Source organism: Hemiscyllium ocellatum, chromosome 33 (assembly GCF_020745735.1).
Source record: "Hemiscyllium ocellatum isolate sHemOce1 chromosome 33, sHemOce1.pat.X.cur, whole genome shotgun sequence".
Taxonomy (NCBI): domain Eukaryota; kingdom Metazoa; phylum Chordata; class Chondrichthyes; order Orectolobiformes; family Hemiscylliidae; genus Hemiscyllium; species Hemiscyllium ocellatum.
In genome coordinates this window covers 13,983,615-14,085,431 of record NC_083433.1, presented here as the reverse complement: position 1 = coordinate 14,085,431, position 101,817 = coordinate 13,983,615, and the positions used below count along the sequence as shown (strand labels likewise).

The following is a 101,817-nucleotide window of genomic DNA, read 5'->3' as shown; positions in this document are numbered from 1 at the left end:
TTGGCATGGACAAGTTGGACCAAAGGATCCGTTTCCATGCTGTCCATCTCCATGACTCTATGACTCTATGATTCACAGAATGACAGAATTATTATGACAAGGTGAAGTCCATTCAGTCCATCATATTTGCACCTAGATCTCTGAATGTGAGTCTCACCTTCTTTCTCTCCCTAACCCTAAGTATTTTTTTTAGATAACAACCGAACTCCCTTTCAAAAGCTTTAATTGAACCTGCCTCACCCACACTCTCAGACGGTGCATTTGGAAACCTTAATCACTCACTGCGTGAAAATGTATTTTCCTTATCTTCGTGCTTCTTTTGTCAATTGTTTTAAATCTGTGCCCTCTCGTTCCAAGAGTGGGAACAATTTCTCTCTTACCAGCACTGTATAGACCTATCATAATTTTGAATGCATTTATCAAATTTCTGCTTTGTCTTCTCCCGGGAAAACAGTCCAAACTTCTCCAATCAATTTTTGTAACTGAAGTTCCTCATCCCTGGAACCAATCTAGTGAATCTTTACAACTTTCTTTCTGATGCTGTCAAATCAAATTAGTGGGCGGCACGGTGGCACAGTGGTTAGCACTGCTGCCTCACAGCGCCTGAGACCCGGGTTCAATTCCCGACTCAGGCGACTGACTGTGTGGAGTTTGCACGTTCTCCCCGTGTCTGCGTGGGTTTCCTCCGGGTGCTCCGGTTTCCTCCCACAGTCCAAAGATGTGCGGGTCAGGTGAATTGGCCATGCTAAATTGCCCGTAGTGTTAGGTAAGGGGTAAATGTAGGGGTATGGGTGGGTTGCGCTTCGGCGGGTCGGTGTGGACTTGTTGGGACTTGTAAGTAATCTAATCTACAGTAATCTAATCTGTGGTGCACAGAACTGAACACAGTACGCCAACTGTAGCTGAAATACATCCTTATACATGTTTGAAATAACGTCTAGTTGATTCCCTATTAATAAATTCTAGAATACAGAAAAGGTCGTTGCCTGGTGTGGGGAATTTTAGATCTGAAGAAAGGTTGGATAGACTGGTTTGTTTTCACTGAAATGCAGGAGGCTGAGGGGAAACCTGATAGAAGTTCATAAGCTTGTGAATGGCAGGGATAGAGTGGAAAATATGAGGCTCTTTTTCCCAGGTTGGAGGGGTCAATTACTTGGGACACAGGTTCAAGGTGCGTGTGTGTTGGGGTGAGGGGGAGGGGGCGATGAGTGGGGTGGGGGGCACTTTAAAAGAGATGTGAGAGACAAGAGTGGTGAGTGTCTGGAACACACTGCCAGAGGAGATGGTGGAAGCAGACTCAATAGTAGCATTCAAGAAGCATCTGAATGAATACATGAATGGGAAGGGAATAGAGGGATACGGATCCTGCAAGTAAAGGCAGTGTTAGTATGGAAGGGCAAAATGTGTCACACAGGCTTGGAGGGCTGAAGGATTGAATTGTTCTTTGGTTTTGTTCTACTCCATGTTTGATTAGCTGTGTTCTCAACCTGTCCTGCAACCTTCAATTCCTTGGGCACAAATACATCTGCTGCTGCACCTCATTTAGAATTGCACTGTTAATTTTGTATTGTCTCTCCTTGTTCACTTTTCCAAAATGAATCTCTTCATCTTTCTCCACATTAAACTTCATCTCCCACCTGTCCCTCCATTCCACTAACTTGTCTGTATCCTTCTGAAGTTCTAGTCTATTATCCTCACAGTTCATAACGCTTCCAAATTACATATAATACACAATCTTTGAAATTGTGCTATGTCCATTAAAGTCTTAGTCATTAATATATATCAGGACGAGCAAGCGACACAACACTCTGTCCAGTTCACAAAATATCCATTGACCACAATTCTCTCTTGCCTGTCTTTAAGTGAATTTCTTATCCATGTTACTACTGTCTCTCTTATTCTCTGAGCTATAACTTTGCTCACATTTCTGTTGTGTGGTATTGTATCAAATTCCTTTTGGATGGCCATGGTACACCACATCAACAATGTTGTCCTTTTCATTACCTCTTCAAAAAGGACCAGACAAGTTAGTAAAATGTAATTTTCACTTAAGAAGTCTGTGCTGGCTTACTTAATTAACCAGCATTTACACATAAAGCTTTTATATTTTTCCCAAAATTATTATTTCTAGTATTTCCCCCCTATCCAAAGTTAAACAGACTGGCTTGTAGTTGCTGGATGTATCCTTACACCTATTTTTCGAATACGTGCAAAACATTCACACCTTTCTCGTCTTCTGGCACCACCCCCAAGATGAGGGAAAAGTGAAAAATGATGACCATTCCTCAACTTATACTCTCACTTCTTTCAATATCTTTGGGTGTATCTATCCTGGCTGTGGTGCCCTATCACCTTAAATACAGATTTACACCTTGATTCTACGTAGCCTTTGCCATTTTATTATAGTTCCCTAAATCATTGGTCGGGTAGGATGAGCTGGCTCCCCTTCCCCATCCAAAAAGAGATGTAAAGGACACAACAAGGTCATTTTTCCCCAGTGTGCACTTTTATTCAGATCCAAGTGAACTTATGGGAGAAAGTGAGGACTACACATGCTGGAGATCAGAGTCGAGAATGTGATGCTGGAAAAGCACAGCAGGTCAGGCAGCATCCGAGGAGCAGGAGAATTGAAGTTTCGGGCATAAGATTCATCAGGAATCCTGACGAAGGGTTTATGCCTGAAATGTCGATTCTCCTGCTCCTGAGATGCTGCCTGACCTGCTGTGCTTTTCCAGCACCACACTCTCGCCAAAGGAATTTATGTTTAGATTAGATTACTTATAGTGTGGAAACAGGCCCTTCGGCCCAACAAGTCCACACCAACTAGCTGAAGCGCACCCATTCCCCTACATATACCCTGGCCAATTCACTGTGGGAGGAAACCGGAGGACCTGGAGGAAATGCAGACACGGGGAGAATGTGCAAACTCCACACAGTCAGTCGCCTGAGGTGGGAATTGAACCCAGGTCTCTGGCGCTGTGAGGCAGCAGTGCTAACCACTGTGCCACCATGCCACCCACATAATTTAAACTAATTGTGCCACATTTAATCAAGCTAACCACTGTGCCACATTTAATCAGGTTTTTTTGAGTTTGAAATGAGTGAATTTATTAATTACTAAACATGATAAGAATTAGTAATGCAGCACACATCTGTAGAGATTAAATTAATTTATTGTCACACGTGTCTTGTTACAAAAATACAGTGAAAAATGTTGTCACAACCCTCAGGTACCATCTTAAAACACAGAAAAATAAACCAGAACATAGAATGTAAAGGCAGAGAAATAAAGAAATAAAGAAATGAGACCCTTCCAAAAATATAAAATGTCAACAAAGATAATGTATGGATCTTCGATGTTCAACTGTGATCTTCATAGCTTGCTAACACTCAAATCCAGGACAGTACAGCGAAGTACCTTAGCCCGCTGGCATGCATGAGAACATTCAGTTCCACTAACACACTCCGGTAGAGTTGAAACTGGCTTTATAACTCCTGATCTTGTGTCTTCTTAAAGGGAAAATACACAAAATGTGTCTGGAATTTGGGACACAACTTGCAGTGAGTGGATTGCTGAAAATGTGTTGCTGGTTAAAACGCAGCAGGTCAGGCAGCATCCAAGGAACAGGGAATTCGATGTTTCGGGGGGCTGGAAGGGCAAGTGGGAGCAGGATGGCAAGTGTGCAAAGAGCGGAGCAGTCTCCAGGCCCAAGCTGAGTCGGATGACCAGCGGGAGCGGGGCAGTCAGCAGGCTGGAGGCCTAAGCAGAGGGCTGGAGGATGGAGTAGAGGGTGACAGTCTGTATGTCTGGAACAATGCGGTTGTTGAGACTGGGGACTGATGTGGGCAGTCAGCGGCTTGCAGGCCTGGTCAGACCACATGTGGGAGCCCCCATGTTGATCTACTGCAGGCCCTTTACAGAGAGACTGTAATGCTTATCTTCTTAACTTTAATTGTTATCTTTCTAACTTATACTATGAATGAGTGTAAGGTAATGCCACTTTTTTCCCCTTATTTGTTGATTTTGTTTCTAAGATTTGTACCTAGGTACTTTGTACCTAAGATAGTGGTGTGTCAGGTGACATTGTAAACTTTTCTCTGTACTCATGTATGCGTGACAATAAGCCTAATTCCATTTACTCTTCATGTTGGCTGCCAGTCTCTTTTCACAGCTCCACTTGGCTCATTTGACATTTTGCCTCTCTTCTGTGATGGAAGTCTACATTGGCTAAGATTCCTTTACATTTGAGCAGACAAGGCTGAGGAGAAACCTCACTGAGTTGTACAAAATTATGAGATGGAGGTGCCAGTGTTGCATACTTCCAAATAAACCTGTCGGATAATAACCTGGTGTTGTGTGATTTTTAAAATTATGAGGGCCCAATTATTAATAAATGGTGCTCATTTAATGAGTCGGTTCAGGGACAATGGGCTGAAGGACCACTTTCTGTACTGTAACACTTCTGTAATATCTTTCTTTGCTGATGTGTTGTTGACCAAATTCCTCTTTGGTTGCATTGTGAAGATTGCATGTGGATTCAATCCTCAAATGTTACTTTTCCTTTCCCTTTGCAACCGGCCATTATCAAAGATGGCAGCCAACGCCGCATGTCGTCTTGTGCGCTCGCAGTGACTGGAAGAAAAATGGCGCTGGGCGGATTTCCGGTAGGTGGTAAGCTGTGACAGTCTGAAGCAGTGCGAAGGTCCCCTCCCCAACACGCCTCGCAATTAGTCCCCGCGGTCCGCGGTGTAATTGGAGATATCGACTGTCAATCCTATCCCTACGGCAGGTTCCGCTCGCTGATTGGAGACAAGATCTGTCGATCAGGACAGATGGGCAGGACCCGATCAAGGATTGGGGATTACAGCTATCATTCATGTCAGGTGGGTCTGATCTACTTGCTGATTCGATATCTCCACTGGCAATCATGTCAGATGGGTAGCACCCACGTGATGATTGGAGCTGCTCACTATCAATCATGTGTTGTGGGTATGGTCCGCTTGCTGATTGGTGAATTACTCTATCAATCACGCTGGGTCGGCCGGATCCTCCAACTGATTGGATAGTGCGGCTGTCAATCTTAACGGATGGGCAAGACCTGCCAGTTGACTGGATCACTCCGATGCCAATCATACAAGGTGGGTGGAGCCCGATAACGGATTGGAGTTTGCCGCTGTCCATCAGGTCAGGGCGTGCCCGGTGGGCGGGTTGAGGGGATCGTGAGGCGGATTGAAGGTAAATGTTTCAGGAATGTTCTGAGGGAGGGATTCGGGAGCATGGGCGTGGGATAGGCCTCACCTTATTAAATTAAAATATAATAGCTTGGTAAATAAAGGAGAGCACCATGAATGGGGACCTTGTTGTTATCTGAACCCCTGGTAAATGCAGTAGGTGCCACAAGATCTTTCAATTAATTTTAAGTCAATTTGTACCTTAAAAACAAACTGCTTGCAAATCCCAGTTAGGATTCATTTAGTAAAAAAATGTTTCTTTCCTGTGATGTGGGTATGAGTGGTATTTATTACCCATGCCTGACTGCTCCAGGGGCAATTTATGATGTTCATCTAATGAGGGGTGCAGGGCTTGATGGGCTGAATAGCCTCCTTTGGCACCGTAACACTTATGTAATTTTTTTTGAGAGGGCAGGTGGTTTATGAGGTAGGGCCCAACAAGTCCACACTGACCCTCTGAAGAGCAACCCACCCAGACCCAGTTCCCTCTGACTACTGCTCCCAACACCACGGACAATTTAGCATGGCCAACTCACCTGACCTGTACGTCTTTGGACTGTGGGAGGAAACCCACGCAGACACTGGGAGAACGTGCAAACTCCACACGGACAGTCGCCCGAGGCCAGATTTGAACCCGGGACCCTGGTGCTGTGAGGCAGCAGAGCTAACCACTGAGCCACCATGCTGCCCCAATTAAGATTCAAAAATGTTGCTGTGGGTTTGGAGTCACATGCAGGCCAGGCTGGGCAAGATTGGCAGGTCCCCTTGCTTAGGCAGAAGTGAGGACTGTAGATGCTGGAGATCAGAGTTAAGATTAGAGTGGTGCTGGAAAAGCACAGCAGGTCTTGCAGCATCCGAGGAGCAGGAAAATGGACGTTTCGGGCAAAAGCTTATCAGGAATTTCCTGATGAAGGGCTTCTGCCTGAAATGTCGATTTTTCTGCTCCTTGGTGATGCTGCCTGACCAGCTGTGCTTTTCCAGGCACTTCTTTAATCTTGGCCCTAGATTTCCTTCTTTGTCGAGAGTGTGCTACTAGAAAAGCACAGCCGTTCAGGCAGCATCTGAAGAACAGGAAAATCGATGTTTCAGGCATCAGCCCTTCATCAGGAATGATTTCATTCCTTGAAGGACATCTGTGAAATAATTTTGTTTTTTCTTATGACAATCGACAATGATTGCAATTAAAAACCGAATAACTGTGGGCGCTGGAAATCAGAAACAAAAATGGAAATGGCAGGAAACGCTCGGTAGGTCTGGCAGCATCTGTAGAGAGAAATCAGAGTTAACGTTTCAGGTCCGGTGACCCTTCCTCAGTAGAGATTGCAATTAAGCTAGCTTTTAATTCCAGATTAAATTGAATTCAATTTTTACCATCTGCCATGTTTGGGATTCAAAGACATGCACCCGGAAGATTGGTCTGGGTCTCTGGATTGCAGTGACATTATCATGATACCGTTCCCTCCCCTTATAAAATACGGAAATGATGTGGAGGTGCTGGTGTTGGGTCGGGGTGGATAAAGTTAGGAGTCATAGGAATCCAAGTTATAGTCGCAACAGGTTTATTTGAAATCAAAACCTTTTGGAGCAAAAGCTTGTAATTTCAAATAAACCTGTTGGACTACAACCTGGTGTTGCGTGACTTCTGACAAAATAAGGAAGGGAATAAAAGGTTACAGTCAGAAACTTAGCACTTCAGGAGAGAAACTAGAGTTAAAAATGTTTTGAGTCCTATCAAACTTTGTGGTGAAATATTTTGTGGATGTAGATATTTTGTTAAGGCATGCCTCTGGAGTCGTTAGGTACTTGAACCTGGGCCTTTCTGGCTCAGACGGAAAAATACTACCACTACACCACAAGAACTCTTCCACCATGATTTTATGCTTTTGTGCTGTGGAAAGTTAAGTCAGGTAGAATGGAAATGAATGGCAGGAGTTAGAGAGTGGCTGCCATTCAATGTCAAAGATATTATGGATGAAAATTTCAAAGGGTGTGTTTAATACTTGCAATAAAACAAAATATTGGCTCAGTCTAAGTGTTAAGCCTGAATAAAAGAGAGCTTGGTTTAAAAGGGAAAAGAAAACCCACAAAATGGTGATACAAACCAATGCTCGGCAGAAACAAAATTACTGGGCATAGTTGTTGAACTCAATCTTGAGTCTAGAAGGCTGTCAAGTGCCTAATCAGAAGATAAGCCTCTAGCTTAATTGCACTGGGGAAAGCTACAGCAGGTTATGGACAGATATGTTTGCTTGAGAGCAAGGTGGTGAATTAAAATGGCGAGTATGGAAGATGGGGGTCATGCTTGTGAGGCTAAGTGTTTAGCAAGGTGGTCATCCAGTCTGCATTAGTCATATGCTGATTGAGTTATATTACAATGGCTTGTGGGTCACATTGGGCAGGGAACTTTCCTCTTGTTGCTTTCGCTCTCAGTCCAGACGCTTGCGTGCAAGCATCTCAGATGACACTTCCTCTCTGCCTCTCCTTGTATAATACTCCGGGAGTGCTGCAACATTGGAGGTGCTGTGTTTTGGACAGAGCATTAAAACCAAGGCTATGTGTGTCAGCTTGGGTGGGTGTAAAAAATCGTGTGGCTGCTATTTCGGAGATGAGTTACCTTGGTGACTGAACCACTGTTTATCTTTAGTAATTTTCTGGTTGTCATCACATTGCAGTTTGCAAGACCTTGCTTTATGCAGGTTTATTGCTGTGTTTCCCTACCCATGCAGTGATTATTTTTCAGAATTGCTTCATTGACTTTAAAGCACTTTGGGGTGTTCTGAAGGTGTGAAAGTTAATGTTGAAATATTTTAAAAATATTTATTCACAGGATATTATCGTTAATGGCTAGGCTAGCATTTATTGCCAATCCCAGTTGTCTTTGAGAAGCTGGTGGTGAAGGAAAGTTAGTACAGGTAAGTCAGGATCCTGTGTGACCTGGAAGGGAGTTTGCAACTTGTGTTTTCATGTATCTACTGCCCCAGTCCTTGTAGATGGTGGAAGTTGCAGGTTTGGAAAGTGATGTCAAAGGAGCCTAGGTTGCTGCCACACATCTTGTAGATGGCCACAAATTGCTGCCACCAGACATGGGAGGTGAAGGAAACCCATGCTGATCTTGGTGGATGAGGTGTGAATCAAGTGGGCTGTTTGTCCTGGTTGTGTCTAGCTTGTGTTAATGGAGTTGCACATATCCGGACATGTGGAGAGTGTTGCTTTACACTCATGACTTGAGCCTTGTAGATGGCATTGAGGAGACAGGAAAGGAATTACTTGATGCAGAATTCCCAGCCTCTGACCTGCTCCTGTAGCCAGGGCATTTATATAGCTGGTCCAGTTCAATTTCTGGTCAGTGGTAACTCCAAGGTGTTGAAAGCGAGGGAATTGGTGATGATGTTGCCATTAGACACCAAGAGTAAATGGTTAATTTCTGTGGTTTGAACCAGTCATTGCGCTGCAGTCATTGCACAGCTTTTACTTTTGCATGCTTCGTGTAACAGGGGTTTCTGAATGCATCCTCACTTGGCTTCCATAAGTGTAATCCTTTGCTGCAGCCTCCCTGGCAATTGGAATCAAAAGGTCGTACAGTTGTATAGCATGGAAACAGACCCTTCGGTCAAACCCCGTCCATGCTGACCAGATATCCTAAATTAATCTAGTCCTATTTGCCTGCAGTTGACCCATATCCCTCTGAACCCTTCCTGTTCATATACCCATCCAGATGCCCTTTAAATGTTGTAATTGTACCAGCCTCCACCACTTCCTCTGGCAGCTCATTCCACATGTGCACCACCCTCTGCATGAAAAAGTTGCTTCTCAGGTCCCTTTTAAATCTTTTCCCCCTCACGCTAAACCTATGCCATCTAGTTTTGGACTCCCCTACCCTGAAAAAAAAAGACTGGCTTTTCATCCGACCCATGCCCCTCATGATTTTATAAACCTCAAGCACATTCAGCCCAAACCTCCTACTCTCCAGGGAAACTAGCCCCAGTCTATTCAGGCTCTCCCTATAGCTTAAACCCTCCAACTGTGACAACATCCTTGTAAATCTTTACTGCACCCTTTCAAGCTTTTTTTTAGATTAGATTAGATTACTTACAATGTGGAAACAGGCCCTTCGGCCCAACAAGTCCACACCGACCCGCCGAAGCGAAACCCACCCATACCCCTACATTTACCCCTTACCTAACACTACGGGCAATTTAGCATGGCCAATTCACCTGACCCGCACATCTTTGGACTGTGGGAGGAAACCGGAGCACCCGGAGGAAACCCACGCAGACACGGGGAGAACGTGCAAACTCCACACAGTCAGTCGCCTGAGTCGGGAATTGAACCCGGGTCTCAGGCGCTGTGAGGCAGCAGTGCTAACCACTGTGCCACCGTGCCACCCATGAAAAAACAAAACAGGGCTACCTGTAGAAAGCTTAGCAACACCTTTCTAGCAGGGAGACCAGAATTGCACACAGTATTGCAGAAGTAGCCGAGCCAATGTTCTGTACAGCCACAACATGACATCCCAATTCCTATAGCAGAAAGTGAGGTCTGCAGATGCTGGAGACCAGAGTTGAAAAATGTGGTGCTGCCAAAACAGAGCAGGCCAGGCAGCATCCGAGGAGCAGGAGAATCGACGTTTCGGACATAAGCCCTTCTTCAGGAATGAGGCTGGTGTGCCAAGTGGGCTGAAATAAAAGGTAGGGGGGAGGGAATTTGGAGGAGGGGGTGCTGGGAATACGATAGGTAGAAGGAGATGAGGGAGAGGTCGGGAAGAAAATTGAAGTTTAAGGGGGCGGTGCTGAATCCGGGGTTGGGACTGAGATAAGGTGAGGGGAGGGGAAATGAGGAAGCTGGAGAAATCTACATTCATCCCGTGTGGTTGGAGGGTTCCTAGGCGGAAGATGAGACGCTCTTACTCCAGGCGTCATGTGGTCAGGGTCTGGCGAAGGGGGAGGCCAAGGGCCTGCATGTCCTTGGCAGAGTGGGGGGCGATGGGGTGGGGGGGAGTTAAAGTGTTCAGCCACGGGGCGGTTGGGTTGGTTGGTGCGGGTGTCCCAGAGGTGTTCCCTGAAATGTTCCGCAAGTAGGCGGCCTGTCTCCCCAATGTAGAGGAGGCCACATCGGGTGCAGCGGATACAGTAAATGATGGACAGTGGACAGAACCCTACTGGTCCTCATCTTCCACCCCACCAACCTCCGGATACATCGCATCATCCTCCGTCTTTCCACCACCTTCAAACAGATCCCACCACCAGGGATATATTTCCCTCCCCACTCTTATCAGCGTTCCAGAGAGACCGCTCCCTCTGCGACTCCCTTGTCAGGTCCACACCGCCCACCAACCCAACCTCCACTCCTGGTACCTTCCCCTGCAGCCGCAAGAAATGCAAAACTTGCGCCCACACCTCCCCCCCTCAACTCCCTCCAAGGCCCCAATGGATCTTTCCATATCGGTCGCAAATTCACCTGCACCTCCACACACACCAACCACAATTCACCGCACCAACCAACCCAACCGCCCTGTGGCTGAACACTTTAACTCCCCCTCCCACTCCGCCAAGGAGTTGCAGGCCTTGGCCCCCTCCATCGCCAGACCCTGACCACACGACCCCTGTGAGCGTCTCATCTTCTGCCTTTTCCCTTCCTCATTTCCCTTCCCCCCACCTTATCTCAGTCCTAACCCGCGGATTCAGCACCGCCCTCTTGACCTGAAATCTTCTTCCCCACCTCGCCACTCCTACCCCCTCTCTGGCCTCTCACCCTCACCTCTTTCCACATATCACATTCCCAGCGCCGCCCCCACCCCCCACCTTTTCTCTCAGCCGACTTGGCACACCAGCCTCATTCCTGAAGAAGGGCTGATGCCCGAAACGTTGATTCTCCTGCTCCTCGGATGCTGCCTGGCCTGCTATGTTTTTCCAGCACCACATTTTTCAATCCCAATTCCTATACTTGATCAACAACAGGACTTTTTCTTTGGGAGATGGTGCCGAGCTCTTTCAAGCAACCGAACAGATTTTTTCATTGGCGAAATGCAGCAATTTAAATGCAACCAGTGATAGAGCATGAAATGATGTGCTAACAAGCACGGTGGCATTTGAAATGTTTGCTGTCAGTTCAACAGATTCCTTTCCAGAAATCTGGCAATTAGTTGCCTGGAGACAAAGCTACCTACTGTTGTTAGTGAGATAATTTTTTGCTTAGTTCCTTGCTTCAGTCCTGGAACATGCCCAGCAATTCCTTGATAGTTGCAGAGTACCCCAAGGAGTGGTATGTACCTCGCAGTGCAGGCTGGCATCGAACGAACAGTACTAACCACAGACATGTGGCTATGTACCTTCTGAACATCACTGCATCTTCTTAGTGTTGGCCCATATGATCCAAACATTTCCATTTTGGATGTTTTCAGTATTTAGGATTGGCGAGTGAGGGATAATTGTATTCAGCCAGGTGAAATAAAACTTGGACTATTCTTTATTATGGTGTCAGCTGATGTTTTCCTGATCAAAGCATCTGTATTGTTGAATGACTCAAAGTCTAATCGTCCCAAAGGATGGTGTGTTAAAACAACACTGTGCCAGGAGAAAGCTCAGTGCTGTCAAAATTAAATCAAACAATATCTTCCTTGATTTATGTTGTGCAGGTACTCGAGTACTAAGTTGCCATAAAGCATCGGTTCCAAACTCTTTGAACTACAGCAACTCTGTCTTATGTGCTGCATTTAAGGTAATAAACAATCCGAAGGTATTTGCCAATCTTCAACTGGATCACTGTGAGTCATCCAGAGTTCGTTAGCTTTCTTTGATTTTGTGGAATTGAGTTGAAAAGCTGAACGAGTGACATTGATTTATAAGCAAAATGGCTCAACCTCATGCAAATCTTTTTAGTATTGGACATCATTGTATTTGCATAGTGAGGATGTGTTTGATTCACAGGCAGTTAGAAAAATTAGAATGTCCTCGGTGATTTTTGTGTGTGATTAGGATAATAACGAGGTACTGCTGTTTTCCCCCAGTTCTCCTCCATTTTGGAACAAAGGAAATTTAAGAGGAGTCAGGGAGGGGAACCTGCTTTTCAAATTGCTGACCTACAAAAAAAAACTCTCATTTTGCTGATTGCTCAGACACTTTTGAGACATTGCACTTACAAACTGGTTGGAGACCTTGTTCTCAAGTATTTCCACAGCTTTGTTCCCTGCTGGCCTTATTTCTGTAATGTCCTCAGTCTTACAATTCCCTGAAATATCTCTGCTCCTCTTATTCTGACCATTTGTACATCCTTGATTTTAATTGCTATACTTTGGTGTGCATTCAGCTGCCATGGCTCTTAACTCTGGAATTTCCTTGGAAAACCTCTCTTTTTCCATCTTTAAAGTACTCCTTAAAATGTACACCTTCAGGCAAGCTTTTAGTTATCAGACAGTATCTGGTTCAGTGTTGAGAGTGTATTGCTGGGAAAGCGCAGCAGGTCAGGCAGCATCTGAGGAGCAGGAGAATTGATGTATCGGGCATAAGTCCTTCATCAGGAATGAGGCTTGTGGGCTGGGGGCTGATTCCTGATTCATTCCTCATTCCTGATGAAGGGCTTATGCCTGAAACGTCGATTCTCCTGCTCCTTGGATGTAGCCTGACCTGCTTTGCAAACCCAGCAACACGCTCTCGACTCTGATCTCCAGCATCTGCAGTCCTTACTTTCTCCTAATATGTGGTTCATTGTTATGTTCTACTATATAATGTGCCTTGGAGAGATTTATTAAATTAAAGGTGTTTTTTAGAGTCATACATCATGGAAACAGACCCTTTTGTCCAACTTGCCTGTGCCAACTCAGCATTCAAATCTGACCTAGTCCCCATTTGGCCCATATCCCTCTAAACCCTTCCTATTCACATATCCCTTTTAAGTAACTGTACCCGCCTGTACCACTTCCTCTGGCAGCACATTCCAAACACGTGCTACTCTTCACTTGAAAAATTACTCCTCAGATACTTTTTAAACCTTTCCCCTCTCACCTCTCGTTTTGGACTCCCCCACACCAGAGCAAAGACCTTGGCTATTCACCTTATCCATGCCTTTCATGATTTGATGAACCTCTGTAAGGTCACCCCGCAGCCTCTGACGCTGTAGAGAAAAAAAGCCACAGTGAATTCAGCCTCACGTTATAAGTCAAACCCTCCAGTCCTGGCAACATCCTTGTAAACCTTTTCTGAACACTCTCCAATATAATCATATCCTTCCCATAGTAGGGTGACCAGAACTCTACACAATATAAATATAAATTGTTGTTATCGATCCATGACTCACTTTTCTCACATCTTTGACATATAATGGAGAAATGCTCTGGTGCTGGGGAGGTCTAATTTTCATTTACAATAGCATGTTCTTTAATCTAGCATTTGGCTCAAAGAGATTATCTAATCTTATGAGTATAACAGACTTAAATTTATTTAAATCTTTAGCATTAATGTAGTAAGGCTTGCTGCAAATTGGATTAATCTGATTTCCATATGCTGTTACTGACTCAGTACCTGCCACCTTGTGTCTGCTTTGTATAATCTTAAAACAACATATAAGAATCACAAACTTCATATTGCCAAAAACCAGAAATAAACAGCAGAAGCAATTGGAGATATGTAGCAGGCAGTGTCTGCAGAGAGAAACATGGGTAATGTTTCAGGTCCTGCAATCTTTTGTCAAACTTGCTGAGTGCGTCCACCTTTTTCAGTTTTTATTATTCATGACTGTGTGATGCAGTGTTATGGGACAGAGGGATAACAGTTCAAGTTGCTCATGAGGCAGGCATGTAGGAAGCAGGGCAACATTCTAATGCTCCCCAACTCTTTGAACAGGAAGTTTCAGGTCTGGATCACTCCAACCATGGAAGTGGGCTTAATTAGAAAGATTCACTTTCATATGACTGTAGTGGAGATCAGAAATAGTGCGATATCACTGGTGCCAGTTAGGGGATGTTTTTAACCATTTCATGCGCAGGGCACATGTTTGTCCATAATACTGGAAAAAGGGCAACAATTCAAATGTTAGCCTCAGCTTGAGTCCATTTAAAAATTAACTGGAGATGTAAAGCAAATTATAAAAGCTGCTTGCATTACACTGCAGATCAATACCGAGAATTCGGGTGTAATGCCTTCACCAGAACTAAGTGTTTTTTACTGAAATCAATGGGAGCGATAACCAACAATTACTCCAGTGATAGGACGCTAATGGCTTGAACCAACCACAGCTGAGGAAAGCAGGAAGTGTGTCTGGTGATATAGATTCATCTCGGGGATGCAGCGTGAATGTACTGATAGTTCTGAGGTTGTGGGACCCACCCAAGTTAAAGGGAATTAACACGGGGGAATTGGAGAAACAAAGTGAAAAGCAAACTGAAGACAGTATTATGTGACTCCTTCACGGTGTAAAGACACACTGATGCCCATGGTGAAGATTGCCCTGGATTTGGACCCTTTGCTATGATAATCTATAACCTTCCTTGCCCTGCTACAAGTACTTCTTATAAACATGAAGATCTAGCTAAAGTCTGAAGTTTCAAAAGCTTGTCTGACTTCAGACTAGAGGGCTCTATGGTGTTCAGTGTGAAGATGAGAAGTTCTTCCTGAAGCTGGTCTTGAGTTGTTTGAACAAGAGAAGCAAAAGATTAAGTCTGAGAGACATTTCCACACAGGAAGAGGCCACTCAGTAAGTCAAGTCAGTGCTGTGGCTGTCTGTGTGAGAACCCAACCTATCAAACTCTCCAGCCTGGACCCCATTTCCTTCAAGTCTTCACCTAGTTTCCTTTTCGTCATTGTTTGTATTGCATCCTCCTGGCTCATGGGAGATCAGTCCCTGTGTATTACTACTCATTGTCCAAAATCTTCAATTCATGTGCTCCAAGGTCCTTGTACAATCAAAGCCTTGTCCACTTCTAGCTAATATCCATTCTGTCTCATTTACTCCACGGAAAGCAATCTAGCATTGTGAATAACGTCACCCACTTCCCTGGTGTTTGAATAAAGTCTTCTCTACATCCTCACAAAGACCTTCACATCTTTGCCGAAGTGTGGTGACCAGATCTGAACAATATAATCTGGTTGGCGCCTAACCAGAGCCTGAAACAAGGTTCCGCACACGTTCCCTACATTATTACCGGAAGGAATAAAACCTTTGTAAAGAAGGCGTCACTCCAGTGAATCCTTGACTCCCCAACTGGTCAAGAATCTATCTGTCTGAGGCTTAAGTATACGCAAGAACTCTGCCCCACAGCTCTCTGTGACAAGGAGTTCCGAAAGCACTCAACTCCTCTGAGAAAAAAATTCCTCCTTATCTCAGTCTTAAATTGGCACCTCTTTATTGTGAGACTATATCCTCTGATTCTAGACTTTCCCATTAGTGAAAATATGCTCAAGTATTTACAGATTTTTGCTTCAACTGTTTCACCTTCCAGTTGCAGTTCACTTGATACCACTCTGGCCTCTTAAGTTAAAAGTTTATGGGCTTACATCCTATTCCAGAGATATAATCCAGGCCTGGGCCTTCCAGTGTAGTACTGAAGAAATGCCACAGTGTTAGAGGATGCTCTTTGACATGGAGAATTAAACTGAGGACCTGTCTCTGACTTTAGACTAAGTTAAAATATCTCACGGCACTCTTATCGAAACAGAGCGTGGAAGTTCTACCTTCTCTCAATCAGCATCACTAACACAGATGATCGTGTCGTTATATTATTGCTGTTTGTGGGATCTTGCTAGGTGCAATTGGCTAATGTGCTGGCTATCTTCCAGTAGTAATTACACTTGAAAAGATTTTATTGGTGGTGGAATGCTGTAGAAAATATAAATCATTCATTATGTGAGCACTGTGGAGCATCTTCAACTCAAAAATGAAAGAGCATTGATAATCATTTCCCTATCTCCCCCAACCCTTCTCTTCTCCCAGCAGATCATTGTAAGAATGCAGTTCTTTGGCCGTTTGGTAGAGACACTGAATACTGTGACCAACCTCTTTGCCAACCCTTACCGGGTACGAGAGGTGCCACTGTCCGAATATGTGTCACACAGCAGAATTATGGACGACGGACGGGTGGTGCTGTATCGGACAGCACAGTCTTGGGACTGCTTGTTTATCAACCCCAAAACACCTCAGAATGCTTTCAGGTGAGAATCTTCTGGTGACGTTTCATGATGGAGAATTTCTAGGATTGTGCAGTTCCCAGGGTCACAGGGTTTATGTGCAATGCTCTCCTTCATGGAGAGTTCCTGATTGACTGTTATCCCGAGTTGCTCTCACTTTAGAACCAGAAAAAGAGATTCCAGAGGTGTGGGGAGTAGGGATGGATTGTGACGAGGGATGAGATTTCTTTTGTGCATTCAGCTGTATGGGATCTCTGTTAAATTCACTGTGTGTGAAGGGGAAGTCCAGTCACATTTCGGGCCTAGAGGAGTCTTTCAAGTGGAAAATCCATTCATTTTAGTATAGAGTTTGGCAAAAATTATAGGATATAGACTTTAAATGGAGACCATTCGGAGCAGTTGTGCATGCAGAGATAAGGAGAGAACTTGCATTCACCATGCATAGTGTTTTTTTTATCTTAAGATGTTCTGAATACTTTACGAGAATGAGGGAGCATAGCTTCAGAATAAGGGGGAGCAGATTTAGGACTGAATTGAGGAGGAACTTCTTCACACAAAGAGTTGTGAATCTGTGGAATTCCCTGCCCATTGAAGCAGTTGAGACTTCCCCCGTTGAATATTTTTAAGGCAAAAATAGATTTTTGAACAGTAAAGGAATTAGTGGGCAGGTAAGTGGTGCTCAATGTTTGATAAGATCAGCCATGATCTTTTTGAATGGTGGAGCAGACTTGCATGGCCGGGTGGCCGGCTCTTCCTACTATTTCTTACTTTCTAATGTTCTGTTTATAGCCAGTTGAGTATTTTTTAAAGTGTGGCCGTTGATGTGATGCAAAGAAACTTCCTTTCTCTTCTTCGAATAGTGTCATGGGATTATTTATTGCCCAAGGAGGTAGAAGGGCTCTCAGTTTAACATGTTGTTTCAAAAAGCATCACCTCCAACAGCGCTCCCTCTGTACTGCACTAGAGTGCCAACCTAACGTGGATGCTCACATATAGAGAGTGCGCTTGACTTCATAAAGTGAAATTGCCAGCCACTGAGTGAATAGTCACGGGGAAACCTGTTAGTCTTCCCTGCGTTTTGTGAGCTGCAAAAGTGAGTGAAGATATCTGAAAAATGAAATTCGCAGGTAGCTAGCTTGAACAATATAGCACAGGAACACTCCCTTTGGTCCACCAAGCCTGCACGAGTTCCTAGTCGTTATTTAGACTTATTGTCCCTGTGTAGTTTCTATCCCTCTGTTCACCTCCCCTTCACATGTCTATCAAGGTACACCTTAAACACTGCTAACGTGCATGTTTCCAACACCTCCACTGGCAGGTTGTTCCAGGCACCCACCACCCTCTGTGTGAAAGATTTTCCCCTCACTTCCCCCCTAAACTTTCCCAGGTAAAGACTCTTCATCTTGCCCATTCTTGTCTAAGGTGTGCACCTGAAATACCAACCTGTATGGCTCTGCCTGACCTACAAATGTTTCTCAGCAAACTTGGTTTTTGTTTAGATCGATAAAGATCAACTCACATGATCTTTAAAATGTGACTGGCTTTTTGATCCATCTTATCTAATCATCTCAGGAAACAGATAAATAAAAATGAATTTGAATTGTAAGGTTTTAATGAGCAACTTAAAAATTTCAATAATTTTTAAATTGCTCATAGGATGAGAATTGTTGGCAATGTCTGTACAGAATATCTTCATTAAGCCTAATTTTGAATAACTGAAGGGAGAGAGAAATATAGTTTAATTGCACTTTGAAGAATGTTTTATTGAAATAGAGCTACATGAAGTATAAATAAATATGCATTGATCTTGAAATTCATTTCACTAGTAGAAGCTTAATGATGATTAATGTCCTCATTAGAATAATGGACTAAATAGTTTAACATAAACATACTAACAATTTCATTCCAGCCTTTCATATTAATTTGGGAGCTGAGTCTCACTCAAACATTTGGTTGACCTTCAGTTCAATTAACTGAGTACCCCTAATGTAGGTAGACATTTTATGATTTTATAGCTTCAGCACTGTACCTGCAGAGAGCACCACCTATTGGTGGGCAGTGCACTTAGCAGCAGGGAGTTCAGTTATGTTATCTTCCAAGTATCTATGGATTTAATAAGACAATATATTTATTAATCTTGGCGATGAATGGTTGCACAAACTGTAGCATGAAAATTATATGTGAACATTAGTGAATTTAAAAAAGAAGTACAATACCAGGAAATAATTGCTGTACTAACACTTGAAAAGTCTGTAGAAGAATGAAATTTTTCTTAACATAGATGAAAGCAGGCATGTTTTTCTCCGCAGTGCATGACTCACCAACAAAATTGAATTTTCAGAAACCACATTTTCAAAAGTCGCTTTGTTCTTACTGCTTTGCTGGTGAATCATTAATTATGAAGAAAAACAGGCTTTCCCCTTCTTCGCTGCTAAAAGAGGAACCCTGCATCTCTGTGGTAATGAAAGACTTCCTGCCTCTCTCCTCATGTTCTCTTCCTTGTACTAGATTGAACTGTTTCTGGAACACTAACTGACACTGGTTTCTGTATCAAGTTCAAAATAATTTTTGTTTTGTTTAAGAATGTCCATTGGAAATAATTGACATATTGATGAGTAAGTCTTTCTCATGTCAATGTTCAACAATAAGTGTTGATATCGGAAAATGAAACACTCAATATATCTGACTACCAGAGTCAGTCTGAATTACTCCCAGGTTCATTGTGGCTGACTGCTCAGTGTTGTACTTTATTATAGATTAATAGTGAGCTGTTTTATAATACTAGACATGTCACGCATCCCTCCCAACCATTGATTTTGACACTATTGTCTATGTTATAAAATCAGATTAATATTGCCCAGCAGCCCATGATTATCCTTGAGTTTAAAAATCTACATTTGCATTCCAATGCAATGCTAAGAGAGTACTGCATTATTGGATGGCCAACTTTTGATGAGGTATTAAACCCATATACTGTCTATTATCAAACACACCACAGCACTATTGCAGAGAAAAGTAGGAGCCTTCATCCTTGTGTCTTGCCCACATTTATCTATCAATCTACATCACTGAAAAGCAGATAATTGTGTCATGTTTGTTCGTGGGAGCTTGTGCAAATATTCATTGCCCTGATTTTGACGTTACAGCAATGACTGTATTTCATTGGTTATTAGGCACTTTGCGACATTATGAAAAACACTGAAAATGTGAAGTTTTTATTTACCTTTTCACAATTTGATGGTGTAATATTTCCAATCCAATCCCTCACTATTTAACATATATATGAATTAGAAACCCTTGAAGCCTTAAAAGTATCCAACAACTCTGCTTCGGTGCCTGTTAGAAGGAGAATGCTCCAACAACTGATGATCTCTGCAAGAAAAGAAACTCCTCTTATTTTGGTCTTATATCTTGCTGTTTTCGGTAAGTCAGTGATTCCCAACCCTTTTTTAATGCTCAATAACTAAGATAACCCCCAAATCTGACCCTCCCTCCCTGTAAAGTAATGCTACATGAACCTGGCATCCTTGTCTTGATCTCTCCCATCCCTACTGGAACTGGGCCTGGTGTGGCCTGATCCATATCCAGACCCTGACCTATCCCTCCTCACCCACCTGGCACACTATTCCCACACCTACATGCCTGGCACACTACTGCCTCACTACCTAATGTACTTACCTTTCTTTAGTCACTGTCAAAGTGCCTATGGGATATTAACTGCTGAACTACAGCTGCAAATATGGTGAGAATGGGACACATCTTGGCCTGCTCCATTATTCCTGTACCTAGTGGATTTCTTCCCAGTTTCAGTTAGATTGGAAACAGACCCTTTGGCCCAACAAGTCCACACTGACCCTCCGAAGAGTAACCCACTCAGCCCCATTCCCCTACATTTACCCCTGACTAACGCACCTAAGACTATGGGCAATTTAACATGGCCAATTCACCTGACCAGCATATCTTTGGAGTATGGGAGGAGACCGGAGCACCTGGAGGAAACCCATGCAGAGACAAGGAGAATGTGCCAACTCCACACAGACAGTCACCCAAGGTAGGATTTGTACCTGAGTCCCTGGCGCTGTGAAGCAGCAGTGCTAACCACTGAGCCACTGTGCCGCCCCTCCAATGGGTCCATTATGGAAAGGCCAGACTTGGAACCTGACCTAGAAAGAGCACCAACACATAAATGGGAAATCTTAAAGAGGATTACCATTGGTTAAATCTGTTCTGATTGTAATCGGATTATCTGGACCATTGAAAACTGTTGTGGAGCAAAGTTTGCAATGACCAAGATAGCATGATTCATGTCGACCTGACCTGACCTGCCCTAACTCATTCTCAATTTGTAGTCTACATCAGGATTTAATGGACCTCAATCAGTGGAATCACAAGCTTTTGGAGCACAAACATTTCTGTCCTATTAATGCCTAAATTTCTGCTTCACTAGTAACCCTGACTGTACATTTGGAAGCTCGTGACATTGTTGCTTCATTGCTTATGCAAATTCAAAGCTGAACATAAAAATCTGTTAACATCAGCAACTTGGAATGCAAATTATTGGGTGCATAGATTTATCCTTTTCGTACAAACTCTGAGGCCCAACAGTGCACTCCTGTACAATCTACAAAAACTAAATCTAGACATCCCTGCCTCAGGGATCACTCAATTGTTTAAAGATCCTTCAGGTGTTTATAGTTCCCTGTGAAAAATATGCTTCTTCAGAAGCTCATGAGGAGGACTCTTTGAAAAACTTTGCACAGTGACAGGAGTTTAAAACCGCTTGGTGGGCCTCACTTCTGAAGGGCAAAGTGTCCTTCAGTGTAGCCTCTTCTGACATGTAGTTCATGTAGGTTCCGTGCAGTCATCAGAAATCAGGCTTTTGTCTTAGCTGTTGAAGTTGGCTTCAAGCCCAGTTTCCAGTAGTGCAAGGGCAATGTTTGTTTTTGATTGTTTTTAAAATTGTATTTTGTGTTGTTGGCCAGTGTTACATTTAGAAAGTTGAAGGTGTAGGGACTGAAGTGAGCCACTTGATACTTGTAAGCTTGTTTTGCTTACAGTTAGATCATTGTTGATGTGTATCTCAACCCCATCCACCTGTCATTGTTCCACATCACCTGACAGTTTTGCCAGATTGATCTCAGGTTTGCAAGTTTCAATTGACCCATCGCCCACAGTCTTCTGAGGGAAAGTGTTACAGCTTTCCACTATCCTTTATATGCAAAAAATGCTTCTGATTTGACTCCAAAATGGGCTCACTTCAGTTTTAAGATGAAGCTGATTTTATTTTGTTTTCTGCCACCAGAGGAAATAATTTCTCTTATTTGGCCTTATTGAATTATTTTATCATTTTCAACACCTGGATTAAATCACGCATCACTAAACTCTAAGAAACATAAATTTGACCTTGTTACTCTGGTGAATATATGCTTCCAAGTTTAGTGTACCTTACCTGGAGTGGGGTTAGGGCTTGGGAGATAAGGGAGCATATGATTGAAAAAAAATCACTCATGGGACATGAACATTGCTGGCTGCTGCAACGTTTATTGCCAATCCCTGATTGCCTTTGAGAAGGTGGTACGGCACTGCCTTCTTGAACTACTGCAGTCCATTTAGTGCAGGTATGTCCATCATGCCATTAGGAAGGCAGTTCCAAGGGTTTGACCCAGTGAACTCCCTTCCTAATTATGCCAACTTTGTGCTAATCACTTGGGCCCTCATCGTCAGTGAGGAGCCAGATTCATGTAGCACTTCCTGAAGAAGAGCTTATGCCCGATACGTCAATTCTCCCGCTCCTTGGGTGCTGCCTGACCTGCTGCGCTTTTCCAGCAACACATTTTCAGTTCATGTAGCATTGTCTGTGTTTCACTGGCTGCCATGTATTCAGAATTGAGGGCAATTGGGGAATCACTGGCCAGCTAACATGGCCACTTCCCATGATTGAATTTTAAAAAATCAAGCAAGTGAAGAGCATACCTCAGTAAGGAAATCACCAGTTATTCTAAACCTCCAAAATACTGGAAAATTATTAAAATCCATTGCAGATGCTACTAAAATGCAAATCTTGGTAAGATAAGCAACTTTGCACATCAAAATCTCCAATTCTAGCAAACTTGCTGGGGCTGTTTTCCCTGGGGCGTCGGAGGCTGAGGGGTGACCTTATAGAAGTTCACAAAATTATGAGGGATATGGATAGGGTAAATAGGCAAAGTCTTTTCCCTGGGGTAGGGGAGTCCAGAACTAGAGGGCATAGGTTTAGGGTGAGAGGGGAAAGATATAAAAGAGACCTAAGAGGCAACTGTTTCACACAGAGGGTGGTACATGTACGGAATGAGGTGCCAGAGGAAGTGGTGGAGGCTGGTACAATTACAATATTTAAGAGGCATTTGGATGGGTATATGAATAGGAAGGGTTTGGAGGGATATGGGCCGGGTGCTGGCAGGTGGGACTAGATTGGGTTGGGATATCTGATCGGCATAGACGGGTTGGACTGAAGGGTCTATTTCCATGCTATACATCTCTATGACTCTGTGATTAAAGTGCATATCTTGATGAGATAAGTGGGTTGGAACAGCAAAGCCACCACTTCCAACATCATGTGATGTGCCCCTACACCAGCTCAACATCCAGTTGTCCTTGGCAATTGGTCTTCACAGCTAGCAAGCATTCTGGGCAGTGTTGTCTGCCCTTGACTGTACTTCAGTTTGTGCAGGTTCACTAAAGGACAGCAAGAACTGATGAAGTTCAGAATACTTATAAGGCCCCCAAACTAGGGCTCCAGACCTGTCAATCATTGAGTCACCAGGAGCTGCTCTTCCAGTCATAGAGTCATGGAGTTGAACAGCACAGAATCAGACCCTCTGGTCCAACTCGTCCATGCCGACCAGATATCCCAACCTAATCTTGTCCTATTTGCCAGCACTTGGCCCATATCCTTCTAAACCCTTCCTATACATATATCCATCCAGATGCCTTTTAAATGTTGTAATTGTACCAGCCTCCACCATTTCCTCTGGCAATTCATTCCATACATACACCACCCTCTGCATGAAATGGTTGCCCCTTAGATCCCTTTTATATCTTTCCCCTCTCACCTGAAACCCATGCAGTCTAGCTCTGGACACCCCACCCCCAGGAGAAAGACTTTTTCTGTTTATCCTATCCATGCTCCTCATGATTTTATAAACCTCTATGAGGTCACCCCTCAGCCTTTGACATTGCAGGGAAAACAGCCACAACCTATTTAGCCTCTCCCTATAGCTCAAATCCTCCAACCCTGGCAACATCATGGCTATTTCTTTCCAGTGGTCTTTGCTAATAGATTCAGTAGTCAGCTGATCAGTAGTAGACGCAAGTGAGGACTTTGGATGCTGGAGATTAGAGCAGAGAGTGTGGTGCTGGAAAAGCACAGCAGGTCAAGCAACATCTGAGGAGCAGGAGAGTCAACTTTTCGGGCAAAAACCCTTCATCTGTAGGGCTTTTTGCTGAAACATCGACTCTCCTACTCCTCAGATGCTGCCTGACCTGCTGTGCTTTTCTAGCACCATATTCTCACAGCTTATCAGTAGTAACCATAGGAGCAAATCAGCCTTTGATTGAAGGAACATCAAGCAGTTTGGAAAGGATGTGCTGGCAGTGAGGGAGTCCCAGGGAGCTGGAGCTGTCTTCTGTATTGAACCTTGAACTGGGAGTCTCTTGTTTGAAGCTGGGGCTGGGAAAAGCCTAACCTTTGGTCAGGCCGCAGTTTGAGTGTGAGTTTGGGTGAGGGTAGACTTCTGCAATGGTAAGAGTGTCCCTTGGTTTTTGGTGGATCTGGGTTATCTGTTTGCAGGTGAGAGATTGGAGTCTAGGGGTGTGATGCTGGATATGAGATGTGGGAGAGTGTGGAAAGCTCCAAGTGTGTCAGAGAGAGAGTGTGAACGAGCCTGTGGGGGAGAGAGGCAGGCTGCAAGGTGAATTGGGATGAGGAGGGAGGCTGCAAAGACTAGAGTCTGGTTTAAACCTATCAACAAAAAAATCATTTGCTTAACTGGTAGCCAAGTAATCTTGAAATTACTGAGGCAATGTATGTCGAATCTGTAGCTTAAGGTTTCCTTTGGTCACCGAAACTCTGGGCAGAATGCAGTGGATGTTATTGTAATGAACATGGCAACATTTGTCAAATTTAAATTTGAGATACCATAAAAAGAGTTGTAACCTCGTTATTCAAACCATTGTGTATTGAAGTTGGGACATCGTGTTGAGGTTGTACAGAATGTTGGTCAGGCCACTTTTAGGGTACTGTGTACAGTACTGGTCACTCTGCTACAGGAAGGATACGGTTAATTTGGAGAGCGTCCAGAAAGATTTACAGGATGTTTCAGGCACTGGAGGGTTAGAGTCATAAGGAGAGGCTGTAAAGACTGGGGCATTCTTCACTGCAGTGTAGGTGGTTATCAGATCATGAGAGGCATGGGTCAAGTTAATAGCAAAGGTCTTTTCCAAAGGATTGAGGGGTTCAAAACAAAGGGACATATTTTTAAGGTGAGAGGAGAAAGATTTAAAAGGGATCTGGAGGGCAACATATTCCATACAGAGGGTGGTTCATGTGTGGAATGAACTGCCAGAGGAAGGTAGGAAATGCAGGTACAGTTACAACATTTAAGTCATTTGGATAGGTACATGTTTAGGAAAGGTTTCGAGGGATATGGACCAAACATTGGCAAATAGGTCTAGTTCAGTTTGGGAAACCTGGTTGGCATGGACGAGTTGGACCGAAGAGTCTGTTTCCATGCTGCGTGACTCTGACTTGATCACTGTCTGGTTAACGTCTTCCAACTTTGTGCATATGTTTTGGAAATACATTTGCTGATTTGACCAGTCTGTGGAAGGGTTTGTTTATGGTGATGTCTTTTTATGTTAATAACTATATTAGTTATCTTGAAAATAACTTCTACTAACTCATGACTTCTCTTGGAAATTAATGCTTACCTTGCGCTTAATGTTTAAAGAAGGAGCAATTTTTGAGGATATCACTGAATTCTGCTAATTTTGCTTATAAATGAGCTCTTAATCACCATGCACCAACTAAATGCAGCAAGTTATTTTACTGTGTGAATGCATCAATTAATAAAAGAGTTAGTGAGAATGAAAAAGGAGTTCTTAAAAACCAGAACATAACCTCTGAAAAAGATCATTTTACATCACGTTTGCAGTGTCTATAGTATTTTGCACTTTTAATATTTGCTTCGTTCCAGGTATTTGTGAGTGTAGTTAGTTTCAATTTATAATGAATGGCTTAGAATGCAGAAGGCAACTTTCTTTTAAATGTGTTTAACAAACTGTGTCAACCCTACTGTAATGGTTTTCCAATTCTGGATATTTGAGTGATGTGAAGTGGAGGATTAAACATTGAGGGTGAGTGGTTGGTGAGGTTTGGGGGATAAGGGTTGCAGGAACAGGAGAAGCACCAGGGGTCCTGATTTCTCTCCCTGGCCTTCTCCCTGCTCCAGAACAGAGCACATTACTCCAGCTGGGATCTGGTATAACTGAAACATAAGTTCCTAAATTTTGAATTCCAATCCTCTCAAGATAAAAGCCAACATTCTCGAAGCCCTCTTGGTATGCATGAGGACACAGGTTCATGGGGAGCACCATTGGTTACATACATCTAGACAGAGGATAAATCCTTTGTCTCTACTCCCTATTTGCTGCCTCCCCGGTTATTTACTGTGCCAAGATTAGCTCCAATTCCACGCACTCTCAATTTTTCCGAGTAATTTATTAGGACTGTTGATGTAAGTATAACAGCACTAGTTGAGGTGCAAGGCAGAGCCAGTGGATTCTTGGGTTGGCAGCTACAAAGTCTTTTTGGCTGCAATCATCTTCCTTTGAGTGAATTTGTACTGTGGCGTAAATAAGATCATTTACCCAGCAGGGGATGCATTGTTGAATACATTGGGCTCCTTTTAAAAGCAACTTTGTGTGACCAGTGCACTGTAATGAGCATTTGGAAATTGCAGCTCAAATGTCTGAGTCAGAAGATGATTTTGGAAATGAAGAGATTCATGCCTCAAAATCACTACCAGTCCAAATATGCAGCAAAGATGAAAATAGGAACAAGTAACATCATTAGAAATGGTTCAGTTTTTGTGTCTCGTGCCTCTACAGGTTGTTCCAGGTGAGCTCTGAAGTGGAAGCAAGAACAATGTTTGTACAGTTTGCAACGAAGATGAGACCATTTTATGAGATCTCGCCAGACTCACTGAAAGTTGACACTGTGCAGCAGCTGACTGACTGTTTGCGAAGCCATCCAAACTGGCCCTTGGCTCATGTAGCCGTAGAGATGAGCATGAAGGACAGCTTTCGCCACAATCACATTATGCGGTATGGATTTATGTAGAACATGCAGAGGAAGGTGCATGCACTGTAAATGTCTGCCTCGTGTTTCCTATATATACAGTTGTGGAGTGGGTTAATGCTGTATTTGCATTGCATTGTCCAAGTTCCAAATGAATTCATGGCCGAGAACCACCTGCTTGAAATTTAGCATTTTAAAATTCATTTATTGAATGTGGACTTTGCTGGCTAGTCCAGCACTTAGTCCCCATTTGTAATTTCTCTTGAGAAGATGGTACTAGCCTACATTATGAACCATTGTGGTAAATTTGGTATGGGTAGATCCATAATGCTATAAGGTAGTGAGCTTAGACGGATAGTTAGAAATGGCAAATTGAAAATGACAAAGTGGTGAGATAGGGGTGTACTTTCGAAGCTGAGGGTTTTTTTAATCTTAAGTCTATCAAATTGTGTGAATGCTCGAGGCTAACTTTATTTGGAAAATGTTTTCCCCAGCACTGAAAATCAAGAGGAAAACTGTACCATGAGGGAAAGCATACATTCTGTCATTAGGCTGGAGATAAAAAGGCTGCTGTAGAATTAAATCGAAAAGTATCCTTAAAGGGTGGATGGGAGAAGGACCAAAGGAATAGAGTTTCAGGAATGGATAAAAAGGAAGGGAGAGAGTATTAACAAGGTCTGGCTTCAGGACACTGGAATTTAGTGTCTCGTTTGGTATTTATAATAATTCTAATCTGGGTGATTTGAAGATTAACTACTCTTTAAAAATCACACAACACCAGGTTATAATCCAACAGGTCTATTTGGAAGCACAAGCTTTCGGAGCCTCATTCTCCACAACCACCTGATGAAGGAGCAGCGCTCTGAATGCTAATGCTTCCAAACAACCCTGTTGGACCGTAACCGGGTGTTGTGTGAGTTTTAACTTTGTACACCCCAGTCCAACACCGGCATCTCCAAATCATAATTACTCTTTAGATAATCAGAGATGGAAAAAGGGGAGAAGAGTAGGCTGAGAGTCAGAGTTCCCCTTGGTGTTGTTTAGTTCCAAAAGTCTTGGTTGATACTATTTAAAACCTATTTTCTTGGCCGTGATAGAGAGGCCTACCTAACGGACAATCTGAATCATAATCTTTATAGTTGATGGAGTGGAGAGAAGATTGGAGGATTTGGAAATTGTATTTTATACCTTCCTGAAGGCCTTTTGGTTTCATGTTCCTAACAAGGCCAGCAGTTAATGGCCTTCCCTAATTGTCCTTGAGAAGGTATAAGTGAGCTGCCTTCTGTATTGTTGTAGTCCATAAAGTGTAGGTAGACCTGTAGTTCTTCAGGAAGAGAGCTTCATGGTTTTGACCCAGCGACAGTGAAGGAAGACATATGTGGTTCTAAGTCAAGGTGGTGTGTGGCTTAAAAGTGAACTTGAGGGTGATGATGTTCTCATGAATATGCTACCGCTGTTTTTTAAGTGGTAGAAATTGTGAGAGTGGATGATACTATTGAAAGTGCATTGATGAGTTGTAGCAGTACATTGTATAAATAGTAAACACTGATGCACTGTTTACTGGTGGTAGAGGAAGTGAATGCTTACAGTGGTGAATCGGGTGCTGATCAAGCGAACTGCTTTGGATGTTGCCGATAGTTGTATTGTGCCTTGTAATAATGGACAGATCAAGGGCAGTCAGAGATGAGTTACTTGTACTAGAATTTCTATCCTCCAACTTGCTTTTTCAGTCAATGTTTATATGGCCAGTTCACTTTCTGGTCAATGGTAACCTGCAAGATGCAGATGATGGAGCATTAGCAAAGACTTGGAGGTGCTGGTGTTGAAGTGGAGTGGACAAAGTTAAAACTCACACAACAGCAGGTTAGAGTCCAGCAGGTTTATTTGGAAGCACTAGCGTTTGGAGCGCTGCTCCTTCATTAAGTGGATGTGGAGGTTAAGGTCATGGTCACGGAATTTACAACCAAAAGAGTCCAGTGTCATGGAGACGTGATACAGTAAATAATCTTAAAGTAAAACTTTCATTTTTTATAATGGGGTATGTTGGTTTCTGTTCTTTAATAAGTAAATCCCAGAACTTCTTTTAAATTGCATTCTCATGATAGCTCAGGTTTTAAACAATAGGTGTGAAGTCTGTCTGTGTCCCAACGCTATGTCAAAGTGACAAACCCTCTGTATAGCTCTACAGAGTTTTAAATGGATTCATGCAGCAAAATAAAATGTAATTCTGCAGAAACAAATTCACCCCATAAGCTTATACGTATGCGCATGGAGTTGCGACAGATTGAGGATGCGTGTGAGTGTGTGGATGTGAGTGCACGTTATAGAGCGTGCGTGTATATGTTTGTGTGTGTAAACTTAAGTTGTGTGTGAATGGGATGGGATATTTGTTGGAGGGTGCATGTGATGCTGTGAATGCGGGGGGAAGAAGTGTGTGTGTGCTCGCGTGCATGCATGTGCATATGAGAGAGAGCTTGTGTATGAGGGAGGATCTGTGTGGGTTTGTGTTGTTCTTCTTGGATTTACATGTCAAAGAACAGAAACCAGCATATCCCATTTATAAAAGATGAAAGTTTTAATCTAAGATTGTTAACTGTATCACATCTCCATGACACTGGACTCGTTTGGCTGTAAATTCTGTGAGCATGATCTTAACCTCCATAACCACCTGATGAAGGAGCGGTGCTCCAATAGCTAGTGCTTCCAAATAAATCCATAACCTGCAGTTGCGTGATTTTTAACATTTAGCAAAGGTAATGGTTGGTTTCTCTCTTGTTGCAGATAGTGATTGTCTGGTCTTTGTGTGTACATATTTGTTCAATGCTATGAATTCAAATAAACTGTTTGCTGAACTGAAATGTAGTGAAGAATTCCCAGTTTGTACAAACACGTGAATGATTTTTATTTTACACATACAGATTGTATTAATTGTCAGTAGAAACCTTTAATCTGAAACTCATAACAGTTGTTGAATCAGCTCTCTGACTTTCCCCATGAGCAAATTAATGGGATACCTAAGCAGGGATAACAAAGCCCACCTGTGATTGAAACAAAACCTGAATATGTTGGTCAGAGCAGACCAGGCAACATTTCTGGCAAGAGAAACAGAACAAGTACTTCATAAGGCCAACATTTCGTTCGTCGTAATAGTAACCTGGAGTAGTTGCTGTGGGGAATGGGGATTGGGACAGCCAGGTAGATTATAAAAGACTGAAATTGGATCAGTTATGACAACTAAGCAGATGCATGGCTACTCTAGAAGAGAGGGAAGATATATCTTGAACAGAACAGAGAACCTGAGGGAGCTAGCACTCAGTCATAGGACATTACAGTGCAGTACAGGCCCTTTGGCCCTTGATGTTGCACCAGCATGGAAAACTAATCTGAAGTCCATCTAACTGACACTATTCCATTCTCGTCCATATGCCTATCCAATGACCATTTACATGCCCTCAAAGTTGACGAGTTTACTACTGTTGTAAGCAGTGTGTTCCACGCCCCTACTACTCTCTGAGTAAAGAAACTACCTCTGACATTTTGTCCTATATCTATCACCCCTCAGTTTAAAGCTATGTCTGCTCGTGCTAGCCATTGCCATCTGAGGAAAAAGGTTCTCACTGTCCAATCTAGCTTATCCTCTGATTATCTTGTATATCTCAATTTAGTCACCTCTCAACCTTCTTCTCTCTAAGGAAAACAACCTCAAGTCCCTCAGTCTTTCCTCGTATAACAGGCAACATCCTGGTAAATCTCCTCTGAACCCTTTCCAAAGCTTCTACATCTTTCCTATAATGCGGTGACCAGAACTGTGCGCAGTACTCCAAATGTGGCTGCAGTAGAGTTTTGTACAGCTGCAGCATGGTTCAGAAACTCAATCGCTCTGCTAATAAAAGCTAACACACCATATGCCTTCTTAACAACCCTATCAACCTGGGGGGAAACTTGCAGGGATCTATGTACATGGACAACAAGATTTCTCTGCTCATCTACACGACCAAGAATCTTACCATTAGCCCAGCACTCTCCATTCCTCTTACTCCTTCCAAAGTGAATCACCTCACGCTTTCCCACATTAATCTCCATTTGCCACCTCTCAGCCCAGTTCTGCAGCTTATCTATGTCCTGGTGTAACCTACAACATCCCTGAGCACTGTCCACAGCTCTACCGACCTTAGTATCATCCGCAAATGTACTAACCCATCCTTCAATGCCCTCATCCAGGTCATTTAGGAAAATGACAAACAGCAGTGGACCCAAAACAGATTTCTGCGGTACACCAGTAGTAACTAAACTCCAGGATGAACATTTCCCATCAGCCACCACCCTCTGTCTTTCAGCTAGCCAATTTCTGATCCAATACGCTAAATCACCCTCAATCTCGTGCCTCTGTATTTTCTGCAATGGACTACTGTGGGGAACCTTACCAAACACCTTACTGAAATCCATATACACCATATCAACCGAGTTACCCTCATCTACCTGTTTGGCCACCTTCTCAAAGAACTCACGAAGGTTTGTGTGGCATGGCCTACCCTTCTCAAAACTGTGTTGACTATCCCTAATCGACCTATTCCTTTCTAGATGATTATAAATCTTATCCCTTTCCAACTTTACGCACAACTGAAGTAAGGCTCTCACAGGTCTATAATTTCCAGGGTTGTCCCTACTCCCCTTCTTGAATAAGGGAACAATATTTGCTATCCTCCAGGCTTCTGGCACTATTCCTGTAGACAATGATAATATAAAGATCAAAGCCAAAGGCTTGGCAATCTCCTCCCAGGCTTTCCAGAGAATCTTAGGATAAATCCCATCTGGCCCAGGGGACTTATCTATTTTTACACTTTCCAGAATTGCTTACATCTCCTCCTTGTTGACCTCAATCCCATCTAGTCTAGTAGCCTGTATCTCAGTATTCTCGTTGACCACGTTTTTTTTTCTAGCCTGAGTACTGACGAAAAGTGTTCATTTAGCACTTCCCCTATCTCCTCTGACTCCATGCACAGCTTCCAACTACTGTCCTTGATTGACCCAAATCTTACTCTAGTCATTCTTTTATTTCTGATATACCTATAGAAAGCCTTAGGGTTTTCCTTGATCCGAACTGCCAACAACATCTCATGTTCCCTCCTGGCTCTTCTTAGCTCTCTCTTTAGGTCTTTCCTGGCTAACTTGTAACTCTCAAGCATCCTAACTGAGGCATCAGATCTCATCCTAACATAAGCCTTCTTTTTCCTCTTGACAAGAGATTCAACTTCCTTAGTAAACCACGGCTCTCGCGCTCGGCAACTTTTTCCCTGCCTGCCTGGTACATATAGAAGAAAGGTTTGTCCTTCAGACATAAAAAGTTGTAAATTAGTCAGAAATAAATGTAGAAAAGTAAATTGGCTTCCACTTTGTTACTGTGTGATGCTGACGTTTGTGGCATCATCAGCAAGATTGTCTAGTCCTGATGGCACAGAGTTGGCTTGGCCATTATGTTCAATGCAGTGTTACTGGATGCTCGATTTTTGTTATGTCTAATTACATTACTTATGGGACTGATATGTCGTTCTCTGTACAGATGCATAAACGATACGGAGAGCGAAGAGGGGATCACCCCTCTACACCTTGCTTGCAAGAAGGATGACATTGACTGTGTTCGTGAGCTGGTGGAAGAATGTGGAGTCAGGTTAGACATTGCAGACAAGAATGGGGAAACTGTCTTCCACTACGCGGCTCGTCAGTCTAACTGCCAGATGATCGAGGTAATGGCCAAATTCTATAATCACTGCCACACTTTCCTATGCCTTTCATTTCTTCATTGTACTTTGAAACATTCTGTTTAACAAAATAAAATCAGTTTATTTTCCGGCCCAGACAGAAGCTGCTCAATTCATAGTTACTTACAAAGAAAATTTAAAGCCCAGGAACAGGCCCTTCGGCCCTCCAAGCCTGAGCCGATCCAAATGTATTGTCTAAACCTGTTGGTCAATTCCTAAGCATCTGTATCCCTCTGCTCCCCACCTACTCATGCATCTGTCCAGACGCAGCTTAAATGATTCTGTCGTGCCTGCCTCTACCACCTCTGCTGGCAACGGGTTCCAAACGCCCACCACCCTCTGTGTGAAGTACTTGCTGCGTGTATCCCCCTTAAACCTTCCATCCTTCACCTTGAAAGCGTGATCTCTTGTTATTGAATCCTTCACCCTGGGAAAAAGCTTGTCTCTATCCATCCTGTCTATACCCTTCATGATTTTGTAAACCTCAATCAGGTCCCCCCTCAATCTCCTTTTTTCTAATGAAAATAAACCTAACCTACTCAACCTCTCTTCATAGCTAGCACCTTCCATACCAGGCAGCTCTTTGAAAGAAGTTTTCAATTAGCCTCCTCCACTCTGCTCTTTCCTTACATTACTGATTTTTAAATATATTTTCAGATTATGACTTCAAAATTTTGGTAAAACTAGTTTTTGAACGTGGCCATTAATTCTGCTGCCTGCTCCTTCTAAGGAATTCTAGCTCATAACAATGTGTGTATTTAAAAAAAAGTTGCATCTCACCTCAAGTTGTTTTGCCAATTACCATAAAAATCTGTTTTCGCTGGTTGCTAGCACTCCTGTTGAAAACAATTTCTGATTATTCTTATTATCAAGACACTTCATAATTTTGAACTCCTCTTTTAGAACATGCTTCACTCTCTGTTCCACGGAGAATAATCTCAGCTTCTCTAAGACTATTCATCCAAACTGAAATTCCTCATCCCTGTTACATTCCGATAAATTTCCTGTGCCCACCCTCTGGAAGACTGAGGAAAAACAACTTTTATTTGCACTTCAATCTCATGTGAAATATATCATTTTACTCTGAGATTGGATCCAGGGATGTTTCTCACATTATTTGTGGAGGTGTCACTCTGTGGAGAGTGGAAATAGTTAAAGTGATGTTTGGTCCATTTGATTCTGGATGGGGAATTTGGCAGCCCCTATAAAAAGCTTTTAAATGGAACTTATCTGCAATTTGTAAACAAATGTGGTAGCTGGCATCAGTGGGAATCAAGTGCTGAAGAACCTGTTATTTCCTGTCGTGATAATTTTGAGTTGCTCATGGAAAAATCAATGAGATTGCAATTGCCACAAAATATGCCTAATTACACAGTGTATTCAGGCTGAGATTGTCAACGAGATTACATTTACCACAAAACACATGGTGTTTTCTAGCAGAGGTAGACTTCTGATGTCAAACCTAGCTGGCAAGTGCTAACTCTTGTCACTGAGAAATGCCTATTATGTATTATTAAATAGCTCACAGTATTTATAGCCTTACCAGCGATGGTTAGTTTTCTATAAAAGAAGGGAGAAGATAATCACACGATTAATGGCGATCGTCAGTCCCTTATTCAGCCATGTTGTGTTGATTTGATTTTAAAGTACATTTTGAAATTGTAACTTTAATAAATACTGCCCAATGGGGATTGGATATATTTCAGTTTTGGTGGATTATTTTGATTGTTCTGTGAAGTCTGCAAGCAAGTAGGGATAAAAAATATTTTTTTGGTAGAATTTGTAATTGCAGATGCAACATGGAAGGTGCAATGTTAAACAGCTGGAGGTGATTGCGAGTGACCTGACCCACTGTTTGGCAGACACTTTGTGATGCTTAGTTTGACTGAGTTAGATTTAACAATGGTTGCACTATTACACTCTTACACATAGCGAATCTGACTGTAGATTTATTTAAATAAAAACTAATTTAAAAAGAGCAAAATAAAACCAATATACTGCTGCTGCTGGAAATCTGAAATGAAACAGGAAGTGCTGGAGAATTTCAGCAGGTTTGGCAAAATCAGGAGAAAGAAACAGAATTAACACATGGAGTGAATGTAACTTCTTCCAAGTAGGGGTCACATTCAATGCAATGTTCATGCTATCTCACTTCCCAGACATTGCCAAATCTAATGAGTATCTCCAGCACTTTGGTACTTTGAGAGTGACAAATCTGACTTCTGTGGTTTACCTTTAGGTTAAGAAGATCGCAGGTAGGAACATATTCCGTTTTTAGTTAGCTGACTTCAGCTGGTAAGCAGCAGTTGTGTTCCCTCAGTAAAGAAGGCCAGGATTCTGTTTCTGACCAAGTGAACTCCTGTTGTAAAGTGCATGCACACGGAAATAGCTGTGCTCCCAGTCACTTTCGGCTGGGGTTGGAAGTATAGTACAGTGTGCACCAGAGAAGGAGAGAGAGAGAATAATTGCAAGAGATTGTTGGATAACATGAGATTGTATCAATCAACCATTTTACCTGTGGGAATTTAGTTCGTAGATTGTGAATGGTGTTTTGTGTGTGTGTGTGTGTTTGTGTGTGTGTGTGTGTGTGTGTGTGTATGGGCATGTGAATTTATTAACACTTGTTTTTGTGCTTCTAAAGGTGAAGAGTGACATTTCTGAGAAATGGAACATAGATATGTCTGTCTGCAGCTGATGATGACGTCTTATACTCTCAGGTCAGATACAATACAGTTTAGATAGAGTGAAGAGCTTTCACCACTTTTCCAGCTATGCACCTGGCTCCTCTGACTTTATACTCCCTGAACTTCACAGCTAGTACCGCTGTTGCTGTGCTCTTCTCGTGAGTTTGCTCAGTAAAGCTTTTAGTGGAGCTGTACGTTTTACCCTGCATCTAGTATATTGTCCACCAGTGCAGCACTATTTGTCACCAGTGCACTCTGCAAAACCAGCACTCTATCCAGGTTTACCTTAAGCAGAGTATTTGCTAAGCTTTTTTGCAAAGTCAGATTTTCTATATTATGCATTTTGAGGTGAAAATGTCCAGGTTATTGAAAAGCAGCATGTATTAGCAACATACATTATAACCACAGTTCCCTCTTGTTTTCTTACTGGTTGTGTGGACCTCAGAAGTCAAAGCCACTATTTACGTGCCGACATCAAAGCCACTATTAACGTGCTGTGTGTGGAACCTTGGAGAAGCTGCATGTGTGCACAGTCTATTGGCTAAATTGACTGTAACTGTTTGAGATTAAACATACTTTGCAAGGGTGCACTTTTGTCCCAGTAATTTCTGCGAAGTATATTGTAAGAAATATTTAGACAATGGGTTTAAAAATAGTAAGAAACAAGATCATCTTGGTAAAAACATTTTTTAAGTTATGCTGCGTTTGGGTGTGGAAAAAAAATGCTTGAATGTGGTGTGGCTATTTTGAGCAATTTGAGCTAATGTATTTAACCTCTGGTCTAGGTTCAACAGTTTTCAAGTCCTGTCTGTTCAGTTCCTTTAAGTCTTTTCGAAAGCCTAAAACCTTAGACATATGTTGATAAATTAGCTTCATTATGTAGGAAGGGAGAATACTTGGAAGGGAACTGGAAAGTCTATAATTATGCTAGTCCCACCTGGACTATGAAAGAAAGAGGTGAAAAGTTTACCTGCTGACTGGCCTACTTCCTTTCCAAGTTTTCTTCCATATAAAAAGTGTGTCATTGACAGAGGCCTGGTGGCAAGTTGGTTCTTGCCTCTGGCAAATGGTGGCAAGGAAAGTTTCGAAGTTTTTGGGTTTTGCCGAAATGAGAGGTAAGTTGCTGAAGGTGTTTATCTTGTACTCATCAAGGCTAATGCAAGACCTCCAAATTTCAAAGTATCACCATAATGTATACTACAGAAGAAAAGGGTGCAGAGAGGTTGGCAAGTCAGTTTATCAACTTGTGTTTGCCATGATGAGTGCTGGTGAAAAGCTTTGGCAGCGTATCCCACTTGGCATAAATATTTAACATCTGTATCACCATGCGACTGTTTCAGGTCTTTACAATGCGCACATTAGTGTATTCATGCTGTGGTGCACCTGCTCATATGTGGATATCCCTGAACACACTTGATCAGTATTTCATTTGACCATATAGATGCACAAGCTTCCAAGTTACATTTTTGTTAGGAATGCTTGGACAGGGATGGAGAGAAGTGGGATGTAAGGAGGAGGGTGTTGGTGAGTGTCCCCCACTTTAAGCCAGGAAAACCTTTGTGCAGGGTTCTGATTGTTACTGACTGACCCTTGTTGGAAGCACCAGTGTGACGATATGGTCAATCTTGGCTGTGGTGTCTAATGATCTCAATAACCCTGCTTGCTATCTGACTTTTCACTCAGTTTTTTGTTGTCAAAAGGAATCATTTGGTACTGCGGAATGAAGAAACTGTTCAAGCATTTCCTCATTGGCACCAGGAAAGGAGGATTTTACATTGTAATTATTATTTATGGTCTTGGAAAAAAACTTGGCAGGAGAAACTTGTTTTGTACTTAGATTTGACTCTTTGCTAATGTAGACTCTGATATGATTAACATTTTGGTTCTGCGTAGACCAAAAGCCAGTAAAATATCTAAGTTGTATAAAGCCTTTGTTATCTTGGTAACTTGTTGTTCGTTTGCACGCTTGGAAAATTGAAAATTTGTAGCATTTGGCTGTGAAATGGATACCTGAGTTTAAGTTGCTGTTTTGCCAACAATTCGAATTTAACCAATCAGTTTACATAATGCCCCAGGATACTAACACCCAATCGAGTTTGAATTTATCGTTTTGCCAACGTGGAACCAATCAGACTATCCCATGTTGGGGGGAGTATAAGAATGCAGACATTTTGTAAATTGGTCAGAGAGCACCTGCCGTGGAGGGAGAAACTGCCAGAGAGCCAACTGCCAATCTAACACCTTACTCTCAAAGAAATTAGAAAACACTCTCTCTCAAAGGTACCTTTTCATGTGAAACATACTCGGAATAAAAAAGAAAGATAATGACCCATGGAGATTCCTAGCTCTGTTGGGTTAATATCTTCAGCTTTTAGTACTTGGATCAAAAGGAAGAGTTTAGAGGGGTATGGGCCAAATGCTGGCAAATTACATTAGAATAATTCAGGATATCTGGTCAGCATAAACGAGTTGGACTGAAGGGTCTGTTTCCATGCTGTAAATCGTTATGACTCTGTGTCTTCGACATGCCAGTCGTTTGGCTTTAGATTGAAGTGCCCGTGAAATGGAAACCTTAAGTCTGAATTTGAAAATACCTTTCCAAATCGGAAAACGCTTTCTGCATTGTATTGACTGATCTGTGCTGCAGGAAGATTCATTATACCTCTGCAATGATGATTTCCACAAATGGAAAGATGTGTTTGCTCGCAATAGTAGATACATCCCCTGGAGCAAGCAGTCAAGTTTCACATTGAATCATGGGCATTTAACAAAACATATGGTACTAAGAATTGGTAGTTGGTGCACAGGATCATTCATCTGGTTGCATGAACTTTGGTGGGCGGACAGAAGGTGACGAGGGGGAGAGTGTGACTCTGGAAAACGGTAACATAGATAAAAATAAACTGATATGATAGACCACTGAGGAAATAGAAAGCTCGATTTGAAGAAATGCCATTCAGAATTGAAACTTAAGTTGGCAAACAACTGTGTTATTTTGGGAAACCAAAATGAAACAGTAAAGGATGATGAAAGAAAGTGGAAAAACTGATTTTTTCTAACAGACTGGCTCATACATTTGGGAAATCTTTAAAAGAGAAAGTAAAGTTTCAGCCAGAAGGCTGGTAGGTACTGCGACTGGGGCATAGCATCAGATGGCCAAGCTGCCACATCTGAAGCCATGTAAACAGTGAGCACCCTGCAGCTATCCTAGCTGACCTTATCCATGCAGCATACATCCTTCTTTTACTAAAGATGCCAGTCCATGTATACTAACCAGCCTTCTGATGTCTGACTGAAGTGGCTGCTTCCAATGTCTGAACCTGGACATGAACAGTGGATTTGTTCTCATGCCTGCATCAGTGAAGATCATTGTCCCACCATTTACCTGCAACAATCACAATAATTGCAGATTGACTATTCCCAGCACATCCAGGCAGGAATATTTTAAACTGCCGCCCCAGCAGGTTCTGCTCATTCTTTAAAAGCCTTCAATGGTTTGATTCAGCTTCAAACTGGGAAATGTTTTACCCTGTATTGATCATTCTTCAAATTTCCCTGATATATCTACAAACTTTTGACTTTTAATGCGTCAAAATCCCTCTCTAGATGTCTAATTTGAAGTAGTTTTCTGATTTTCCATTTCCTTACCTTCAGAAGGTCAATTCTCTTCCAAGTTTACCCAATCCTTCCTTTATAATTCAAATCTTTGACAGCAAGGATGAGTCTCATGTCTCTGAGCAGCATATCCTCAAGTGTTTGAATTCCTCCCTTTGTCTACAGCGATGGACACGGTCCATGAAGTATGTTTTGCCTGTGCATTTTGGATATTAGGGTTTTCTGACTTACGTCTATGTAATTCACCATTCTATTTGCTGTTTTATTTTATTCTTGATAAGTGAGGCAACTTGAATGTAAAATCTATAAAGACTTGCAAATCGCAATTTTATTCTTAGCAATTACAAAATAATTCGGTTGTCTTTGCTATCTGCAGTACTTGTCAGCTGTGAGTGTTAGTTTTGGCTAAGTTTAACCAACTTAACACTGACAAAGTAATAAACCTGGTGTCTTTCAAGTTTCTAGTTGTCACAACTCATGGGGTAGTGTACTTGAAATCAAACCCTGCTATTTTCAGAGACGTCATAAAACTTACAGATTATAAAACACATAAACCATTCCAAAATTTAAAAACCAAAAGAACAGCAGATGCTGTAAATCAGAAACAAACAGAAATTGCTGGAAAAGCTCAGCAGGTCTAGCAGAATCTGTGACCCTTCAGAAATGTTGACTCTGATTTCTCTCCACTGATGCTGCCAGATCTGCTGAGCTTTTCCAGCAATTTCTGTCTTTGTTCCATTCCAAAATTTATTTGCCTTCTTAGAATTGGGTTGACAGATAGAATAGAACAATACAGCACAGAACAGGCCCTTTGGCCCTCGATGTTGCACCGACCTTTGAATTATTTTAAGCCCATCACCCTAGAACTATCTCATCATCATCTATTTGCTTATCCTCACATCATCCTGGGAAAAAGACTCTCACTGTCCACCCTATCTAATCCTCTGATCATTTGATCATCTTGTATGTCTCTATTAAGCCTCTTAGCCTTCTTCTCTCCAGTGAGAACAGACCCAAGTCCCTCAGCCTTTCCTCATAACAGTTTCACTTCAGATCAGGCAACATCCTGGTAAATCTCCTCTGCACTTTTCCCAATGCTTCCACATCCTCCCTTCCACATCAGTCCTGCATCCAGAGCTGCAAACAATACTCCAAGTGAGGTTGCACTCGCGTTTTGTACAGTTGCAGCATGACGTTACGGTTCCAAAACTCAATCCCTCTACCAATAAAACCTAACACACAATATGCCTTCTTAACAGCACTGTCAACCTGGATGGCAACTTTCAGGGATCTATGTACATGGACACCAAGATCCCTCTGCACATTCACACTACCAAGAATCTTTCCATTGACCCAGTATTCTGCCTTCCTGTTATTCTTCCCAAAGTGAATTGCCTCACATTTATCTACATTGAACTCCATTTGTCACATTTCAGCCCAGTTCTGCAGTTTATCCAAGTCTCCCTGCAACCTGCAGCATTCTTCCACACTGTCCACCACTCCACTGGCTTTAGTATCATCTGCAAACTTACTAACCCATCCACTTATGCCTGCGTTTGTAAAAATAACAAACAACAGTGGTCCCAAAACAGATCCTTTTGGAACACAACTAGTAACCGGACTCCAGGCTGAATATTTTCCATCAACCACCACTCGTTGCCTTCTTACAGAAAGCCATACAGAAAGCCAGTTTCTAATCCAAACTGCTAAATTACCTTCAATCCCATGCGTCCGGATTTTCTCTTGTAGTCTGCCATGTGGAACCTTATCAAAGGCTTTGCTGAAGTCCATGTACACCATGTCAACTACCCTACCCTCATCCACATGCTTGGTCACCTCAAAACAACAATGAAGTTTGTGAGACATGACCTACCCTTGACAGGTCCATGTTGACTGTTTCCAATCAAATTGTTGCTCACCAGATGATTATAAATCCTATCTCTTATAATCCTTCCCAAAACTTTTCCTACAACAGACGTTAGGCTCATTGGTCTATAATTACTTGGGTTATCTCTACTGCTGTTCTTGAACAAGGGCACAACATTTGCAATCCTCCAGTCCTCTGGTACAATGACGATTCAAATTTCAAGGCCAAAGGCTCGGCCATCTTCTTCCTAGTTTCCCAGAGAATTCTCGGAAAAATCCCATCTGGCCCAGGGGATTTATCTACTTTAACACCTTCTAGAATTGAGAACATCTCCTTCTTACCAACCTCAGTCCTTTCCAGTCTAATAGCCCGTGTCTCGGACTTCTCCTTTACAATATTCTCCTTTTCCAGAGTGAAACTCGGGTGAAAAATATTCGTTTAGCACCTCTCCACTCACCACAGGGCTCATGGACAAGTTTTTGTACTTAAACTGAATTGCTACTTATAATAAGTAAATCGACTCAAGCTACAGGCAAACAATTACTAACCATTAGCAATAGGCTGTATGAACTAAACCTCTAATTTTCTTATAAACTTGCTCTTTTGACACACACATGCGAAAGTGAGGACTGCAACTGCTGGAGATCAGAGTTGAGAGTGTGGTACTGGAAAAGCACAGCAGGTCAAGCAGCATCCGAGGAGCAGGAGAATCGACGTTTTGGGCATTCCTGATGAAGAGCTTATGCCCAAAACATCAATTCTCCTGCTGCTTGGATGCTGCCAGGCCTGCTGTGCTTTTCTAGCACCACACTCTCGACAGACACACACATCCCCCATAGAACAACAAACACATGGAGGAAAAACTGGGAGAGCAGTAAAATAGTCTTTATTCACAAGATCTGTTGAGGTGGTTCCTGCTGATCAGAAAGAGCCTTCTCAGCCTTCCTTTTCTGCATCCTTTCACTGGTTTGCAAGAGGCACAGGGTGGTTGGTTCACTTTTAAAAGGTTTCTGACTTAATCAATTAAAAATTGCAGCTTGCAGTAACCTTTGAAGGCAAGATAAAATGGTTTTCTTCAGGCTTGAAGAAAGGGGGCTAGGTGAAAGTGAGGACTGGAGATTAGAGTTCGAGAGTGTAGTGCTGGAAAAGGTCAGGCAGCATCCAAGGAGCAGGAGAATGGATGTTTCGGGCAAAAGCCCTTCATCAGGAATTCATTCCTGATGAAAGACCTTTGTCCAAAATGTCGACTCTCCTGCTCCTCGGATACTGCCTGACCTACTGTGCTTTTCCAGCACCACACTCTCGACTCTTTAAAAAAAAAGTAGGCTCCCAGGCTGGTGCTAGTCTGTGTAGCTTCTCTGTGTCTTATTCACAAGCCTTGTCTGTTCAGCTACCTGACAACCAATCACATAGCTGTTGGGAGTTAGAATACTTTTGGCATTGATAACTGGTCACTAGTCCACAAACAAATCTGCTTCTTGCTACCAATCAAAGCTCAATCTGTACACAACCCGCTCAGCTCTGGTTTGTCTGCAAACTAAATTTCAGTTATTGCTTGTTTGAGCAGATGTATAAAAGATGCTTGTCTTGAGTGTCAGGTTACTTGCTTTTCTGACATATAGCAATTCTTGTAAATCCCTGGTTTAAAAACTGTTCTTTCTCATTTCAGTCCACATTTAAAAAAAACCTCAAAAATATATGATATTTACAAGCTGAGACACTGATTGGACAGTTTACATTTCAGATTGATCTTTTGTCATCTGCCCTAATATCTCTTTATGTGACTTGCTCAAAGTTTGGTTGACAGTGCTCCTGTCAGGCAACTTGAAATATTTTGTTGCATTACAGGCCCTATAGAGACCACAGACAATAGGTGCAGGAGTAGGCCATTCTGCCCTTCGAGCCAGCACCACCATTCATTATGATCATGGCTGATCATCCTCAATCGGTATCCTGTTCCTGCCTTATCCCCATAACCCTTGATTCCACTATCCTTAAGAGCTGTACCCAACTCTTTCTTGAAAGTATCCAGAGACTTGGTCTCCACGGCCTTCTGAAGCAGATCATTCCACACGCCCATCACTCTCTGGGTGAAGAAATTTCTCTTCAACTCTGTTCTAAGTGGCCTACCCCTTATTTTTAAACTGTGTCCTCTGGTTCAGGACTCACCCATCAGCGGAAGCCAGAGTGTCCAATCCTTTAATAATCTTATACATACAAATGAAACTTGTTCATTTTGACCTATTTTCTTAAATGACCTGCAATGTCATACTTCATTAAAGATTTTTGAGTTGTCTAAATGCTGAATATATCAAGACTCAGAAGAATTTGTGAACCAGTGTGCCTAAAAATAAAATGGATAAAGCAAAGAGCCAACCCAACGTTATTGTGGCACTTTGGTACTGGAATGTAAGTGAAATGCTGCATGACTTTTAAATAAAACTTCCCTTCATTTAGCCCTTCATAAGAGTTTGAAGTGATATAAAAAATGTCTGTTTTTTGCCTGTTGAGAATCAAGATGGAAGAGCTTAGAAATGGTTAAACTGTATTTTGCCAAGCTTCTAGCATGATGAGGCAATATTTAGGAGTAAAATGTTAGTTGTGACAGGTGTTTAGTCTACTTGCAGCAGGGAGTTTATTTGATCTGTTCCCCTTGCCAGCTATTTGCAGTGTTGTATGTGGAGACAGATTTCATGTTTAATGAGCTTCATGCTTTAGCTGAATCTGCAAAGATATGAAGTTTGCATGGGACGATTTCTACGCAGAACATTGTGCAATTAGAGACATGTCCACATTTGATGAGAAACCCACTCTCCCTGTGGACCTGAAATGGGTCAAAGTGTTCCCTTTGTAATGGTGAGCTGCCAAGTTCCAGAGGATTGTGTAAACAGATTTGTTCATAACACTCAGCAATTAAACTGTACTAGTTTGGAGGATTGTTAAAACAGTAAATAATTGTAAGCTCTTGGACCAAAGCTCAAAGTACATCATCCCACATGCTGTTTCTCCTACTCTGTATCTTCACTATATTGAAATCAATCCTCCTTGCACAAATGCCTACACTACTTATGTTTCTCAGTGAAAATGCTTGTCATCTTTTATCTTCCAGGTCACCTGCAACTTTTAAAAATTTAATCTAAAATATTACCTAATCATTAGCTCCTGATTTTCCTTGTCTCGTGTTCTTTTCAAGCTTAGTGATGTAAAAGACAGAGAGAAATTGTTTTTATATAGTACCTGTCATGGTTCAATGATGTACTGAAGCATCTCTTGGTCAATATATTAGAATACTGACTCTTCATTTGGGTTCATGTGAGAGAATTGACAATGAGTTTTCCTGAAATTATTAAAAGATTAAGTTGCGGCAAGATATAATATATAGTTAAATGCAAGAAATAATTGAGGATGGCAACTTTTATATTTTATGAGCATGAACCACTGTGTGAATACTATAATATTACTGATCGGTCTGGAGTGTGGTTTTATTTAGATACATTAATGTCCTAATTTTCTTGTCGGGACTGCTTCTGCAGCTTGAGACATGTGTCCAAGCTGGTATGTTGCACCACTGCTGATATGTGCAAAGATACCACTGAAAAGCTGTAGAACTCTCTTAGTGGGAAGTGTGAACAGCCTGCAGTTGTGGTCCACATGACGGAGGTAGAAAAATGGTGATGGTCTTAAGGTCAGAAGTTGGAAAACTAAGTACTAAAGTAGCAACATTACTGATTACTAAATCACTCCAACTTCTATGTATGATAGAGTATATTACATAGGGAGTTTTGAGAAGATTTGTAGCTCAGGTTGAGGTTCTGGATGTAGGTTTGGTGCTGAGCTGGAAGGTTCATGGTCAGATGTTTCATCACCATACTAGGTAATATCTTCAGTGAGCCTCCAGATGAAATATTGCTGATGATTCCTGCTTTCTATTTATATGTTTGGGTTTCTTTGGATTGGTGATGTCATTTCCTGTGATGATGTCATTTCCTGTTCTTTTTCTCAGGGGGTGGTAAACTGGGTCCAAGTCAATATGTTTGTTGATAGAGTTCTTGCTCAACCACTATATTGAAATCAATCCTCCTTGCACAAATGCCTACACTACTTATGTTTCTCAGTGAAAATGCTTGTCATCTTTTATCTTCCAGGTCACCTGCAACTTTTAAAAATTTAATCTAAAATATTACCTAATCATTAGACATCATCACAGGAAATGACATCACCAACCCAAAGATATAAATAGAAAGCAGGAATCATCAGCAATGCTTCGTCCAGAGGCTCATTGAAGATATTACCTAGTATGGTGACGAAATGTCTGAACATGAACCTTCCAGCTCAGTGAGCAAACCTACATCCATATCCATATTAGATAGGATAAGACAGATGAATATCCAGTTGGAAGAATGGTGCAGAAGAGAGGGCTTTAGGTTCTTGAGACATTAAGACCAGCTCAGGAGGAGAACCTTTAGACCCTGGGAAGGTTTCACCTTAATAGAACTGGGACTGAATTCTCTGTGGAACGATTTGCTAATGGAACTCGGACTGGCTGCTCATAGCCGCATGGCTCTCTTTAAATTCTTTAATTTTTTTAAGGGGTGGTTTTCCCTAACAGGCTGCTTCTTGAAGTCTGAACTGCACTTATTGTGTGTTAACCGTCAAGCTTTTTGGGGTCAAGGCAATTTTCAAACATCAAAATGGGGTCATAATATGAGGAAAAACAAATTTGGGAAGTGCTGATATAGGGTTTTTGAGGCAAGATAGGGAAAGAAGAAGTTGCAGTATTTATCATGGAGGACATTGATTTGATTTGATTTCTCACTGTCATCTGTACTGAGGTACAATGAAAAGTATTGTCTTAAGTACTTTGCAGGCAGATTGTACTATGCAAGTGCATCAGGGTAACAGAACAGAGTGCAGGATATAATGTTACAGCTGTCCAAGAAGGTGCAGAGAGAGATCAAGTTTAACATTAAAGAGGTCCATTCAAAAGTCTAACAACAGCGGGGAAGAAGCTGTTCTTGAATCTGTTTATGTGTGCATTCAAATTTCTTTATCTTCTGCCTGATGGAAGGGGTGGAAGAGAGTATAACCAGCGTGGGAGGGGTCTTTGATTTGTTGGATGCTTTCTTGTTGCAGCGGGATGTATAGATGAGGTCAGTGGATGGGAGGCTGGTTTGCGTGATGGACTGGGCTCTGTTTGACTTTGCTTTGTAGGTTTATATGTTGCATAAGCCTTGCCACAAATAAGGGATGTCCATGTGGTTAGTCTGGGTCTCAAGCTAAGTTTGGTATTGCCTCTTGGTGTCCCTGGTGGCCTTATGAAGGTTGTGCCTGAATTTCCTGTATTGGTCAGGATTGCCCAACTTGAAAACTTCAGGCTTGTACTGGAGTGGATCTCCTAGTTTATCCGTGGTTTATGGTTGGGGAACGTTAGGATTAACTACTTCTGCACGCAGTTATCTACACACTTACTCATGAGGTCCGTAATAGTAGTGACATTTTTGTTTAGTTCTTGAATATGAACCACTCCACTGACTCTAAGCAGACCCCTAGAAGCCTTTTAGTTTCCTTGGATCAATACTGCACAGTTTTCTTGACTGGGTCCTGACTTTTCAGTTTCTGCTTGTAAGCCAGGAGAAGGAGCAAAATCTTGTCTGATTTTCCAAAATGTGATTGAGGAATGGAGCGGTAGGCATCTTTAATGGTTGTGTAGCAATGGTCAAGGGTGTCCGGACCTCTGGTGGGACAGATGATGTGTTGCTGGTATTTGCATTACTGGATGTGGAGGATGGTCCAGAGAGGTCAAATACAGAATTGATATACCTAAGAAGCTTGATTGTAGGAATATGCAAGAATTATTGTACTTATAATGATTGACATTTTTTTATCAGTTACAGACTGGGGTGGTGGCAGTGAAAAGAGCAAATATGGAGGAAGGAGTTCCTCTGAGGTATACAGGAGAATTTTCTTTGTAAGTGCAATTTGAAACCAATGTGAAACCTACTGCATCTGTTACTGGAAATGAGGTGAATCAAGTGTCATTAGGAGACCATTTAGGGGGAAGCGACCGTTGTGCATAAATCATAATGTTTAGCTTGTCTGTGGAAAAGTAGTGGGAGTTTGGGCATAACCAAGATATATTCCCTTAAAGGTTCAGGTACAGTGACATGACACATCTCTGCATATGAGCTATGAAACTCATTTTGAATGAAACGCTATAGAATTCTCTCAGTGGGAAGTGTGAACAGCCTGCTGTTGTGGTCCACATGACGGAGGTAGAAAAATGGTGATGGTCTTAAGGTCAGAAGTTGGAAAACTAGGTACTCACCATTGCTCTTTCACAAACAGTGTTCTAACCAGCAGCATAGAAAGCCCTCTAAGTTGAAGCTTGGTTCATCCAGAAACAGTCACATAACCAAATTCTCACCTTAGCTCCTGTAATTTCTGGATCACCTCGCTTCAGTCTGGTAATGATCACAAGGCTGCTAACATCACAGTCCGATGCCAAGTTGGAGTAAAATCACAAGTCTCAGCCTCCTTTGTCGGGTAGTTTCAGGAAGAAATGTGTACTTATCTGCAAAGTAGGCCAGCTGCATTGTTGCGCCTTCTGTAACCACAAAATGAAATTCTCCCTTTAATCAGCTGAACCTGCCTGAATCCACACTCTAAGAGAAAAGAACCTTCACTGGACTCACTCTTGGACTCAGACAAAAATTGCCTGAATTAATGTCCATAGGTTTGTTTGTTTTAAATTGTTCCTAATTGTATCCTTTATCTTTTCTTTATTTCTTGTATGATTCCTTGTGTGCTGTGACACGCAGCTCCTGGTTTTGAGTAAATAAGTAAATTGTACAGCTGTTTTAACTCAGCAGATTTTGCTGTGGTAATTTTGAAATTGAGCTTCGCAAATAGAGGTGTGCAGGGCACAACTTCAATGTTTGTAGGCAATATGAAACTTGCAAATATTGAAAACTGAGAGCATAGTTTAGACCTTCAACAGAAACATTCATAAGTTAGTAGAGTGAGCGGGTGGAAAAGTGACAGAATATATGAATTAGTTATTGAGGGTGGTAGGAGAGGTTGACAAAATGGCTAATAAGACTTACGGTGTCCTACGTTTCATTAATAGTGGGATTGAGTACAGGAGCAAGTTTGGAGGTTAAGTTGAACTTGTAGAAGGCACTAGTTGGATCTCACCTGGAGTATTATGTCTGGTTCCGTGTGCTACACTTTAGGAAAGGATGTGAAGATATTGAACAGAATGACAATAGTTTCAGGGGTGAGGAACTTCAGTTAAAAAGATCCATCGGAAAAGTTGGAATGGCTTTCCTTGAAGAGAAATTTGATAGAGGTATTCAAAATCATGAGGAGTCTGGATAGCGTAGTAAGGAAAAATGTCTGCTTGTAAAAGGCTTGCAAAACAAGAGGGCTTGATTTAAAGTTGTTGGCAAAACAAATAGTGTGAGAAAAAAACTCTGTGGGGACAAAGAGAATCAAGGGAAGATGGGGCTTGATTAGGAATTTGGAATTAGTGTAGACATTAAGCCACAACCTTATTGAATGGAAAATCAGGCTCCAAGTACTGCTTGACCTATTTCTCCTGTTTCTTATGTTCTGAATTATGGTTTAGCAATGACAACAGACAACAGTAGACAACAGTCCAGACAGTATTGTAGGCAATGCTGAGAATCAATTTAGTTTTAATGCTGGATGACTGCCTTCTTGCAAACTGCAGGTCAACTCCTCCTAGTCACTCAATTTCCCAGGTACAACACCAGTCATGTTTACTAATTGCTATTTAATCATTTTCTGCTGTATTTTAACCACTCCCATGTTCTATGGCCAGTGTCCAGCTTCCAAAAGTGTCCTGAACACTGGCATTCATTGAACTTCTATTACCACAGAAGGAAATATGAAAAGAATCTTGCAGCATCATTTATGACTGTCTGTCTGAATCAAGTCTTTTAGTGTTGTGTTGGACATCCAGAAGCTGATTAATTGTGACTGGATTTAAATTTGCTCGTTATAATATGAAACTTATGAATCTAGGTAACAAGGTGGGTCAGGATAAAAAAACAATTGTGAAAGGTAGACAAAGTGTTGGTACAGTGATATTCCAAATGCTAACAGTCATCTTAGAATTTTAATAGAATAAATTAACTTCTGTAACTGTCATTGTAGATAATCTTAATCTTCAAGCATGAACTGGATCCTTTTCCATCCATCCCATTAATGCTCTGAATGGTGTCTCCACTGTTATGTACACAGGCTTGTGCTTTCATACAGAGGTTCATGGAAAGCAGTATACAAGGTTGCCTTCCTACATTCATATTGCTAACACAGGTGTCCTTACCATGATTTCTAATTGTTTCAGTTTGTCGATGCTGTTCTCAAAAGGAAACCAACCTGCTTACACAGTGGACTGTGGCTGATTGACCAGTGTCTTATTCTCTCTCAGAGATGTTCATATAAGGGTGATGCATGCTTTCTTTTCAAATTTGAGGGACTGAAGCAGATTGCTGAAATTAACAGAATTGAAATCATTACATACATTTTAACACAATCCATATGTTTCTCTTTAAATTGCTACCATTTCAGTTCCTTAGATCCAAATGAAGTATCTATGCCAGGCCTCCCACTAGTGCCTATTATTGTTATATTATGGACTGTATGCCCATTGGAAACAGGCTTGGATCCTTCCACATTTATTTCGCAAAATTATTTTAATGACCATCTTGCAGGGGAGACTTTAGTGTGCATTTGGGATAAACGTGAGCCCAGGAGCAAAGTGATTAAGTGACCATGAACCAGTCCATATTTACCTGCTGTATCAGGCAATAAAAACCCTAACCTTTCTCTCCATCTTTTTCATGTCTGTTTCTAATTCACAGTTGTTCAGCAAACACCGCTCTGTTGGAGTGAATCACTTGAGCAAAAGCGGTGAGACGCCACTTCATGTTGCTTGTCGACTGGGAAAAACTGATGTTGCTAAATCCCTGCTCCATTGCCAAGCCAATTGTAATATTGTTGGATCGCACGGTTATCCAATCCATACAGCCATGAAGTTCATCCAGGCAGGGTAAGGGCAAGAAATGTTTTAACCTCCTACTCCTCCATCTTTCCCCTCCTTCAAATGCTGCTGAATTGCTACCTGTGCTTCTGTTTCCAACCCTGCCTCATCCTTTAAATTCATTTGTTTTCCCTTTCTCTTGTTAACGATGTGTACAGACTCTGCCTGTTTCAACATAGCAAAATACGTGACAGCCATTTTCTGGTTTGGTTAAAAGAAACTTGGCAGTGAACTGCCAGTCATCATTAAATAGTGCGTTCTTTATGGCCACACCTCTACTGATTTGAAATCCATTAGCCAACCAATCAACACTTTTTTCCCTCGTACATTGTAAATGTTTTCTTTTTGCGTTGGTATTTCTTGCGAATTGTCCCCATGAGCATAAGAATAAAACCTTTGTCAAAATGCATCTTTTTTCAGCAATACTCAAGTTCCATACAACCAAACTACATCTAAATATGACAGTTCATTCATGGGCTATGGATAGTGACAGCTGGTCAGTATTTAACATTTTTGACAGTTTTCATGCAGCTGAACCATGCGATGCGTCACTTGTGTGATAGAATCTTGACCTCTCCTTTATGTGTGTATAATTTGCTGAGGAATCCAAAAGCTGGAATTCTGATCATTTCCAGTCCACCACTTTGGCTGACATTGCTATTTTGACTGACAATAAACCTGTAAAACTTTCCATTTTCAGTCATACATGCTTAATTTTGCTTTTTCTACATCTATATACAAATGTTAAAAGCGTATTGACTGAGAAAAGCTGATGTGGCTAAATCCATTGGCAAGTAGAAAGTGAGGACTGCAGATGCTGGAGATCAGAGTCAAGAGTGTGGTGCTAGAAAAGCACAGCAGGTCAGGCAGCATCCGAGGAGAAGGAGAATTGATGTTTCAGGCATAAGCCCTTCATCAGGAATGGCAAGCCAGTTAGGCTGCTATAAGAAAGATGTCGTTAAACTTGAAAGGGTTCAGAAAAGATTTACAAGGACGCTGTCAGTGTTGGAGGGGTTCAGCTATCAGGAGAGGCTGAATAGGCTGGGGCTGTTTTCCCTGGAGCGTTGGAGGCTGAGGGGTGAACTTATAGAGGTTTATTAAATCGTGAGGAGTATGGATAGTATAAATAGTAAAGATCTTTCCCCCATGGTAGGGGAGTCCAGAACTGCAGGGCATAGATTGAAGCTGAGAAGGGAAAGATTTAAAAGAGACCTAAGGGGCAACTTTTTCCTGCAGAGAGTGGTATATTAGGAAGTGGTGGAGGCTGGTACAATTACAACATGTAAAATGCTTCTAGATGGGTATATGAAAATGAAGGATTTAGAAGGATATGTGCCAAATGCTGGCAAACGGGAGTAGATTAATTTAGGATTTCTGGTCGGCTTGGACGAGTTGGACTGAAGGGTCTGTTTCCGTGCTGTATGACTTTATGACTCTATAATACTGTTGAAAAGCATGGTTACTTAATTATTACAAAACTTATCAACCCGAAACCTTACCTCTGCTTCCCTCTGCACAGATACTGCCTGATTTGCTGAGTATTTTCACTAATTTCAGTTTTTATGGCTGATTGCTAGCATCCACACTATTTTGTTTTTGTGCTCCCTCTTAGAATGAGACTCACTGAATGGTTACAGCATGGAAAAAGGCCTCTCGGCCCATTGTGTCTGTGCCACCTGTCTGCAAGTCTCAATTAGTCCTATTTCCCTGTCTGTTCCCCTTACCCTAACACACACATTCTCAAAGTGTTTACCCCATTCCTTTTCAAAAGCCACATTTGAACATTAAAAGAGATAGGACTTATAACCATCTCGAAAAGAATAATCTGATCAGGGACAGTCAGCGCGGTTTTGTGAAGGGTAGGTCGTGCCTAATGAATCTTATTGAGTTTTTTGACAAAGTGACCAAATAGGTAGATGAGAGTAAACCGGTTGATGTGGTGTATATGGTTTTCAGCAAGGCGTTCGATAAGGATCCCCACAGTAGGCTATTATACAAAATACGGAGGAATGGGATTGTGGGAGACATAGCAGTTTGGATCAGTAATTGGTTTGCTGAAAGAAAACAGAGAGGGTTGTAGTTGATGGAAAATGTTTGTCTTGGTGTCCAGTTACTAGCAGCATACCGCAAGGGTCGGTGTTGGGTCCACTGCTGTTCGTCATTTTTATAAATGACCCGGATGAGGTCTTAGAAGGGTGGTAAATTTGTGGATGACACTAAGGTTGGTGGAGTTGTGGATAGTGATGAAGGATGTAGTAGGTTGCAGAGAGACATAGATAGGATGCAGTACTGGGGCTGAGAGATGGCAAATGGAGTTTAATGTGGACAAGTGTGAGGTGATACACTTTGGACGGAGTAATCGGAATGCAAAGTACTAGGCTAATGGTCAGATTCTTGGGAGTGCAGATGAGCAGAGAGGTCTCGGTGTCCAGGTACACAGATCCCTGAAAGTTGCCACCCAGATTGACAGGGTTGTTAAGAAGGCATACTGTGTTTTGGCCTTTATTAATAGAGGGATTGAATTCCGGAACCAGGAGGTTGTGCTGCAGCTGTACAAAGCTCTGGTACGGCCACACTTGGAGTATTGTGTACAGTTCTGGTCACCGTATTATAAGAAGGATGTGGAAGCTTTGGAAAGGGTGCAGAGGATTTACTAGGATGTTGCCTGGTATGGAAGGAATATTCTTGCGAGGAAAGGCTGAGGGCCTTGAGGCTGTTCTCATTAGAAGGAAGAAGGTTGAGAGGTGACTTAATAGAGACATACAAGATAATCAGAGGGTTAGATAGGGTGGACAGGGAGAACCTTTTTCCAAGTATGGGAACGGCAAACGTGAGGGGACACAATTTAAAAGTGAGGGGAGATAGGTATAAGACAGATGTCAGAGGTAGTTTCTTTACTCAGAGAGTAGTAAGGGTATGGAATGCCTTTGCCTGCAGCGGTAGTAGATTTGCCAAGTTTAAGTGCATTTAACTTGTCATTGGACAGGCATATGGACGTACAAGGGATAGTGCAGGTGGGATGGGCTTCAGATTAGTATGACAGGGTGGCGCAACATCGAGGGCCGAAGGGCCTGTATTGCGGTGTAATGTTCTATGTTCTATGATGCCACTACTCTGTCAGGATACGCATTCCAGTTTGTAACCACTGCTGCATAAAACTGTTTGCCCTCATGTTGCTGTTGATTCTGTTGCTAATTACTTGGTGACCTCTGATTTTTGACAGTTCCACCAAATGGGAAAAGTTTCTCCCTGTCTACTTTGCCTTAACTCCCTACGATTTTGGAGATCTCCATTAGATCTCCTGTCAACCTTCTTTCCTTTATAGAGAACAAAATCAGCTTCTCCAATCTATACCTGTAACTGAAATCCCTCGTCCCCAAATTATCCCGACACCCTCTCTCAGGCATTCACATCCTTCCTGAAATGTGATGCCCATTATTGGGTACAGTGCTTCTCCAGTTGAGACCAAACCTATGTTTATAAAGGTTCACATAATTTCTTTCCTTTTTGTACTCTATGCCTCTATCTATAAAACCTAAGGTCCTGTGTGCCTTTGTAAACATTTTCTCAAACTTCCCTGTCACCTTCAATGAATTGTGCGCATGTACCTGAAGTCTCTCTGTTCTTGCGCTATGTTTACAATTTAACCTTTTATTTGTATTGTCTTTCTTTATTCTTCTGATTAAAATATATCACTTCACGATCTGTTACTTGTCTATTCGTTCCACATACATCTGTGTCCTCTTGAAATCTATCACTGTCCTGCTCACAGTCGAAAATATCTTGCAAGTTTCATGTTGTCTGCAGATATTGAAATTGTGCCCTATGCAACCAAGACCGAGTCATTAAAATATCAAGGAAAGCAATGGTCCCAGTACTGACTGTTGGGGTTCCTACTGTATCCCTTCTTCCAGTTTAAAAAACAATCATTCGGCACTACTGTCTGTTCTCTAACTTGATAGTAATCAGTTGTATTTTCTGAGACAATTGACGTGCAAGGATAGAGTAGGCATTTAAGAGAGGGTTGCCAAGAGACACTAATTGGGATTTCTTGCCCATAACTTGAGCACACCTGTAATTGTTTATCATTTGGTTTTTAAATATACCTTTTACGGTTGCAGTGATCAAAATGCCACTTCAATTCCATGTAAGTTTCTCACAGATAAAACATTATTTTGTCTCTGAAAATCTCTGCAGGTCAAAGCACTCAGTGTGAGTGTGGGTTCTGGGAAATGTTGAGGATGTTGGACGATGAAACACTTTCTCATCTGTATCCAATGCTGTTATCAGCTATTAGAGTCATAAAGTTGTACAGCATGGAAACAGACCCTTCGGTCCAACCCGTCCAGATATCCCAACCCAATCTAGTCCCACCTGCAACACTCGGCACATATCCCTCCAAACCCTTCAATAGACAATAGGTGCAGGAGTAGGCCTTTTAGCCCTTCGAGCCTGCATCGCCATTCAATATGATCATGGCTGATCATTCCTAATTAGTATCCTCTTCCTGCCTTATCTCCATAACCCTTGATTCCACTATCTTTGAGAGCTCTATCCAACTCTTTCTTAAATGAATCCAGAGACTGGGCCTCCACTGCCCTCTGGGGCAGAGCATTCCACACAGCCACCACTCTCTGGCTATTGAGGGAGTGCAGCGTAGGTTCATGAGGTCAATTCCTGTTCATATACCCATCCAAATGCCTCTTAAATGTTGCAATTGTACCAGCCTCCACCACTTCCTCTGGCAGCTCTTTCCATATCCGTACCACCCTCTGTGTGAAAAATTTGCCCCTTAGGTCTCTTTTATATCTTTACCTTCTCACCCTTTACCTATGCCCTCTAGTTCTGGACTCCCCAACCCCAGGGAAAAGACTTTACCTATTTACCCTATCCATGCCCCTCATAATTTTGTAAACCTCTATTAGGTCACCCCTTAGCCTCCGATGCTCCAGGGAAAACAGCCCCAGCCTGTTCAGCCTCTCCCTGTAGCTCAAATCCTCCAGCCCTGGCAACATCCTTGTAAATCTTTTCTGAACCTTTCAAGTTTCATAACATCTTTCCGAAGGAAGGAGACCAGAATTGCACACAATATTCCAACAGTGGCTTAACCAATGTTCTGTACAGCCGCAACATGACCTCTCAACTCTTGTACTCAACTCTCTGACCAATAAGGGAAAGCATACCAAAAGCCTTCTTCACTATCCTATCTACCTGCGACTCCACTTTCAAGGAGCAATGAACCTGCACTCCAAGGTCTCTTTGTTCAGCAACACTCCCTAGGACCTTACCATTAAGTGTATAAGTCCTGCAAAGATTTGCTTTCCCAAAATGCAGCACCTTGTATTTATCTGAATTAAACTCCATCTGCCACTTCTCAGCCCATTGGCCCATCTGGTCAAGATCCTGTTGTAATCTGAGGTAACCCTCTTCACTGTCCACTACACCTCCAATTTTAGTGTCATCTGCAAACTTACTAACTGTACCTCTTATGCTCGCATCCAAATCATTTATGTAAATGACAAAAAGTAGAGGACCCAGCACCGATCCTTGTGGCACTCCACTGGTCATAGGTCTCCAGTTTGAAAAACAATCCTCTACCACCACCCTCTGTCTTCTGCATTTGAGCCAGTTCTGTATCCAAATGGCTAGTTTACCCTGTATTCCGTGAGATCTAACCTTGCCAATCAGACTCCCACGGGGAACCTTTTCGAACGCCTTACTGAAGTCCACATAGATCACATCTACCGCTCTTCCCTCATTAATCCTCTTTGTTACTTCTTTAAAAAAAACTCAATCAAGTTTGTGAGACATGATTTCCCACACATAAAGCCATACTGACTATCCCTAATTAGTCCTTGCCTTTCCAAATACATGTACACCCTTTCCCTCAGGATTCCCTCCAACAACTTGCCCACCGCTGACATCAGGCTCACTGGTCTATATTTCCCTGGCTTGTCCTTACCACCCTTCTTAAACAGTGGCACCAAGTTTGCCAACCTCCAGTCTTCCGGCACCTCACCTGTGACTATCGATGATGTAAGAGGCCCAGCAATCACTTCTCTAGCTTCCCACAGAGTTCTTGGGTACACCTGATCAGGTCCTGGGGATTTATCCACCTTTACCCGTTTAAAGACATCTAGCACTTCCTCCTCTGTAATATGGGCATTTTACAAGATGTCACCATCTATTTCCTGAAGAAGGGCTTATGCCCGAAACGTCGATTCTCCTGCTCCTCGGATGCTGCCTGGCCTGCTGTGTTTTTTCAGCACCACATTTTTCAAAACCTCGTTCCCTACAGTCTATTAAAGATTTAAATGGAAAATGAAAAGCATACCATGCCATTAATTGATTGTGATTCAGTTGGAAAAGGCATTGGGATCAGGAGGATTTGAGGTTTAATTCCTAGCTTTTTAATAGGATTGAGAACATCAGCTGGATCAGTAATTGGGGGAATCCTTTCGTTATAGTGCCCTTAAATTAGAAGGAAATGCATCAGCAAGAACGGAAGCTTCTGGCTGTTCAGGAGTCTTGAAGAAGGATGCTAATGGTTTCTCAATAGTACAAAACTTGAGGGTTATTTGTAAAAGAGACATGTTTCTGTCTTGCATGTATCAGGACAGGTGTGAGAATGCCAAATTCCAAAGAGCAGCATGCTCTTAAGATTTGGCGTTCTTTCATCTGGTCTGATGCATTGAAGATGAAAATCTTAGCAATGTGTCTTTCTTTTATGCATACCTCAAGAGTAAGTCATGCTTGGCAAGGTTATCCAGTCAGTCATTGACTTGTCACTCTGGTATTCAACTTCAAGGCTGTCACACAAAATACCACTCTTATATAGGAAGGTGTCTGTGGATTTGCACATTAACTTCATGAGAAAATGGGGAAAGCGCAAAGGAACATTTCATTTCGGGCCAAGTTGCACCTTTCAGACGTTTCATTTAATACTTAGGTTGTTTTATTGTAATCCCAATTATTCATAAAAAATCATGACTGTAAGTGCGTAGCCTAGTAGTTTGTGTAATACTCACACCAGTCATCTCTCTCATTCGTTTCCCTGTAGGTGCGCTGAGGCTATCCTAGACACAGACCCAAGTCAAATCTCCACTGAAGATCCTCATTATGGAGGGACACCTCTCCATTGGGCCAAGAAATCAGATGTAAGTTTTATTCTCCCTGTATGATGTAGTTCATGAACTTCTCCACCTGGGTCTTTGGTACTTGAGAATTGTGATGAGATTAGAGTGAGTTTTGGATGATTGGTGTATTCCTGGTTATGCAGCCTTTCATTGTGATCAAAGTAATGGTGTCATTCACTCGACAACATTTCAATACTTTGTGCTAGATTTGCGAGAGGATTTGTGGCTCAGATTGAGGTTGAGATTGTAAGTTTGCTCACTGAGCTGGAAGGTTTGTTTTCAGATGTTTTGTCACCAAGTTACATAACATCATCACTGAGCCCCCGGTGAAGGCTTCATCAGAGGCTCACTGATGATGTTCCCTAGTATGATGGCAAAACGTCTGAAAGCAAGCCTTCCAGCTCAGCGGTTAAACTTACAACCTGAACTTTGTGCTAGATCTTTGTACATTTTGTTCAAATTGCATTTATTGTCAATGAAATACTCTGCATTTAAATCTAAGCAGAGATTATAATGACACTTAGGCTTGAATGTAGCTTGTCAGCTTTTTGTATAAATGTATTCAATGGTGTAATCCTGTAGTATACCAAATAGGAAGAGTCCAAATGTATCTCTGAACTGTGTTGAATTAGCCACTCTTTTCCAGAGCATTGCAGTTATACTTAATGTTCTTGGGCTAACAGAAGGGAATCAAGTCTAATTGTCAAGTGGCCTGGGATAATCAGGCTTCACTGAAGTACATCACAAGGCTAGTAAGGGTAAAGTTTTGAGAGTGTCGTGCTGGAAAAGCACAGCAGGTCAGGCAGCATCCGAGGAGCAGGAGAATCGATGATTCAGGCAAAAGCCCTTCATCAGGAATGAGAGCTTTTTGAGGTGTAAGAATTGCATGCTGAGGGACCCTCTTATACATAGCATTTGGTTTGTCTCCAACGCCACCTTATTTTTATCTTTTTGTAATTGTCTGCATCAATTAATTGGATTTTTGGCCATCGCTTCACTTGTTATTCAGCTGGTGACTCTTTATTCACACCGCCTGACACTCTCGATCACCTGCAGGGACTTATTATTCAGTTGGTCGACACTTCACTCACGCCATTTGTATGATCTTTTGGTGTCTCTGATAATAAAGTCTGTGCCTGCGTGCTCTCTTCACCACCTGATGAAGGGGCAGCACTCCAAAAGCTGTGATTTCAAATAAACCTGTTGCACTTTAACGTGGTGTTGCGTGCACTAACATTAGGATGAAGAACCAGTTTACGACCTTGAACAGATTGTGGTAAGCTATCTTCCCATTGTGTTGGATGGTGTCAATGTTTCCTTGGTGGCCGTTATCTGGCCTCTGAGTCAGGAGGATGTAAGTTCAAGCCCCCACTCCAGAACCTTGAACACATAATGGAGACTGATAATTCTTTGTATTACTAAGGGAGTGCTGAACTGCTGAAAGTGTTGTCTATTTTTTCATCAACCGGAGATGTAATTAAATTACTTGGGAACAAGTGGGACTTGAACTCACCTTCGAGATAGTGACACCACTGCTGCTCGATTAGAAGTGCTTTTCAAATACTGTCGAATCAATATGTTTAGAGATGTTATTAAATGCCTCTGGAGGAGGTGGGATTGAACCTGGAACTCCTTGCTCAGAGATTAGGACAGTGCCACTGTGATGCAACAGCCCTTTAGTGCTATAGTTGAATTAATTTTTATTCTCTATTTTTCCTAATTAACCTGTTCAGATATGTTACTGCATATTTCTGCAGCAGGTAGGACTTGAACCCGGGCCTTCTGGTTCAGGGATAGGGCCACCACCACTCTGTCACAAGAGAACCCCTAAGTACTATCTTTGTTTATTTTTGTTATTAACCTATTTTTCTAATTAACCTGTTTAAAGATGTTATTACACACCTCTGAGGTAGGTGGGACTTGAACTGAGCCTCCTAGTTCAGGGATAGGGACAATACCTCTGTGCCACGGGAGAGCCCAGGTGTTGTTATTGAGAGGAGATTTATAAAAGGTCCTCTCAGGTTTGTGGCGTTTAAGAAGTGCAGGGGAGCAGTTCCATTGTTCTGACCAGCATTGGTCCCTCAAATAGTTTGAAATGAGATTATCTGGTCAATTGCCATACTGTTTTTCGTGTTACCTTGTTGGTGAATTGGCCGCTTGTTTCTCTCTAGCATTGACAGTAATTCAGAGCAACTCCATGTGCTACAAAGTGTTTTGTAATGTTCTAAGGGTGTGAAAAGCTCTACATAAATACAAGTATTTTTGTTATGGCATTACAACACTTTGTTGAATGAATCATTTCAGATGATCCGACTGCTGATTAACCGTGGATGCGCCTTGGACTACTTAAGTAAAACTGGAGAGACACCACTGCACATCATGGTGAAACGTGGGCGTTTTGAGTGTGCCATGATTCTGTTAGTACATGGAGCAGATACAAATGCAAAAGGCGAAAGTGGGAACACTCCTCTTCATCTTGCCATGAAGGTCAATACTACTTAATGTCTTATAGAATAATTTTGGTTCATGCTAGTCCATATCCCCAAGTTAAGCTGTTCCAGTACGGTTACAACACTGGTATCTACCTGAAAGTATGGAAAATTGCCAAAGTATGTCCTATACATAAAAAACAGGACAAATCCAACCCTGCCTATTACCGCCCCATCAGTCCACCCTTGATCATGAATGAAGTGATGGAAGGTGTCATCAACAGTGCTGTCAGTAGCACCTGCTCAGCAATAACCTGCTCAGTGCCACCCAGTTTGCGTTCCACCAGGCCAGCTCCTGACTCAGTACAGCCAAACATGGGCAAACGAGCTGAAATCCAGAGGTGAGGTGAAAGTGACCGTGCTTGACTTCAAGGTTGCACTTAACCAAGTGTGGCAGCATTTGTGGAGAGAGACCAAGCTAACGTTTTGAGTCTAGATGACTCATCATTATAGCTGACATGAAGTGTGGCGAGCATATGTTCCGATCATTCTGAATCCGATTACTTAATTTGCACTATCACTTCCCCGTAGTCCACCCCACCACTATTGCATAAATGCTGCCTCCTCCACACTCATGTCAGCTCTGATGAAGAGTAATCTAGACTGATTGTCAGTTTGTTCTCCACAGATGCTGCCTGACCTGCTGTGATTTTCAGCATTTTTTCATTTTCAGTACAGACTCCAGCATTTGCAGTAATCTCCTCCTAATTTGTGTCTGGATTTCTCAGTGACTAAGAAGGATAGAATTAAGTGTGATCATGGCTTTCTGTGCAACTAATAATCTTGATAACTTTAAACAAATAGCATTGAGAGGACAGCACTAGCCTCTACTAACTTTGTGATGTTTAAGACTCATTTCCTGCCCACTGACCTCAGGACTTTATTAATTGCTGATATGGGAGTAGAAAATCTTTTGTTATTTCAGCTGGAGAGGAAAGAGATTATGAATGGGCGTTCCACAAATGGGATAGAATTGTTAGCATTTATCATCTTGTTTGTCATAAGGTCATTGGCTCATCCTGGGGCACTGATAGACAGACATTGGCATTCATCCTTCAGTGCCAGGATTAAATGGCAAGTGATAACAGGTTATTTATTTATAGTGGGCATTGAATGCTGTTCTTAAACAGTGTGCCTCCACTTTCCCCAAAATTGAATTTTCCAATTGGACTAATCAAATTTTTTTCCCCCTCCTTCTTAGCCCAGGGGCATTGCGATGAGCTGTAACTGCTCATAACAGTCAAGTTTCCAATTCTGCGCCAAAGTTGTGAGCACCCTCCTTGGAGCATGTACTTTCAAAGCAAGAAATTTTATTTCCAAGAGTGAGCCTACTGTGTGTTTTATAAAGTGTTCTTGTCAAGAAGTAAGTTTGCGATGTGGAATGATGCCAGTAACATGGGTTCAATTCTCGCATCAACTGAGGTTACCATGAAGGACTGTCCTTCCCAACCTCTCCCTGGCCTGATGCATGTTGTGTATATTGCTTTGCCAAAAAATGCTGATTCAGAGATTAAGCAGGATTCCTTATAAAGAATAATATCTTAACTTAAGCATAAAGGCAAATTACTGCAGATGCTGGAATCTGAAACCAAAAGAGAAAATGCTTGAAAATCTCAGCAGGTCTGGCAGCATCTGTAAGGAGAGAAAGGAGCTTTGACAAAGGGTCAGTTAGACTCGAAACGTCAGCTCTTTTCTCTCTTGCTGAGATTTTCCAGCATTTTCTCTTTTGGTTTCTTAACTTATGCACTCTTTCCTTATAAAGAATAAAGCACTCTTGAAATGTACTTTTCTTAAAATTTATAAAATGACTTTCTATTGTTGCAGCTTGATAACCTGGAACTTATCAAGGCTCTGATCGTGTTTGGGGCTAATGTGAAATTGCCCAATGATTTCGGCGAGACACCTGGTTTGATTGCTGCACGCCACAGTAAAGGTGGGGGAAACCTTTAACTTGATGTAGCTGGAGAATGTGAGGGCTGGATGTCTTTCGCAGAAAAGATTCCGACCTTTTAAAAATTTTGCAGCCATCTAGAGCTGCAAGATCTACCAAAAACAACTGAGTATGAAATTTAAATAGAATCATTTAACAATGAACCCCTACTGTATTTGATCCTTTGGTTTTCTGTGCATTTCTTAAACTGTTTCTTAACCTTTACAGTCGCTGTTTTCCCAGTTTTTCACCTTGACCTTTTTTATGTTTGGGAACTGAACTAAGATTCTGTATGAACCCCCATCTGACCTTTCCTCTTCCAGCATCTTTATCCCCCCTACAGCCGGATTGAATAGCCAGCGTGTGCTAAAAAAGTGTGAAAATAACTCTAAATCCAAAGCTACTGCCTGGTCAGGCTTCAAGATATTTAATCCTCCTTTCTCCTTTCAGTGGCTAAATGTGACTTCCTCCTCAATTTCCCTAATGCTTCTCTTGTGGTAGGCAGACATGCATTTTGTAGAATGTGTGCAATGCTGGAACATTTATTGTTCATCCCATGTTGCCCTGAGAAGATGGTGGTTGGTTCCTTCTCCTTGAATCATTATAGTCTTTCTGCTGATGCCGCACCCTTGTGATGGTCAATAGAGTCATAGAGTTATACAGCATGGAAATAGCCCCGTCGGTCCAACTTGTCCATGCTGATCAGAAATCCTAAATTAATCCAGTCCCATATGCCACCATTTGGCCCTTATCCCTCTAAACTGTTCCTGTGAACCTAGAGAACTGTCATTCAAGGTGATGAAACGGCTGTAGCGTGTGGCCAAGATTTCGTCTCCTTTTCGGGAGCGACATTGTTCTAGCAGGGGCAGCTGAACTCAAGAATAGAGGAGTGGATCTTCAGGTCTCCACCCAAGCCTTCTGTGCCATTGCATGTCGCTGCAGTTAACAACGCCAATGTCTGCGCATGTATTTCTGCATGGACGTCCTTTTTAGGGCCTTGTTTGTGTGTGTGCCTTTCTGATTTAAAAATATTTTATAAAGGTAGTAAATGGGTTCAAGTCGAAGAATATGAATGTGGAGAGTTGTATGTGATTGCTTTGTGTGTAAGGTATAGTATATTGTGTGACACCAAGTGCTTGATCAGATACTAATTCAGTGAGACAGTGTGACCAGAGCATGTTGCATGAGATATTATTATGCATTGATTTCAGCTGATACCAGCTTGTGTCGTGGAATGCTACTGTTTTTAAAGTGCTATCCTACAAATTTATTTCCAAGTACTGAATACAAGGAAAAAAATTTATCTTGCTTTATTTAGCTTGTTACAACCATCCAATATGGTGAGCAAACATTTTTAGGATTGCATTACTTGGGGTTCAGTTTCTGTGTGTAAGTCTGGCCCTATTCCTTTGATACGGAGCAAAATCAGAAATTGTTGGAAAAGCTCAGCACGTCTAGCAGAACTGTTCTGAAGAAGGGTTGCTGGACCCAAAACATTAGCTCTGCTTTTCTCTGCACAGGTGCTGACAGAACTGCCGAGTTTTTCCAGCGTCTGCAGTTCTTTCTGTTTTCCAGCGTCCGCAGTTCTTTACTCCTTTGATAAGGAGGTAGTTTTCCCTGTACTGATTTTCTGCAGTTTTCTATGGCTTCTGTAAGAACACATTCAGCAATGGCATTGGAATAGGCTGCACACCCTACTTGGCCCACTGACGATGCAGCGTAACTAACCCAGATGGTCTAGAAATTGCTGCCTGTGAATGAATTGCCTTTTGAATTGCAGAAAAGACATCCAGTTTGGGAAAGGCTGGAGAGGGGAGTTTCAGAAAGAAGATCATTCACTGCTTAGCCATAATTGTGCATAGATGCAATGCAGAATAGTTCGCACTAATCCGCATGATTATATTCTCATGCTAGAGAGAAAAATAACTCTCATATAACAGAAATTAATTGGGTATTAAATAAAAAAGCTGTCTCAGACAAGCCTACCTCAGCTAAATGAAACTCTCCTGCTCTCGCTTTTCCCAGCCTCACTCACTTGATCAAAGGAGATAAATGGGAAAAGTAGAAGCAAGCTTCTTAATGTAGAAGTTTAGCTCCTGAGAAAAAGCCTAAGATGGAACTCTAATTTGGTCTGAAACTTCACAAGTTTTGCTCATGTTTTAAAAGGTACATTAACAATACATAACAATGAGATCTGCATGGATGTAAATGTGTTTATTTTTGGTTCAAAATTACGATTATGCCTTGCTTGTTTATATCCTGGTACTAACTGTTTGATGCCTTCAAAGGCAGTAACCGGAAGGTGATGCTGAACCTCCTGTGTAGTATAGGGGCTGAACGCTGTTATCCACCTTCTCCAGACTCCCCCTCACCGTCACCCAGCTATACTGCAAGACCAGTCCCAGTGAAAACCAACCGTGGATTAGGTAACATCAGCCATTTGGCCCCTGTTGCTACATCCTCACTTCTGTATCCTGGATTCCTGTCCTGCTTTGCAAAAGGGTTAGAGTGGGTGAAGGAAATCATCTTCTAAAATAATTGTTTATCAAAAATCATTACAGGCCAAGCTGCTCTGCAAGATTTGTCTTTCTTCTGTTGCCTTTTTTCTTTGTTTTTAATTCTGCTTTTTAATTTATTTTTGAATACACTGAAGCTTTAATTTAAGAATGCTGATACATGAATAGAAGATCTTGTATTTAACATTGCTAGAGAGGTGATTGTGAAATGAGTTATGTAGAGCCATAATTGTCGCCTCTGTCTTGTTTTCTTAAATTTTTATGCAGTGATCAGAGCCTTTAATATTTGTTTACCAGTCTGTAAATTTGAACACGATAGACAGTGTCGGGTTGTCATTTTGAAAACATCTGATTCTCAAAATGCTGAGTGTGAGCATAGTTTATGTATATTTTCCTGACTGACTAGCTACAATAGGCACATTCTGTTTTGACCTTCTCTCCTGAAAGAAGAAAGGTTTAGGGACTAGCTCCTCTATTTAACCGCAGTGTGGCAATTTTCCTGCCTGATTGCTATATCTCTATGATTCCCTTAGATTTTCAGCTCTACCAAACATACTCAACAACTGAGGATCCGTAGCCTGATTAACCTTTTTTTGCATGCACTAAGCATTGATTGTCAGGTAGCTGTTTAATCTAGCCTCTATGATCCTCTAAATGTCCTTTCTTGGATTGCAATTAGTAGCATGAAAAAGGGCGAGCTGACTAATTATTACTTCTGCCACCTTCATCCGGTTGGCAGTGACCAACTCTGCTTTGCTGAATGCCCCTTAATGTGAAATTAGTTGATTATGTGTAGGCTGGCAATTGAAGCTTGTTCCTTAGCAAATGCCATGGCAATATCTTAAATCAACTCCTGTGAGATTTGTCAGTCAGTGTTGATCGTAGGAGATCGTGATCCCTAGTTTTTAAGATCGTCTGTTGGGAACTACTCTTGGGTTAATGCCAGACAGCAAAGTTATTTTGATTGCCCACTCCGCTTTGAGAAAGTGAAGGTGTGGCCACCTTCCTGAGTTGGTGGTGGTGATTGTGATGGTGATGATGATTTACTGTAACTGAACATCTTGCTCGAAAATTTCAGAGGTACTTAAGAATCAGCTATGTTGGTGGAGTTTGAATAACACACAGACTGGAACTAAGGCCCCTTTCCTAAAGGTCATTAACAAGTTAGGCTTTTACAACAGCTCAAAGTCACTGAACCCAGCTCTTTACTTTTGACTTTTAATTCAGATTAAGATTTGGTAGGTTCTGTGGTGAGTTTTCAACTTCTATTCTCCAGATTATAAGTCCAAGCCTCCCAAGTACTAACCCACTAACAGTTTGTTATACTTCTGTACTTCTAATCAAATAACAACTGTGTGTCCGAGTCTGCACTTGAATGGAAAAGTGGCCTAGCCTCATAACTAATAAAGTGTCTTCTGTTTCCAGGATTTGAGGATATCTTAGGGATTGCCACTGTAGTCAGTTCCTTATCGAAAGGGCTAGATGCTGCAGATGGTGATGGATATGTGCACAGGAGGTGAGAAAATGAATTAAATAGACAAAACACAGTTTCTTTGTGGTAATGAAACTCCATTTTGGGATAAAGGAATTAATATATAGTAATAAAGAGAGTGTTCAACGATGTTTTGTTGATTTTCAGATATGATCGTTTGCTGTGCTTGGATGGGGGTGGAATTCGAGGGCTTGTTCTAATTCAGCTACTTATTGCCATCGAGCAGGCTGCTGGCCAGCCCGTCCGGGAGCTGTTCGATTGGATATCGGGCACCAGCACTGGTGGAATTCTGGCCCTTGCTATTGTACATGGTAAGTACTTGGCAAGGCGTGCAAGCCTTAACCAGGATTTCGAACCATGTAGGTTTGGCTTTGGAAGTGAGTGTTGGGTAGGTGGGGAACATCGGTTACACGTGAAGGTTAGTTGAAGGTGGGCAATTTTGAAAGACATAGATGTCCACATAAATGATGTGACTACTTTATTTGGACAAATATGGGTGTGAATTGCATCAGAGCTTGATTTGATTTATTGTCACATGTACCTAAGTACAGTGATAAGTTTTGTTTTGTGAGCAGTGCAGGCAGATCATAACAAACAATGACATACAGATCATAAGGTGCTTAGACAGAGCAAGGTTACAGGAGGTACACAAAAGCAAGGTCAGCATTAGACTTGAAATTACAGGAATCTATTCAATGACAGCAGGGAAGAAGCTGTTCTTGAACCTGTAGATGCATGTGTTTGACCTTCTGTATTTTCTGTGCAACTGTTATTATAAAATTATAAGTATTAAATATAAGGTTTTGAGAAATCTAGTACTCAACTTGACTTCACTGGTTATGATGAAATTTATTACCCCCTTCACTAAAGTTCAAGGAGCGACATGAGGTAATTTTCTTTTTGCTGTATTTGGGTTCGTAAGGACCAACCAGAGACAAGAGGATGATAGTCAATCTTACTGCTTGGACCTATTAATATTGCCACAGTGTAATCAGTTTTCAGCAGCAGTCTGTGCGGTGTTTTGGGCCAGATATTTACCTTTATTTTGACCATTTTTTAGACCCAGGTTCTATACTATTGAGACGGCTCTCAACCCAATCAGTCCAGTTACTGACATCTGTGTTGGGTTGATCGGTTTGTGGCTGTACTTGTCTCTCCACAGGAAGTCTGCATTCTGTACTGAGCTGGGTACTTCTAGAAAGAAAAGACTTTGTATTGTTTTTCATAAATTGCATAATTTTTGAAAATTCAAGCCGTGTTTTAAATTATCTCCATTTGAATCTTGGTTCCCTCTTCTAAAGCTAATCTGGAGAGAAAATCACTGACGCTGAATTCAGAAAGTTGTGCTGTGTAATCCTCATGAGATATATAAAAACAAAATCAACACAAATAGGTGTTGGAGTTGGTACCCAATTATGTTTAAAAATAAATTCCTGACTTCCTGATGCATGCTGGGAAAATGCCCTGAAGAGTCTGTCCTGTCAACCAGTTGGTCTTGGCTTGATTCCAGGTCTGCTTTACCTTGGGAATTGCAACACAGAACAGAGTGTGTCTGTTTTGATTTGTGATCCATGCTAAGAGAGCTGATACAGAAACAGAAATTGCTGGAAAGTCTCAGCAGGTCTGGCATCATCTGTGGAGAGAAATCAGAGTTAACGTTTTGGGTCCAGTGACCCTTCCTCAGAACTGAGGTGAGCTGATGTCGGCATTGAACAGGAAGAGGAGAAAGTGAGGACTGCAGTTGCTGGAGGTCAGAGTCGAGAGTGCGGTGCTGAAAAAACATAGCAGGTCAGGCAGCAACCGAGGAGCCGGAGAATCGATGTTTTGGGCATAAACCCTATAATGTGGGCTTACGAAGCCCTTCCTGATGAAGAGCTTATGCCCGAAATGTTGATTTTACTGCTCCTCAGATGCTGCCTGGCCTGCTGTGCTTTTCTAGCACCACACTCTCGACATTGAACAGGAAGAGTCCTGTGTGAATTTTTTTCCTCATTTAAGTTAGTTAACTTCAAATCAGGCATTTCTGGGTGTACTGCAGGTTAATTCACTGCCCTGGGGCAAGGGAAAATGGTGATATTCTCCTCTGATCTCCACAAAGCGCACCTAGTTTGAAATATCATGTGGAGAAAACCAGGATAGGATCTTCCTGGTCTCAAACACTTGTTGTCTAGACTCGTGCATACAGTGAAGAGAGAAGTTCTGTTGCCAAAAATCTGTGTGTCTCATGAGTAAAAAATAAGCGTGCATACAGAATTATTATTTAAATTGGTTATCATCTATTGTTGGTATTTTCCATAGTCCCAATGCACAAAACTGGAAGTAACTCAAAATGAATTTTGCAAAGAACAAATGTGACAGCATTTTCAATCTCTGATTACATAGGTTACTTGATAATGAGTTGAGAACAAAAAAATTGGATTTGGCAGAAGGGGCGGCATCATGAAACTAAAAGTTTGAGTCCAGCAACATTTTGGGTGGAAGAAATCCCTTCTTATTGTTTTTTCATTTTTACCCATTGCTTCTTTGCTGGACTATTGTTTCATGTCTATGAGACCATACTTATGCAAATAATTACTCCTTAGTACCTTACCACAACTGCCAGGTCACTAATAACTCCCTAGTACCTTCACTAAAGTTCCTTGGACATTGATTGTACTGTATTAACGGACTAGTGACTCATAAGCAAAAATGCTGGCAGCATTCAGTCAGTCAGAGAAGAAGTGAGTTACAATCTCATGTTGTCAGCACATTTCTGTGTTAACTATAATGTGGGTTTTTCTGATTTCTGTAATGGGTACTTTGCTTAAGGCTCTGACTGTTGGGGTTTGCTTTCCTGTTACACATAGGCAAATCCATGCAATATCTGCGTTGCCTTTATTTCCGGATGAAAGATGAAGTGTTTAAAGGATCCAGACCATTCTCATCGGTTCCACTTGAGGAGTTTCTGAAGAAGGAGTTTGGGGAAAATACCAAAATGACTGATGTCACCAAACCTAAGTGAGTTCATAATTTTCTCTTGGAGGCTCATGGTACTGTTGAATTTTCTTGCACAGGGAGTGTGGAGACCAAATTGTTGAATATTTTTAAGACAGAAATAGTTCACTAGTAAAAGAGTCGAAGAGTATCAGGGTTGAGTAGGAAAATGGAGTTGAGGCTATGGTTGGGATCAGCCATGACTTTATTGCATGATGAACTACGCTTAAAGGGATGAAAGGTCTGCTCCTATTCTTGATTTATGTTTGTAAATGTAATTTACAGTTGACTGGACAACTGATTTATGATTCCAGTAGTGTGGGTTCAATTCTCACGCTGGCTGAGTTTATCATGAGAACTCTCCCTCTCCCCTTGCCTGACGTATGGTTACCCTGAGGTTAAACCGCCACTAATTGTCTCTGTGAAATGAGAGCGCAGCTCTGTGGTTCAGTAGGACTATGGCTTCTTTACCTTTTACCTTTGTGTAGTATTTTCAGTTTTAGGATGGCAATTAAAACTTGTTCAGAGGAACTGAAGGGCGCTGAAGCACAAACTACAATGAATTTATCTGACATACCAGGTTTATTTATATATAAACTTCAATATATCATCTGGAACTTAATAGCAGATCGGAACAGAAGTAGGCCATTCAGTCCATTCAGTGAGATCGTGGGTGATCTGTGGCCTAACTCCATATTCTGGACATAGCCCTTAATATGTAAACTTAACAAAAAATTATCTTAGGTTTAAAATTAACAACTGTCTCGCATCTATTGCTGCTTGAGGAAGAGAGTTCCAAATATATTTTATCTTGTGCTACATGCAAAATACTGTCCTTTTTCTAAAAAGAACTGCGTTCACCCAATCCTCAGTACTATATTAAAATTCAGTCTTCAACTTTTAAAATAAAAGTGAACTAAGGTAGTACACATCATGCTTTTCAGTTGGTTTATCTGTTACTTTAATTAATGTTATTGCTGTCAGTCGTCATTCAATCAGGGCACTCAAATGTAAAATGAAACGCTGTTTAACATTCACATGAAGCGGGGTGCTCAAATGTGGCTTATGGGTAGCATTCTCTTGTGATTTAGTCAGAAAATTGTCCATTCAAGTGTCACTCCAGAGCACTAAATCAAAACTGGCATACGAGTCCAGTACTGAGGGCATGCTGTTGTGTCTGACATTTTTGTCTTTTAGTGTCTGGAATAAGTTGTCAGAGGAAGTGGTGGAGACAGGTACAATTACAACATTTAAAAGGCATCTGGATGGGTATATGAAAAAGAAAGGTTTATAGGGATGTGGGCCAAATGCTGGCATATGGGACTACATTAATTTAACACATCTGGTCAAGTTGGACCAAAGGGTCTGTTTCTGTGCTGTACAACTCTATGACTATATAACTGATGCTAAACCCAAGCTCTGTTGTCCCGCTCAGAAGAACGTGAAGGATCCCAAGCATTGTTTGGACAGAGATCTCTCCGGTGTCCTGGCCAATATTTTTCTCACAATCAGCATCATTATAAACAGATTATTCAGTCGTCGTCATGTGGTTGTTTGTGATATCTTGCTTCGCTTTTCATTAGCTACCACAGTTTCAGTATTTAAACTGTGACTAGTTTCAGAAGTAATCCATGGGCTGTAATGCGCTTTGGGACCTTCTGGGATTGAGAAAGTTGCTGAATGATTGTGAGTCTTTTTTTCATATTAACCATTGTGTTGGGGGATTGTTTGCGTCAATTACCTTGGTGTTGAACATGGTTATGGTTGAAATTCAAATTTTGGGTAAGTGGATACGTTGGAAGTTAATGTCTGTATGCATTCTCCCCCTCCCAACCCACCTCTGCCTGTAGAGTGATGGTGACAGGAACTCTGGCTGATCGGCATCCTGGGGAGCTTCACCTGTTCCGCAACTACAACCCGCCAGAACCACAGCATGATCCACCTTATATGAGGACAGCAGAGTTCCAGGCACTCACCCAACCTAAAGGTAAAATGTGCTACAACAAGCACTTCTAAACTCTTGTATCTTCTTGTTACCTTGGGATCAAAGCTTACAATTTAAGGGATTATGACGTGTTAAAGGATATGGGCCAAAGTCCAGAATATGGAATTAGGCCACAGATCACCCATGATCTCACTGAATGGACTGAATGGCCTACTTCTGTTCCCAACTGCTATCAAGTTCCAGATTACAAAGTCAGGTTGAAGTTTATATATAAGTAAACCTGGTATGTCAGATAAATTCATTGTAGTTTGTGCTTCAGCACCCTTCAGTTCCTCTGAACAACAAGTTTTAATTGCATGAAATGTTGATGTTCGTGATGTGACATTTCAGGCTTATTGTGAGTTCCCCTTGAATTGGTGATGGTGAGCTTTCTTCTTGAATACAAGTGAGTGGTTTATGAGGCCAGTTATTTTTTATTCATTCAAGGGTGTGGACTTCTCTGGCTGGGCTAGTGAAATTTTAATTTGTATTGCTTATTTTTAGCCAAGTTGTAGATCTGCTCAGCAATATACAGTCAAGAAGTAAAGGATAAGCATGTGTACAAAATTATTGTTTGAAGTGGTTATCATTTATTGTCCTAATATACAAAGTTGAAAGTAACTCAAACCAAATTTTGCAAAGAATAAATGTGACTGTATTTTCACCTCTGATTACATAGGTTAGTTGATAAATGAGTTGAGGACAACAATGCAATTTGACTGAAGGGGAGACATTGAAGTAGTTTCATAATGAAAGCACAAATCTTTAATTGCTTCATCAATTTGATCTTGCTGTACAGTGTGGTAGTTTAATGGGTGAGTGACGTGCTGTACTCCTGACATAGCTGTAATTGTCACCTTGAAACAGAATAGCCCAGTATTGATGCCACATATTTAATATCAAAACTTCTAACTTAAAAAAAATGCTTAAAAATGATTAGGCTTTGCATCATGTTTCTTATTTGCAGTGTCTTTTTGTAGTTTTCGAAAGGAATTTCTTGTGTGTATCATGCTTACCAGCCTTGAATTTATTATGGACCAGAACAAATCCCTTCAAAACATATTAAGAAGGTAACCTAGACTCTTAGCTTTAAAATAAGAAAAGGTTAATGTAAGGTGTTCCATTCCAGATGTAATTCGATTGGTCAAATGACTGGCATTAAGCAAAACACGAGTTATTCAAACACTATCATTAAAATACAACGAAAGAAGAAAATAAAGAAAAGATTTGGCTTAGCTCTAACTCCACTGGAAAACTTAACAGAGTATTAGATTAGCTACTGAACTGTAACTGTTCCAATATAGTAACGTCCCATTAGCACCCCCTTGGCAAAAGACAGATTCAGAAAAAAGATTGTCTCACATGCAACTCTAGCAGCCCAGGATAAAAACCATCAAGAGAAAACACTGAGAGAGCAGAGCAGCCGGGAGAGACTTACTGTTGCTTTCAATACTGCTGAGACCCCAGCAACAACTGCTACTGAAAAACTAACAAACTAAAAACTTGATTCTGTGAGAGCTTGACCCCACCCATTCAGGCTGCTGCTATTGTTCAAACTTTTTTAAAAAAAACCAAGGCCTCACAAGCTATTTATTGGAATTCCAAGTAGACAGCTCACATCTCTGTCTTAAAATCTCTTTTCAAAAAAAGGACAAAATAACCTCTTAAAGTCATAGTATTGGGGAATCTAAGATGGCGGCGATCTGAGAAGATCACACGCAGAGCTTCACATCGCAGCAGGAGCAGGACGGTCCTTTAACCCACCCAACCCAGGTCATCAGGATTTCTTGGATCGTTGGAAAGATTGTGGAACCCCAAGAAACATTTAAAAATTGGCTTACCTGTATTTCCAAAAATGCCTAAAAAGGGAGGAGGAGCATCTGAGGCCGGGCCTGCAGCTCAGCCTGCAGCAGCCTCCAAGCCGATTACTCTCCAGGACCTGGTGAACCAGCTCTTGAAATCTCGCGAGATGTTGGGGAAACAGATTGAAGAGAAGCTGGCTCCAGTCTCTCTTGTGCTGCAGAAGCATGAGCAGCAGCTGGGAGACCTGGAGAAGAGGACGGATAAGGTGGAGCACAGAATCACGGTGGTGGAAGCTGATGCAAGTTCATTCAAGGAAGAGATCCAAGCCCTGAAGACGCAGGTTCGTAATTTGCGTGACCAAGTGGATGATCTTGAAAACAGGGGCAGGAGAAAAAACATTTGGATCATCGGTCTGCCTGAGGGTAAGGAAGGTGAGCGGCCTGCGGAGTTTGTTGAAGATTGGCTTCTGAAATTCCTTGACTTGGAGACTGGCATGAGAGGATTGAAGATGGAGAGGGCTCACCGGGTCGCAGCACAGAGGTCGGGTCTGGGTCAACGCTCTCGTCCTTTCCTGGTGCGGTTCCATCATTACCGGGACAAGTAGAGAGTCATCGAGGTTTCCAGACTCCAGGGGAAGGATCCAAAGGCCCTAATTTACGAGGGATCTAAGATCATTTTTTTTAGGACTTTTCAGTGGCAGTGATCAAGAAACGAAAATTGTATGATGGTGTCAAGAGAAAATTGAAGGAGCTTGGGATTCAGTTCTCCCTGAGATATCCGGCAGTGCTTTGGATCACCTTAAATGGATCCATGCATCTCTTTGACACATCGGAGAAGGCAAGAGATTTTGTGGACAAACTAACCTAATTTAAACAATTGTATGTATAAATATAAATATTGTTGCTTGGGTATATGTGTATCATTCTGGAAAAGAAATGGAGGAAATCTGGTTGGAGCTTTTGTTTTTCCCCTTTTTTTAATAAAAGAATGTTTTTTTTATTCATATTGATATTCTATGGGGTGTTTATTCTTTTTAGCTTGTGCTTGCGATGTGGCTCTAGCTGGGAAAATTGAAGGTGGTTGAGATGGTTAGATGCCTATTTATGGGCAGTTCGAGGCAGGTAGTTGCCCCCTCCGGGCAGGGGGTGAGTTCCCCTACTCAGCGCTATTGGTGCTTTATATGTTGGTTTGTCTTCTGGTTTTTGTTGTTTTTTATTTTTAATAATTTCGTATGTTTGTTAAATGTAGTGGTTTTAGTTTATGTAGTTTTTATATTTGGTGGACCCTGCAACACTAAGGCTCAGCAATATGTGGTTCGGGTTCCTCCTCTCTGGAATTTAAATGTAATTGCAGAAGGTTATGGCTAATGATTTGATTAAATGGTGTACCTGGAATATCAAGGGAAGTCACTCACCAATTAAGAGGAAGAAGGTACTCTTGAGTCTTAGAAAGGAGAAAGGATATTGCTTTGTTACAGGAGACACATTTGGATGACAAGGAGCATCAGAAATTTCAGCAGAATGGCTTTGACTGAGTTTATTTTTCATCATTTAATACCAAAAGTAGGGGAGTGGCTATATTGGTAAGGAAAAATCTCTCATTTAAATTGTTGGAATGTATTAAAGACACATACGGGAGGTTTGTAATTCTCAATGCCTTGATAAATGGGGAAGTATATGGCATTTTAAATGTTTATTGTCCCCCAGCTCATCCTCTTAAATTCTTGGTAGATGCTTTTTCTAAACTGATAAATCTCAAGTCTCGGCATATCATTATAGGGGGAGATTTTAACTGCCTCGTGGACCCCACAGTAGACAGGTGCACCCTCTGCATAAACTAAAGAGTTATTGGGTCTGTGTGGGGAATTAGGGTTGGTGGACATCTGGAGGTGTCTCCACCCTACAGGTAGGGATTTCACATTTTTCTCCAATCTGCATAGATGTCACACGAGGATTGATTTTTTTCGACCCCTGCGGTAACCCTGGATCTGGTGGCATCCTGTACGATTGGTAATATTGCCATCTCTGATCATGCTCCAGTGTACCTCATGGTTAAAATTAAAGATGTTACAGTGGATTCAAGGTACTGGCGAATGGACCCCTTTATTCTCATGGACAGCAAGTTTGTGGAGTATTTCTCTAGGGAATTTTGGACATTCCTAGACATCAACATAGGCTCGGTTGATAGCTCATCTGTTCTCTGGGAAACTGCCAAAGCTTATGCTAGAGGGTTAGTTATTTCATATTCCATCAGTAGGAAGCGGCAGAAGGGTGAGCAGCAACGTCTCCTTGAAGTATGGTTGAAGGCAGCTGAGAAGGCCTATTTTGACAAACTACAGAGGATTACGGCACTGCGGTCTACACTAAATTCTGTGCTCACGTAGACGGCAAAGAAGGAGCTGGCTTTTGCAAAGCAAAGGTTATACGAGCATGGTGACATACCTTGCCAGAAAGAGAAGTGCCCCACAAACCATTACAGTGATTAGGGAAGGATCTGGGAACCTAACATGTGATTCTAAAAAGATTAATGTGGTGTTCCAGAGATTCTACTCTAAGTTATATCAGTCTGAGAATTGTGAGGAGGGGCAGGCCAAAATGGAATCCTTTTTCAGAAGTCTGAAGCTCCCGGCTGTGACTCCCGAACAACAGTCCTTTCTCAATGCCCCATTATCAGAGCAAGAAGTGCAGGAAGCTGTGAGGCAGCTTCACAATGGGAAGGCGCCCAGTCCTGATGGACTTCCCAGTGAATTCTATAAGGAATTTATAAGTATACTGTCAGGCCCGATGCTGAATATGTTTAATGATTCATACAGCCATGTTTGTCTGCCACCATCTCTGAGAGAGGCCAATATTTCACTTATCCTTAATAAAAAAGGAAGGATCCAGAAGACTGTGCTTCATACAGGCCCATCTCGCTCTTAAATGTGGACTTTAAGATCCTCTCTAAGGCTCTTGCGTTAAGACTGGAGACTGTGTTACCCCCTAAAAAGGATTAGACGGGCTACATAAAGGGTTGCAGATCTTGCAATAACGTTAGGAGGCTGCTTAACATAATTCAAGCATGCCAACAGCAGTCAATACAGGGTTTGGTGGTTTCTTTAGATGCAGAGAAGGCATTTGAGTGAGTTGAGTGGCCATACCTTTACAATACTCTAGACCGGTTTGGTCTGGGCGAAGTTTTCATAAAATGGATAAAGGTTCTCTACAGTGTACCTCTCGCTGCGGTCATTACCAACGGGGTATGATCAAGCAATTTTAATATTTCTTTCACCATTACTTTTTACATTGATGATTGAACCGTTGGCAGAGGCCATTCGTGAGGATCTCAATATATCAGCTCCAGAAGTGGGGTCAAAATTACATAAGATCTCGCTGTATGCCGATGATGTTCTAACTTTCTTGACAAATCCAGCAGTTTCAGTGCCTTGCCTGATACAATGCATTCACGCGTTTGCCGCTTTTTCAGGGTATAAGATTAATTTTGCTAAATCAGAGGTTATGCCAATGGGTGGTCTTACAAAAGAGTTGGCTCTTGAGAGTGACTATAGATTCCCATTTAGATGGTCACGGGGGGTTGTGTGAATTTGGGCATATTCATTACTCCCGTTCTGGATTGGCTGTTCAAAGCCAATTTTACTCAATTATTTGAAAAAATAAACAAGATCTCCAAAGATGGCAGGCACTTCCAGTCTCAAGGTTGGGTCGGATAGCGCTTATTAAGATGATTATTTTTCCTCGTTTGCTATACCCTATACGGATGCTCCCCCTGATTTTCAATAAACAAACACTCAGGAGACTAAGTTAAAAAATCACACAACACCAGGTTATCGTCCAACAGATTTAATTGGAAGCACACTAGCTTTCAGAGCGAGGCTCCTTCATCAGTGATTGTCGGAGCTCCGAAAGCTAGTGTGCTTCCAATTAAACCTGTTGGACTATAACCTGGTGTTGTGTGATTTTTAACTTTGTACACCCCAGTCCAACACTGGCATCTCCAAATCATGACTCAGGAGACTGAACAGTTGGTTTTGCTCCTTCATCTGGCACCGTAAACGGCCCCTCATTAAATTAGCCAAACTGCAGTTGTCTCACAGATTGGGGGGAGTAGACCTTCCGGACATTAAAAATGACCAATTAAGCTCGTTTTTGACCTATGTAAGTGATTGGGTTTGTGGGGACCCTCTTTCAATATGGCTAGATATCGAAGTCTCCCAAGCAAGGTGTTCCCTTACCAGTTTGCTGTTTTTGGACAAAGTGAGGACAGTTAGGGAATATTGCCATAACCTAATAGTCATCAATACTGTTAAAGCATGGAGGGCAATTTGGCAGAGGGAAGATAATATTGGCAAAACATCTTTGTTTACACCTTTAGTGGGTATGCCGAGTTTTCAACGAGGTATGGTAGATTCAGGATTGAAACGTTGGGTAGCTAGGGGTATATCTTGCATGGGTGATTTATTTGAGGGAGATGTAATGATGTCCTTCGATCAGTTAGTACGGAAGTACGAGTTACCTAATAGAGACCTCTTGCGTTTTTTTTGAAGTTAGGGATTTTATTCACAAAAAAGACAACACTTTTGACTGATCCCTACAAATCTGACATAGAAAGAGGGGTACTAAGGGCTAAGAGGACACTCTCTGTCAGTACTCTATATCACCAATTGGGGGGTGGCACCTCAGATGAGTCTGATTGACTCTGCAAAATGTGGGAAAGAGAGTTGGGTGTTGAAGTTTCTTCAGAGGCATGGGAGGATATTTGGGAGAATGCAAGGAAGATAGCAATTTGCAATAGGACCCAAGCTTTACAGTTGAAGATTCTCCACAGGGTCCACTTAGCCCCAGACCGGTTGTCAAAATTTAAACCAGGGGTATCTTCAGCATATCCCAAGTGCAAGGTCTGTACGGGTATTCTTACCCATTGTCTTTGGTCTTGTGACAGGCTTCAAACATATTGGAGCGCTGTGGTGGGTGCAATGGAGAGGATTTTAGGTGTAGGGGTGGAGGAGGACCCTATTTCGCTCCTTTTGGGCCTACCCATTGTATTTCCTGCAGACTCACATCAGGCAAAATTTTTCAATATTCTTACATTCTGTGCAAGGAAGAATATCTTGCCAGGTTGGCTATCAGAAACCCCCCCCCCAGGCCAGTCGGGTTGGCGGAAGATTGTTATGGAACATATTCCTCTGGATTTTCTCACTAATATGGTACACCACAAAACTGAGAATTTTTACAAGACATGGCAACCCTTTTTGAAATACCTGGACACAGATTTATCTGCCACACTAATAAGGGCTTTTATATAGCCGTAACGATTTTGTGTTTCAATGAGTCCAATATCCAGGGAGGAGGAACTGTGAATGTATGAGTGTTTTGTTTGGCTGGGCTGAGTTATTACTATTTATTTGTTTGGTGTTAGGTATTTATTTAGTTAGTTAAATAGCTAGTTTAGGTTTTTAAAAAAATTTATACTTCTCTATATATGTTTATACATTTGTATAGGAGGATGGGTTGGGGATTTTTTTTATTATTTGGGTTGAGTTTTGTACTGTTTTGAACTGCATTGTTTTGTATTTGTTGTAGTATTTAAAAATCTATTTTTTCTTAATAAAAATATATTATATAAAGTCATAGTATTGTCACAAATTGTCCTTCATTCAATTAATCCTATTTCTCCTGCCTGGTCTGATATATTAAGTACTAATATTTCCCTTCAGTCCTGTTTTCTGTGGTTTTCAAAAATGCACAGGTTATGCTATGTGAAATCTTTCGCTGCTGTCTCCCTCATGGTATTCCATCAAAAAGCAATTCTCTAAAATATATCTCTGCCTGCAAAGTCCTCACTTGCTCTATCACCCATACGTTATTGAAAAGGATTGTCACAGGGCAACATTATTGCTGCACACCCCCATTGCAGGTATAAGCTGATGGAGCACCCAAAGATAAATCACGCAAAGCACTTTAAGAACTAAGTAGAAGGAAAAGAATGTTGTCTGAAGCAGTTAGTACCTGAAAGAGTTAACTGATATCACATGTTAAGCTCTGTCCAACTGGATATAAGTGAATTTTCCTTGGAGAAGTTATCAGTTTTAGCGAGTTTGGAGAAAATTTGTAGCTCAGGTTGAGGTTCTGGATGTAAGTTTTTTCGCTGAGTTATCAGTGTGTGCATTAGTTGTCTTTAAGTAATGTAGCATAAGTATTCAGTGGCAGTATTGTAAACTCTTACAAGTATAGCATAAGGTCTTACCATGGGCTCTTGTCTAAATATTTATTATGTAATAAGCTATTCCATTTAACAAGACTGAGCTAGTCATGTGCTGAAGATGTCATGTGGGCATCCTTCTCCACTTGGTTTTAGTCTACATTATTGATACCAAGCAAAAATACTATTTGCAATGAATCTACACAAGACATTTCCAGATGGTTCAGCTGAGCATGTTTGGAACATTACAGTAAAGAACATTTATTAAAAAGACATTTAAAAGACAATCTTCCTTCCTTCCCCTTTGTACCTCCTCATTTCTTATCACATCTCTATTCTTGGCCTTCTTTCATTTCCTCTAACCTTCTTTTGCTCCGTGCCTCCCCTAAAAAAACTATCAAACCCTACTGGATCCGAAAAATGGTTTGGTGCTGATCCTTAGCCAACTGGTGTAATCCCAAGAACAAGAACAAGTGTTGGATTAACATACTACATCTTCAGAATAGAGTCCCGTAGCATTGCAGAAGAAACAATCCACTCAAAATTAGCAAACCTTTCGTAAGTTGACTCCATCCGTTTTCCTTCCATTCCACAACCTATGCAACAGAACCTCTCTCAACACTGAATTCTGGTGACATACACCCCCGCACCACAATGATGTTGACACCAATGCTACAAGATGTTTTTCTTTTTTTAAAAAATGTATTTAAAGCAAAACATATGTACGCAATCTCTCACAGATGTAAGACTGTCTAAGAATGACGGCTGCCATGAAAATGGAATTTCCTTCGGCATTTACTGTGGAATGCACAATATGTTGGAGGTTTGGTTGATGTGTCTATTCAGTGAAGCCGCTTTCTCCCACATATTAGGATGTCTGGATCATTAGCTATTTTTAAGCCTGTATGAAAATGAACAGTAGAGTCCAAGTTTTTTTCAGAACAGCTGTTGCAAGCTCAGCAATTCTGTTCAATCTATTAAAGCCCATCTTTCACCCAAATCTCCATCTGCGTCAGGAAATGGAAATTTTGAACTTGCTCCCAAAACCCTTAACTCATACCCCTCGTGAAAGGCAAGTTCCTTGGGTGGGCCCCAACTTCCTGTCAGCCAAACCTCAGCTGTGGCTGAGTTGGTAACATTCTCACTCCTTAAGTCACAAGGTTTCCAGTTCAAGTTTCACTCCAGGGCTCGTGCAGTGAAATAAAAAAATCCAAGTTGACACTCCCATGCAGCACTGAGGAAAGTGCTGGACCATCGGAGATGATACTTTTTCGAATGAACCATTAAACCGAGATCCTGTCTGTTTCCTCAGGTGGCTGTAAAAGCCCTATGACTTCATTTGAAAGAAAAACAAGGGATTTATCTCTTAATCGACATCATAAAAACAAATAATTTAATTGGCATTGCATTACTGCGTGTGCATGCTTGCCATGTGCAAATTGGCTGCCCCTCTTTCTACATAACAGCAGCAACCTCAATGGTATTTCATTGGCTGTGAACGGCTTTGGGATATTCAGTGACTGCTGAAACTGCACTATATTTATAAAGTATAAAGACTGTAAAGTCCTCATTTCTTTCTTTTTTAAAATTTCCCATATGTGAATAGACCCTGTGGACAGTTGAAAGAGGGACAGATATTAATTTTATGGAGACATCATCAGTGGAGGATGAGCTTTGGGAGTCCTGAACTGAAAACAACCTCTTTACAAAGTAAAACCAGGCTGGTATTACCATCGAGGAAGCCACAATGGTAATTGCCACTTCGTCAGGTGAAGAGTTTTGTGCCTGCACGCTTCCCTCCTCCTCACCTGATGAAGGAACAGCACTCTCAAAGCTTGTGATTTAAAATAAACCCCTGTTGAACTATAACCTGATGTTGTGTGACTTCTGATTTCTTCTTTGGATTGTGGGAGGAAACTGGAGCACCCAGAGGAAGCCAATGCAGACACAGGGAGAATGTGCAAACTCCATACACACAGTCACCCGAGGGTGAAATTGAACCTGGGTCCGTGGTGCTGTGAGGCAGCATTGCTAAGCACTGAACCGCTGTGCTACGTAGCCGAAGGGCCTGTTTCCACTGTAGGGACTCTAATCTAAATACTTGCTGAGCAAGTATTTGAGGCAAATTTTGGAAAAAGGTAACATGTAAATGGTCAGTTTGCAATAGTGCTTCATGCGTATATAGTTCTAAATTGTGGCTTTCCTTCAAACAGACCAGTTGGTGTGGCGAGCAGCTCGTTGCAGTGGTGCGGCCCCTACCTACTTCCGACCCATGGGCCGCTTCCTGGACGGAGGGCTGCTTGCAAACAATCCAACGCTGGATGCCTTGACTGAAATCCATGAATACAATCAGAACCTGAGGAGAAAAGTGGGTGTTATCTTTATTTCATTAAATCGTTGCTAATTCTAAGCCAAACCAGGAAATTAGCTTAGTTTCTTGCTGCTGTTTCCCAGATTGGAATGAAAATTGCTCATGAAAATTCCAGTCACTACCTTGTTGGAAATCTTGGTATTTGAGATGGAAAGGTTATCCAACCAAAAGGCCTCATTTTACCACTTTGTCCTTTTAGTCATATTTCTGTATTGGATAAAATGATATTGCTTAATGATTTACAACCTTAGTATTGTTATTCTAACTCTTTTTAATCCAGTATATAAGTTGAAACTGCTAAAATGTGACAATTTACTGCCAATCTTCTAAGAGTAGTGCTGATATTGAGACACTGTGACCATGGTTGTTTCCCATTGTTCCTAGCAACTAGAGATAAAAGGGAAGCATTTTCCAACTGAAAGAATATTGCAAAGATGCTTTTCCCTCTAACAATGGCTCTGAGAGTGAATGAATGTATGGTGAGAGCTGTGCAGGAAGGCAAGACTTTAGTTGGTTCTTAAAGAGTCCTACAGCATGGAGACAGGCCCTTCACCCCAAACTGGTCCATGCCCACCAAAATGTCCATCCACGCTAGCCCCATTTCCCCGCATTTGGCCCATATCCTTCTAAACCTCTCCTATCCATGTATCCCATCCAGATGCTGTTAAATGTTGTTAATGTACCCTCCTCAACCACTTCCAGTGGCAGTTCATTCCATATATGTACCAGCCTGTGTGTAAAAACATTGCCCCTCAGCTTCCCTTTTATTTATTCCCCTCTCACCTTAAACTGAGCCCTCTAGTCTTCGAAACCCCAACCCTGGGGAAAAAGACTGCGTGCATTCACCCTGTCATGCCTCTTGTCATCTTATACACTTCAAAAAGATCCCCCCTCAGTCTCCTACCCTATAAAGAAAAAAAAGCCCTAACTTGTCCAACCTGTCCCAATAAGTCAGCCCATTGTTTGTGACCTTTTGTTTCTTACTGAGCTCAACTGGTGTATTGCATAGATTAGATTAGACTTACAGTGTGGAAACAGGCCCTTCGGCCCAACAAGTCCACACCGACCCGCCGAAGCGCAACCCACCCATACCCCTACATTTACCCCTTACCTAACACTACGGGCAATTTAGCTTGGCCAATTCACCTGACCCGCACCTCTTTGGACTGTGGGAGGAAACCGGAGCACCCGGAGGAAACCCACGCAGACACGGGGAGAACGTGCAAACTCCACACAGTCAGTCGCCTGAGTCGGGAATTGAACCCGGGTCTACAGGCGCTGTGAGGCAGCAGTGCTAACCACTGTGCCACCGTGCCGCCCACTAGGCTGCTATAAATGAGCCAGGCTACAGCAGGGATGAGTCTAGATTAGAGTGGTGCTGGAAAAGCACAGCAGGTCAGGCAGTATCTGTGGAGCAGGAAAATCGACGTTTCGGGCAGGAACACTTCATCAGGAGAGAGGATTTCATTAGCAGGGATGAAATAATGAAATATCATGGGATTCTTGCTTGGTATTCTGCTGCAAGTGAGAGCGCACATTGAGATCAGATGAGGACAGGACTGAATTGAATTTGAGTATAATGGCTTTGCAATGCAAGTATTGGAGAAGGAACTCTTGAAGTCAATGGAGAACTCCATTCGCTCTTGTGTGGCACATTGGACAGAGCCACGCAAATGATCTAAAAAAATGTTTGTAACAAAATCCTCATTTAATCAATAAATGTTACATGGTGAGTAGCAGCTCATCAGGAGTGGTTTCTCATTGCAATGTCAGTTTGCCTTTTTTGTAATGCTGTGTTCACTGCACAGGGTAGAGATGATCAGGTGAAGAAGCTTGGTATCGTTGTTTCTCTTGGAACGGGAAAGCCGCCACAGGTACCTGTGACTTCTGTCGACGTCTTCCGTCCCTCCAATCCTTGGGAGCTGGCTAAGACAGTCTTTGGTGCCAGAGAGCTGGGCAAGATGGTGGTTGACTGCGTAAGTATAATGTGGAAGAGGCAAGCATTTGTTGTTCCTTGAATTCGCTATTCCTCAAAGTGATGTGCTTAAGGACTCATTAGGCCTGTAATTTTTGTGGCTTTTGTTATCAAATCCAAAGTATATCTGCTTTTCAGTACAATCCAGATGTGCCTAAAACAGGTGATTGTACAGCATCAAGTCTAGCACTGGAGTCTGTTATGTACCCAAATTCTGTGTCGAGACCGTGATGCTGGAAAAGTACAGCAGGTCAGGCAGCATCTGAGGAGCAGGAGAATTGACGTTTCGGGCATAAGTCCTTCATCAGGAGTGAGGCTTGTGGGCCAGGGTGGGTGACAGATAAATAGGAAGGGGGTGGGGCTGGTGGGTAAAGTAGCTGGGAATGTGATAGGTAGTTGAAGATGGAGGAGAAGGTGATAGGTCGGAGAGGAGGGTGGAGTGGATAGGTGTGAAGGAAGATTGACAGGTCAAGAGGGCAGTCCCGAGTTGCAAATTCTGTGTGACAGAACCTCTCCGCACCAGGAACTCAGGCTCAATTCTGGCCTCGGCTGACTGTGTGGACTTTGTGCATTCTGCCCACGTCTGTGTGGGTTTCCTCCAAGTGCTCCGGTTTCCTCCCACAATCCAAAGCTGTGCGGGTTAGTTGGATTGGCAATGCTAAATTGCTCTTAGTGTCCAGGGTTGTGCAGGCTATGTGGATTAACCATGGGGAATGCAGGGTTACAGGGATAGTGTAGGGGTGGAAGGTCTGGATGGGGTATTCATCGAGAGTGGGGATGGGGGGGGGGGGGTGTGGGGGAGGTGTGGACTTGATGGGCTGAATGGCATGCTTCCACACTGTAGGAGACCTGTGGTTATTGTGATGGCTTATAGCTGGTCTGGTGCACTCCCTCTGGCTGGTGATGGTGACAGTAGAGACTGTGGGAAAGGTAGATTTCACTGTGCCAGGGTTCCTTCAGGGCTTCGGGAATAGTTTCAGTTGCTTTGAGGGGAATGCAATGGCTTCAGCGTTGCTGTGAGCATGTGAATAGTGAGCACCAACTCTATTGATTTGAAGCTGGGTTCTCAAGGCATTTGATGTTTTTAATTGTCTTAAGCTAACTGTTTTTTCAATAACTGCGCTTGGTGTCAGTGGAATAAAGAGTCACTGAACTAGGTTATTCATACATTTGCTGTTTTCCATCATTATGCAAACGCTATGATGCACTGTGCCTCATGATGTTCACTGCTATGTTTCATGCTTCTCTGAACTTTACCCTTCTATTACTCCTAACTATGCTATCAGGCTTTATCACAGCCCCACCTACAAGTTCCCCTCCACACCATCCTGTCTTGAAACCATGTCTCCGTTTCTTCATTGTTGCTGGGTCAAAATCCTGGAGCTTCCTCTCCAACAGCAACAGTGACTGCAGCAGTTCACAAAAACAACTTCCCTTTAGGGAAGGTTAAAAATGCTGGTCCAACATGCCATGAAAGAACAGTTTAAAAAAGAAAGCATGTGCCAATCAAACTTGTTGTTTGCTCAGGAACTGGTGCCCTTTGCCTCACTTAATCCGTCTGACACCTACAAACTTTGAGGCTTTTGAAACCCAAGCTTGGCTTTTATTTAACTTGCATCATCTTTCCCAGTCATTTCAACCTCTGCACTTTTTCCTTTCACAATTTCAAAAAAAAATGGATCAATGTCCTTTCTAACTAGTGCAGGCTTCATTAGTAACTGGCACATGCCAAATTGATTTAAGATTGAAATAAACCAGCTCCTTGTGACTGTCCAAGGATTGTAAAGGTATCAAGTATTGATGTAATTATTTCCTTTGTCTCCAAGAGGTTTAACAATAATATTGCTAAATAATTAGACTCCAAAAGTGCATATTGTGTATCTGTTTGCAAAATGAACCTAAAGTGTGTTATTATCTTCCCAAAACTACTGCTGTGTCTGAATTAACCACCCTTTGGGAGTAGTTTAGTCTGTCAGGGCATGGCTTGTGGCAGTGAGAGAGCAGAATCCTTTTTTAATTAACTGATCTGAGAGACTAATTAGATGAGAGATTGTAGTGATGAGATCTTTCACCTTCTGTTTGTTAGTGCACTGATTCAGATGGTCGAGCGGTGGATCGAGCCAGAGCCTGGTGTGAAATGGTGGATATTCCATATTTCAGGTAGGCACAGGATTTAATTAATCAAGGTCTAGATTAGAGTAGAACTGGAAAAGCACAGCAGGTCAGGCAGCATCCGAGGAGCAGGAAAATCGACGTTTCGGGCAAAAGCCCTTCATCAGGAATCAAGCAGAGGCTCCAGCCTGGGCTGGATGGGAGGGTAAGACTTGTTACCTGGACACTTTGGCATAGGTTACATTATGGAGATGATGATGCAACAACCGAGGAGCGCTGACATGCGACTGCGATTTATTTGTTCTCCTAAGATTGGATTGTTGCACATCTCCTATATTGATCCTTCAAGTAATACCCATGTGTAGCGTGTAGCCTGCAGTCTGGTTGGGATTGGGCCAGTGTTTTACCCAGTCAATCCTTTTAAAACTCCTTATATAAAAACAATTATTCAATCGGGAGAGTTGCTGGCTGAGCCAAATTTTATTGCCTGTCCAAGTTGTCCAAGGCCATGGTGAGTTGCCTTCTTGAACCGCTGCAGTCCACGTGCTGCTGTAGGTAGTCCCACAATGCCCTTGGGGAGGGAATTTGACTCAGCAACAGTGAAGGAACGGCAGTATATTTCCAAGTCAACATGGTGAGTGACTTGGAGAAGTGCATGCAAGTTGTGTTGTTCCCATGTGTCTGCTGCCCTTGTCCTTCTTGATAGAAATGGTTGTGGATTTGGAAGGTGGTACCTAAGGATCTTTGGTGAATTTCTGCAGTGTATCTTGTAGGTTGTACACACTGCTGCTACTGCTTTTCGATTGAAGGGAGTGGATGTTTGTGGATTGGTGCCAATCAAGTGGGCTGCTTTGTCCTGCATGATGTTAAGCTTTTTGAATGTTGTTGGAGCTACACTCATCCAGTCCAGGCAAGTGGAGAATATTCCATCACCTTCCTGACTTGCCTTGTAAAGATGGTAGACAGGTTTTGGGGAGTCAGGAGGTGAGTTACTCACCGAAGTATTCCTAGTTTCTGACCTGCTCTTATAGCCATTAAAATTATATGGTGAATCCAGTTGAGTTTCTGATCATTGGTAACCCAAAGAGTTGATAGTGGGGGATTTCAGTGATGGTAATGCCAGTGAATCTCAAAAAGGTGGTGGTTAGATTGCCTTTTATTGGAGATGGTCATTGCTTGGCATTTGTGTGGCATGAATATTACTTGCCACTTGTCAGCTAAAGCCTGGATATTATCCAGATCTTGTTACATTTGAACATGGACTGCTTCAGTACTTGAAGAGTCACAAATAGTGCTGAATGTTGTGCAATTATTGACGAACATCACCACTACTGACCTGATGATGGAGGGTAGGACATTATTTGAAACAACTAAAAATTGTTGGGCATAGGACACTATCCTGAGGAACTCTTGCGGAGGTGTCCCGGAGATGAAATGACTGACCTCCAACAACCACAGCCATCTTCCTATATGCCAGGTCTGACTCCAACCAGTGGACAGTTTGCCTCCTGATACCTATCGATTCCAGCTTTACTAGGTTCTTTGTGAAGGAAGTGGTCTGAATAGACAATTCTGGTTAAATGTAAGAAGAACACAAATTGCTGCAGAAACACAGCATTGTTTGGCAGCATCTGTGGGCAGAGAAGCAATTAATATTTTGAGTCAAGTGACTCTTCATCGAAACAATTCACTGGACCCAAAATATTAACTCTGCTTTCTCCCCACAGATGCTGGCAGACCCACTGAGTTTCTCCAGCAATTTCTGATTTCTTATAAAGTTGTCTTATTCCAGTTAAGTGCAGATGCCCGGAATTTCTTGAGATCACTTGTAGGCTGCTTTAGACCTGTTGCAACTTTATTGCTTTGAATCTGCATTTTTTTTGTCTTTCTTTTAGGACAGTTTTGCGTATACATATATAAATGTGAAGTCTGTAGTGTGATGGCCATGAGACACACATACTATCTGTGACGTACAGCAGTTTCACTTTGGACCTTTAATAACGTAGGGTGGACGTAACTACTAACCTGTCCACCATTGTTATACAATAATGCCCACTTAGACTGCACGATCAAAAAGAGTAGTTCGTACATTTACAGACTTGGCGATTTTGCCATTGAAGTGCAGTCCAATATTTTATGTGATATGTTTGAACTTTGTGGGCAACAGCCTTCATTTTATTAAGTAGAGCAATCTTCAATCAGAAACCAAAATCTGTTGTTATCAATAGATTAAGCACTATGCAGTGGAATGATAAGATAAGATTAGATTAGATTCCCTATAGTGTGGAAACAGGCCCTTCGGCCCAACCAGTCTACACTGATCCTCCGAAGAGTAACCCATCCAGACCCATTTCCCTCTGACTAATGCATCTAGCATTATGGACAATTTAGCATGGTCAGTTTACCTGACCTGCACATCTTTGGATTGTGGGAGATTAACCGGAGCACCTGGAGGAAACCCACACAGTTGCTGTTATTCTTTTCCATGTGGCCCAGAAGGCTCCGTAATGTGCAATCCCTAGGACACACAGCTTCTTTTCCTAAAATTTTCATTTAACTTCCAAGCGCAGTAAACCTCCACTCCACTCCATTCATTCAAAACTTTGACAAATCCTGGACAGTATTATCAGACACACCTACTGAAATTTTGGATTTCGTGCCAATCTCTGAGGCTTGGTGACTCACCCTGCTGTCTACGCTGTACTGCTGCCTCATCCATTCATCAGTTGAGGTTTATTGGTGTGCTGTCTTAGTACAGTGTTAGCTGATAGCTTGATTATGGAATAAACCAGCTGGGAAATGTTTCTGTGTCTCAACCGTGTAAAGAAACTGAGCGAGTGAACTTCATAGATCAGGCCGGTTTGATGTTGGGGGCCTGGGTAGTATCAGTTAGCTTAGTTGGCTGGATGGCTGGTTTAAGTAAAAAATGAGGTCTGCAGATGCTGGAGATCACAGCTGCAAATGTGTTGCTGGTTAAAGCACAGCAGGCCAGGCAGCATCCTGAGATGCTGCCTGGCCTGCTGTGCTTTAACCAGCAACACATTTGCAGCTGGATGGCTGGTTTGCCGTGCAGAGTGACACTAACAGCATGGGTTCAAGTCGTGACACCTGCTGAGGTTACCACAAAGGATTGCCTCCTTTTCAACTTCTCCCCACGTCTAAAGCATGATGACCCACAGTTTAAGATACCACCAGTCATCTCTTTCTAATGAGAGAACAGCCAAATGGCCCAGTACCACTCTGGCAACTTTATCTTTACTTTCCCTCATTATTTTTTCCAGGCTCAATTCACAGCTGAAAACGGATGTGATGTTGGATGAGATTGACGATGCTATTTTAATCAACATGCTTTGGGACACACAAATCTACATCCACCAGGAGAGGGAGAGAATCCAACAGCTCGTTCAACTTCTGTTAAGTGCTTGACTTAGGTGGGGTTGATTAAAAAAAATGAAAAGCTGCATTAATAAAGACTGACCAAGTTGGCTTTGTGAGCACCTATCATTTACAGAGCTGACTGAATATTATATGTTTAATTTTTCAAGTACTGAAGATTAAAACGAAACAGTGCTGCTTTGCTGCACCAGTTGCACTTCAGTTATACAGATATACAGTGGCTGATCCGAAGTGTCTTGAGTTTAGTCCAAAGAAAGCCAAGAAAGAGAACAAAGAGAAAATATCTTGGTTTGGAATATTCCATCCATCAATGTCATATCTTGCCTTTTCTCTTTACAGTCTGTTACACACTTTCATTTCACATTTGAGAAGAATGACTGCTGTCACAGTAATGGTAAGTTCATGGTTTATAAAAACTATGATCAGGCTGGATGGGCTGAATGGCCTTCACATGCTCTTGTATTATTAAATGAGCTAGTTGTAGTTTGGTTTCTGCTTATTCAAACAGTGATACAATTCACTGTGGGGCACCAAATTAGGGACTGGCTCTGGATACAGCAGTGATGGTTCTCAGTATTGCGATAATGGCTGGTTATGATTTCTATAAATTGCTAAGTATAGCAATCATAAGAATTGCAACGGCGTGGAATTAAACACATCTTTTGATGGATCTCGGTATATTTTTACATTTGCTTTCATTGTGGATTTATCCTAGCTACCCAGCCTCTGAAGCTGACGAAGAGCCAATACATCTGAAATAGATGGTCTTTGAGGAATATATTTATTTTGTTTTATGTAATGTGTTGTTTCTAAGCCTCTGTGTGATTTCACATTTCTTCCAAGTTGACAACAAAGACTGTTAGTATATGTTGGAAAGTGAGAATTTGTGGCCTCTTCACACCAAATGGGCAACATAAGTTATTATTACTAAGTTGCGGACCAATCCTCATCATTGCTGAGTACCCATTTGGGGAAAGCGTGTGTGTGTGAAGTACAGTTTCCACAAAGCTTCACAGTGCAGAACCGTACCATAGGAATACTTTAATGTCAGTGAATGATGTCTTTGTGTGTGATGGTGATGAGTGGAAGAAAAGGGTTTTTGTTCTTTGTTACAGGAGAGAGTGAATCAAGAGGAATGGTTTCCACTGCCACGTACTTTGTTTTTCATCCACCCCCGCCCCACTTTAGTTAACCCAGAAAATGGTGTTGGGTAACATGTTCTTGTAGGCTTGAATTTGTCTGAATAGTTGTTGCAAAGGCAGAAGGTAGAAATCAATCCAATGAAACATAAACAAAGGCTCCATCTATCCTCAATGGGAGGCATAAACAAAATCTCCTGCTGCTATTTGCGGGATGTCACTGTGTATTACTTGGCTGCTGTCTTTCCTGCATTACAACAGAAGGCAAGATGGGGAAAAAAATGTTCAAACACTAGACTGACCACAAAGCACTAGGAAACCTTCTGAGGTCATGAAAGGTGCTATAGAAATCTAGGTCTTTATTTTAAAACCCTTGATCAAACAGATGACACAGCGCCTCAGAGAGAGGAAAATGTGATGACCAAATAGACTTTCATTATGTTTTCAACATTTCTTTGTCATAAATTTGCAAATTGACATTGAACTGACTGCCTTACTTAACATTATGTTTTAATGTATTTAAATTATACACTTGGTTTTGGTGGTTGCATTTAAGAATATGTCATGATGATGAGCTTATTGAAGTGAAAAACCAATAAACAGTTTTGTGAGTGTGTGCATCAAACCTTCAACTGATGTTACAATCTGCAGGATTAAACTGTAATACCGTGTGCCTCAGTTATCTGTAATTATGTAATTCTGATCTTCATTTTCACTAACAATGTACAATGTGAATATAATAAAAGAATAACTAAAATGTTTTCAAACTGTAACTATTTAAACAAAGGATATTTACTTTATCAAATGGCTGGATTGAACTTGTGAAAAGAATATTTCAATAAGATAGCTTTTAGTAATTGTCAAGAATACACCACCTCTCATTTGTATTTAGTTGCCTTGAATTAGGTTTATTGTCACATGCACTCACCTGAGTATGTGAAAATTTTATAAGTTCGCCATCTTTGGTACAAAGGTTTCTGGATACCGAACCTTAGTTACAAAACCAGAAAATAGGGAAAGCAGTGTTAAATAAGGTTGGAGAAATGCACAGTAATGTGCAGGCAGATGCTAAAGAGCATGTTTTGAGTGAAGGGGGGGAGATGATGAGTTAAAATGGCAAGTGAGTTCCAGAGATTAACAGCCACTGAACAGTCCTCAGTAGAAGCAAGCGGCAATGGGGTGGATAAGAGGGTGTGAGGAATTGCGTTTGGAAGAGATTATTTGGAGAGCATGGGGCAAAGGATTTGGGGATGAGATAGAGAGGCTGTAGGAAGTTTTCAGCAAATTTACATTTAGAATATTTCTAATCAAAATTGTTTTAAGTGCTGTTGAAAATTGGGGAATTGTGACTGCAAGTGGATGCCACAATGAGTCCAATCTGGGGATTGCCTCAGAAACAGACATACAGGCATATGAGTTACGAGTGGGAAGAAGTTATTTGGGTTCTCAGACCTCTGTCTTTTAATAAGAAAATGGCTAATCTGATTATGATGACAACACTACATTTCTCTCCTGCTCCTCTGTAAACTTTCACTGTCGTGTTTACCAAGAAGCTACCTGCCTTCACAATACTCAAACATTCTCTGCTTCTACTGCATTTTGAGAAACAGTGTTCTGAGACTTGAGACCCACTGAGAAAAAAAAGTCACCACATCTGCCTTAAGTGAGTAAGCTCTTATTTTTAATGGTGGTCACTGGTTTGAGAGTCTCCCACAGGAGGAGACGTTGTCTCCAAATCCATTCTGTCAAGACCAGTAAGGAATTGTCTATTTCAATCACTCTGCTGAACTCTAGTGGAACTCAGCCTGCCTAACCTTTCCTCAAAAGGCAGCCTACCTGTTCCAAATGTGAAGTGTAAACCAAAAGAACTGTGGATGCTGCAATTCAGAAACAAAAATGGAAATTGCTGGAAAAGCTCAACAGGTCTAGCAGCATCTATGGAGAGAGAAACAGAGTTAATGTTTCGGATCAAGTGACCCTCAGAATCAGAAACCTTAACTCTGATTTCTCTGCGAAGACCTGTTGAGCTTTTCCAGCATTTTCTGTTTTCATTCCAGATATTTTCTGAACCAATACATTTATGTTCTTACTTAAATAGCGAGACCAATACTGCAGAATGGAGCTCAACAATGCCCTCTATAAGCAGATCTATCTACTTCTCTGTTCAATTCCCCTTGCCGTAAATGATTAGTAATTCTATTAGCATTCCTAATTACTTGCTGTACCTACATACTAAACATTTGCGATTCAGGCAACGAGAACATCCAGATCCCTCCGCATTTCAATGTTGTATACTCTCATCTTTTCAATTTTTTAAACTCTTCCTGTCAAAATGGACAATTTCATCTTTTCCTACAATGCTCCATTTCCCACATCTTTGCCCACTCACGTAACCTATTGTTTATTCCTTTGTAGCCTTCTTCTGCCCTCTTTACAACTTACTTTTCCTATCTTGGTATCATCAGCAAATTTCGTTACCATCCCTTCGGTTCCTTGATTCAAATCATTTTGTTTAGTTGTAAAATGTTGGAGCTTAGCACTGAGCTCCAAGGTATACTGTTTGTTATATCTTGCCAACCAGAAAAAGACCTATTGATACTTACCCTTTTTCTTGTCAGGTAGCCAATCTAACCTTAATCTGTTGCCCTTACCCTACGATGAATTTATTTTCCACAATGACCTCAAATGACTATCAAATGTCTTCTGAAAATCTAACAATGATACATCTATTAGTTACTCTTTACCTACGGAATGTTACTGCTTCAAAGAACTCTTAACAATTTGGTTAAATGTGATTTCCCTTTCACAGAATCACGTTTAATCTGCCTGAGTACCTTGAATTTTTAAGAGCCTTGATAAAATCTTCAGTAATAGCTTTTAACATTTTCTCCTTCATAACTGTACTGGTAAGCTAACTGGCCTGTAGTTTCTTGATTTTCACCTCCCTCTTTACATTTATCAATCCAATGGGACCTTCTGCAAATCTAGGAAATTTTGGAAAATTACAACCAATGCATCAACTTTCTTGCGAGCTATTTCTTTTCGGACCCTAGGATGAAGTCCATTAGGCATGGATTGCTTCAGTGTACAGGGAGTGGTGAATGCTGTTGATAATGTTTTTTTTGATGTCCTTGCCAACTTCCCCTCTCAACCAAAGCCATGGACATTCCTCCTATTTGCTGATTGTTGGACATCACTTTATATAAACAGGGGTTTACCTGCATCAGTGACTTTGCTTAAAAGAAAACTGTTCATCAGGCTATTGAAAGCTTTGGGACATTTTGAGAATGTTCTAGAACTGCTGTGTAAACATTTTATCTTCCTTGATCCTCTTTCTCCAAAAAAAAACTGTGATAATGCAATCAACAGCATTTGTTTAAGGAATGGTTTAAATAATCTCCGTAAAGATAAACCATTCTGTTAACCACTGATTCAATGTTTTGAAGAAATGTTAGTGGCTCAACTTCATGTGTTAAATGTTCTGTCATGGTTACAAATGTAATTGCCCCAGGATGTTTCTTCATTAGGATTCAGTATAGAATAATGTGCAGTGACAGCGTTCTCTAAAGAGATTAAGCCACTGCGTTGTCCACTTTACCTGTCCTACCACAAATGCCTATTCTAGGAGGTGGGTTAATAAAATTAAATGCTCTGTAATTGCATGGGCCATCAGAGAGATGGCGATGTCTGCTCAGAGGAATAGGCTGAGATGGATTCAGAAGCATTTCATCAATGACAGTGAGTTTGGGGCTCCCTTGCTGTTTGAAACAGTATTGTATTAAATATGTGCAGGCAATGTGAGTAACACTCAGTCACATTGGGGGATAAGCATATCGGCAGTAGCTGGATCTGTTGGATAAAAATACAAAGCACTGAGAATCCAGGACGCTGGGTAATATAAAATGCAAGTATGCAGTGTAAACTGAATCATTAATTGCTGAACCGCTACACCTTAATTTGTATTCATGTTCCCACTGATTACGCTATATACACACTTAGTACTGCCACCATTGTTGGTTAATACTAATCTTAACTAGCTTTTTGTTAAGTTTTCATTCCAACACCTCGATTAACTGCCAAAAGCAGACTATCAGCACGTTTGGCCACGCTGGCTAAGACAAAATGTGATGAGGCAATTGTTGGAAATGTCACACAGTGCCAGGCAATGCGCATTTCTCCCTTGACATTCAATGGCATAGCCATCGCAGAATCTCCTACTATCATCATTTAGGCTTGCCATTAACTATATGAAACGATCATCTGATGAAGGAGCAGTGCTCAGAAAGCTCGTGTTTCCAATTAAACCTGTTGGACTATAACCTGGTGTCCAACACCGGCATCTCCAAATTATAAATTGCCTGGCTGTAAAAACAGGGTAGAGGATGTGAATTCTATGGTGAGTGGTTCCCCTTCTGATTCCCCAAAGCCTGTCCAGCACTTGCAAGGTGCATGTGTGACAGAGTGACCCCCCCCACCATCTCCCACTTGCCTGGATGGGTAGCTCCAACATTTGAAACGACACTATCCAGGACAAAGCACCACATCCACCATCTTCAATCTTCACTCATGCATAGTGGTACCATCTGCAAGATTCACTGCAGTAACCCAGCAAGCCTCTTTCAATAGCACTTTTGAAGCCTTTGATTTCATCACCTAGAAATGCGAAGGCAACAAAACACATGGGCACACCACCACCTGCAAGTTCCCTCTAATCCACACATCATATGTTGTTCCCTCACTGTTACTGGGTCAAAATCCTGAAATGCCCTCCCTCGCATCATTATGGGTCTGCTTCCATATTGTGGATAGCGATAGTTAATTGCAGTGGCTTGTCACTGGGTAATTAAGGATGGATAACTCCTGCTCACCTCAATGATACTGATATCCAGTGAATACATAAAAGTAATGTAGAAGGTGGATATCTTTCCAGCCAGCCAGTCTATTGGCAATATATTTTGTACTTCTTCTGTTTGCTTTCTTTTGCTGGTATAAGTGGTGATTGGGGTAGTGCTCATCATTTTGGCTTGTGTTTGGCATATTATATCACTCCTCTGCCATAGTGTCTGCTATTGGCTTTGATTGGCGAACTGGTTTATCAGTGTGAAGAGTTGCCCATGAATAGGCATTGCTGAAGGAGAGTCATTTCAAACTCAAAATGTTAACTCCGTTTCTCTCTGCACAGACCTGCTGAGTTTCCTCAGAATTCTCTGTTTCAGGTGTTGCTGACTGGCCCATTCCAAGGTGTATTAAAGCTTAGGACAACTGCTACAAAAGCACAGTGGGGAAAGGGTCCATCTGCCCTGGTATACTGAGTGGCTAGAGTCTGTATCGAACCTGTCAATTTGTGTCTTTGTCGTGAGATGTATGTTGTAAATGTCACAAGGAATGACCTCCGCCACTGAAGGTGGTGGGGGGAGATGTCCCGTTTCTTTCCATATCTCTGAAACAAAAGACAAAGAACAGTGAATGCTGGAAAGTTGAAACCAAGACAGAAATAACTGGAGAAACTCTTAAACACCTTAGCAGGGTCATTGCACCCACAATATTGACCCTGCTTTCTCTCTGCAGGTACTGAGTTTCTCCAGCAGTTTCAGCTTTGTTTTATCTCTGAAACAAATGGACATATTTCAATGAAACGTGGTCCACAGATTATGGTCTCAGGAAGAACTGATTAATTGTCGGTGAAGAGAGAGTCCAGATCTGGATCCTCATTTTTTTTAAAAAGGATTGTGAATATTTAAAATCCTTCACATTCAGCTTGGGTTTACTGGAAGTGGAACAAAATGTATGCATGCGTTAAAATATCAGAGTCCCCTTGCAAACTAATCACCTCTCAGACAGTCTGAATGTTGGTTGTCCCCCTAAATTGGTATTCTTGTGAAACGTCCTGGAAACGTTAAACCTGACCCACCATTCATCAAACTCAATTGCCTGTTCTCACTTTCTCCCGATTTGATCCCTTTAGCCACTCGAGCTCTATCTATCCCCTCCTTGAAAATTTAGCCACAACTACTCTCTGTTGCAGAGAATTCCACAGGCTCACCACTCTCTGGGTGACGACATATCTCCTCATCTCAGTCCCAAATACCTAACTCTCACCTGGCCAATGGGAAGATGCTGTGTTTACCCTGCCTAGTCCTGTTAGAATGTTACAGGTTTCTACAAAATCATCCCTCATTCTTCTGAATCAGATATTGGCCTAATTGACCCAGTTTGTCATTGGAGATCAGCTCTGCCATCCCAGCAGTCAGTCTGGTTGACCTTTGTTGCACTCCACCCTTCCTCAGCTGAGGAAGCCAAAACTACACACAATACTCCAGGTGTGCTCTCATTAAGGCTCTGTACAATTGCAACGCGAGATTCTTGCTCCTGTCGTCAAATCCTTTCACTGCAAAGGCCAACGTGCCATTTGCCTTCTGCACTGTCTGCTGCACCTGCATGCTTACTTTCAGCGACTGGTGTGCAAGGTTATCTATGCCTCCTTGCATCTCCCCCTTTCCAAGTTATCACTGTTCAGACAATAATCCATCTTCTTGTTTTTGCTGCCGAAGTGGATAGCCACATATCTGACTGCATCATTCATCTGCTCTGCATTTGCCCACCCACTCAATTTGTCCAAAACTGAAGCATCTCTTTATTGTCGTCACTGTTCATTCTCCCACCCAGCTCTTTGTCCTCTGCAAATTTAGATATATTACATTTAGTTTCCCTCAACTAAATCATTACTCTATAAGGTGAATAGCTGGGGTCTCAGGTCCCTGTGGTACCCCAGTGGTCACTGGCTGGTGCTCAAAACACTGCCTGTTTATTCCTACACTTTGCTTCCTGTCTGTCAACCAGTTCTCTATCCGTACATCACCCATTCCCATAACCTTTAGTTTAACATGCTAAACCCATATGTAGGAACTTATCAAATACCTTCTGAAATTGCAAGGACAGTAAACCACATCCACTGTTTCCCCCTAATCAACTCGACTAGTTACACCCTCAAGAAACTCCAGTAGATTTGTCAAGCTTGATTTACTTTTCGTAAATCCCAGTCCTGTCCTGTCACTGTTTTCCAAGTGGTATTAAATCTTTTATAATGGACCGAAACATTTTCCCCACTACTGATGTCAGGCTAACTGGTTTGTAATTCCCTGTTTTCTGCCTATCTCCCTTTTTAAAAAAAATAGTAGGATCACAATAGCTGCCCTCCAATCCATAAGAACTGTTTCAGAGTCTATAGAACCTTCAAAGATGACCACCATCACATCCATTCTTTCTAGGGCCACTGCCTTACATACTCTGGGATGTAGATTATTGAGTCCTGCAGATTTATTGGCCTTTAATGCCATCAATTTCCCCCACACCATTTCCCTACGATTGGAGATTTCCTTCAGTTCCTTACTCTCTCTGATCCATGTGTTCATCAACTTTATTGAGACGTTATTTGTATATTCCTTTGTGAAGACAGAATCAAAGTATGTACTTAATGGATCTACCATCTCTTTGCTCCCCTTTATAACTTTCTCTGTTTCTATGAATGTAGAGTCATAGAGTCAAACAGTCTCTTCGGCCCAACCAGTCCATGCTGATCATAATCTCAAGTGAAACTAGTCCCACTTGCCTGAACTTGGCCCATATCCCTTCAAACGTTTCTTATTCATGTATTTATCTAACAGAAAAAGCTTCATCATGACATCTTTAATTTATCTGAAACCATCAAATTCTGTATTACTGTATCATGATTGGATTAAAGCAAAATTTGATAGTACCTTTTAACTACTTTTTAAAGCATAAAAAAACTCTTTTTATCATTTGATATTGCACCAATATCAAATTGGCTTGACCAGACGAGTCAGGTTATTGATCAATAATTAAGAAGCTTAGTACCCTGTGTCAATACGTAGTTATGTCTTTGTCAACAAGGTGTAACTTTTTCAACTCTTTTGCGGCAAGTTATACAAACTTTGTATCAAGTCTGAGAGGGAACCACAAGGAGGAGCAACTCTTAAATTTCCATTTTGTGTGTCCAAAAACTAGAGTTACAGAATCCCTACAGTGGGGAAGCAGGCCGTTCGGCCCATTGGGTCCCCACCAACCCTCCGAATAGCATCCCACAGACCCAACCCCCTATCCTATTCCTGTAACCCTGCATTTCCCATGGCTAATCTACCTAACTTGCACATCCATGGACACGATGGGCAATTTAGTGCAGCCCAATCCAATTAATCTGCACATCTTTGGACTGATAGTTTTTGGTAGTACAGACCCTGAATGCTGACAGTCAGATTGTACAACAGAGTTTCGATATCCCTGTCACAGAGAGCTGTGGGGGCAGAGTCCTTGTGTATATTTAAGGCTGAGATAGATCGATCCTTGATCAGTTGGGGAATGGATATCAATTTCTGACCCATTGTTTCTTTTGATGCAGTGCAATTAAAAGTTGACTGATAAGGAAGTAAGGTCTGTGTCCTTTTAAAAACACACTTAATTACATCCCAGGTCAAATTCCACTGCAACCAGGAACAATAAAAACAGAGAATTTGCATGTCTTGGCACAAACGTTTTGTTCCCTTCTGCAATTGTTGCTCAAGTATTTGTGAATGTTGCCAAGACGTTTCCAATGGAGATTGTAGTTATGGGAACAGAGGGTAGGGGCTAATCATAAGTAATAGGAACAGGAGTAGGCCATTCGGCCCCTCAAGCATGCTCCACCATTCAATAGGATCATGGCTGATCCAACATTTCTGACGTCCACCTTTCTGCTCTTCCTAGTGACCCTTGATTCCCCGATTGGTCAAGAATCCATCTATCTCAGCCTTGAATATACACAAGGACTCTGTCCCACAGTGAGCTGAGGCAAAGAGTCCCAAAGAGACTCAACTCTCTGAGAGAAGAAATTCTTCCTCATCTCCATCTTAAATTCGTAAAGGGGTTATGGCAGGAGAAATAACTCCACAGAGGCCGATATCCCATCACCAAGTCACCCTTTATTTCCATGTGGAGAGACCTTGAAACTGGTACAGCTCCCTCAGAGCCAGCTTTCAGAGTGAACAGAACCCCTGACACGCTTGTTTTTTAAAAAAAAATATTTTTTAAAATTACCCCCCACACTACCGCCTAACTACGGTAATGCTTATTTTTCCCCCTGCACTCGTGTGTGTTCAGGTGTGAGACACAGTGAAAGACACAAGGTGCACAAATCTTTATTCAGACACTCTTGTTTTTTTTTTCTTCTTTTTTTCTTTTTTTAGCATCCATGGTTTGTGTGTGTAGGTGTGATACACAGTGAGATACACAAAGTGCATGAATCTTTATTCAATTTCCACCACCAGGAAAATAGGAAAACACCCAAGTGGCCAGTGACAAACAGTTGCCCTTCACATCAAAGGGCAATGCTGTGTGATCAAACAGTGAAGGGGAGGGCAGGGATTAAATCAAAATAGAGTTGGAGGGGGAAATAATGCACTCCACTCCCTGCGGCGCCCACTTCTACACTCTTGTTTATATTTTTTTTCTTTTCTGCGGTAGTGCTTATTATTTTTATCCCCAGTACCCATGGTGTGTGTGTGCATCTGTGAGACACAGTGAGAGACAAGGTGTACAAATCTTTATTCAACTTCCACCACCAGGAAAAGTAGGAAAACACCCAAGTGGCCAGTGACAAACAGTTGCCCTTCACATCAAAGGGCAATGCTGTGTGAACAAACAGTGAAGGGGAGGGCAGGGATTAAATCAAAATAGAGTTGGAGGGGGAAATAATGCACTCCACTCCCTGCGGCGCCCACTTCTACACTCTTGTTCATATCCATCAGCCAGGGCTCCCTGATTGGACCAGGTTAACAGCCCCAATTGGGAAACTCATATTACCATAAGACCATAAGACATAGGAGTGGAAGTAAGGCCATTCGGGCGCATCGAGTCCACCCCACCATTTAATCATGGTTGATGGGCATTTCAACTCCACTTACTCGCATTCTCCCCGTAGCCCTTAATTCCTTGTGACATCAAGAATTTATCAATTTCTGCTTTCAAGACATTTAGTTTCCCGGCATCCACTGCACTCTGCAGCAATGAATTCCACAGGCCCACCACTCTCTGGCTGAAGAAATGTCTCCGCATTTCTGTTCTGAATTTACCCCCTCTAATTCTAAGGCTGTGTCCACGGGTCCTAGTATCCTCGCTAATGGAAACAATTTCCTAGCGTCCACCCTTTCCAAGCCATGTATTATCTTGTAAGTTTCTATTAGATTTCCCCTTAATCTTCTAAACTCCAGTGAATACAAACCCAGGATCCTCAGCCGTTCCTCGTATGTTAGACCTACCATTCCAGAGATCATCCGTGTGAATCTCCGCTGGACACGGTCCAGTGCCAGTATGTCCTTCCTGAGGTGTGGGGACCAAAACTGGACGCAGTACTCCAAATGGGGCCTAACCAAAGCTTTACAAAGTCTCGGTAGCACAACGGTGCTTTTATATTTCAATCCTCTTGAGATAAATGACAACATTGCATTCGCTTTCTTAATCATGGACTCAACCTGCATGTTTACCTTTTGAGAATCCTTGACTAGCACTCCCAGATCCTGTTATAGTTTGGCTTTACGAATTTTCTCACCGTTTAGAAAGTAGTCCATGCTTGTATTCTTTTTTCCAAAGTGCAAGACCTCACATTTGCTCACATTGAATTCTATCAGCCATTTCCTGGACCACTCTCCCAAACTGTCTACATCCTTCTGCAAACTCCCCACTTCCTCAGTACTCCCTGCCTGTCCACCTAACTTTGTATCATCGGCAAACTTGGTTAGAATGCCCCCAGTCCCTTCATCCAGATCATTAATATATAATGTGAACAGCTGCGGCCCCAACACTGAACCCTGCGGGACACCGCTTGTCACTGGTTGCCATTCTGAAAAAGAACCTTTTATCCCAACTCTCGGCCTTAATCTGCCTGGCTGACCTCATTCAAATCACTACAGCCAGAAGCTGAGACAGGCTGGAGAAGGTAACCACCAGGATGACCATTTTCTGTCACCTCTGTGAAGGGTCACCTTTATGAATTCCAGTAGAAAGCTAGTCTCCTGATGGTGATTATAAACAATAAAACATCCCGTTTTTCTTGAAAAAAAAACACATTTAATCAAATTTTTCCATCATGTATTTATTCATCAGGACAATTTGCCATAGTACCAATCCAAGAGGAAAAACAACTTGGATACTGCAATGAGAGGTAACAACTACTCATTGGTTCACACTCAGGGCAATGCCATGACCAATCAGAGTCAACACGTCTCATTTCAAATTTAAACAAAGCCTGCCAACGAATCACCATTAAGGTGTGCACTCGCCATGGCAACAGCTCTACCAATCAGAATCTATAGCTTTCACATTGCCTGATTTTTAATGAACGCTTAAGCATTGGCCAGCAACATTCAAAAAAAGAACCTTTTCACTAATTTTGTTCTGCAATTAAGGCAGTCGGCTACATGTGGAAAGGACTTCATTGGCTGTGAAGCATTTGGGAATTTTTAACATATATTATTCTTGGGATATGGGAATAACCTACAAAGCCAATTATTTGTTGCATGCCCCGTATTGCTCCTTCATGGCTTGTTGCACTGTTGCAGGGCACAGTTAAGAGTCAACCACATCACTCTGTGTCTGGAATCAGAAGTAGGCCAGACCAGGTAAGGGTGGCGGGTGTTAGGGAGTCAGTCGGGACTTTGTTGACCGTTTGCTTGAACAGTATTTTATGGATCTCACCAGGGCTCAGCTGATTTTGAAAACTGAAAGAACTGCAGATGCTAGAAATCAGAAACAAAAACAGAAATTGTTGGAAAAGCTCAGTGGGTCTGGCAGCACCTGTGGAGAGAAATCAGAGTTAACATTTCTGGTCCAGTGATCCTTCCTCAGAACTGGGGAAAGATTCTGAGGAAGGGCAATTGGACCCGAAACGTTTAGTGTGAATTCTCTCCATGGATGCTGCCAGACCTGCTACATTTATCCAGCTATTTCTGTTTTAATGTAAGACTATTTTGGATTTGCTAAGGGATAATGAGACAGGTTTATGAGATAATCTCAGAGAGGAAACAAAAAATCATCTCCAGGGACTTCTGACCATAACATGATATGGGTGGCACAGTGGCTCAGTGGTTAGCATTGCTGCCTCACAGCACCAGGGACCCAGGTTCGATTCAAACTTTGGGCGACTGTGTGGAGTTTGCATATTCTCCCCGTATCTGCGTGGGTTTCCTTCGGGTACTCCGGTTTCCTCCCACAATCCAAAGATGTGCAGGCAGGTGAATTGGCCACACTAAATTGCCAGTAGTGTTCGGGGTAAATGGGTCTGGGTGGGTCACTCTTCGGAGGGTTGGTGTAGACTGGTTGGGCCAATTGGCCTGTTTCCGCATTGTACGGAATCTAATCTAATCATATAATTTAACACTGAGTTTTACTGTGAGGATCTTGGGCTAGAAACAAGTGTGCAAAACCTAAATAAGGGGATTACATTGGAATGAGGGCCGAGTTGGCTGGAGATGACTGGGAAAAGCATTTTTCAGCTAATGCAGTTGAGAAACAATTGCAGAGGCTTCAGAAAATAGTTCATAATTTACAGCAAAGATAAGTCCCAGTGAAGGACAAGG

General features: G+C 41.9%; 1 protein-coding gene across 5 annotated transcripts; it reads left to right on the top strand.

Moving 5' to 3' along the window:
• The first annotated feature begins 5,190 nt into the window (after positions 1 to 5,190).
• On the top strand, positions 5,191 to 89,952 carry pla2g6 (phospholipase A2, group VI (cytosolic, calcium-independent)). 5 transcript variants are annotated; one of them, XM_060849565.1, is made up of 19 exons: positions 5,191 to 5,236; positions 11,867 to 11,949; positions 16,159 to 16,373; positions 26,496 to 26,711; positions 32,246 to 32,429; positions 49,499 to 49,686; positions 56,738 to 56,834; positions 59,118 to 59,300; positions 61,127 to 61,235; positions 63,521 to 63,658; positions 65,174 to 65,264; positions 65,388 to 65,551; positions 68,087 to 68,237; positions 70,064 to 70,200; positions 80,412 to 80,566; positions 82,378 to 82,545; positions 84,631 to 84,704; positions 87,938 to 88,446; positions 89,168 to 89,952. In XM_060849565.1, the coding sequence occupies exons 3-18, from the start codon at positions 16,171 to 16,173 to the stop codon at positions 88,080 to 88,082; spliced, it is 2,403 nt and encodes an 800-aa protein (XP_060705548.1). In that variant the 5' UTR covers positions 5,191 to 5,236; positions 11,867 to 11,949; positions 16,159 to 16,170; the 3' UTR covers positions 88,083 to 88,446; positions 89,168 to 89,952. The 5 variants fall into 5 exon arrangements, with proteins under 5 accessions (XP_060705548.1, XP_060705547.1, XP_060705551.1 ...); XM_060849564.1 differs by having other exon boundaries at positions 16,156 to 16,373; XM_060849568.1 differs by lacking the exon at positions 63,521 to 63,658 and having other exon boundaries at positions 16,156 to 16,373.
• Positions 89,953 to 101,817: the final 11,865 nt, after the last annotated feature.

Bases quoted from the DNA above. Each gene is read 5' to 3' on its own strand.
- pla2g6 (XM_060849565.1), top strand. From the start codon at position 16,171: ATGCAGTTCTTTGGCCGTTTGGTAGAGACACTGAATACTGTGACCAAC. The intron at 49,687-56,737 runs GTAAGGGCAAGA...GTTTCCCTGTAG, and splicing joins ATGAAGTTCATCCAGGCAGG to GTGCGCTGAGGCTATCCTAG. The intron at 82,546-84,630 runs GTAAGTATAATG...TCTGTTTGTTAG, and splicing joins GCAAGATGGTGGTTGACTGC to TGCACTGATTCAGATGGTCG.